The sequence below is a fragment of the Arvicanthis niloticus genome, chromosome 9 (genome assembly GCF_011762505.2).
Source record: "Arvicanthis niloticus isolate mArvNil1 chromosome 9, mArvNil1.pat.X, whole genome shotgun sequence".
Lineage (NCBI taxonomy): Eukaryota > Metazoa > Chordata > Mammalia > Rodentia > Muridae > Arvicanthis > Arvicanthis niloticus.
Window position 1 is genome coordinate 65,719,348 of NC_047666.1, and position 140,248 is coordinate 65,859,595.

The 140,248-nt window shown below is 46.8% G+C and overlaps 7 protein-coding genes and 1 long non-coding RNA gene across 15 annotated transcripts; 3 read left to right on the forward strand and 5 right to left on the reverse strand.

The window, feature by feature from the left end:
* Positions 1 to 3,373: 3,373 nt before the first annotated feature.
* On the reverse strand, positions 3,374 to 43,639 carry Tulp3 (TUB like protein 3). Its single transcript, XM_034512448.2, has 11 exons — positions 43,519 to 43,639; positions 25,180 to 25,231; positions 21,825 to 21,984; positions 21,117 to 21,296; positions 10,365 to 10,486; positions 9,934 to 10,131; positions 9,164 to 9,276; positions 8,289 to 8,403; positions 7,407 to 7,505; positions 6,420 to 6,591; positions 3,374 to 5,527 (listed from the first exon to the last, which is right to left on the reverse strand). The coding sequence occupies exons 1-11, from the start codon at positions 43,557 to 43,559 to the stop codon at positions 5,394 to 5,396; spliced, it is 1,386 nt and encodes a 461-aa protein (XP_034368339.1). The 5' UTR covers positions 43,560 to 43,639; the 3' UTR covers positions 3,374 to 5,393.
* Positions 43,640 to 44,792: 1,153 nt separating this feature from the next.
* Rhno1 (RAD9-HUS1-RAD1 interacting nuclear orphan 1) lies at positions 44,793 to 50,895 on the reverse strand. 4 transcript variants are annotated; one of them, XM_034511252.2, is made up of 3 exons: positions 50,812 to 50,895; positions 47,239 to 47,487; positions 44,793 to 46,020 (listed from the first exon to the last, which is right to left on the reverse strand). In XM_034511252.2, the coding sequence occupies exons 2-3, from the start codon at positions 47,401 to 47,403 to the stop codon at positions 45,478 to 45,480; spliced, it is 708 nt and encodes a 235-aa protein (XP_034367143.1). In that variant the 5' UTR covers positions 47,404 to 47,487; positions 50,812 to 50,895; the 3' UTR covers positions 44,793 to 45,477. The 4 variants fall into 4 exon arrangements, with proteins under 4 accessions (XP_034367143.1, XP_076796737.1, XP_034367141.1 ...); XM_076940622.1 differs by lacking the exon at positions 50,812 to 50,895 and adding an exon at positions 50,670 to 50,795; XM_034511250.2 differs by lacking the exon at positions 50,812 to 50,895 and adding an exon at positions 50,375 to 50,661.
* Positions 50,896 to 50,951: 56 nt separating this feature from the next.
* On the forward strand, positions 50,952 to 63,842 carry Foxm1 (forkhead box M1). 2 transcript variants are annotated; one of them, XM_076940618.1, is made up of 8 exons: positions 50,952 to 51,090; positions 53,592 to 54,137; positions 55,037 to 55,188; positions 56,826 to 57,017; positions 58,466 to 58,594; positions 59,924 to 59,968; positions 60,463 to 60,535; positions 60,705 to 63,842. In XM_076940618.1, exons 2-8 carry the CDS (start codon positions 53,636 to 53,638, stop codon positions 61,898 to 61,900), a joined length of 2,289 nt encoding a protein of 762 aa, XP_076796733.1. In that variant the 5' UTR covers positions 50,952 to 51,090; positions 53,592 to 53,635; the 3' UTR covers positions 61,901 to 63,842. The 2 variants fall into 2 exon arrangements, with proteins under 2 accessions (XP_076796733.1, XP_034368409.1); XM_034512518.2 differs by having other exon boundaries at positions 60,466 to 60,535.
* On the reverse strand, positions 54,222 to 80,860 carry LOC143443547 (uncharacterized). The gene is made up of 4 exons (XR_013112640.1): positions 80,716 to 80,860; positions 65,293 to 65,459; positions 64,951 to 65,013; positions 54,222 to 55,143 (listed from the first exon to the last, which is right to left on the reverse strand). It is a non-coding gene; the product is annotated as an uncharacterized LOC143443547 (long non-coding RNA).
* Tex52 (testis expressed 52) lies at positions 63,422 to 73,966 on the forward strand. Its single transcript, XM_034512519.2, has 3 exons — positions 63,422 to 63,560; positions 67,003 to 67,553; positions 71,918 to 73,966. The coding sequence occupies exons 1-3, from the start codon at positions 63,480 to 63,482 to the stop codon at positions 72,210 to 72,212; spliced, it is 927 nt and encodes a 308-aa protein (XP_034368410.1). The 5' UTR covers positions 63,422 to 63,479; the 3' UTR covers positions 72,213 to 73,966.
* Positions 80,861 to 82,286: 1,426 nt separating the features above from the next.
* Positions 82,287 to 91,484, forward strand: Nrip2 (nuclear receptor interacting protein 2). 2 transcript variants are annotated; one of them, XM_034511472.2, is made up of 6 exons: positions 82,294 to 82,893; positions 87,689 to 87,838; positions 89,071 to 89,153; positions 89,949 to 90,070; positions 90,254 to 90,306; positions 90,560 to 91,484. In XM_034511472.2, exons 1-6 carry the CDS (start codon positions 82,705 to 82,707, stop codon positions 90,650 to 90,652), a joined length of 690 nt encoding a protein of 229 aa, XP_034367363.1. In that variant the 5' UTR covers positions 82,294 to 82,704; the 3' UTR covers positions 90,653 to 91,484. The 2 variants fall into 2 exon arrangements, with proteins under 2 accessions (XP_076796736.1, XP_034367363.1); XM_076940621.1 differs by having other exon boundaries at positions 82,287 to 82,893; positions 90,254 to 90,763.
* Positions 87,789 to 106,347, reverse strand: Itfg2 (integrin alpha FG-GAP repeat containing 2). Of its 3 annotated transcripts, XR_013112639.1 has the most exons (13): positions 106,142 to 106,333; positions 99,981 to 100,076; positions 98,611 to 98,652; positions 98,300 to 98,468; positions 97,166 to 97,305; positions 96,627 to 96,775; positions 96,028 to 96,125; positions 95,882 to 95,935; positions 95,577 to 95,668; positions 94,431 to 94,548; positions 93,365 to 93,538; positions 90,085 to 90,173; positions 87,789 to 88,979 (listed from the first exon to the last, which is right to left on the reverse strand). XR_013112639.1 is itself a non-coding variant. In XM_076940620.1 (12 exons), exons 1-12 carry the CDS (start codon positions 106,235 to 106,237, stop codon positions 90,142 to 90,144), a joined length of 1,260 nt encoding a protein of 419 aa, XP_076796735.1. In that variant the 5' UTR covers positions 106,238 to 106,333; the 3' UTR covers positions 90,037 to 90,141. The 3 variants fall into 3 exon arrangements, 2 of the variants coding, with proteins under 2 accessions (XP_076796735.1, XP_034367361.1); XM_076940620.1 differs by lacking the exon at positions 87,789 to 88,979 and having other exon boundaries at positions 90,037 to 90,173; XM_034511470.2 differs by lacking the exons at positions 87,789 to 88,979; positions 90,085 to 90,173 and adding an exon at positions 91,924 to 93,290 and having other exon boundaries at positions 106,142 to 106,347.
* Positions 106,348 to 111,505: 5,158 nt separating this feature from the next.
* Positions 111,506 to 119,471, reverse strand: Fkbp4 (FKBP prolyl isomerase 4). Its single transcript, XM_034512055.1, has 10 exons — positions 119,181 to 119,471; positions 117,379 to 117,523; positions 116,679 to 116,821; positions 115,910 to 116,030; positions 115,471 to 115,627; positions 114,829 to 114,919; positions 114,653 to 114,736; positions 114,253 to 114,438; positions 113,585 to 113,824; positions 111,506 to 112,279 (listed from the first exon to the last, which is right to left on the reverse strand). The coding sequence occupies exons 1-10, from the start codon at positions 119,283 to 119,285 to the stop codon at positions 112,175 to 112,177; spliced, it is 1,377 nt and encodes a 458-aa protein (XP_034367946.1). The 5' UTR covers positions 119,286 to 119,471; the 3' UTR covers positions 111,506 to 112,174.
* Positions 119,472 to 140,248: the final 20,777 nt, after the last annotated feature.

Below are 140,248 nucleotides of genomic sequence, written 5' to 3' on the forward strand. Positions count from 1 at the left end.
TTTTTTTTTGGAAACAAAGACATGGTTACTGTGTCCTGAGACAGGCAGTACAGAACCATTTGTAGTTAAGGTCACAAGTGGGACATAGCCTAATCCTTGAGAAACATGTTTAATTACAAATAGGATGAGCCCAGTTTGTGTTTACTATAAGATAGCTTTCAAGTCTAAGATGGAGGCAGGCTGGTTCATCAATTTGCCTGTGTACCGAGTGTGTTCCTGGTGCCTGCTGAAGTCAGAAGAGGGTGTGGATCCCTGGAACTGAAGTTACTTACAGATGGTTATGAACTGTCGTGTGAGTACTGGAGGTTAAACTCACATCCTCCGGAAGAGCCACAAGTGCTCTTAGCCTCTGAGCCATACACACACACACACACACACACACACACACACACACACACACACACACAAATTTTTTTCTTTTACTAGTTGTCTTAGTTAGGGTTTTACTGCTGTGAAGAGACACCATGACCAAGGCAACTCTTATAAAGGAAAACATTTAACTGTGACTGGCTTACAGGTTCTGAGGTTCAGTCCATTATCATCAAGGTGGGAGCACAGCAGCATCCGGGCAGGCATGGTGCAGGAGGAGCTGAGAGTTCTACATCTTCATCTGAAGTCTGGTTGTGGAAGACTCACTTCCAGGCAGCTAAGCAAGGGTCTTAAAGCCCACACCCGCAGTGCCACACCTATTCCAACAATGCCACACCTCCAAATAGTGATACTCCCTGGGCCAAGCACATACAAACCATCACACAAGAGTTTTCACACTTGAGAGAATTGCTCTGTAATATAGGGTGGTGTGGAAGTCACAAAGTTCCTAAGAACATGTAATGTTCATCATTGGTCACAAGGTGGCGCCAAAACACATCTTACTCTCGAGTCTTTTACTACTTTGGCTGTGTAGACCGGATTGGCCTTAAAGGTTTCTGGCCTCGGCCACTGGAGTGCCGGACTTACAAGCATGTTATACCTTGTTGCTCCTCTTTTTTTTTTTTTTTTTTTTGGTTTTTCGAGACAGGGTTTCTCTGTGTAGTCCTGGCTGTCCTGGAACTCACTCTGTAGACCAGGCTAGCCTCGAACTCAGAAATCCACCTGCCTCTGCCTCCCAAGTGCTGGGAGCTTGTTGCTCCTCAAGACTGAGGCTTAAAAAAAAAAAATTACAACAGCAAACCTTAGATAAAGGGAAACCAGAAAGGGGCCATTCTGTCTGAAGGAATCAATCTGGGGTCAAGGCCTTCTGTGTCCCAGTATCTCCTCCATGGATCAAGATGTCTTTACATCCTTAGGAAATTACATACAGGACAAAAGAATTGACAAGTGTCAACCTAACTGATGACATAACTATTAAAAGACACTTACTTTAGGGCACAGGGACCAGAAGATGGCTCGGTTTATAAAATTTACCTATGAGAGAAGGAAAATTCCTGTTTTGTTTGTTTGTTTTTGAGTCAGAATCTTGCTACATAGCTCTGGCTGTTCTAGAACTCATTATATAGATCAGGCTGGCCTGAAACTCGAGAAGACCTGTCCAGTCTGGTTTGAAGTTTGCAATCCCAGCTCTGGTAGAAAAACAGACTAAACTAGGGCAGTGGTGGCGCACGCCTTTAATCCCAGCACATGGGAGGCAGAGGCAGGCGGATTTCTGAGTTCGAGGCCAGCCTGGTCTACAGAGTAAGTTCCAGGACAGCCAAGGCTATAACCAGAAAAGAAAAGAAAAACAGACTAATCCCTAATCCCTAATCCCTGGTGATACCAGCCAGCCATCTTAGTCCTTGGTGTCACTGGCCACCCAGCCTAGCCTAACCTCTGCACACAGACCTTTTCTCAGAAAATGAGATCACCTAAGAATGACCCTTAAGGCTAACCTCGGGTCTCCACATGCATGTGTACCTTCACACACATGCCCATGAACAGGTGTATACAACCCAGCTACCTACAAATCAGGCTACTTGTCAGATATATCCTCAACTACATAGGTACAGGCTAGCCTAGGGCAACATGAAATTTTTGTCTTAAAAAAAAAAAAAAATCAGAGGCTGAACAGAGTGGGGCACACCTCTGATCCCAGTACCCAAGAGGCAGTGTCGACGGATCTCTGAGTTCAGGACCAGCCTAGTCTATACAGTGAGTTCCAAGCCAGCTAGGACTAGCTATGTGCCATATAAAGACCTTGTTTTTAAAAAGGAAGAAATATTCATACAGGGCCTCACTCAGTACGTAGCCAAAGTTGGTCTCAAAACCCTCCTCACTCAGAAGCCCAAGTCCTTGAATTACAGGCACGTCACCATGCTCAATGACCTTTTCTTAAGACTGTGACGGAGCATGTGTAAGGCCCTGGACTCCATCCCCAGCACTGAAAGAGAAAAATATCTCTAAGTGTTGGATAAAAGTGTTAACAAAGAGATTTGGACCTTAGCACTTGAGGCAGAGGCTGGACAGATGGCTCAGTGGTTAAGAGCACTTGCTGTTCTTCCAGAGGACCAGGGTTCAATTCTTGGTGCTCACACAGTAACTCGTGACCACTTGTAACTCCAGTTAAAGTGGTTTCAGTGCCGTTACCCTCTCTGTGGGCACCAGGCACACATGTGCACAAATATGTGCAGAAAGAAAAAAAAAAACTATACACCAAAAAAAAAAAAATTACTGAGACTTGCCTCCATCCCATCAAAAAACACCCCAGGGGTCATAATACACCTTAGTCACATAAAATTATGCAAAAGAAAAACATCAGGCTATTAGGAACTAAATTCTCAGCTGGGGCTTTTGACTTTTTCTGTCTTTATTGTTAATGGGGGGGAGTAAAAACTCATAAAGTCTGTAGGTGCAAGCTTTCTCTCCACGTGTCAGTATCAGGTGACACACGGTTCATTAAATGTGGACAGAGCTTAGTTTCAGCGCTGGAGAGGCTGAGGTAGGAGGGAAATGAGTTGCAAGGCAGCCTGGGCTATACGTTCCAGTGTAGCCTTGAATATACAAGATCCTATCTAAGCGCGTGCGTGCGTGCGCGCGCACACACACACACACACACACACACACACACACACACACACACACGTAGATCTGTTTTACTGTTAGATATTTGACTTCTTTTGATGTACCAGTGAACAAAAGCCAACAGAAGATCCAGGAGGCTGACCAGTGTGGGCGTCCAAGATGCAGCAGCCTGGCGATCCAGGGCCCCTGGCACATTCTGCTCAGTTCCATGATCCATGCAGAGCTCCGAGACCTTGAGTATGCACATCTACACTGCCTCCTAAACAGGTTTCTTAGTCTGTGGTGCCCGCCCCCACCCCAGACCTTATTCTGCTGCTACTTGGCTCAAAGAACACACAAGAGGAGGAACCCCAAGGGACTGGATTCTGGGAAAGCGACATCTTTATATAAATTATCTTTATTTATATGCCATACAAAAGGTATAAACAGGATTCATGTAAAACCTGCACACTCAAGCTCAGAGTCCGTGAAATGGGATCATACAGCTCTCTAAGCTGGACAGAAAGGTCAGACCCGGTGGCCCGTAGCCCCACCCCCTTTAAGTGGAAAGGAATGAGCAGCTTTCAGCTCAACAAGGGTGGCTTTGCCAGGGAAAGTGGGCAGCAGAGGTGTGTCAGGTTTCGGAGCACATCTATGAACAAGGCACTTAATGGGAAGCATGCCTGAGGCAGAACAATGACTTCTGAAAGGACAGGCAAGACACTGGGTTAGCACAGGCCTGACCTTCCAGATCTCACGCCATCATCACGCAGCTGTGTGATGCTGAGCAGGGAGCAAGGGGACGCAGGGATGAAGGGACCTCCTCCACACAGGCAAAACCATGGAGCGGTCGCCAGCGACCCTTCACCCATTCTGGGAAGCGGTTTGGGAGTGGGGGACCACTGAGGGTATACCTAAAGTTTTTGACTTCTCAAGTTCAGGTACATGGTAGGCTGGGGAGCTTGAGGAATTTGTCATAATTTGCTGGCAGACGTTCATGATCTCAAAGCCTCAGTGTGCCGGGCAGTGTCTGCACTGATGTGGGCCCAGGCTTCGAGGCTGGAGGACAAAGCTGACAGCAAAGGCCTGTGGAGTGTCAGCCAGGCGGCCTTCTCACCAAGACTCTTGCTGCCTCTGACAAGACACTAGATTAAGATGCTGGAGAGTGAGGATTCCAGAGACCTGGCCACAGTCATGATTCTGAGATGGCTGCCTACCAACCCACTCTGAGGACAAGCAAGAGGGAGGCTGGGACAGCAGAGCCTTTCAGACCCACAAACAAGTTAGTGTCATATGCCCCGTGATGGCAGATGACACTCTACAGCCATAATCTCAGTGAGGCAAAAGCTACCAAGAGTAGATCCAGCAAGAATTCCTCTTAAGAGTCAGTCTGTTGCCAGGCACAGTAGCACACCCCTTTAATCCCAGCACTTGGGAGGCAGAGGCAGGTGGATCTCTGAGGCCAGCCTGGTCTACAGAACAAGTTTCAGGACAGCCAGGGCTACACAGAGATCCATGGGAAAAATAAAAAAAATAAAAATAAAGTCAGTCTATGGCTACTGAAAAGTAAACCACGCCCTCTCTCCACTTGTGTTCTGGAAGATGCTCCAGCCTTGGAGGACAGGGACATGACCCAAGGCAGGCCTGCAAAGCAGAGTCACAGGCCAAAGTAGGCCAATGCCCTCTTTGTAAATAAAGTTTTACTGGGACACAGCTACACTCTTTGTGCACCAACTAGTTATGGCTGTTTTTGTGCTAAAGAAGCTGACTGAAGTCAGTGCAAGAGACACTATGAGATCACTGGCTGAGAAAGTCTGCAGGCTCCCGGGCTAAAGGCATCTGAGGGAATAGCCCCCTTTTGAATGGGTCTTCAAAAAAAGGAGGCCCAAGTATTTAATCATTAGAACCTGATTCTGTTGGAAGTGCTCAAGCACATGGAAGCTACAGTCACCACACAGAATCTGTGGTACAGTCAGGAGACACCAGTGTGCCCGGGTGTCTATATCTCCCATATCTTACACTCTGATCTCTCACCCATGAGAAGCTGTAATCTATGACCAGGTCTCTCAAGTTCAGAGAAGGCATGAACGAGTGTGTGGACACATGCATTCACGTGTGTATGTGTATGAATGTATAAACACACACATGCACATTCACACACACACTCGATCATTCCCGGGGGGGGGGGGGGGCAGAATGTCACTCTTCTTGTGCTGGGGCAGGGGCAGGGGCAGGGGCAGGGGCAGGGGCAGGGGCAGGGGCAGGGGCAGGGGCAGGGGCAGGGGCAGGGGCAGGGGCAGGGGCAGGGGCAGGGGCAGGGGCAGGGGCAGGGGCAGGGGCAGGGGCAGGGGCAGGGGCAGGGGCAGCAGCTTTCTGCTCCTGAAGGCTCTGTGGTGAAGGAATCCCCTGCTTGCTGCTTCTCATTCACACGCCAGCTTGCTGTCAAAGCTGGACAGCCCGATGGCGAAGGCTTGGAGTGCACACAGTGGGTAGTTATAGTCCAGCGTGAAGACGTCGTCAGCCACGCGGCCGAACTGCATGACTATGTAGTCGGCTGGAAACAGAAAGAACCCGTTAGAGCCGTCGTTCCTGACCTTTGCGCCAAGATTTCTCCGTGGGTCGAGCAACCCTTTCACAGGGCTCACGTGTCAGATACCCACGCTACGATTCGAGACAGTAGCAACATTACAGTTATGACGCAGCAGTGAAAATGACCGTATGGTTGGGGGGGTCACCACGATGCGAGGGACCGATGACAGGATCGCAGCGTCAGGGAAGTTGAGAACCACACTGTGTTGGAGGTTAATGTGGTCGTACTGGGAGGTGGGGGTGTGGGGAACCACAAGTTCTCTTTAAATATAGGCAATGGAGGGTCGGGGGAAGTGGCTCAGTGGTATAGCACCTGCCAGGGATGTGGGAGGCACTAAGTTCTAGCCTTAGCTTCACGCAGAAAATAATAAAGGAATAAAGAAAGTAGAGAGCTTGCCTCTAGGTGTGGTGGTGCATACTTGTCATCTTAGCACTTAGAAGGCTGAGGCAGGAGGATCACAGTTCAACCCACTGGGACTACAAGGTGTGACCTCGTCTCAGAAACGTAAAGCCACTCATTTTCTATGTCTGTTCTCCCTACAGACTGGGAAATCATTCCTGACTACCATGGGGCGGGGGGCGCAGGAAGAAAGCCTGGGGAAGCTGGTGGGCTCAGAGGACAGGCTGCAGTCACCCGGCTGGCTTTCATGAGGTCACTTGCACCTGGGTCCTAATGGCCTCACCCAACAAACAGTCCTTTGATGTACCACGGAAAGGCGCTCACCCACCTCTCTTCCCAAGAGATCATTTTTCAATCACTCCCTCCTGGATGGCTTCCAGGCCACCGTGGATGCGGTCGCTTCCGAGCCTGCGCAGGGTACATCTCCCAGTCCCACCCAGCTCTTCCCAGCACTTACGGTCATTCCCGTGGACTATCTGGAAGTTCTTCACAGACGCCTGGGTGACTCTGCCGTGAAAGTTCAGGACGTAGGACTGGGTGTCATCGTTCCACACCGGGGCCTTGTTGTGCAGTTCGATCAGGTTCTCCATGGATTTGTTCTGCCATTTTGAAAGCAAGCTCTCCTGCTCCTATGTGGAAGGAAAACAACTGCTTTGTCATTTACCCACAATCCTGAGAGTCAGAGAAAAGGCCCGCCCACCTCTTCACCTCAGAAAGGTTGATACTCATCAGAGGACCAAAGGCAGCACAAGCTACGGGAGTCATTTTTTTTTAATTTAATTTTATTTTTTACTTATTTACTTACATCCCACTCATGGCTCTCCTCTTGGTCACTGTGGGATTCCTTTTTAAGGATTTTTTTGTTGTTGTTTGGTTTTTTGAGACAGGGTTTCTCTGTGTAGTCCGGGCTGTCCTGGAACTCACTCTGTAGACCAGGCTGGCCTCGAACTCAGAAATCCGCCTGCCTCTGCCTCCCAAGTGCTGGGATTAAAGGCGTGCGCCACCACCGCCCATCGAATTTTTTTTTTTTTAATCACTGATTTTTGTTTTAATTTGAAGTTACATGTAATTGTGAGCCACCACGTGGGAACTGGACCTGGGAATTGAACCTGGATCCTCTGGGAGAGGAACCAGTGCTCTTAACCACTGAGCCATCTCTGTAGACCCAGCCTTGAGGTTCTGATGTTCTAGCATTTCTTAAATCAGCATCTCTGGATCCTACTCTGGGGATCGGGAGTAGCGGCTTTCCTGATGAACGGTAAGAGAAGCGGTCCAGCCTGCTTTTCCCTTCCGTTTCCAGAAAGCAGTGTCTTAAACTGCTCTCTGCTGCATTGTATTACTGCATTAAAAGTGTATTACTGAGTCTTAGAGACCTTTGATGGTGGAATATAATTTCTCTTCTGTCTTTGAGACCTGGTTTCATTGGGAATATGTTTTTACTTACATTTCGTGGTCGAAATGGGATGCGTTCATGATTCATATTCATCCCTGGAATGATCACAGACATTTTCCTAGGGCCTTTGAAACCGAGAACATTTGTTTCCTGAAAGACAGTAAAGGAAGGCAGAATTTGGAAACAGAAGGGAAAAAGAAACTGTTCTACTTTTACAGGCAATTTCCTCTGGCACAGAAACCTCTGCACCAAGAGCACCAAAACCAGTTCCGTTTCCAGAGACCGAGAACTGGACACAGGAAGTCAGGCGTGGTGGCACACGCCTGCGCACGCGTGTCTTAGGACATGGAAGGCTGACGTGAGAAGACTGCTTAAGGCCAGGAGTTTGGGGCTAGCCTAGGCAAAGTAGTGAGCCCTGGTCACGGGAGGAAGGAAAAAAGGAAAGAAAAGAAAGCCAGTCGTGGTGGTACACACCTTTAATCCCAGAATTCAGCAGGTTGAAGCAGGAAGGTTGAGAGTTTGAGGCCAGCCTGGAAAATGCAGGAAGGCTAGGGCAGACAAGGAGACCCTGTCTAGAAAGAAAAAACAAAACAAAAAACAACAACGAAAAAAAAAAAAAAAAAGGAAGAAAGAGAGAAAGAAAGAAGGAGGAGCAGAGGGAAGGAGGGAAAGATTAAATGCAAAGAGATGGCTTTAATCTTAATTTATGTTTTATTGTAGCCTCTGACCAAAGTGTGAGCATCAGGAAAGGGAGGCTAATGCAGAGTGGATCGTAACTGAACCTGGTGATCTAAATCCACTTGAAATGATGTCAGCCCCTAGAAGGGGGTCAAGGAAACAAGGGAGGCGGAGGGAGAAGAGCTGGCTTGGGGCCTGGCGGGCATGCAGGAGGGCACAGCGGGGAGCACCAGTGGAGGCAAGAGGAGCACTTACATAGCAAATGGCAGCCAGCTCCTGTCGGGTGTGGGCCTTCTCCACCAGACCCTGGGCCTTGACTGGGTTGACACCATGGTCATACACTGTGAACTTGGTCCCCATGAGATTGGATCTAGTATCGGGAGAGAAACCTGCCATGATGACCCGCAGTCTGACTTTTGAGGACGGAAGTGGAGGGGGGACCTGTCTGCCTGCTTGCCAGATGCCAGCACGGCCACAATTTGATATTTTCTTTTTTAAACATATTTATTTTAAAGAATTTAATACAAATAACTAATTTTATTAATGATTTATTAACATTAAATAATTTAATAAAATAAGTTACATTATTCTTTTAGTTTTCGAGACAAGTTCTCTCTGTGTGGCCCTAGCTGGCCTGGAACTCGTGGTCCACGTGCTTCCAAGCTCTGGGTCAAAGGTGTGCACCACTATGTCTCAAGATTTTCTTGTAACATTTTGCCTTTTGGTTTTTCAAGATCTGTGTAGCCATGGCTGGCCTGGAACTCACTCTGTAGACCAGGCTGGCCTTGAACTGAGGTCCACCTGCCTCTGCCTCCCCAGGGCTGGGATTAAAGGTGTGTGCCACCACCACCCTGCTTATTTTTTTTCTTTTTAAGATTAACACAGCTATGTATTTGAATCATGAAAAGAAATAGCAAAAGCTAGAGATGTCATTCAGTGGTAGAGCAGCTGCATACCAAGTGTAAGGCCTCGGGTTTAACCCCTAGTAACAAAGAAGGGTACAAGATGACCAGGCTGGAGGCAGGGCATTGGAAGAGGGGCTGGGGCGGGAGGAGGAAGGATACAACAACCATTACTCTGAAATCACAGAACTACAGAAGGACCAGGCCAGTGATCTGAGGCTCTGTCACCTGAGTTTGCCGATGTAACTTTCCCCTTCACGAGACAAGTCTGTCGGGTCTGTGGAGACCAGGTAGTTTGATGTTTTGCTCTTTTTCCGCTTCCTACCAGCTAGAAGAAATATCTGAGGAAAGAAAAAGGCCAGTCAAGCAAGTACCAGTCCAGTGAGTCTACAGACTTTATCAGTACCCTACCATATACAAAGAAATCAATCTTGGGGCCCAGTATGGTGGACTTGTAATCCTGGCACTCAGGAGGCAGAGGCAGGAGGATCTCTGTGAATCTGAGATTCTACAGAGTGAGTTCCAGGACAGCCAGGGCTACATAAAGAGACCCTGTCCTAAAAACCAAAAACAAAAAAACCCAACCAACAAAAAAAAAAAAAAAAAAAAAAAACCAAAAAATCCCATAAAAATAAGTAAATATACAAATGAAAGCCAGCCAGCACTTAGTGGGTCAGCTCCACCAAGGCAGGAGGTTGAGCTCTACCCTAACACAGGGAAACACTTCTCCACTTGAAGGTGGGCAGGGGTGAGGGACTAGAGAGCCTGCCCATGCCCACGATGACACTAAGCACAGGACTTCTGGGCACACGACCCACTGTCAGGTGCTGTGTGGTCTAACCAGAGGGACTTCCTGGACATAATCAATTCTACAACAGCCTTGTCCTTTTGGGAGCAGCTTAGGCTTAGGAAGTGGCTTGATGGAGAGGTACCTGCTTAGCATACGTGACGTTTTATCCCTAGCTCTGGAAGGAAATGGCCTAGGATGGACCCCGTACCTTGCGGTTCTCCTCTTTCTCCAGGTGCATGTAGTAGGTGGGGAAGAGGCCGCGGTCCATGCCCTTCTTATCCCTGGTTACTCTGCACTTTACTGTGACACCCCGAGGGGCAGGACTATACGCAAAGTCCTCTAAATTCTCTACTTCTCCGAGCTGGGCATCACCCTGCTGGGCTGTCACACCGGAAGCTCCTGTCTCCTGAAAACAGAGTTCAGTGTGAGCAGCCAGAATTGGGCACAAACATCACCCCTGCAACAGACACTGGGTGGACAAAACCCTCTGGTTCTCCCCGACCCTGTCTTCAGTCAGGGGTGACCTTGACCTTTTGGCAAGGGGTGACCTGACGGGTCAAACGGAATCAGGAGTCCCGAGGTAAACACTTCTCGGTGTCTGGGGACAGTCCCACTAGCTGCTGCTTCAGCACAACATACCGAGGCTGCTTTCTGGCTGGCTGCAGCACTCTCCTTCTCTGAACGAGCTGATGGGGAGCTGGGGTTGTCCCCATCTTCCTCCTTGTCAGGCTCCTCGTCATAGTTCACACTACTCAAGATGCCTGGCAAAAAGGGAAACACTGTCAGAAGCTGCCAACTGTGACTGGAAAAGATCATATTAGAAATAAAGAATATGGAGGGACCCCAGGTAAGACCCTGCTCTATGCCTGCCAACTCCCCTTAAAGCACACCAAACTGCTGTAAATTGTACCCTACCACCTGGGCTCCACATTCTGGCATATGACTTCAGTAGAAGACCTCTACTTTCCCAGATCCCAGGTTCTAGGGACCATAGAGACAACTTTGGCACCCAAAACCCAGAAGTCAAACAGACCACAAAACACCAGAGACAACCTACTGAACCTGAAGTCTTGTGTGGTCATCAGAAGCCCAGGCCACTCAGGTCAGAAGACCAGAAAGGAAACAGAAACCAAGGGGGAAAACATCCAAAAAAAAAAAAAAAATACCCATCTAACAAAGGTAAACTCAGAAATTAGCACCTAAACCTCCAATAACGGCAAACCCATACAAACAGAGGCGAGTGTCAGAACGTCAGAAACAGCCAGGGTACCACCTATGACAACCATCCTATTGCAGCATGCCCTGGATATCCCAATACAGCTGATGAAACACAAGGAAATGACCTGAATTCTAATCTTATGAAGATGATGCAGGCTGTTAAAGAGGAAGTGACTAAATCGCTTTATAAAATATAGGAAAATACAGTCAAACAGGTAAGGAAAATGAATAAAACTGTTCCAGGTCATTTTCATGACCTGAAAATGGAAACAGAATCACACACACACACTGAGGCAACACTGGAGTTAGAAAACCTAGGTAAGCAAACAGGAATTACAAACACAAGCATCACCAGTGGAATACAAGAGATGGAAAAGAGAATCTCAGGTGTAGAAGATACGTGATAGAAGAAATCGATATGTCAGTCAAAGAAAATGTTCAATCAGGCTGGTGAGTTGGCTCAGCAGTTAAGAGCACTGACTGCTCTTCTGGAGGTCGTGAGTTCAAATCCCAGCAACCACATGGTGGCTGACAACCATCCGTAATGAGATCTGATGCCCTATTATGGGGTGTCTGAAGACAGCTACAGTATACTTACATATAATAATAATAATTTAAAAAAAAACATAAAAAAAAACTTTGGGCCGGAGGGAGCGGGGCCAGGGCAAGAGGGAGAAGGGAAGGGGGGTGGTGGTGGTGTTAAATCTAAAAACTTCCTAACACAAAACATCCAGGAAACCTGGGATACCATGAAAAGACCAAACCTAAGAATAATAGGAAGAGAAGAAGAAGAGTTCCAGCTCTAAGGCCCAAAAAAATATTTTCAACAAAATCATAGAAGAAAACTTTCCAGCCGGGAAGAGGTGGTGCACGCCTTTAAACCCAGCACTTGGAAGTCAGGTGGATTTCTGAGTTCTAGGCCAGCCTGATGTACAGAGTGAATTCCAAGACAGCCAGGGCTACACAGAGAAACTCTGTCTCGAAAAAACAAAACAAACAAACAAAAACTTTCTTAACCTAAAGAAAGAGGTGTCTATAAACATATAAGAAGCTTATAGCACAGCAAATAGATTGGACGAGAAAAGAAAATCCCCACACCACATAATAACCAAAACACTAAATGTACAGAACAAAGAATATTAAAAGCTGCAAGGGGAAAAGGCCAAATAACATATAAATGCAGACCTATTAGAATTACACAACACTTCTCAATAGAGACTCTAAAAGCCAGAAGGGCCTGGGCAGATGTCTTGCTGACTCTAAGAGACCACAGATGTCAATCTAGACTACTATATGCAACAAAACTTCAATTACCATAGGTGGAGAAAACAAGATATTCCATGACAAAACAAAATTTAAACAATGCTTATCCATAAATCAGCTCTACAGTACATACTAGAAGGAAAACTCCAACCCAAGGCTAACTACATCCAAGAAAACACAGGAACTAATTTTACATCAGCAAAAACAAATGAAGGGAAGCAACACACACACACACACACCACACAAAACCACTACCACCATCGAAATAACAGGAATCATGGGTCATTAGTGTATTTCAATATCAGTGAGATTATACTAATGAACTCAATTCCCCAATAAAAAGACACAAACTAACAGAATGGACTCCAAAACAAGATCCATCCTTTTGCTGCATAAACACAACTCAACATCAAAGATAGACACTACCCCAGAGTAAAGCAATATAAAGATTTTCCAAGCAAATGGACTCAGAAGCAAGCAGGTGTAGCCTGTTAGGGTGTAGTCTTAAAATCTTTGCTCGGATGGCCATGCTACAAGCCCCTTCTGGCATCCCCTTTGTGTTACCCACCTTTAGCTCCGGGAGGTTTCCACGCCACCAGCTCCCACCCAAGAACCTTGAATCCGAGGATGAAAGACACACACACACAGGCTCTTACTTGACAGCTTGCTTTCTAGGCACAACTGCTGGGTGCAGATATCTCACAGCTGGAAAAGTTTGCCCTCACCAATTTATTACCTCCGTCTCTCCACCTGCCCTAATCTTAGTGGCTAGTCCCACCTAGGCCCTGCCAAACACCCTTGGCTACCTGCCTGTTTCGGAGGCCGCAGGAAGTCTTACATTGTTGTTGCGTTCTTCTTCCTCCAAAGCATAGCTGAAAAGCCCCTCTCCTTCCCTGTGTCTGTCTTTTCCCTCCTGGGATCTGGAAGTCCTGCCTGTACCTTCAGCCCAGCAATTGGCCCCTGGCCTTCTTTATTGACAAATCAAGAGCCAACTGGGGAACAGCATTAGCATCAGAACCTCCCCTTACAGTAGCCATTATAATAATTAACAAAACAGACCTAAATTAAGTAATCAAAAGAGATGGGGAAAGATATTTCATACCCATCAAAGGAAAAATTTACCAAGATAATGTCTCAATTCTGAGTATCTATGCCCCAAATGTACCACGGGCACCCACATTGGCAAAGAAACTTTACTAAAGCTCAAAGCACACATTGAACCTCACACATTAATAGTGGGAGACGTCAACATCCCAAGGTCATCCAGATGGAAACTAAACAGAGAAATAATGAAACTAACAGATATTATGAATCAAATGGACCTAACAGATATCTACAGAACATTTTACCCAAACACAAACTATAACTTCTTCTCAGCACCCCATGGTACTGTCTCCAAAACTGACCATATAGTCAGTCACAAAACAAGCCTCAACAGATACAAGAAAACTGAAATAACCACCTGTATCTTATCAGACCACCATGAAGGTATAGACTTCAGAAACAACAGAAGCTTACAAACTCATGGAAACTGAACAACTTTCTACTCAATGACTAGGTCAAGGAAAAAGAAAGAAAGAAATGAAAGACTTTCTAGATTTCAATGAAAATGAAGTCACAACATACCCAAACTAATGGGACATAATGAAAGCAGTGCTAAGAGGAACATTCATAGCACTAGGTGCCTTAGAAAGGGACCTAATGAGATCACATACTAGTGACTTAGTAGCACACCTGAAAGCTCCAGGACAAGAAGCCAAAGACACCCAAGAGGGGTAGACGAAGGAAACAAACAAACTCAGGGCTAAAATCAATAAAATAGAAACAAAGAAAAACAAATAATCAATGAAACAAAGAATTGGTTCTTTGCAAAAATCAGTAAGAAAGACAAACCCATAGTTAAACTAACTAAAAGGCAGAGAGAGAGAGAGAGAATATTCAAATTAACAAAATCAGAAATGAAAAGGGGGACATAACAATAGACACCCTGGAAATTCAAAAAATCATTAGGCCTTACTTCAAAAACCTGTACTCCACAAAATTGGAAAATCTAAAAGAAATGGACAATTTTCTTGAAAGATACCATTTGCCAAAGTTAAGTCAAGACCAGATAAATAATCCACATAGATGTATAACTCCTAAGGAAACAGAAGCAATTATTAAAAGTTTCCCAACCAAAAAGAGCACAGGGCCAGATGGTTTTAGTAGAAACTCTATTAGACTTTCAAAGACATGCTAATACTAATACTCCTCAAAAGAGAAACAGAACATTGCTAAATTCATTTTGTGGGGCTAGAGTCACCCTGATACTTAAACCACACAAAGACTCAAAAAGAAAGAAAATTTCAGACCAATTTTTCATATGAGCATCAATAAAAGATTCTCAAACCAAATCCAAGAACACATCAAAAACATCATCCACCATGATCAAGTAGGTTTCATTCCAGAGATGCAGGGATGGATGAAACCCCTCATGATAAAAGTCTTGGATAAAAATCACATTCATAACATAAGTAAAGCAATATACAGCAATCCAATAGCCAACATCAAATTAAATGGAGAGAATCTCAAAGCAATTCCACTAAAATCAAGACTAAGAAAAGGCCGTCCACTCTCTCCATATCTATTCAATATAATACTTGAAGTTTTACCTAAAGCAATAAGACAACTAAAGGAGATCAAGGGGACAGAATGGAAAGGAAAAAGTCCAAGTATTGCAATTTGCAGATGATATGACAGTATACGTAAGTGACCCAAAAAATTCTACCAGAGAACTCCTATAGCTAATAAACACCTTCAGCAAAGTGGTTGGATATAAATTAATTAATCAATTAATTTTGTAGTCCTCCTATATAGAAATGATAAATGGGCTGAGAAAGAAATTAGGGAAAGAATACCCTTCACAACAGCTGCAAATAACAGAAAATACCTTAGTGTAACTCTAACCAACCAAATGAAAGACCTATGTGACAAGGACTTCAAGAACAAAGAAACTAAAGACTATATCTGAAGTTGGAAAGATCTCCCATGCTTGTGGATTGGTAGGATCAACATAGTAAAAATGGCCATCTAACAAAAGCAACCTACATACAGATTCAATGCAATTCCCACCAAAATTCCAACATAGCTCTTTACAGACCTCGAAAGAGCAATTCCCAACTTCATATGGAAAATAAAACAAATAAACAAACAAAAAAACCCCAAAAAAACCACACAGGCTACCTAAAACAATCCTGAACAATAAAAGAGTCATAATAATAAAACCCAGATGATATTGGAATAAAAACAGACAGGTTGATCAATGGAATCGAATCAAAGACCCAGATGTAAATCCACACACCTATGGACACTTGATTTTTGACAAAGAAGCCAGAACCATACAGTGGAAAAATGAAAGCATCTTCAGTGAATGGTGCTGGGCTAACTGGATGACTACATATAAGAACGAATATCTGCCATATCTAACACCCTGCACAAAACTCAAGTCAAAATAAAACCAGATATACTAAACCAGAGAGAAGAGAAAGTGGGGAATAATCACGAACACACTGGCACAGGAGACAACTCCCTGAACAGAACACCAATAGCTCAGACACCAAGATCAACAATTAATACACAGGACCTCATGAAACTGAAAAGCTTCTGTAGGCAAAAGACACTGTCAAAAGAACAAAATGGCAGCCCACAGAATGGGAAGAGATCTTTACCCACTCTATCTGACAGAAGGCTACTAAGATATATAAAGACCTCAAGAAACTAGACATCAACAAACCATATAACCCAATTTAAAACTGGGGTGCATAGCTGGGCTTGGTGGTACACACCTTCAATCCCAGCACTCAGAAGACAGAGCAGGCGGATCTCTATGAGTTTGAGAACAGCCTGGTCTACAAACTGAGTCCAGGACAACCAGGGCTCTGGTACACAGAGAAACCCTGTCTCAACGACTGCCTCCCCAAACAAAACAAAACAAAAAAGGATGGGGGGGGGGTTGTCATGTACAGATCTAAACAGAGAATTCTGAACAGAGAAATGTCTAATGGCTGAGGAACACTTGAGGAAATGTTCAACATCTTTAGCCATCAGGGAAATTCAAACGAAAATGACTCACATCCCATCTTAACACTGCCAGAATAGTTAAGATCAAAAACTCAAGTGACGCCAGCTCTTGCTGGCGAGGCTGTGGAGCAGAGGGAACACCCCTCCACTGCTGGTTACAGTCACTTATGAAAACAATATTATTATTATAAAACAATATTATTACTATACAGTCACTTTGGAAAACAATTTGGCAGTTTCTCAGAAAACTGAGAATAGTTCTACCTCAAGACACAGCTGTACCCAAAAGATTCTCCACCATATCACAAGGACAGTTGCTCAACTATATTCATAGCAGCTCTATTCTTAATAGCTAGAAACTGGAAACAACCCAGATGTTCCTCGACCAAAGAATAGATAAAGAAAATGTGGTACATTTACATAATGGAATACTACTCAGCTATTAAAAACAAGGACATCATGAAATCTGCAGACAAATGGATGGAATAAGAAAAAAATCATCCTGAGTGAGGTAACCCAGACCCAGAAAGACAAATATGGTGTGTAGTTATAAAGTAGAGAATAACTGTTCTACAATCCCCAGACACAAAGAAGCTAAGTGACCAGGAGGACTCAAGGGGGCACATGGGAATCTCCCTGAGAAGAGGAGATAAAACAGACATCCTGGGGGATGACCTGATGGGAGCGGGGATGAGGACAGGAGGGATCAGGTGGGAGAGGACAGAGGGAGAGAGCACTGGGAGAAACAACTGGAACAACTGGGGTGGGAGGGTGGGAGGGGCATCTCTAGAATGAGCTAGAAACTTAGTACAGTGGAAACTCCCAGGACTCTATGGTCGTGACCCTACCTAAGACTCGCAATGGCGGATATGGTGTCTGAACCAGCCATTTCCTGTAACCAGGCAAAACTTCCAATGGAGAGACTGGGACACCAAGCCCACCACAAATCCTTCCACCTACAATTATACCCCTATAATATGTGTAGGGGTAAAGATGGAGCAGAAGCTGAGGGAATGAACGATGTCTGGTCCAGCCTGAGACCCAGGCCATGACAGGGAGCCCACCCCTGGCACTGCTAATGATACTCTGCTATACCTGCAGATAGGAGCCTAGCATAACCATCATCAGAGAGGCTGCACCCAGCACTTGATGATGGAAAGAGAGGCGGAGACCCATAGCCAAACATTAAGCGGAGCTTGGGGAATCCTGGGTAAGACAGGGAGGAAGAATTGAAGGGGCCAGAGGAATCAAGGACACTAAGAAAATGCACAGAATCAACTAGCCTGGGCCCAGAGGGGACTCACAGAGACCAACCAAAGAGCACGTGTGGGACGGACCTAGGCCCTTCGTACACACAGTACAGTTGATCCTCATGTGTCATGTGGGACCCCTAACAGAGGTAGCATAAGCTGTCTCTGACTCTGTTGCCTGCCTGTGGGACCCTTTCCCCTACCGGGCTACCCCAATGGCAGAAGATAGGCCTAGTCTTACTATAATGATATGCCGAGGCTGGGTGATATCCACGGAAGGTCCCCCCCTTTTTCTGAAGTGAAAAGGAGGAGTGGAGAAGAGAGGAGGGGGAGGGGGACATGAGAGGTCAGGGCTGGGAGGAGAGGAAGGAGGGGAACTGTGGTAAGGATGTAAAGTAAATTTAAAAAAAGAAAAGAAAGAGCTTTACAGGCTGACGATGCAGACAGCACTTGGGAGCAGAGGCAGGTGGATCTCTGTGAGTCTGAGGCCAGTCTAGTCTACAGAGTGAGTTTCAGAACAGCCAACGCTACACAAAGAAACCCTGTCTTAACCCGGTTCCAAAAAGAGGAATTAAAAATTTTTTTTCCTGCTTAAGACATTCCCAAGTGGGGCCAGCAAGATGACTCACTGGGTAAAGGTGCTTGCTGCCAAGGTTAACAACCTGAGACCAATTCCTGGAACCCACATGGTAGAAAGATCTGACTCCCTAAAGTTGCTCTCTGACCTCCACATGTATGCCGAGGTATGTGCGCGTGCACACATACACACACACACACACACACACACACACACACACACATCATCATCATCACCATCACCATCACCATCACCATCACCATCACCATCACCATCATCATCATAATAGAAGCAGCAGCAGCAGCGGCAGTAATAAATTGCTAACTGGAACCAGGTCTGGTAGAGTACATGCTTGTAGTCCCAGTACTCAGGAGGCAGAAGCAGGACTATGAAGTCAAGGCTATCCTTGGCTACAAGACAAGCTCGAGGCCAGCCTGGGCTACATGAGACCTGTCTCACCACTACCTCCTATTATGTTTTAGGCAAACTCCGAAGTCTTGCTATGGCCTCCTATGGAATCTGTGCCTTCTTTTCCTGTTTGTTTGAGATAAGAGTCTCACCATGTAGCTCTGGCTATCCTAAATTCAGTTTGTAGACCAGGATGACCTCGAACACACCAAGATCTGCCTGCCTGTGTCTCCTGAGTGCTAGGAATAAAGGCGTGTGCCACTGCACCCTACATCTCTATGCCCAGAACTCACCCTTCTGAGCCCTCCAGGCTCGCCCTGCTCACTCACTCTCCCTCCCTCCCTCTCTCCCATCGGACCACATCTGGCTTCATGGCTGCCCTCTCAGTGGGCCAGCTCCTGTGCTGTCAGGCCTCCTTGCACTTCCTCTGGGAAGCTGGCATACCATCCAGTCTGGGTTAGGAGCATCCAGGGACGCTCTGGTACCTTTTCACCTCTAGCACAAAGAAACAACTATTTTATTTTTGAGACAGGGTCTCATGTAGTCCAGGTTAGCCTTAAACTTGCTTTATAAGGCTCTGTCTTCCAAGTGGTGGGACTGCAAGCATGCGTCTCTACACATAGTTCTGTCAGTGCTGGGATCAAAGTCAGGGCTTCACACATGTTGGCAAACACTCCAGCAACTGAGGTGCACCCCTAGGCCACAAAGCCTGTCAGAATAAACCCATTTCTTTTCTTTCTTTTTCTTTCTTTCTTTCTTTCTTTTTTTTTCTTTTCTTTTCTTTTCTTTTATTTTTTTTTTTTTTTTTTTTTTGTTGTTGTTGTTGTTTTTTTTTCTCGAGACAGGGTTTCTCTGTGTATTCCTGGCTGTCCTGGACTCACTCTGTAGACCAGGCTAGCCTCGAACTCAGAGATTCACCTGCCTCTGCCTCCTGAGTGCTGAGGGCATGCACCACCACACTTGGCCCCTGTTTTCTTTTTGAAATTTTCTTTTAAAAATTACATTTTAATTTGTTTATTCAGTGGGAATTGTTTTTCTCCTTTTACCATGTGTGTCCTGGGAGTCAAACTCAGGTTGTTAGGTAGGCCAGAAAGTTACTCTGCCCACTGAGTCAACTCCTTGGCCCTCAGAACTTTTTTCTTTAAAATCAAAATTCATTTATTTCATTGATAGGTATGTGTATGGGGGACAATTTGTAGGAGCCGACTTTCTCCTCCCACTTCATGGAGCTCCGGATACTGAACTCTGGGGCTCAGGCTTGGCAGCAGGTGTCTTTAACTGCTAAGCTGGCTCACTGATGCTCAGGGCCTATTTTCTGAAAGATGAACATAGGAACCTGTGTCAGTATCCAGCTACTCTACCATGCTGCAGCCAACTCTCCGGACCCAGCTCCCTGGGGGAAGCTGGCAATGCAAGCACCTCACATCCGCCGTTCCTTACTGGCCTTCACGTTTCTCACTTGGAGGGCAGGTATATAGCATGGTGGTCAAGGTCTATGATCTTAGCATTCAAGAGGCTGAGATGGAGGACCTCAAGTAGAAAGCCAGCCTGGGTTACATAACAACACCCTGTCTAAAAGGAAAAGAAAAAAGAAAAAGAAAAAGAAACCAGGTTTTAAAGAAACAAAATTGCCAGGCAGTGGTGGCGCACACCTTTAATTCCAGCACTTGGGAGGCAGAGGCAGGCGGATTTCTGAGTTCGAGACCAACCTGGTCTACAGAGTGAGTTCCAGGATAGCCAGGGCTACACAGAGAAACCCTTTCTCAAAAACAGGGGATAAAAATTGGCAAAACCAGGCACTGTGAAATTGTTTTTAAGGAGAAAAAGAGATCTCAGGGGAACTTTGAAATGCAGAGTCCCTCTGTAACACCAGCGTCTAATGAAACGGGCTCTTGTCACAGAACTATAGTGTAGTGGACAAAGTGGTCAAGAGCAACTCTGCTAAAAAAAAAAAAAAAAAAAAAAGGTGTTGTGAGTGTCTATCCTTCAAGCTAAACTACTACCATCCTGGGGTGTTTAGCTGAACCCCCTTACAAAGGAGATCCAAGGTGGGCTGGCTGACTGTTTACAGTCCCTCACAGAGGGCTGGGGAGGGTCCTAAGACCCTTACCTGAGTAGCCAGTCTCTGTCTACCACCTGTTGTAATTGCAAGCCTTGGGGAGGCTAGCGGGGAAGGCTCCATCTGTGAGGCTAAGGGAAGTCCTCACGTCTGCTGGGTGAGGCTTTTAGGCTGAGCTCTGCTGGGGGAAAGCTCCCATTCCCAAGTAACCCCTCCCCCATGCTCTGTAAATAAACATGATTCCCACGGAGTGACCTCTGGTGGACCTGGCCCTCAGGTTGACACTGGCACCTTAGCAGGGGCTCCCCCAGAAAAGAATCCGAGCAACAGGCAGGAGTAGGCAATGGATAACTGTCAAAAGGAAAACTCCGTATAATAACGGCTGTGCTGCAGTCCATTACCTGTTTTCTCAGACAACAGCATGAGCAGCTACTGTTGCTGAGCAGCACCACTTCCATGTCAACGATGCTGGCACACAAAGCAAGCCTGGGCCACTTAGAATACAAGCCAGTGAGAGAAAGGAGAATTCCCGGTCTTAAGCTCAGCGCCACCCTCACCGTGTTTTTGGAGAATCTCCTGAAGGTCTGGCTTGGAGGCTGTCTCCACAGGGCTTGCCCCATCTGCACTTCCTTCGGTGCCGCCTTCTGCTGTGGTAGGGGAGCCCACTGAGAGAACTTGAGGCTTGCTTTCCAAATCCTGAGCCTCCGGCTTGAAGAACGCAGCTGGACCATCGATGCCTAGGAGCCCAGAGGAAGACAAAGGGTGAAAGTTAACCAGAATGAAGCTGGATGCTTTGGAGGGTGTGTTCATGGGGCTACCCAGACACCCCCGGCCTCCTCTTTCCTTAGCGTCACAAGCACGTTTCTCCAGGACTGGGACCCATTCTATTAACAGACTTGGCGACTCAAGCTGTCCTTCAGAACCTAGGACTTCGGCAAAGAGGTTGGGGGAATGGCTCAGCCTCAGAACCTTCATTCATTTGGAGAATTTTGAGAATTCATTCATTCATTCATTCATTCATTCAATTCAGAGAGAAGAATTCATTTTGTATTAAAATCAATAGTTCTGGAGTGAACTTAAACTTAAAGGCATCCTATAGGCTTTTTTTTTTCTCCCAAAGACCCAGAATGCGACTGTAAAGATTCTGAAGGTACTTCGGAAGGATGCTAATCCTGCCCCTGTGTAGCATCGCGGCATCCTCCTGCCTTATCGCGGGTCTATGCAAACTGAACTTAAGTCAGAGGCGGCACTGTCTAAATACACACCATGTAGGATGACATCGCTGCCCGGTGTCTGAGGGTCCACCAAAGGCGTGTGCTCCTCGCTACCCCTTGGCTTTAACCTTCGCAGCCTGGCTTCTGGGTTTGGCTGTACCATGAGTGGCTCAAGGCGCTTCTTTCTCTGCTTCTTCTCCAGCAGTGCCCTCTAGAGAGAAAATTTGGCATTACAACATGAGACCTACCCTTTTGGAATAGCTTAGACTGTTTTTTCTAGAACCCTCCCCCCCACCCTACTCCCACTAATCCTTCTAAACGCTACTGTGAATCACTTTTTTTCCCCACAAGAACTGGAAACACTCAGGCTGGGTGTGGTAACACTCAGGAAGGTTTTCTTTCTTTCTTTTTTTTAAGACGGAGTATTCCTATGTATCCTAGACTGATTTTCTAATCCTGCCCGGTCCTCCCAAATCCTGGGATTACAGGGATGCACCCCCAAGGCCAACCTTAGTTTTATATTCTTATTCCATTTACAAAATTCAAAATCAAATGACCTTGACAGAGGTGAGAAGAAAGAAAAGGCACCTGGAACATTCTGAGCAGAGAACAAAGGAGTCTGTGGGTAAAAGCACGATAAAGAGGCAGGGGTGGGGCAGGACATTTGCTTTGTGTTTTAGTTACTGTTGCAGGGCTAAACACCATGACCAAAAGCAACTTGGAGAGGAGAGGCTTAGTTTCCACTTACAGTCAAGTCAGGACAGGAAACTGGGGGCAAGAGCTAGAGTAGAGGCCTTGGAGGAAGGCTGTTTGCTGGCTTGCTCCTCAGGGCTGGCTCAGTTTTTTTCTCAGACACCCCAGGCTCACCATCCCAGGCATGGCACCACCCATAGTGGGCTGAATCTTTTCACACTAACCATCAATCATGAAAATCCCCCACACCCCAGGCTTGCCTACGGTCCAATCTGATGGGAGCCATTTCTCAATTGTTCCCTCCGATGACTCCAGCTTGTGTTGAGTTGTCAAAAAAACCAACCTACACACGTTGTATGTGCAAAGATGTGGTTACAGCGGTGGGGACTCTGAGTTTGCGGACCCTGGTTTAGTCTCCGCTACTCCTACTCCGGAGGCTGAAACAGGAGGATATCTTGATCCCAGGAGCTCATGCCCTGGTTGTTAAGTAAAGGTAAAGTTAACCAAACCAAACCAAACTAAACCAGTAGCAAGAAAAAGAAAGCAAGAGAGTCAGGCGAAAAGACATGAATGAAGGGTTAGGAGAAAAAGACTCCAGCACAATAGAAAGGAAAGCACTGTCACATACACTATTTTTTACATTATATTTATTTTGTGCTTAATGTTTTGCCTGAACGTATGTGTGTATGTGCTCCGGTCCATGCCTGGTGCCCACAGAATTCAGAGGGAGTCAGATCTGGGCCTGGAAATCTAGACAATCAGGGCTATACAGTGAGACCCTGGTTTGTTTGTTGTTTGTTTGTTTGTTTGGAGTTATGAACAGTTTAGCACTTTTAGTCATTAGGGAGATGAAATCTGAGATGCATTTCACACCCACTGAGATGCTAGGAGCCAATACTAAGTGCATGAAGACTGGAAGCCTCCTCCTACACTTGGGAGCATGAGATTAAATGCAGTAGATCAAGTGGCCATAATCCTCAGGTGTCCGTCCGTATGGGGAGATGGGAGGCAGGGACAGGGATTCTGTAGAAGCTCCGAGCCAGCTAACCTGGATGGCTAGATGGCTTGTGCCACCTACAGCCCTGTGAGGACTGAGACCCACAGGCTGTCCTATGACTTCCTCACACAAGAACAAACACACATCCATATAAACTTGGCATGAAATATCACAGTGCCCCATACATGTGTACAGTTATTATGTGTCAATCAAAAATGAATGTGCCTCTTATAGTCTGCCCTTGGATCTTATAATTAGTCCAGTAAAGGAAGTAAACACAGCTAGCCAGGGTGGAACATCCCTGCAATCCCAGCACTGGGGACGCAGGGGCAGGCCGATCTTTGTAGTCCGAGGCCAGTCAGGGCTTGCCATCCAATCCCCCATCCCAAGAAACTCGGCTGTTTCCCTTGTTGCTTCTCTGCCACGCTGTGATGTTACCTAGGGGGCTGCGCTGGCTGGTTCTATGTCAATTTGATATAAGCTAGAGTCATTTGGAAAGAGGGAGAAAATTGAGAAAATGCCTTTCTTTAAGATGCACCTTTAGACATGCCTATAGTGCACTTTCTACTGGCTGTAAGGTGAGTATGGCCATGCTGTTTATCCTAGTGATAGATAAACAGCATAAGTAGATAGAAACCTAAGACAGGGGCCCTCACCAAACACCAAACAGATGAAACTGTCAAAGCCTGCACTTCCGTGTCGAAAACTGTGAGCTAAGTAAGTTTCTTTTTAAAAACAATGTACCCAGTCTTGGGTATTCTGTTATAGCAACAAGAGACAGGCCAGTGCAACTTTTATTTCCTCATTTATTATCATTATTATTTTGGGTATATATTATATATTGAGATACGGTTTCCCTATGTTGTTGGGGGTCGGACTGTTGCTATGTATACAAATGCTTAATTATGAACCCCAACATCTGGCTGCTATCCAGACGAGAGCATCCTCACCAGCCTTTGTTGTGTAAACCTTACTCCCCAACTTAAAGTTATTGATTAATAAGAGCTAGAGCCTGTGATTGGGCAGTAGAGAGAGAGAAAGGCGGGACTTGAGAATTGAGTGATAGGTCTGGAGAGACCATAGGAGGTGGAGATAGGGAAGAAGTTGGAGAGAGGAGGAGGCTGCCAAGAGGCTGGATGGATCATGAGCACGTGGCCAGGAAAAATGCACCCCGAGGACAGGCTGATGGAGCAGAAGCAGCCCAGGGGAGACTCAAACAGCCAGTAACAAGGGACATACGGTTTGGATATAGGTGAGCATAGCACAGAACCTGCCCAATCTAGGCATACAGCTTGCAAATAAAATACCACAGTTTTTGTTTTTGTGTGTGTGTGTCTTTTATATGAGCTAGCTAAAATAAATAATTCTTTTTATACTACATTGCTCAGAGTGGCCTTGAACTCCCAGGATGCTGTCTCAACCTCTCTAGTGCTGGGATTCCCAGTTAGTGCTACCATGCCCAGCTACAACATCCTTCTAAGCCTTATAGCAGCTAGGAGATCTTCGTTGATGGTTAACAAAGCCAGTGTACTGCTACCATCTTCAAACGGCTCTGGTCTTGCCATAGCCTAGAGCTTTGGCCTAGCAACTGCTAAGTTCACACACTATTTAATGAGTAACTGTGAGTGACCCTGCCCCTCTGGTCCTTCTGTGAGACCGTGGAGGGACTTCAGCACGAGGCTGTGCAGTCCTCTGGGAGCCCCGCCCCCTCCTCACCTGATTGTCCAGCTTCAGCTGCCGAAGTCTCAGGGTCTCATCTTCAAAGGCACTGTTTCGAAAATAACAAAAAAGAAAGCACATAAAGACAAAATCGTTCTGAAAGCCTGCCTATTACTTCATTTTTTTTTCCATGCATGCATTCCCAGGGGCTAATTACAACCAATCCACTCTGCCTTAGTGGAAGTGTCCATTCCCAGGTATTGTCTACTCTCACTCAAGGGCATACCTACTACCACACAGGACCTCCCACTACCACACAGACCCGCCTACTACCACACAGACCCGCCCACTACCACAAAGGCCCGCCCACTACCACACAGGCTCTAAGGGCCCAGAGGAAATCAGAGTCCACAAAGGCTAAGAAAAAGATGCTGAGTTCGAGGCCAACCTGGTCTACAGAGTGAGTTCTAGGACAGCCATGGCTATACAGAGAAACACTGTCTCAAAAAAAAAAAAAAAAAAATGCTAACACAAACCCACGCTAAAGAGATTTTTCTTCCCCTCTCTGCCTTCTTTCTTCCCTCTTCCCTCTTTGTTTTGTGTTGGGGATGGTACCCAGGGCCTTGAGCCTGCCAAGCCTGTGCACTACGTCCTATCTGGCTCTTTCTCTTTGTTTTAAACTGTTTATCAAGTACTCAGCATGTTTCAAAACAACCTGGTCTATGTGTTGTGTGCGTGTCTTGTTTTGTTGATTCCTTAAAGCAACCCTCTGAATCAGGCCCCATTTTTCATGCTGAAGATGAAGAAACAGAGACTCAGGGAGTAATGCCCAAGTCTGACAACCAGAGCCTAAACTGAACCTAAAAATCAGGTTATTTTACTTTTTTTTGGAGCTACTTCTAAGAAAGAGAAACAGAATCTGGGTGTCACAGTTCCCAACCCAAGGTACTTAAGTTATTTTTCCTTGTTACCACCATGACCATGCTCACACCTGCAATGCCAGTATTGGGGCACAGGAGGAGGGGTAGCTAGGAGAACTGCCCTGATTTTGAGGACAGCCTGGGGCTTCTCCATGTCTCAAAATCAACAAGGTCTGGCATTAGTAATATTTGTTCCTCAGACAAGTACTAAGGAATCCCTAGACTGACACCATTGGAAGCCAAAAGAGGGCATCAGCTTCCTGGAGCTGGAGTTACAGGTGGTTGTGAACACCATGGGGGTGTTGGAAACTGAACTCAGGTCCTTTGGAAGAGCAGCCAGTGCTCTTTCCCCTAAACTATCTCTCTGGGCTCCCTTTTAACCCATCTGCCTGCTCATCCATCATCTACCTCATCCATCCATCATCTACCTCATCCATCCATCATCTACCTCATGCATCCATCATCTACCTCATCCATCCATTATCTACCTCATGCATCCATCATCTACCTCATCCATCAATCCATCATCTACCTCATCCATCCATCATCTACCTCATCCACCCATCATCTACCTCATCCATCCATCTATTATCTACCTCATGCATCCATCATCTACCTCATGCATCCATCATCTACCTCATCCATCCATCATCTACCTCATCCATCCACCATCTACCTCATCCATCCACCATCTACCTCATCCATCCATCCATCATCTACCTCATGCATCCATCATCTACCTCATCCACCCATCATCTACCTCATGCATCCATCATCTACCTCATCCATCCATCATCTACCTCATCCATCCATCATCTACCTCATCCATCCATCATCTACCTCATCCATCCATCATCTACCTCATCTATCCATCTATTATCTACCTCATGCATCCATCATCTACCTCATGCATCCATCATCTACCTCATCCATCCATCTATTATCTACCTCATGCATCCATCATCTACCTCATGCATCCATCATATACCTCATGCATCCATCATCTACCTCATCCATCCATCATCTACCTCATCCATCCATCATCTACCTCATGCATCCATCATCTACCTCATGCATCCATCATCTACCTCATCCATCCATCATCTACCTCATCCATCCATCATCTACCTCATCCACCCATCATCTACCTCATGCATCCATCATCTACCTCATGCATCCATCATCTACCTCATGCATCCATCATCTACCTCATCCATCCATCATCTACCTCATCCATCCATCATCTACCTCATCCATCCATCTATTATCTACCTCATGCATCCATCATCTACCTCATGCATCCATCATCTACCTCATGCATCCATCATCTACCTCATCCATCCACCATCTACCTCATGCATCCACCATCTACCTCATCCATCCATCCATCATCTACCTCATGCATCCATCATCTACCTCATGCATCCATCATCTACCTCATCCATCCATCATCTACCTCATCCACCCATCATCTACCTCATGCATCCATCATCTACCTCATCCATCCATCTATTATCTACCTCATCCATCCATCTATTATCTACCTCATGCATCCATCATCTACCTCATGCATCCATCATCTCCCTCATCCACCCATCATCTACCTCATGCATCCATCATCTACCTCATCCATCCATCATCTACCTCATCCATCCATCTATTATCTACCTCATCCATCCATCATCTACCTCATCCATCCATCTATTATCTACCTCATGCATCCATCATCTACCTCATGCATCCATCATCTACCTCATCCATCCATCATCTACCTCATCCATCCAACATCTACCTCATCCATCCATCATCTACCTGCCTATCTAACCTATCATCTCCTGCTTTGAAAAGGTCAGTCTAAACAAGTAATCTACCACTGAACCACACTCCCAATTCTGAGACAGACTTCTTGTTAGAAACAAACGACTAGGCGGTGGTGGAGGTGGTAGCTCACGCCTATAATCCCAGCACTGGACAGGCAGAGGCAGGCAGATCTCTTTGAGTTTGAGGCCAGACTGGTCTACAGCGTGAGTTCCAGGACAGCCAGGATTACACAGTAAGACCCTGTCTCAAAGACAAAACAGAACTGGCTATGGGTATAGCTCAGAGGTAGAAGGCTTCACACGTAAGGCTAAGGGTTCAATCCCACTAACTAAACAAAGGAACAAACAAAAAACCAAGGAGCACTCAGAAGAGCAGCTCCTCCTCCCAGGTGCAGCCCACTCCTGGTTCCCTGTGGGGTCCCTGTCATGTCTCCTGGTTCCCTGCATATCTCCTGAGATGTATCTATTTCCATCCTCACTTGCACACTCGTGAATCCTGTACTGGCTCCTCAACAGCTGCTTGAGGGTCTCAGACACATTACAGTGAGGAAACACAGGGAAGGAATGGTTAACCTGGCTACCAAATGTGAGAAATACACCTGAGTGAAGGGACAGTGACAGAGCTTAGGAGCGATAAATGACTTGGTGTGTGACAAGGAAATATTGGGATAGTTATGAGAAGGACAAAAGGGAGGGTTCAGTTCAAGATGACAGCTTTAATAAACTGTTTAAAATTATTCATTACACTTCTCTATTTATTTTGTGAGGGGCGGCATGCAGAGACAGAAGGATCTCTGGGAGTTAGAAGTCAGCCAAGTTCCAGGACTATAGTCAGCCAGGACTATAGAGAGACCCAGTCTCGAAAGAAAGGAAGGAAGGAAGGAAGGAAGGAAGGAAGGAAGGAAGGAAGGAAGATAGCAAAGCAATAGAAACATTCAAATGAGTGCAGTAGCACAAACCAACATCCCAGCACACTAAGAAGCATTCTATACATTTATCGTGCAAGGCCAGCCTCGGATATACTGTGGTTTATCTTGGGGAGGGGACTTCATTATTCTGTACGACGTTTCCATGACCATCAACCAATACATCCGGAAGATACCTGACCTGACCTGAGCAATCAGACTCCCTGTCTGTGATTTTGATATTGGATCTCGGGGATCCAGTTTAGTCCGGGCTGAGGACATTGAGACACCTCTAAGTGAGGCCAAGTGGTTCTACGACCATTCAGCAGCAAATGCAGGGTGTAAGAGACGGGCATTCTGGTCCTGCTCTGTATTCTCAACTACACTAAAATATGCACTAAAGGTGACTGTTACTTTGCACTTCCATAGTCACCAAGTCACCTGCAAATAACTGATGCCAGCAGAGACCAGCAGTAAGATGAGCAATGAGTGGAAGTCTGAAGAAAATGGAACACTTTAGGAAAGTAGATACAGCTCGTGTGTGCGTGTGTATGTGTGTGCACGCGTGCACAGGGTGGTACATGAACTTGTGCACGTGTGTGTCAAGGCCAGACAACATTTGGTCTCAGGAGCCTTTTGCCACTTCTCTGAAGCAGAGGGAAGAAAAAAAAAAAGAGAGAGAGAGAGAGAGTCTGCCTGCCAGGTAGAGTCAAGGCAGGCCAGGGTCTGTTGGCAGATTTCCCGGCCTGCTGAAGCATGGAATGATAAGACGAGATGCCTTGAGGCTCAGGGTGAGAGGCTGAAGATTCTATTGACCTTGGTGAAGAGAACAGGTAAGTTTTTGGATGGGAACAAATGTCTTATGTGTATATTTTAGCAAATTACTTCTGTTAGCTTGTGGCTTTGCTTCCCATGGTACTGTAGTCTAAGAAGGCTATGAGAAATACACTCGGGGCTGGTGTGGTAATGATCTGCAGCCCTCCCATACCTGTCTCTGGCATCTTTTTTCTATCTTTCCTATAATCATCCTCACTCCTCCCACCCCCTGAGGACTGTTCGACTTTGTAACTGGTTATCCTTTTCTATGACTCTCTTGCCATATTCCTTGAGTCAGACTCTCCTTCTGATCTCTGCAACTGTGCTGGCATTCAGCAATTTTCCTGACTCCTGTCCATATGTCATTCAAGATGTAGGCATGAGCATGGCCACTTGCAGACTTTTACATGGGTGCCAGGGGATTTGAACTCAGGTCCCCATACTTGAGCAGCAAGCACTCTTATCCACTGAGACATCTCGCCGAGCTTCAGAATCCAGACCAGGCTGCTGCTCAAGACAGAACACCTGCATCAGTCGTCCGCTCTCCCCAGTCAGACAGAAGCTGGTGAGCATCTTCTCAGCCAGCTACCTGAATCTCTAGCAAACAGATTCCCAGGTACTTAGTTTCTTATATTTTTGGTTGTGAGCCTAGCCTTTAATGGATGAGCCATCTCTCCAGCCCAGTACTTGGTTTTTTACTCTCCAAAGTAATCAACTTACATGGGCAGACTGAACAATCAGACATATCAAAGAACTAGAGTACACTGATACATTCTTTTCCTGTAGCCTGTTGGAGAATCAGAGTTAGCTCAAGGGCAGGCTACTCTGAAATCTGTAAGAAGAGGCCCCATCTCTGCTGCTTGGGCCTGAATCTCCTCCTCAGAGCCCCTGACTAACCATTGTCTTTCTGTGCACGCATGGCATTAATAACTCTGACAATAAACTTTTTTGTTTTCCAAGACAGTTTCTCAATGTAACCCTGGCTGTACTGGAACTTGCTCTTTAAACCAGGCTGGCCTTGAACACAGAGACTTGCCATCTCTGCCTCCCAAGTGCTGGGATCAAAGGTGGATAGCACCACTGCCTGGCAATAATAAACATTTTATTCCCAACAGCCCATTCCAGTGTGGCTCTGGATCCTACACTCTGTATTCTTTCCAGATACGACTCTTTAAATTCTCCTAATAATTCCTTCTTATCTTTTGAAACTTTCCATATGCTTCTCAAGTTGATGCAGCAAATGCTTTGTGTATCTCCAACCACTGATTCGGACTCTTATGTGGTGATCTCCTATACTCCACTCTCATTGCCAAGGAATTCTGTCATACATTATGTGAAATACTACAAGACATCTTTTAAAACGAATAATTTATTAAACAGCACATGGCTAGTTTCACTAACTTATGTTTATGACCGACATCTGTAAACTTGACCATGGGTGAACTGACAGGACATATAGATGAGACTTTCAGAAACAATTACTCTGGCGTGGAACAAAGGAACACACAAACAAAGCAAAGGTAACCTGGCAAGGCAATTTTCTTTTTGTAAAACGGGTGTATGTATGCCAGCAATCAGCCGGCAAGCACACCAGGTCAGATCGCTGGCCTCTGTCTTTATCCCTGATGTATTGGTGGAAGTCTGACTTCTGAGGTGGTCTGAACATGCTTGGCCTACAGGGGGTGGCACTGTTGGGAGGTGTGGCCTTGTTGGATATAGTATATCACTGTGGGGGGTGGGCTTTCAGAGACCCCGCCCCCCCCAGTTGCTTGCAAGACAGTCTTCTGTTTTCTTTCAGAACAAGATACAGAACTCTCAGCTCCTCCAGCACCATGCCTGCCTGGATGCTGTCATGCTTCCTGCCATGATGATAATGAACAAAACTTCTGGAATTGTAAGCCAGCCCCAATTCAAATGTTGTTCTTTTTAAGAGTTGCCTTGGTCATGGTGTCTCTTCACGCAAGAAGCAGGAGCAGATGCAGCAATGGAAGACAAGGAGGGTAGAACCAACAGAAGAGAAACTCCTTTTCAGACACAGCCCTGTTCTTTGTTTTCTTCTATAACTCTTTCAATTATCAAGAATTCTGAATGCCACACCTTGCTAAGGGAAGTAAGACAACAAATGTCAAACACAAAAGGCCTGTCAGGTCTCCAATATAAGGACACAGAATCCTGTAGCTGAGCTAAGGAAGCCTACAAAGAGGCAGCAACTGTAGCAGGGCCTCCTGTAAGGTTCCTGGGGAGCTGGCATAGAGATACAAACAACCTGCAGCAGGCCAGTATAAATAACCATGCCTGCTTCCTGCAGCCTCCATGTTGAGACTAAACACCGCATACTTCCTGGTGAATTGTTTTCTTACTAGGGGAGGAGGAGGCGGGAACAAACCAGCAACTAAACTCATAGATAAAACAGAAAAGACAAAAGCAATACATTAAACATGCAATCTGCCTTCCCTAGTCACGGCAAAACTAGTCTCCTTCAATGGTCATGCTGTCTGTCCGTCAATGTGCAGGAAAATCAGGCTTTCTTTTCCCAGGGTTCTCGCCAAGATGCTAAACACTTTTTTTTTTTTTTTTTTTTTTTGAGTTGTACTACATTTTGTATGTGTGTATATTTGGGCATGCATGCAATGGTGCATACTGGTGGTCAGACAACAGTTTCCAGTGCCCATGTGGCAGCCCCTAACCACCTGTAACACCAGTTCCAGGAGATCTGATGTCCTCTTCTGGGCCTCCCAGGGCATCAGGCACAAACGTGGGCAGAGACATACATGCAGGTAAAACACTTATATACATAGCAAAAGTAAATAAATCTTTAAAAATATCAATCACTAGGCCAGCCTGGTCTACAGAGTGAGTTCCAGGATAGCCAGGGCTACACAGAGAAACCTTGTCTCGAAAAACAAACAAACAAACAAACAAACAAAAATCTGCCGATCTTGATTCGTCAGTATGAGATTAGGAGCCCTGTATTGTGGTAAGGGCGGGTTTTAAACGTATTATTAAATCTAAACTTGGGGTGTTGCTAAATAACTCGGGGTTGGTCTTGTAAGGCCCACCAGGAAGGGAGAAACTCCCTCTCAACCCACGGGAATTCACGGCCACCCCAATAACTGCAAGACACCAAACTTGATGCAATTAACAGGAGGTATATTTGATTTCAATGTGTTGAGGCCGCACTTCAAGCCTGTCCTACGCAGAGGCAAGCAATGAAGTACGACCCCCACTTAGAGAAGAGATAGAGCTTTTAAAGGAAGAACCACAACCCAGGGAGATGAGGGGGGAAATCATGATTAAGTATCTATAGAAAGCACCTGTCCAGTGTTCAGCTTCCGTGACAGGTTCAAGAAACAGTCATGAGGAAATATCTCATAGAATCAAATCCTATCTAATTTATCTTGTGGTCAGTTCTGTTCCTGGTATCCAGGGTGCACAGGCACCCTAACTTGAACTCCCAGCTCAAACCCTATTTAATCTATCTTATGGTCAGTTTTTAGTTCCTGGTACCCATGGTGCACGGTCACGCTGACCTGAACTCTCAGCGCTGAACTCCTATCTTATCTATTTTGACTTGTGGATAGCTAGTTTCCTAGGACCCAGAGTGCAGAACAAGCTGATCTGCACTCTTGACTCCATCAGTGGAAGGTTTAAAATTTTTTAACTCTTTCAGTCTTTGATTAAATGACACTTGAGAGCTGACTGCTGTTGCACCTCCAATGCGCTACCTCTTTCCATTTTTCATAAAATTAATTTTTATATAAAATTATATCTTGCAAGACGGAACTCTTGAACTCAGCGATTATCAATCAAAATGGATTGTTTGCTTGCTTGCTTTGCTTTGTTGTTTTGAGACAGAATTTGCCCTGACTGTCCTGGAACTCACTTTGCAGACCGGGCTGGACAGGAACTCAAAGGTTTGCCTGCCTCTGCCTCTCAAATTGGGATTAAATCCCAACTGGGATAAAGGCATGCACCCTCACTGCCTAGGTTCAAATTATATTTTTTTCCTCTTTTCTTTGTTGAGAGTCATGTAACTTAGGCTAGCCTTGAAATTACTATGTAGCCAAGGCTTGAACTCCTGACTTTCCTACTTTTACCCCAAAGGTAGGGTTATAGGCAAGCACCCCAACATCCATCAAAACTTTTTTTCTTATATACCTATTATGATGGTTTCTGTGGTAATTCCCAGTCACATCCTAAAGTAAACAAATAGTGTGCTTAGTTTGATCTATGAAGTATTGGTTACATAACCTTGCTTATTACAGTATCCATACTAATATGCAAATTAGCGTAGTATGTTGGGCCTTGGATGAGGTAACTCCATTTAACCTGCCACCTTTAGTCATGTAACACACAGGAAGAGGGCGTGATTAACAAGTCTCCACCTCCAGAGATTTAAATATTAATGAATTATCTAAAGGCCAGGGGCGTAGCTAATTAAGTTATTCCCTCCCCCTCTTCCCCCTCCCTATAAAAGGCCAGGTGAGCCTGGCTTTGGGGGAAGCGCATACCATCTATACCCGCTCAACATGGCATGAACAATAAAAGCTTTGGAAAACCGGACTCCACGTGTCTTGTCGTCTGGTCTCGCCGCTAGATTCCCAGCTTTTGGAATCCTGGAACCTTGTCGATGCAGCCGCTGGCCCACCCACCGACAGCTGCATGAATGTGGGACCCTCCACAGCAGTGTGGGAAGCCCGCCACCGGACTCTTTCCCCCACATATGTACCTATGCAAATTAACTTTTATTTTTAAATGAGATTCTGTCATCTCTGTTGCTCAGGTTGATCTGGGCTTATAAAATCTTTCCCTCTAGACAATGCACTTGGAAGGCAGAGGCAGGACAACTGTCACATGTTTGAAAACCAGCTTGAAGTCTGCGTTAGCAGCCCAAGCAGTTGGAATTACAAATGAAATAACATAAAATTCACCTCGTCCAAATTCTAAATTTAGTTAACCTTGGAAAACTGTATTTTTATACATGCTGAGACACCATGAATAATCCTGACTAGAACAAAATATTGTCCCTGGGAAAAGACACATCAAGAATGAGACACTCCGGAAAAGCCTCCTTCTAAATAGTTCTCCCTCAACCAGGGAGAAACGCTAATATTCCAGAACCAGCTGTGTTCTCCTAGAGAGGCTGCCGCAAACTCGGGCGAACTTAACTGAAGCCAGAGACTGAAAATCCATCTCTTAAGAGGCCCAGTTAGCAGACTTAAGACTGGAAAGCAAACATTGCTTGGGGAAGAAGCAGCCAGTGAAAAGGGAGGGTTGGAAAGTGGTCTAAGCCTTCATACAACATAAGAACACAGCAAGGAATTTATTTAGAATGATTCCCTCTTGATTTGGCATGTCCCATACATGGAGCAGAAAAAAAAAAAAAAAACAAAAACAAAAAAACAAACAAACTTCATTTAAATGACCCACACAAATGTGTACCTTGGCTTTTCTGTGGGATCAGCACGGTGTTTTGTCAAGTCGTCCATATGGCCTTGAGCTCCTGGTCATCTCATTTCTACCTCAGATTACAGGCTGGGACTATAGGCGTGCACCACTCTACCTCCATCAGAATCGTCACTAATAATATATGACCTGACAGAAGCCAAAGCATCCCTCCCTGGGGAGCTGAAAACAGCTAGCACTTGGCACCAACAGGCAGTGTTCCCTTCGCCTGTTTCTTGGGTTACACCTCTCTCCAGCATGTTGTTTATTTTCCTTGTCGTTCTGGGGTAAAAATGAAAGTAGTCTTTTTGTGCTGAGAAGCCCAGATACATATTCTTGGGCTTGGTGTAGATCTCAGTGCCCAGAAGAACTGATACTTGGCAAGCCCAAGGCCCCGAGGCTCTCCAAATCGATACTTACTTGTTCATTGCCAAGATGTTTCTTAAACAGTTTGCTCTAAAAATAATTTAAATGTAATCAGTATCTGTTGTTAGCATTTATATGCACAAAACAACATTCAGAATATCTGCAGTAGCCGAGCTCGGTGGCTCACGCCTCATTCCAGCACTGAGGCGGCAATGGCAGGAATAACACAGAGTTTGAGGCAAGCCTAGGCTACTGTGTATGATACCATCTCAAAACCAAAACCCTGAAATATCTACATCATATGCTTTGATAATACAGGATAAAAAAAAAAAAAAGAATAGGAACCTACAGAACTCAAAAGCCTAAACTTCATTTATTTTTAAATGGTTTTTTCCTCTCTATATTTTATTCTTTTATAATTTCATACATGTATAAAATGAATGTATCTTAATTATATCTACCCCTAAATCCTACCTTCCACTCCCTCAGGCTCTTTAGAAGTTTGCGTTTGTGCGTGTGCGTGTGCGTGTGCGTGTGCGTGTGCGTGTGCATGTGCATGTGTGTAGATTCCCATGGAGACGGGAATAGGGCATCAGATTGCCCTGGAGATGAAATTACAGGGAGTCATGAGCCACCCAGTCTATAGGAGGCCCTCTAGAAAGAAGAGCAGCAGGTTTTCTTACCCAGTGAGACATCCCTCCAGCCCACCTAATGTCATTATAGCCCAGGATAGGAAATCGTTTACTTGATTTTTTTTTTTTAACTTTTTTGGTATGAGTATACATTGCGGGTGGGCACATGTGCCACAGCACACACATGGAGGTCAGAGGACAAATCATAGGAGTCTGGAGGATTAAATTCAAGTCCTCAGTCTTGGCAGCAAATATCCTTACCTCCCGGGTCATGTCATCAGCCCTGAGTTATATTTCTGACAACAGCATTGAATTATACAATCCTAGGTATAGCATAGACCCTCCCCTTTCCTTTTGGCTTTTTGAGATAAGGGTTCTCTCTGTAGCCCTGGCTATTCTGGAACTCGTTCTGTAGATCAAGCCGGCCTTGAACTCACAGAGATCTGGCTGTCTCTAACTCAGACAGTGTACACAACCACTATCTGGTTTCTGTCTTCTCCTTTCCCTGTTGTTGGTTATATTTATTGTTGAGACAGTCTCACTATATTATCCAAGCTTAAACTCCTGGGCTTCAGTTCTCTTGCCTCAGTGCCCTGTATGAAGGATACTGACAGGAACAAACAGGAACAAATAGGCCCGGCTTTCCAAGTCCCTCTCCATGAAGTGAAGTGACAACATCCACCCAGCTTTCTCCAAAGTGATAAAGCACACTCAGGTGGGCAACACTACTGTTGACCTCGAATCCTGACAGATCTCACCATTTTCAAAACACAGTTTAAGGCCTCGAGTGGTGGTGACCGCCTGTGGTGCCTGTGCTACAGAGGCTGAGGTGGGAGGATCTTGGGTTCAAGGCCAGCCTAGGCTAAAATGGTAGGAGCTGATCTAAGACAAAACAAAAGTACAGCTTAAGGCTGGGGATGTAGAGCAACTGGCAGAAGGCTTGCTTGCCTAGCACAAATGAAGCCCTGGGTTCAATACCCAGCACCCCTTAAAACCAGGTGTGGTGGTCAATCCTGTGACCCACATACACACTCAGCAGGTGTGGTGGTGTGGTCCTAGAACCCTCCCCCCTCAGCAGGTGGAAGGAAGATGATAGCAGTTCAAAAGAGCTAAGACTGTCATCCAATCAAAATGCCCCTCCCTACTTTTGCCTCCAGTTTTCTGGACACAGTGACTCACCATAAGAAACTTATACTAGGTTCCAATAGGATGGGCTTTATTCTAATTTCTCTGAAATTCACTGAAGTTTTCCCCTGCAAGGCTAGTTAATAAATAACAAGGATTTACATGTTCAGGGGTTTGTGTGAAATTCTTCTATAGTTGTCAATGGAAAGAACCTTAAAACTTGTCACTGTGATTCATATGCTAAAGATGTATCCTGCACATCGAGCTGGCTAAGAACTGCAGTCCCAGGAGGGAACTGGGGAAGCTGGGACAGATGGATCAGAAGTTCAAGACCAGGGCCAGGCAGGTGCTTGCTGTCAAGCCTGATAATGTGAGCTTAACCCTTGGGACCCAATGGTGGAAGGAGAGAAGAAATTCTCACAGGTTGTCCCCCAGCCTCCACTGCCCCCTTCCCCAGCCTCATCTACACAATGAGAGTCTCAGTCTCTCTCTCTCTCTCTCTTTCTCTCTCTCTCTTTCTCTCTCTCTCCCTCCCTCCCTCCCTCTCTCTACCTCTCTCACATACACACACACCTGCCCCTTACTCATGTTAAAAGTGGTTTTTAGAGTTTAGATTTATACTAAAAATCAAAATCATTATGTGCAGTCTTCATCATCCCTACTCCCCACCCCAACATCTGGGGCTGGAGAGACTTAAGAGGACCCAAGTTCAGTTCCCAGCACCTACATCAGGCAGTTAACTTCAGCTCCCAGGGGGATAGGACTCCTCTGACCTCCTCAGGCACTTGCACAAACATGTACATACACATAATTTAAAATAAAAAAAATCAATCCATCAAACAAACAAACAAAAACACAGGAAGAATGCCCAACCAGGCAGTGGACATTAAGTAGGACAGGAAATCACTCCTGGGGAACCCGAGCTGAAGTGGACAGCGGTCTCTACGGAAGTCTGGCTTGCCAGAGACCCACCTCCCTGTGGAGCTGCTCTCCAACAAGGGAATGAAGGAAATCATCTAGGCCTTCCAACCACCCAACACCTGCCTGGGAGGCAGCTTCAGCTCCTCCTCTGAAGAATTTAGCTCAAACATTCTCTCTGCTCCGATAAGAACAAACATTGACTTGTTCTTTCAGTGGGCAAATGGTAGGGTTTCCACAGGAAGGCCTGAGAAAGAAATTAACTGTTCTGCTTACAGCAAAGAACCCTGCCAAAAAAGAATTGTTATAGGATATTCTTTCCTGTCTAGGTTAGATGAGGCCTTCAACATAAAAAAAAAAAAAATTAAAAAACCCATATGCATGTTAGACACTATTAACAAGACTAGGGAAGGCCTAATTTCCAGGAATGTATGTCCTTCCTTCCTTCCTTCCTTCCTTCCTTCCTTCCTTCCTTCCTTCCTTCCTCTCTTTCTTGTTTTCATTCTATTTTATGTGCATGAGGGTTTTGACTGCATGTGTGTCTGTGGAGGCCAGAAGGAGGCACTGGATCCCTGGGAACTGGAGTTATGGAGGTTGTGCGCCACTATGTAGGTGCTGTGACCCAAACACACGTGGTCTGTAAGAGCAATATGTGCTCTTAACCAGGGTGTCACTCCTCTAGTGGGGGTGAGGGGGTCCTTTTAAGTCAGGGTCTCATGTAGCTCAAGCTGGCCTTGAGTCTGACTCCTGACTCTGTGTTTCTATTTCCCCAGTGTTAGGATTGCTCACCTTGCCCAGTTTCCCATCTTTCTCTCTTTCATTTTTTTCCCCCAAGACAGGGGTTCTGTGTATATATATCCCTGGCTGTCCTGGAACTCTCACTGTAGAACAGCTGGCCTTGAACTCAGAAATCAACCTGCTTCTGCCTCCTGAGTTTTGGGATCAAGGGTGTGTGCCACCCCAGCCTGGTTTCATTTTTATTTGTGTGGATGTGTGTGTGGATGTGTGTGTGTAGGTTTGCACAGACTTGTCCACAAGCAGAGGGCAAAAGGGACATCGGTGTCCACAGGCCACACCAAGCTTTCATATTTTATTTCCAAAGGGAAATCACACATAATGGTCTGGGTTAGGGCCTGTGTAGTCCTGGCTGTCCTGGAACTCACCACATAATCCAAGCTGACCTTAAATCTGCAGCTGTGCATGACCATACTGGGCAGACCAATACTTTCTTAGGCAATTCTGGATCACAAGGTCTTGACACACCTATTCTGTACTACGAACAAGCATACTTGTGGATAAGTGCTGCTGGGATCAAACCTACGGCCTCCAAAAGGCCAAGCAAACACTGTCCCTGAGCCATATGCCACGCCCCACCCCCCCACCCCAACTCCAGGATCACCAGCAAAGGTTCAGACAGCCTAAGCCTATCCTGAGCTGCTATCCGGGGGAATTAGCAGCACTAGCTGCCTAGGCTCAGCCAAGTTCCTGAGTGTGCTTTTACAGCCTGTCTCCAATTTTCAGATATAAAAAGTTAGGTGTTAGCCACTCAACTAAAGGCATTAATACCAGGGGATCTGTATTCAAGTCTTTCATCAAAAGCTTTTAAGTACAGGAACTGGAAAGATGGCTCAGCAGGCACTTCCCCTGTAGATCTGGTGACCTGAGTTCTGTCCCCAGACCCACTTAATGTGGAAGGAGAGAGCTGATTCCACAGCACTGGGTGGTTTTTTTTTTTTGTTGTTGTTGTTGGGTTTTTTTTTTTTGTTTTGTTTTGTTTTTGTTTTTTTTTTTGTTTGTTTGTTTTTGTTTTTTTGAGCTGGGTTATTTCTCCATATCCCTGGCAATACTGGAACTCACTATATAAGCCAGGCTGGCCTGAACTCACAGAGATCTTCCTGGCTCTGCCTCTCAAGTGCTGGGACTAAAAGGCATTCTAGCACCATGCCTGGCAATAATAAGTAACGTATACCTTTAATAAATGGGACCTCATAAAGCTGAAAAGCTTCTGTAAGGCAAAGGACACTGTCAAGAGGACAAAACAGCAGCCTACAGAATAAGATGTTCTTCATCCACTCCACATCTGACAGAGGGCTGATATCTAAAGTATATAAAGAACTCAAGAAACTGGACATAAACAAACCAAATAATCCAATTTTAAAATGGGGTAAAGATCTAAACATAATTTTGACAGAGCACTCTCTAATGGCTGAGAAGCACTTAAGGAAGTATTTGGCATCTTTACCCATCATGGAAACACACAGCAAACAACTCTGAGATTCCATCTTACACCTGTCAAAATGCCTAAGATCAAAAGCTCATGGTGGTGAGAATCTGGAGTAAGGGGCACACTCCTCCACTGACGGTGGGAGTGCAAACTTGTACATCCACTTTGGAAATGAGTTACACTGGTTATTTTCAGAAAATTGGGAATCGGTCAACCTCAAGACCAACCACCTCAGGACTTCTGAGTATATACCCAAAGGATGCTCAAACATGCCACAAGGACACTTGCTCAACTATGTTCATGGCTGCTTTATTTGGGGTGGGGGGTGGGGGCAGAAGGGTTGTTCTTGATGGGAGGGATGGGGACGGGAACAGGAGGGGTCAAGTTGGGGAGGATGGAGGGAGAGTACTAGGAGAGACAACTGGAATGGGGTGAGGAGTGACATCTCTGGGAGGAGCTACAAACCTAGTGTAATGGAAACTCCCAGGAATCTATGATGGTGACCTAGCTAAGACTCCTAACAATGGGGGATGTGGAGCCTGAACTGGCATCTCCAGTAACCAGGCAAGACTTCCAGTGGAGGGATGGGGACACCAAGCCAGCCACCAAGCCTTGGAGCGACCATTTGTCCTGCCTGTAGGATGTGCAGGGGTGAAGATGGAGCAGAGGTAGAGGGGATGGACAAGCAGTGACCAGTCCAGCCTGAGACCCAAGCCATGAGACAAAGACCCCCCCCCCGAAACTGTTAATGATATTCCATTTGCTATACTTGCAGACAGGAGTCTAGCATAACCATCTTCAGAAAGGCTGCACCTAGCAACTGAGGGGAACAGATACAGAGACCCACAGGTAAACATTAGGTGGAGCTTAGGCGATCCTGTGGGAGAGAGGAAGGATTGAAGAAGCCAGAGGAGTCAAGGAAAAGAAAACCAACAGAATCAACTAACCTGGGTTCATAGGGGCTCACAGAGACTGAACCCCCAACCAGGGAACCTGCATGGGACTGACCTAGGCCCTCTGTACGTTTCTTACAGTTGTGTAGCTTGGTCTTTTTATAGGACTCCTACAGTTGTGTAGCTTGGTCTTTTTATAGGACTCCTAACAGTGGGAGCAGGGGCTGGTTCTGAGTCTGTTACCTAATTTGGGGACCCTTTCCTTCTACTGGGCTGCCTCCTCCAGCCTTAATAGTAGAGGAGGTGCCTAGTCTTACTGCAACTTGATACGCCATGGCTGGTTGACATCTATGGGAGGCCTGCCCTTTTCTGAAGAGAAAGGGAAGAGTGAATGGGAGGGAGGGGTGAGAGGGGAGGATGATACTGGGAGGAGAGGGGGCAGGGGAAACTTTGGTCAGGATATAAAGAAAATTTTAAACTTGAATGGGAGCAGAGAGAAGGGGGGGGGAGTCGGAGGGGGGAAGGAGAGAGGGAGAGGGAGGGAGAACACACCTAGTACACAAGTACATCCAGGTTTGGTGATACATGCCTACATGAAACACTTGGGGAGCTCAGGCAGGGAGGATTTTGAGTTTGAGGCTGGCCTGGATTCCTGGATTATACTGACATTCGGCCAAGTCAGTCTCTCTCAGAAACCTATTAATGACTACTTAAAAAGCAAGACAGTCACTGGCTTTTAGCAACAAATGACAGTGACAACCGCTGCATGCTCTACCTAGGGCAGGAGAAACTAGGGGCTCACACAGGCTCCTTCCCTGTCAATCAACTGGAAATCAGAGCTGGTTTCTTTCTTTGGAAGAAAAAGTGGGGGGGTGGGGAAGTGGGTGTGTGTGTGTGTGGGGAGACCTTAAAATTACTCCTTTAAGTTTCAAGTCCAGGAGGTGAAAAAAAATAACTGGCAGCTGGTCCCAATTTCAAAGTCAAGTCCTTGTTCTCTAAAATCATGAGTCATGGAAGGCGGAGTCAGATGGATCTCTTGAGTTCGAAGCTAGCCTGGCTTAAATATGGAGCCTCAGTCCTGCTACATAAAACCTATCAAATAAATAAATAAATAAATAAATAAATGAAATGAATTTCACTTCTCTAAAATCATTTAGTTAAAAACTAAATCCCTCAACTGAATGAGATATCATCTGGTTTCAACCAAACACATCGAATACTAACTTTACTAAGCCGACCTTATACTTGTAAATGTATTTTCTGTTCCCAAAATGGAGGTGGGAGTTGTAAACAAATTTCAGATAACAGCTATCATGTTTATAGAATTTATTTGATGAAAGATGAAAACAGATCAGCCTTGGGCGGCAGAGGTAGGGAATAAATGTTCACTCATCCTTATTATCTAGTTTGAGGGAAGCCTAGTCTGTATGAGACCAACGGAGAGCGGGGTCTCTATTCCGTCTTTGTAACTTTTTAAAAGATGGTTCAGATCTGTTAAAAACTAGTTTAAACTAGTTTACACGCCAAGTCTTTATCTGCTGTGGTAATAGAAGGTAAGGAAGAATGTAGTCGGCGTGTTTGGTTTCAACCCTCACACAATGCCAAAGTTTTTGAGCCCGTGATTTCACACGGTCCCCCATTAACTTTTCGTTAGCCTAGCTGACGAGAAATGAACAGGCTGAGATTGCAGCCTGTTTGTTCTCCCAAGCTCACTCTGTGAACCAGGCAAAAAGAGGGGTCTTGGTAGAGAAGCCAGGGGCACGAACAAGAGACCAAGAGTATGGAACAATCTAAACTAAGACAGACCTGATTGAAAGAACTCCTGGAACTCAGGGGAAGGAAGAAAGAAGAAAAGAACAGTTTTGCATTTTTCAGCTCTCGGACTCGTTCCAGAATTCCGCAATGACTGCCAAAAGCAACGGCCTTGGAACCAATTAACCATCACCCGCGACCTTCCGTTTCGACTCCCAGGAATGCCCTCCTTCCAGCTCAGTTCTGACCCAACTCGAGAGAGATTCGGAGAAGGGCGAACGCATTGCAAGTGAGGGAATCCAGACCCCAGGGGAGCCGGGCGAGCTGGTCTGGGGTAAACTCCAGGGGAGCGGCTCGAGAGTGCTGGCGGCGCGGAATGCACAGCGCACTGCAAGTGAGGGAGTGAGGGAATCGGAGGCCCTAAGGGAGCAGGGCGAGCGGGTTCGGGGTAAACTCCAGGAGAGCGACACGAGAGAGCTCTGGGGTGTGCACAGCGCCTGCCCAGCCTGGGGACCAGATCCTGGTCTCCGCCCTTGATCTTCCACCGTGGAGACCCCAGCCCGCCCCTCCGCCGCCTGACCTGTCCCCGCGGGGTCCGGGTGCGCAGCGCGCCGCCTCCATACCAGACCGACCGGTGGCATCAGCGTCCAGACCCCGAGACGCCGCCGCCCGGCTGGAGAGGATGGAGGAGGTCGGGCCCCGCCCCTGGCAACCACACCCCGCACTGTCGCCGACTCCCATTGGTCCAATACCCTCCGCTCCCCTCTTACTGGCAAATGGCGCTAGCCACGATGCTGGAGGGTTTCCAGGGGGCGGGAGGCACCGGGCAGCGAAGGCGCGTGCGCTAGAGCAGGGAGCAGCCCCTGGGGCTGGGTGGGAGCTGGTTCTCCGTGGAGTCTTCAGCTGCTCCACTCCGGGGGCCGCTCTCCCACAGTGCGATTCCCAGAACCCCACTGTGGCACTGAGACCATCCAGGGTGCTGCCAGGGTGTGGTCCTGGGGTTTTTGAACCTCTGGTCTGAAGCCTCGAAGTCTGACCACAAGGGCTTCAGGATACCTGAGGCCTTGAGCCTGACAAACCCCGGCTGAGGGATCCCTACTTGGGGACCAGCTTCAAATGTCCTTATTCACTGAGGGTAGCTGCTAAGCTGTCCTCTCTGCAGTAAATCATGCCTCCAGCCACCAGTGCCTTTGTGGCTCTGGTCCCTATAAGACCTTATGACCAGAACTACAGCATACAGACTTAATTAGTAAGGCCAAAGTCACACTGATGTTGAATCAAAAAATTCACTTAATAATGTATTTGAGACAGGAGCTCACTATACAGTCCTCGGCTGGTCTGGAACTCTGGGATTCCACTGCCTCTGTGGCCCTAGTGCTAGAATTAAAGGCATGTGCCATCATGCCCCAGGCTATTATATGTATGTTTCACCTACGTGTATATCTGCATATCATATGCATCCCTGGTGCTCAAGGCTGTCAGATACCCTGCAACTGGAGTTATCAATGACTGTGAGTCACCATGTGGGTCCTGGGAATAGAACTCATGCCTTCTGGGCATCTAGGGCTCATATCTACTGAGCCACCTCTCCAAGTCTCAGAAATTAATCTTTGAAAACTAGGGAATACAATACCTGCATACATAGGCTAGAAGAGCAGAACGTTGCACCCTCTTAGTCTCCCTCCCTGTGTGACCCTGGATTGTTTCATTTTTTTTGTGCTACAAATCTTCACTCATATAAGGGCAGCGTAGGCTCTGTTTTGGCCTAGAAGGGGTTGGATGCTAAATGAGTAGGGTTGAAAGAGATATTTGATTGAGTAAGAGGACCACTGAGTCAGGCAGGTCCACATTAACCACACTAGAATGTACACTTTATAGACACATAGAACAAGTTACTTACAAGAATTCATTTCTCCACCACGTGATAGCGTGATAGCGCCACATTTCTTCCACTGTGAACACAATGTCAAAGCACAAACGTAAACAACTCATCTGTCCCCTTCTCCCTGACCCCGCTGTATTCACCAGCACAGGCCTGGCCTGTGGCCCTTTGAGCCAAAGCTATAAGGGTAGCTGTCGACCATTAAAAACCAGAGCTCACTCTTGACTTTCTCCATCAGCAAAGCTGTTGCTGGGCCTCACAATCGGTACCAAAGATGAGGAATGGATTAGTTGGAGGCAGAAGACTAATGAGCACAGACCTTTATAGATGGGCATGCGGCCGCATCACTGACAAAGGTGGGGTTTTCTAAAAACTCAGGGCAGCCAATTATTTACAAATATTGTAAACAGTACAAGTACTTCAGAGGTTTAAACAGTTAATGTGAGAAAAATACCAATAGTTCATGACACTAAATTCAACTATTCCTGATGCAAGGTGGCTTAAAAAGCAAATCTAGAAACTGGATTCCAACTCTAGGCCTCTGGCTAAGTCGTTTTCCTACTGATGTTCCTTCCATTTCATCCTTTCAAACCAGAAGTGACTTGAGAAAGCCCCCCCACAGCAGCTTTGGGATGAACTGAAGTCTGTGCAGTCCAGTCAGGTCTTCACAAGGAACTGGCTTTTATCCAGCTTCCCCCTCTCCTTAAGGTAGGTAAACAGGTGCCTTCTGCGTCTCCAAGTGACTTTAATCCCATACTTCTCCTCAGGGGTGTCCTTGACCAGAACAGGCCCCGGCTCTGGACTGCTGGGAGTCCTAGGGCCAAGGATGGAGCTTGGAAGACTGTTCTCCTTCTGGTCTGGAGAAATGGGATCTTCTCTTAGAGAAGACTCCGGGGTCTGGATATCAGGGGGTAAGAACACATGAGGTAAGCTTTGAGGTACATGCACTGACAGTTCTCCACCGCTCTGGGGACTGAACAACGGCACTAAAGGCCTTCTGGGAGTGTCCTTTTCTGAGTTCTGGGGCTGCTCTCTGTTGGATAACAACAACGTCTCTGAATTGGAAGACTGTGGACTCTCAAAGGTTAGACGTGGAAACTTGCAGGTAGATCTCCGAGTTGGATGTCTTGCCTGGTCTCGGTGATGTTTCCGGTGTATCGGAAACCGGCTTTCTGCTGTTGTATCAAACTGAGGTAATACCTGTGCATTTAAAAAAAAAAAAAAAAAAGACGGTGGTGGTGGTGAGCCAACTACAAAGGAACAGTAAATGTGCAATATATATATATATATATATATATATATATATATATATACTGTGCACCATCCATATATATATATATATATATATATATATATATATATATATATATATATATATATGGTAAATGTGTACCATCCTTATTTTTGTCCAGAACCGTGAGGACTCACTACAATAAAGGACAAACACCCAACCAGCTATTGGTACAACAAGGCGGCAAGAGACCTGGGCCAGCTATCCAATCACTTGGTCCTTCAGGTTGCTCCTGAGGAAGGGAGGAGACAAGGCATCTCTCATCACCACACCAAACTGCTATCACTTGTTTAACTCTGTCCTTAAACTTTGTGAGAGCAGGGCTAGAAGGATCCTTGGGGGCAGAACCCATGTTTAGCATACTCAGTTCAGTCCCGAGCAAAACAAAGCCCTCAGGAAGGTGGGGACAAACAGACTTATCTCCAAGGCCTGGCTGAGGTCCTGGCAGAAGCTTTTCGGCAAATAATGAAGGGCAGCTCCACGGAAGCGGCTGTGGAGGAGTGAGGTCTGATACACATGTTTACTCAATCAATGCTTAGGGATTTCTTTTGTTAGACAGTCTCATCGTAAAGTCCAGGCCAGCCTTCACTTTGGGATCCTTCTGCCTCAGCCTCCCAAAGGCTGGATTTGCATATATTAGCATGTCTTTTTTTTTGTTTTGTTTTTGTTTGTTTTTTTTGTTTTTCAGACAGGGTTTCTCTGTATAGCCCTGGCTGTCCTGGAACTCACTCTGTAGACCAAGCTGGCCTCGAACTCAGAAATCCGCCTGCCTCTGCCTCCCAAGTGCTGGGATTAAAAGCGTGTGCCACCACCGCCCAGCAGCAAGTCATTTTTAAAGGAGTTTTCTCCACTAAGGTTAAGTCAACTTGTAGAGGATTCGTCATCTTTCTAGCTTCTTCACCCAGCTACTGGGTAGTGAAGTGTCCCATCAGAACTTTTCAGAGGAACCTGGCAGGGAAAACTCCAGTTCCGTATAATGCATATTTTGGTGTGAAGGAAGAAAAGAGGATAAATCAGACAATACCACAGCCAAGAAGACTATTTCCCTGTCCCTGCTCCAAAGGGATTAAGAGCCAGTATTCTGAAAACCCCAACACAGTAAAGGTCAAAGAATTGCCAGAACCTACCCAGGAAGTGATGGTGCTCTGATCAATGGGCTTGCAGGGCACCTGTACAGTGTGGGTAATGGGCTGCAGACGAGATTCATAACGGTGTCTGGGGCCCTCCAGTGGCTGTTGGTGGAATAGCAGCGGGGCTTTCTGGGACTGTCTGCGTCTCTTTTTGGGAGGCATTAATAGGTAAATGAAGAGTAGTTAGCAACCACATGATGCAGGTTGCCTTCCTGGTCTGGGTCAGGGTCCAGTTGCAAACCATGCCTGGAGAGAAGAAACAAAAGGGGAGATCATGTGGGGGACACCCCTCCCCAATTCTTCATGACATCAGGTTAGCCAATCTACCAGAAACTACTAATCAGACCTCAGGTTGTAGGGAAAACAGCTTCCTACACCAGATGAGAAACATACTATCTTATCGATATCAACAAAACTCATTCAATGAGCATCTGCTGAGGGCCAGGAATTAAAGATGAGCAAGTACTTATTCACAGTACTGAGTACTAAGTGATACGTAGATGTCCCTGTTTTTGAGGCACAGTGAGTGGTACAGCAGTTGCCTCACGTGCATAAAGCCATAAGTTTCAGTCCCCAGAACTGCAAAAGAGGGAATGGTGGAAAGGAAGAAGAAAAAGAAGAGAGCTGACCAGAAGGAAACAATCACATCTCAGTACAGTACGGTTCACTTCAGTTCACGACAGAGAAAACTTTCTGGGTAAGAACACCTGACCTGTAGGACAAATTAAAAGCAGGAAGGTCACTGGAGGCTGATGAACAGCACATACAAAGACGGTTACAGCTGGGCATGGGGGCACATGGTTAGCCCAACTGAGGCAAGACATCAGGCATTCAAGTCCAGCTTGGGCTACACACAAAAACTTCTCAAAAGCCAAGCCAAGCCAAGCCGGATGTGGTGGGGCATGTCCATGATCTCAGCCCTTAGGAAGGGAGGCAGGAGGCTCAGAAGCTCAAGGTAGCCCTTGGCTAGTGAGAGACCACCCTGAGTTACATGAAATCTTACACAACAAGAAATTCTGTCTTGTGAATTCAGAGATTACAAGCACAGTATAGACAGAGTATGAAAGACAGCTCAGCAGTATAAAAAACAAAAAATCTTGGGGTTGGAGAGATGGCTCAGAGGTTAGGAGCACTGGCTGTTGTTCTTCCAGAGGTCCTGAGTTCAATTTCCAGCAACCACATGGTGGCTCACAACCATCTGTAATGGGATCTGATGCCCTCTTCTGGTGTGTCTGAAGACAGCTAACTCACATATATGAAATAAATAAATAAACAAATAAAAATGATTTATTTTTTAAAAAAGAAAGAAAGAAAAACTTGCCTTAAAAATCAAGGGCTTGATAGATCCCCAGAACTCACAAAAAAGTAGAGGGCCCAAAGCAATTCCCAAAAGATATCCTTTGACATCCACATGTATGGCATGAGTCCCCCTCACATGCATGTGTCCTCACACACAATGTCACTATCTGTGAGGCTGTGACTGTCTGGCTAACAAAATAAAAAAGGAAAAGAGACTAGGTGTGGTAACATCCATCTTAAGTCCCAGCATTCAGGAGGCAGATCTCTCTGAGCTGGAGATCAACCTGGTCTATCTAGTGAGTTCCATGCCAGTAGGGGATACAAGTGAGACCCTATTTAAAAAGAAAAAGGATGAATGACAAAAAAACATTAGACATGGTGTCAACATTAGGTCTGAAAACCAGGTGAGGCCTCATGAGTGGGGGGCTGAGTTGAGTAATCACTAGAGATTGTCAAACAGAAGCTTGTGACCGCATCTAGGCTTTGTTAAAAGACAAATAAAAAAATAACAAAAGGAAACAGCCCACAGATTCTCTAGACTATGAAAAGCCATCAACTGGGGTATGGAAGGGGCCTCGTGTACTTAGCAGCCAGCTGGTCCAATCCTGATGATGTGGGCCTATCAATTCCCCTGCCCTTGCATGATTCTGAAGAAAATATATTCTTTTCGGTTTTCAGACTGAACCCCAGGCCTCAGCATGTGAGGCAACAACTGCAGCCCTTGGCTGTATACCGGCCCTCTTCTAATTATTTTGGCTTTTGTGAGACAGGCTTCAAATGCACCCTCTCTCCCTCTCAAGTGCTGGGATCACAGGCACGCCCAGCTGGTTTAGGTGCTTTTTCTATTGCCGTCAGAAAATTCCCTGGGAAGGCAAGTTAAGGAAAGGGCTTATTTTGGCTCACAGTTCCAGGGTACAGTCCTTCGCGTTGGGGAGTCATAGCAGCTGGAACTTGAAGGCAGCTGGGCACACTTAAGCAGTCAGGAAGCAGATGAATTCTCCGGCTCAGCTTGCTCTTAGTCAGTCCAGGTCATGAAATGAGACCACATCCCATCTCAGCCTAATCTAAATACTCTCTTGTAGATGCACCCAAACAAAATCTAAGTCAGGTTTTGACTTCTGTAAGTCAAACTTTGCCTATTTTATTAATTTTGAGATAGTCTCACTATATAGCCTTGGCTAACCTGGGGCTCACTATGTAGACCTGGCTGGCCTGGAACTCACAGAGATCTGCCTGCCTCTGCCTCCTGGGTGCTGGGATTAAAGGCGTGAGCCACCACACTCAGTTCACTTTTCAGTCTTATTATGTAGCCCCAGACTGGCCTGGTTCTGAGACCCTTTTGTCTCTCGCCAGGATTACTGGTACGCGCCATACGCCTAGCTGATTACAACTTTTGACTGGGTTCCTTTAATTATTAGATAAGAACAAAATTCAGAAAGGCAAAGGCTCTGCTTCCTGTCTCACAGCATACCGCACTCCCCACGCCTTAGTTCAAATCCCCGTGACCTTCAGCCTTTGAATTCACCAGGCCTTCTCCGGTCATAGCAATTCTTAATCTATCCACTTCAAGGTTTCTCTCCTTTCTGTGTAATGAGTAACAGATCTTACACCCTATTCTCAGCTCATTTTTAAAAAAGAAAAGGAACGGGAAAAAAAGAAAAGAAAAGAAAAGCTTTCCTGTCCTAAGTCAAGATTTTCTCATGAAAATAAACATTCAAAGTTATCACAGGAGGCTGCGAGAGGGCGAGCCAGTGACCCCCAGCTCCTCCGAAGGCAGATACACGAGGATCGAGAATTCTACACATGGGGAGACCTTGTGTCAGACAAAACCCACCGGCCTCTAACTTGTTCCTCCGTAGCTAGAATTCTACCGATCTGTTTATCTCATTCTGTGCTCCCTCGCCATCAGACGGTGGGCGCCCGGGTCTGCCACTCTATTAAAGTCTGTCGAGGGAATAAATGATCGTCTGGACACCTTGGGGCTGGGCCCGCGAAGGGGGCGGCCACAGACAGGGGCGGGGCGTAGGCACGTAACCGCAAGTCTAGGGCAGAAACCCAAGCCGGAGCCCACGCAGCCGCGAGGGCTGAGCCGGGCGGGGGACGCAGGGGTAGCAGAGTGGGTAGCTAACCCGGGGAGTGGCGTACGCTGTCCCGGAAGGACGTCGACCACGGAGGCAGGGCGGTCCGGGGCGGGGCGGAGCAGGCTGCTGGCCGCCGTCCGCGCGTCCCCGCGTCCCTCCCGCCGCCCCTCGAGCCCCGGGGACGCCTTACCCGCCCTCCCGGCCGCGGCCGCCGCTCCTCAGGACGCCGAGCGTTCCGGGCCGGAACCCGGAGACAAGCCGGTGCCGATTGGCGACGCTCCGTCACGTGACCGCAACGCTCCGCCGGCGCCAATTTCAAACAGCGGAACAACTGAAAGCGGCGCTGTGGGACTCACCCCCGGCCCGGGCTCAGCCCTCACCCCGCCCCGGGCTCCCACCCCGGCCGTGCCGCCGGGACCCGCCGCCCGGGCCTGGCTCGACCCCGCGTGGAGCAGCCGCGGCCTGTGAGGTGAGTGGGGTGCGGCCGGGTCGGGGGAGGGCTCGGAGTCGGGACTGCCGGGGCTGTGGGGCGCGAGGGGGTGTTGGGGACCGCCGGGAAGAAGGTCTGAGCCTCCGTCCTCGGCCTTTCCGCCGCGTTCTCCGAGAATCCCGGGACCCTGGGAACAGGCCCGCCCTCGGAGTCTGCACTTGCAGTCATCCCTGCCTCCGCCTCCACTGCTGCAGGGCGGGCTCCTAGCTGAGGGTTGCAAGGTTCCCTGTTCAGTATGGAGAATGGGGTCGTTTGGGGGTGGCTCTGCAAGTCGCCCTCCGCTAGGAGTCATTGGGAGTGTTAGGAAAAGGCTGATCAAAGAGAGATACCCTATGGTGGGGGGTGTCTACCATTTGATTGGGGTGGGGTGCAATGTGAAGCAAAACTAAAACTGAGATTTGAAGGTCGAGAGAACGGAGTTTAAAGAAAGCAACAGAGTGGAAGGGACCTGAGAACTCCAAGCAGCTGGCAAATGTCAAAAACATGTAATCCTTTTTTGGCAGGTGTCCTAAAGGGACAGCTGCTTTCTCTGTTTCTCACAGGATCGCAAAAATAGAGTGACAGGATTTAACTTAATGATAAATTATTCTATATACCTATTAAAATCTATGAAATGCTTTTTTTTAAAGACTTCCTTTCTTAGCGTTTCAAAGCCCCTTTAGCATAGCTAGGCAGAGTGGTGAATGCCTGTAATCTCAGCACCTAGAAAATTGGAGGCCAAAGGCTCAGCGGTTCAAAGCCAGCCTGGGCTACATGAAACTCTGTCTCAAATATAAAAGCCATCTCAAATATAAAAGCCACCGTAAGCATATTAATTTTAGCACATCTTGGTATGGAGATCGGTATTACAATCTTTAGAAGCAGAAAATGAAGGTACATAAAGTATTATACTTACAAAACTAAAATATAGTCTCTTTCAAGTACCAAAATGTCACTTTACAAATGCTTTGCAGATTTTGAAAGGAAGAAAACACACTCTGAGAAAAATTAATGTAACGGGGCTGGAGAGATGACTCTGTGGTTAATGGCAGCTCTTGAAAATCTTTTCTTTTCTCTTTTAATTTAAGAGGGTTGAGGTTTTATTGTAGAGGGCTTACCAAGCATTCACAAAGCCCCAGGTTCAATCCCCACCACAACATAAACCTGGCATTGTAGCCATACCTGTGATTCTAGCAGGTGGAGGCAGGAGAATCAGAAGTTTAAGGTCAGCTGCATTATTTGAGACTGACAGAAAAGAGCATTAGGGGATAGCTCAGGGGTAGAGTCCTTGCCTACAGTGTGTACCCTGAGTTCAGTCACAGTACTGGAAAGTGTGGAGTAAATGAGGCTGCACACTCTGCACAACTTTGCTGTGAGCCATATGTAGGGAAGTTCCCCCCTTTTGTCCGAGATCTTGCACACTAGGGGTTGATCTCACCGGTTTGGGGGCAATCGGACCTCCTGCCTCTGCCTCTCTGTACACACTGAACCTGTGACCTGCAAAGATGTAAACGGGCCAAGGCATTATCATAGGAAGGGGTGCAGAATCCAAGTGTTGTCAGGACTCCTAATTGCTGCTTGTCCACCCACCCCATCCTCTTTCAACCTCTCTATGGTCATTGTAAGTGACCTGAATTCTAGTGGACAGTGGCAGGCATTTCCACATTCTTGTAGATGTCTCACATATTCCTCTGGCCAAATGTTTAAAAAAAAAATGTTTTTACATTTTTACTGGGGGTCCGGGTGGTGTTTGCCCACATGCCATAGCACGAACCTGGAGGCTGGAGGGAATAGTTGAGAGCTGATTCTGTCCTTTTACCATTGTGGTCCTGGGGATTGAATTCAGGAGGGAATAGTCGAGAGCTGATTCTGTCCTTTCACCATTGTGGTCCTGGGGATTGAATTCAGGTGGCCAGGCTTAGCAGCTGATGGTTTCAGTAACTGAGCCAGTTATCATCTTGCCAGCTCTCCCAAACCCCCCAAATCTTTGTCTTGTTTGTTTGCTTTTTTCTAGTACTGGGAACTGAACCTAGGGCCTTGCTAAGCAAGCATTGTATCACTAAGCAACATCCTCAGCCTGGCCAAACATTCTTAAGCTTCCAGGGGACCACTGACTCCAGTCCAGTCCCGTGTTCCCATCTTGAAGTGTTTGCTGCAATTGTTAGCTTTCCTTGGTCAGTAATAGGGTTTTATTTATTTGTATGTATGTATGTATGTATGTATGTATGTATGTATGTTTGGTTTTGAGACAGGGTCTCATGTGGCCCATGCTTACTTTGAATTCACTCTCTGGCTAAGGGTGACTTTGAACCTTGTAGGTGCTGGGATTACAAGTGTACATCAAACCTAGCTTCTGTCCTTATTGTCTGAGAGTTTGACAAAGGTCCAGGCAGCACTCCTCTGGGCCTTAGAGCTTCTGCTTTTGGCTGTTCATGCAGAGGAACACTTCCAGTTTCTCAGCCTAGCAGATCTAACAGTGAGCTTCTCCTTGCCCTCCACAGGGTCAAAGCTTGTGATTCTCGATGGAGAGTGAAAGCACAGCTTCATGATGAGAACCAGCCCCCGTCGGCCACTGATTCTCAAAAGACGGAGGCTGCCCCTTCCTGTTCAAAATGCCCCGAGTGAAACATCAGAGGAAGAAGCAAAGAGATCCCCTGCCCAGCAGGAGCCTACTCAAGCACAGGCCTCCCAAGAGGTGGCAGAGTCCAGCTCTTGCAAATTTCCAGCCGGAATCAAGATTATCAACCACCCCACCATGCCCAACACACAAGTGGTGGCTATCCCCAACAATGCTGATATCCAGAGCATTATCACAGCTCTAACTGCCAAAGGGAAAGAGAGTGGCAGCAGTGGACCCAACAAGTTCATCCTCATCAGCTCTGGGGGTGCCTCTCAACCTTCTGATCCTCAGCCTAAAGCCCAAACCAGCAATGATTCCAAGAGAACAGAAGTGATCACTGAGACTTTGGGACCAAAGCCAGCAGCTAAGGGTGTGCCTGTGCCCAAGCCACCTGGAGCCCTCCCGAGGCAAAGACAGGAAAGCTGTGGTATGTGGTCTGCCAGGCAGAGGGGTGGGAAGGTCTTCAGTCAGTCATGCTGATGTCTGTGGTAGAGTCTAGGAGGAACCAAGGTGAAGGCTTTTCTTTTTTTATTCTTTGAACATTGAACCACCTGGGCACAGTTGAAATGGTTACAGTAATGTAACATTACCATTGTTCTCTTTATGTTGAAAAGGGGTTGGTTGGTTGGCTCACTCTTTGTATTGACATGTGTCTTAGCGACTGTTCTGTTACTCTAAAGACACACCATGGCCAGGGCAACTTTTAATAAAAGAAAGCATCTTTTACTTACACTTCCAGAGGTTTATCAGCATGGTGGGAAGCATGGCAGCATGCAGGCAGGCACTGGAGCAGTAGCTGAGAGCTACATCCTGATACGGGTCAAGAGAGACAGAGAGACCCTGGGGCTGGCATGGACTTCTTTTGAAACCTGAAAGCCCATCCCCAGTGGCACATTTCCCCTAACAATGCCACATTCCCTAATCCTTCTAATCATTTCAAATATTACCACTCACTGGTGACTAAGTGTTCAAATATATGTGTCTATGGGGGCCATTCTTAATCAAACATGTAAGGAAGTAAATTTCCATTTTAAAGTCATAAACTGAAGCCCAGGGAAGAAAAGTAATTTTTTTGTATAGCTATCCAAAATTTGCCTTGACAAATGCCTAAGGTTCCTTCTGTCTCATTGAAATGCAATTTGTTGTTCATGAATGTCTACTGACGTCCATAATGGAGCAGAATAACTTAGAGCCACAATGATTTACCATATGTTCCCTGTCCCTTAGAGTACAGGTCCTATAGGGGTTATCCCCAACCATTGCTTTTGGCAGCGTTGCAGGGCAGCTGAAGAGGCTGCTAATGGAGTCGGGTTGTTTCCCCTCTAGCTGGTGGTGAAGCGGCAGGCTGCACGCTGGACAGCAGCTTAACCAATATCCAGTGGCTTGGAAAGATGAGTTCTGACGGGCTGGGCCCCTGCAGCATTAAGCAGGAACTGGAAGAGAAGGAGAATTGTCACCTGGAGCAGAATCGGGTTAAGGTAAACTGTTCTATCACTCATTCGAGAAGTCAGAACTAGTTAGTACAGGGGATTTCTAAGACGGGAAATGGATCGAGGAGCTGCAGGAGCAGCATCCAAGTTCTATTAGCACTACTTAATGCTTTTCCATGGAATGTTTCTTTTAAACATTGTTCTTCTTTTGGAGATATTGGAGAGTGAACCCAAGGCCAAATAGTACGTAAGACTATATATACCACTAGCCCGGTGGTGGCCTGGTCTACAGAGTGAGTTCCGTGACAGCCAGAGCTACACAGAGAAACCCTGTTTCAAAAGAAAGAGAGAGACAGAGACAGACAGAATACTACTAAGTTACATTTCCTTTTTATTTTTACTTTGAGCCAGGGTCAGTCTAAAACTGACCTTGCTTGGACCCTCCTGCCCCTGAGTAACTAGGATTATGTCCACCACAGCCACCTCTATGACTTATGAGTCACTTTACTGTCTGGGATCTCTTACTGTCTCCATCACTGCTCACTGAAGGCAGATTCCTGGCTTTGTATTTCTCTAGCACTGGGTTTAATATCCTGGGTTTAGTGACCCTTAGTAAATATTCAGGAAATGATGAAGGGTCTTAGTTAAAGATGCCATTTGGACTTTAAAGCGGCATTCCAACAGTACAAATTGAATGTAGCATCATTAATATGACAGTTTTATTAGGAGATACACTATTATATTAATTTATAGGAATTTAATTTGTATTAAACTATATATTTAAACATACAGCTGAACTTGTAAAATTATATCTCAGATTTTTAAACTCAATGATCAGATCTTTGTCTAAAAGCATGTGTGTCTTTTGAAAGCGTTTGTCCCACAGTTTTGACTGTTTCTTCTATACATACACTGAAATAGGGTGGGCTTATGTCTCATCGAGACTACAGGTAGACCTCAGACCTAAGACCTTTGACCTGCACGTCTGAAAATTCATACAAATTATTGTGTGGATCCCAACTAGAGAATCTACTAGAAGGGACATTTGTTTTTTGCTTTTGAGATGGGGTCTTGTGTAGCCTGGGATAGCTTAGAAAAGACTAGCCGAGGATGACCTTAAACTCTTGATCACTCTGCCTCAACCCCTCTGCTGCAGAAAGTATAGGCATGTGCCACCACAACCCAATTTTTTAATATGGTGCTGGAGATCTTCATGCATCGGGCAAGTACTATCAGACTGAGCCATGTCCTCAGCCTTGAGACTCTTACTAGGCATTATCTTGAGGAAAAGAGTGGAAGGGAATCAGTTCCAAATTGGTTGCGGCCTAGACTAATTAAACTTTAATTCCATTATGAAACAATGATCTCAAATGAGTGTGCTTCTGTTATCACCTAGAGCAGTGGTTTTCAACTTGTGGGTCATGACCTCTTTGGGGTTGCACATTACATATCCTGCATATCATATATTATTTACATTAGAATCCTCATGACAGTAGCAAAGTTACAGTTATGAAGTAGCACCAGTTTCGTGGTTAGGGGTCACCACGTGAGGAACTGTGAGGCCAGGAAGGTTGAGGACTGTTATTCTGGAGGATGTGCTCAATGGGCTTGGGGTGGGGAATGATTCTCGTAAATGTCTGTGTCATTCTCTGTTCTCTTTCCCTTTGGCTTCTTTTACCCCACAGGTTGAAGAGCCCTCAGGAGCGTCAACATCTTGGCAGGACTCTGTGTCTGAGAGGCCACCCTACTCTTATATGGCCATGATACAATTCGCCATCAACAGCACTGAGAGAAAGCGTATGACCTTGAAGGATATCTACACTTGGATTGAGGACCACTTCCCTTATTTTAAGCACATTGCCAAGCCTGGCTGGAAGGTATTATGTTCCATAGCCAATGTCAAGGTCATTATGGACTATTTTTTGTGATGTTTTAGGTTGTGTCCTAATGAAAAATAACAAGGAAACAATGAGCCAATGGCCCCAAGATTAATTTCCTGTAACATCTAGTAGGCGGGGCCTTCTCTTTGTCTCTCTTGTTTTGAGACAGTCTTACTACATGCTCTAAGCTGGCCTCAGACTTATAAACTTCCTGTTTCAACCTTGGGAGTAGATGGGACTGCAAGGGTAGGTTTTGTCTTGGTTTTCATCTGATGCATTGATGCATTGGGGACTCTAAGACAGATGCCTAGGATCCTTTGTCAGAATCACATAGTGAGCGTTTGTGTGCGTGTGTGCGTTCGTGCGTGCGTGCGTGCGTGCGTGCGTGCGTTTACTTATTTGCTTGTGGGAGGAGGGGTGTGTGTATTATGTAGGCGTGTGAAGATCAGAGGACAGCTCGCTGAAGTTGTCTGTCTTGCTGGGAGTTCTGGGATTGAGCTCAGGTTGGCAGCAGGTACCTTTACCCACTCACTTCTCAGTCCCCTAAACTGAAAAGCTCGGGGAGAAACGGACTTTGTCAGGCTGGAGCTCAGTGGCAGAGTACTTCCCTGCCATGCACTAGAGCCTGGCTTTGAAGTGGGCTTTGCCAGGAAGACTGACCTTGAACCAGCATGTGACCTCATGTCCTCTCTGCTGCCTGTCTTGTGCTGCATGTCTGCAGTGTTGACACCAGGCCTACGAGCAGCTCAGGCCACAGGTAGCAGTGCTCCCGTCATATTTGAGCCTCAGGTTAGCATGGTCCAGTCTCTGAGACAGGATCTTGCTGGCTAATGCAGACTGGCTTTGAACTCTATCTTCCTATGTTCCAGATGTATGGGCATGCGCCACGGTGCCCAAGCATAGAGATGGTTTTTCCAGCTTCTGCTCTTGTACCTTTAGTGTTTGTCTGGGGCTATGCAGTGGACAGAGTCTTTTCTCTCCTGATGCCAAAGGGCATGATGCACTTCTGGAAAACACAGGGTTCTTGGCTGCCTGGCGTAGCCTGCCTCATTTTCTACACAGGTGATGAGGCAAGAGTTGCAGGTGTGAAGTTCCTGTTCTCATCACCTTAGTCTTGTGTTGGGATAGAGAGCAGGGATAGGAAGGGAAGCTTCCACCTAAGACCTGAGGAGCCTGGACATAGGCCACATCTGGGTTTTGTTGTGAGGGTTGGTTGTTCTGGTCACTAATTGGAGGGATGTTATGAATCTTTATCTCCTTGGATGTATGGCTGAGGTTAGCTCTGTGGTGTGGCGTATCAGGAAGGGGGTTGCCAACATGTGACATTACAAGGACCTGAGCAAAATCTGTTAAACATAGTAGATTTCCTTACCTTTTCCAACTCACTCCAAGAGCAATGTTTCCAAAGCTAACTGAACTGATAACTGCATATCTGTCTCTTTCAGAACTCTATTCGCCACAACCTTTCTCTCCATGACATGTTTGTTCGAGAGACATCTGCCAATGGCAAGGTCTCCTTCTGGACCATTCACCCAAGTGCCAATCGCTACTTGACACTGGACCAAGTGTTTAAGGTGAGTGTCCTTATTTTATCTGGAGAGCCAGTTGGTGGTTACAGAGCCTTCTGTAAAGGAGCAGCATCACTCCTGACATTCTCTGACTGAGAAGAGCTAGAAGCCAGTCACCCAATTAATGACTTACATAATGCCTTGAACCAAGGACAGCTGACAGATACCAAGTGACAGTCCTTGTACTAGACCACAGAGTCGAGAAAACTGTTCTGGTCTAAATAGAGGAGTCTTTCTTTAACTCCCTGTAAGTAGACACTTGTAACAATACAGCTTCCAGGTCTCTTACTTGGGGTTCTGATTGGCAGGCCAGGGTGTCTGTGTACAAGTGCATGTGTAGAGGCCAGAGCAAGACCTTGGGTGTCCTCTATCACTCACTTTATTTCCGTGGGATGGCTCTCTCGTGGAACCTGAAGCTACACTGGGATCAGCAAACCCCTTCAATCCACCTATCTCCACCTTCATAGCTCTGGGGTTAGAGCCACCCCTAGCCCTTTTTAAATGTAGGTCCTGGGATCTGAACTCAGATCCTTATGCTTGGTACAGCAAGCTCTCTTACTCACTGACCCATCCCCCCAGCTTTGTAATTTGTATTTTCTTTCTTCTTTTCTTTCTTTCTTCCTTCCTTCCTTTCTTCCTTTCTTTTTTCTTTTTCTTTTTTTTTTTTTAAGATTTTATTTGTTTTATGTATATGAGTACACTGTAGCTGTCTTCAGACACACCAGAAGAGGGCATCGGATCCCATTACAGATGGTTGTGAGCCGCCATGTGGTTGCTGGGAATTGAACTCAGGACCTCTGGAAGAGCAGTCAGTGCTCTTAACCACTGAGCCATCTCTCCAGCTCCCATAATTTGTATTTTCTTTTCTTTCTTTTTTTTTGTTTGTTTGTTTGTTTGTTTTGTTTTTTGTTGTTGTTGTTTTTGTTGTTGTTGTTTTGTTTTGTTGTTTTGGTTTTTTTGAGACAGGGTTTCTCTGTGTAGCCCTGGCTGTCCCGGAACTCACTCTGTAGACCAGGCTGGCCTTGAACTCAGAAATCCGCCTGCCTCTGTCTCCCAAGTGCTCATAATTTGTATTTTCAATCTTGCTCCAAAGGAGCCCTTCTTTATGTTTAGAGACCAGAAATGGAGCGATAATAACATGTTTTCAGAAAAAAGTTGTGTTGGGAACTTGTAGGCACCCATAAGGATGCTGTTGCTGTGCTGTTTGTTCTTCTGGAAGGGGAGCATTCTCCATGGTATCCCTTGGACGACAGGTTTCTTCCTAGTCTGGGTACATTGACCACATTTGTGGTAACTTCATTTCATTTCCCTCCTTCGATGCCTGGCCGCCACCAGCCCCTGGAACCAGGGTCTCCACAATCGCCGGAGCACTTGGAATCAGTAAGATGCTTCTCCTCTGGCTCAGGGCTTGGCCTTTTTTCCCTTCACTGCTCAGCATGGCTTTAGTGGGCAGAGACACTGTGACGTGGGGAGGGGACTGTATTTGGCCCTGTGGCTGCTAATCCTGAACACAGTACCACAAAGGTGTGCTGAGCAGAGCAGAGTGGGTGCTGCCAGACCCGCCATTGCCAGGACAGGTGCACGGCGTGGGCCCTGCGGGCAGCGGCCTGTTCTCTCAGCGTGGCTTGTCTCTGTCTCAGATAGTTAACTGTATTTCCCTGGGGGTGGGGAGTACCATGGGTCAGGTGTAGCATTGTCCTGCCCTCCCTCATTTGTCTGTTGTTCACCTTTCCCCTCAGCATGGCTTCATAGACTGTACCTACCTGCATCTTTCTGGGTTTTTAGGCCAGAAAGGTTTCTGCATCAGCTCAGCTTGGTGGGGTTCTGCTTCTCCCCTTACCTTACTAGTCCAGGTTTCTTTCTCTCTCAATAAGCAGCAGCAGAAACGACCCAATCCTGAGCTCCGTAGAAATGTGACCATCAAAACTGAACTGCCACTGGGTGCACGTGAGTATAAGACAGCGTCTCAGACGCTCCCAATCTGGTTCTGGGGCCTATCTTCGGGTTGTGTCTCTAACTCAAAGGGTGTTTGAGTCCACAGTTGAGCAGTGCTCCCGGAGTGGGAGGTAGTAGGTCCCTAGCATTGCTACCTCTGGTCTCTTCTGCTTCCTCCTAGGGCGAAAGATGAAGCCACTGCTCCCACGGGTTAGCTCATACCTGGTGCCCATCCAGTTTCCAGTGAACCAGTCCCTGGTGTTACAGCCCTCAGTGAAGGTTCCCTTGCCTCTGGCAGCATCTCTTATGAGCTCAGAGCTTGCCCGTCATAGCAAGCGAGTCCGCATTGCACCCAAAGTGTTGCTATCCAATGAAGGGATAGCCCCACTTCCTGCCACAGAACCACTGAAGGAGGAGAAACCCCTGCTTGGAGAAGGGCTATTGCCTCTGCTTCCTATTCAGTCTATTAAGGAAGAAGAAATCCAGCCTGGGGAGGACATACCACACTTAGAGAGGCCTATCAAAGTGGAGAGCCCTCCCTTGGAAGAGTGGCCCTCTCCATGTGCATCACTGAAAGAGGAACTATCCAACTCCTGGGAAGATTCGTCCTGTTCTCCTACCCCAAAGCCCAAGAAGTCCTATTGTGGGCTCAAGTCCCCAACTCGGTGTGTCTCAGAGATGCTGGTGACTAAGCGAAGAGAGAAGAGGGAGGTGAGCCGATCCCGGAGGAAGCAGCACCTTCAGCCCCCATGTCTGGATGAGCCTGAACTGTTCTTCTCAGAGGACGCTAGCACATTTCGGCCAGCCATGGAGCTCCTAGCAGAGTCTTCAGAGCCTGCACCCCAGCTCAGCTGCCCTCAGGAGGAGGGAGGACCTTTCAAGACCCCCATCAAGGAGACATTGCCTGTCTCTTCCACTCCTAGCAAATCTGTGCTTTCTAGAGACCCTGAGTCCTGGAGGCTCACACCTCCAGCCAAGGTTGGGGGGTTAGATTTCAGCCCAGTACGAACCCCCCAGAGTGCCTTTGGCCCTCTGCCTGACTCTCTGGGGTTGATGGAGCTGAATACCACACCTCTGAAAAGCGTTCCCCTCTTTGACTCACCCCGGGAGCTCCTCAACTCAGAAGCCTTTGATCTTGCCTCTGACCCCTTTAGCAGCTCCCCACCACCCCATCTGGAAGTCCCCAAGACTGGCTCCCCCGAGCCGCAGGTTCCCAGCCTTTCAGCCAACCGTTCTCTCACAGAAGGCCTTGTCCTGGACACAATGAATGATAGCCTCAGCAAGATCCTTCTAGACATCAGTTTCCCTGGCCTGGAGGAGGACCCTCTGTACCCTGACAACATCAACTGGTCTCAGTTCATCCCTGAGCTACGATAGAGGCAAGGTCTTGCCCTTGCCACTCCAGCCACCTGCTATCCTGGCACCTGGGTGGCTGGATAGTACAAGGCTCAGTGTGCCCCAGGCCACCGAGGGAAGCTAACAGGCAAGGGCTGAGCTGTGCCCTTTGACCTAATTATGTCAAGATGATAGCCACATCTAAGCCACTGCTGGGACCTATGCAAGCAATAGGATCTCTCTGAGTCAGAGTCCTCCACTCCCTGCTGGCAAGTGAAGTGGGTGTGACAAGCAGAGAGGACCAGGAAGTGCCCATTAGTCACCCACTGCTCCTGGCAGGATAACCCTTGTAAATGGTGTCAGTTTCCCAAGTTGTCCTGTAATTATAAGTGTAAGCTTATTTTCTTAGCTCAGTATCCAGAGACAGCCAGGATAGGTAGGGTGACATGGGGTTGCACTTTGCTTCTGCTTGTGGCCTTTGGGGGAAGGAGCTGCAGTGCAGTCTCTCCACACTTGGGGGTTGTGCTGTAGGCTTCTAGACATGCAGGTCACCTTGCCAGGGTCCCGCTTACTGCCCTTTCCTCACAGCTCCCCCTGTCTCCAAGCCAGTGGTACTGCATGAAGAAGCCTGTAAAAGCCTATTGGATTTGGGTGGAGGGGGATGGGTGTGCCTGAAGCAAAAGCTTGGGTACCTACATGAACCCTGTTAGGTGTTCCTCTGACAGTGTTCCCAATCATGCCAGGGATCCAGCATTGAGAGCTCAGGCTGAGGCCTGAGAAGGAGGACATGACCCCTGACTTGCCTGGCTTCCTTAGCTTGCACCTGAGCTTTGCAAAAAGCCACCCTAGACCCTACTCTACAAGCTAGCACAAGACACTACTGTAACTACCTACTGAATAAAGCCTGGGTGGCACTGGTCTCGGAATTGAAGGAGGAGTGGAGCCTGGAGATGCTGGGTAAGGCCTGCCCCTGCCGCATGGGCCTTTCACAGGTGGGTAAGGCCTGCCTCTCCCGCATCCTTTGACTCTGAAATTGCCTGTTTTGTCTGATGCTTCATATCTATAATCTCAGCCTTTGAGAGGTAGAGGTAGGGGGATCAGCCGTTGTAAGCTACATGAGATCTTGTCCACAGAGTCTAGGTTTCCCTGTTCCCTGCACTGCCCACCTCTTCTTTACCACCCCAGACCTTGTTCCTTGGGACCAGAATCTGACTTAGGTCCTTGTTGATCCCCTGGTAACAACAGCAGTTGTAGTCCTCCATTTTCCTGCCATTCCATTCAACATTCAGGCCAGAAAGCCAGCCCGTTGCAGGTGTCTCATTACACCTCTATCCCAGCTCTAAGCCTGGGAGGCAGCCTGCCCCCTGTTCCTGAGCCATCCCAGGCAAGGCTCTCCCTGAGCTGCTCCTGTTACCAAGTTTGTAACCAGGACTGACAGCACTGCCCCCTCCCTGCCTCACAAGAAAAGCATCAGGGACTGAGGAGCCTCCTGGGACAGGCAAGGCCCTCCCAGCAGCACCAGTCAGGAGGCGTCACCATAGCAACCCTCGCAGCAAACAATGGTACCATAAAGGGCTTTCCTCCAAAGCCTCCTCTGCTGGCTCTGTGGCTCAGAGGAAGAATGGCCAACAGCCCGAAGAGAACATCCCTCCAAAAGCCAGGCCTGAGCCATGTATCTTACACCCGGGAGCCTTTCCTGAAGGTAGAGTGGGGCCCAACTCTGCAGGCAGCCTTTCCTTGTCCTGAGCAGTAGGCTCTCCAGTACACAAGCTGCCTTCTGCTTCCATCCTGTGGTACCCTGAGTTTGGAGCTCAGAACAGAAAGGAGGCGCCTGGCTAAGGTTGAAGAGGCCTTATCTGAAGGACTTGGGATCAGAAGTGTGCTTAGCTTTGGGATTTATCTTTGGGTTTTGGAGTATGTGTTTGTATGTCTATCTTGGGAAAGGACCCCGAACTTAATATAAAATTCCTTTGTTTCATATGTACCTTGTACACAGCCTGAAAGTGATTTAATACACTTAGTACTTTTAGGATGTCTCTGATTTGACTGACTGATCACAAAGGTCAAATGTGGAATTTTCTACTTGACACATCATGCCTTTGCCCGGGGGGTTGGGGGGGGGGTATTTTTTCAGCATTTGTGATACAACATTTTCAGATTTTAAGAGGTTTTGTTTTGTTGAGGCAGTCTTGTTATGTAGCTCAGGCTAGCCTGATACTATTAGCCTGCAGTATCCCTGTCTCAACCTTCCCAAGGGCTGGCAGTATAGATCTGTGTCATTATGACCAGTTTTGGTTTTGTTTGAATTTAATTTTGAGACCGAACTTGCCTATATAGCTTTGGTTGAACTGCACACCTGGGCCAGGTTATTGCCAAACCTGTGGAGCTCTGCCTCCTGACTAGAGTCACAAGCACTTACTGTCATGCCTGGGATAGACTCCACATGTTTGTGTTAGCTCACAGACCCTTCCTCTGCTCTTGTGCTCTTGTAGAAGACTTAGGAAATCGGGTCTAGGGGGGTATGCCTGTAATTTTAGCATTGACCAGCCTGCTCCACTAGGGCTACAAGTGAGACCTTATCTCACAAAACCAAAAGAAGGAAGGAAGGAGAGAACAAGCCAAGCGGCCAGTGAGTCGGCTCAGGTGCTGAGGACAGTTGCCGTTCGGACAGCCTGTCCCAGCTCTAGAACCCACATGGTGAAGAACAGGCTCCTGCAGCTGTCCTCGGGCCTCAGCATGTATGCTGGGACATATGCATGTGTTTACACACGCACTAGGTCTTTTGTTTCTAAGAAATAAGATTTAGGGTGGTGCTGAAGAAACGTGGGGGTCTTGGAGTGAGGAAAGCCCTAGAGTGGCTGAGAGGGAGGAACATATTTGTCCTGGGCTGCCTATGAACAAGCTCCTCGCCATGTTTCACATAGCTAAGTACACTGAGTTTGAACACAGCTTAAACCTGAACTCTCCTACTCAGTTGAGACCTTGGGTGAATTCCTTACTGCAACAGGGTCTTTCTACACCTGACATAGAGACTTGTCAGTTTTCTACTGTTGACAAAATACTTGTGATAACTCAAAAGAAGACAGGTTCACCTGGGCTCCTTCCTGGTAGAGGCTTCTTTCGCTGTGTGGTCATTTGGCCTTGCTGCTCTAGACCTGTGAGGAAGCAAATGGAGGAGGAGCATGAAAAGAAGGGCCCAGGGTCCCACTGTCCCCCTTAAGAACATGTCCCCAGTGGCCTAGTTTCCACTAAACCTTCAACCTTCTACCACCTCCCAATCAGTCCTTAGACTGGAACCAAGACTTTTACACAGGTCTTTGAGGGACACTTACACAAACCATAGCAGATTTGGATATTTATTCATGAGGGTGTAGGGAAGAGGGCACAAAAAAGGTAAGAAAAGAACATTCTAGATTCTTTCTAGACCAACTGACCTTTAATGGGAAGTGAGGGAAGATGTCCATGACAGAACAGATAAGAAGCAGACTCTGGCATGGGAAGCCCCCTTTTGAGAAACTTCCTAAAGTGTGTCCAGGACCAGGAAAGGGGAAGGTAGGCTTCTAGAATAGCTGCCACGGGTCATCCCCTAGGCCCAATGTATCTACAGGGACACATAAGAGGATATCAGAATCAAGGTGAGTGAAGAGTTAAAGTTGGGGGCTGGTGATCACCAAACCTGAACCCCAGTTCAGTTCTCCAGAAATGGTAGGAGGAGTGGCTTCTGTAAGTTGTGCTCTGCCCTCCACACACATGCACTAAATAAACATTAAACTGTTTAAGTACTGCAGGGCTGGCGAGACGCTCAGTGTTTAAAAGCACTGCTTGCTCTTCCAGAGGAAAGAGGACCCAGGCTCCCAGCACCTACCTACATGGTTTTTCACAACCATCTCAACTCCAGTTCCAGGGAATCTGATGCCTTTTCCTGGCCTCCTCTGCCACTAGGCATGTATGTTGTACACAGGCATACACATAGGCAAGTCACACATCTCACACACACATGTATGTATGTGTATATGATGTGAAAGTTGAGAGAATGGGAAATCAAAGCCAAAATGTGATCAATGGAGAATGAGATTTGATAAATCTGTAGGACTCTTATGGAGGATGGTACAGTAACCTCTGGATTGTGGCAATTACTTGCCTCATTGAAACAAAATACGTCACAAGCAAAGCAAAGGGAAGAAGGGCTTATTTTGGCTCACAGTTCGGGACTATAGTATCACCGCAGGAGCTTGAGGCAGGTGCTCACATTGTTGACAGGGATCAGGGATGCAGGTGCTCAGCTTGCTCTCTGCTGTTTACTCAGCCTAAGCCCCTGCCCTGGCTGGTGTGGTGGCACCAGAGTCAACGCAGCTCTTCCCACCTCAGTTGACCTAATCCAGATAGTCCCTTTCACGTGTGCCACAGGCCTGCATCCTCTGTTCTAGAACCCGTCAAGCTGACAAAGAGAGACAGCTCAGTCTATAAGTACTTGCAAGCACGAGGACCAGAGTTCAGTCCTGAGAACTCAGAAAAAACCTTTGCAAAGAGCTAGAGAAATGGGTCAGTGGTTAAGAGCACTTGCTGCCCTTGAAGAGGACCTACATTAGATTCCCAGTACCCACAGAGCAGCTCACGACCGACCGTCTTTAACTCCGTTTGATCACCCGGGTCTTTGATCTCTGGGATTACCACACACAATACACACATCTATCCTGCAGGCAAAACACTCATAAAATAAAAATAAATATTTTTTACAAGTAATTTCCTTTTAAGGTTTTGCATGGTAACACTTGTAATCCTTGGGCTGGGGACTGGGGTGGGGAGAGGTGGATTCTTGAGGCTCAATGAATGGCCAGTCAGTGTAGCCATATTAGTAATTCCCAGAGATGCCCTGTCTCAAAACACAAAACAAGATGGATGACTGATGGGGAGCCACATCCAAAGCTGTCGCCTGACTTCCACACGTATATACATGTGCATATGCATGCATATACATTTCTGATAAAGTGGGAATGGAGAGAGGCCTCCTTGTGTGGCCATCTCATCCTGATGAGTCCTGGGTTGGAGGAGGCTTTCCTTGTGCCTGAGAGGGAAAACAGAGCACCTCTGCCACATCCTGGTTCTCTGCTGGCACAACTAGGCTCCCTTTCATGTCTCCCTAGATGATCCATGCCAGAGATTCCTTCCCAACCTATCAGACTTGGACTCAGCGTGAGTTCCTCCTCCCCAAAGAGACCAGGGAGTTCCCGGGCTTCACCCTGCAAGGCTACCACAAGCTGGCCCTGAAGCAGCCACCATGCACAGAGTTGAAGTCTAAGGTGCGTCACCAGGTACTCTGTCCTTGGAAGGATGCAGTTGAGCACACCTGGGGCTTTCACACATGGCTTGATGTGGGACGTTTGCCTGCTGCCTTCCCCACCAGACCAGACGTACCCTATGACAGCAATGTCTGGCGCTATTTGACTCACTCCAATGCCCACCGCCTCCCTGCTGCACAACCTGGCATCCCTCCTCCCTCCTGGATGGGCCCACACAGCTTCCTGTCCTTCATCAGTACTACCCCCATCTTCGTGGACATGAACAGAAAGAAGCAGATAATTGTGAGAACAGAGAAGGAGCTGAAGGAAGTGGAGAAACTCAAGCTGAGGAGCGAACTAAGGGTCCCTCCACTCGATGCCCATGGCAATATCCTACCTCCACCAAACTTCAAGAAGTAAGCTCATCCCTTCTCAGGCAGTGATTCTGCCCACGTTCCTGTGCCCCCTTCCACCTCTCCCCGGTCCTGTTCCTAGTATCTAATTTGCTTCTCCAACTTTCCCACTCATGGCTTTTTCTTTTGTATAGCTGGAACCCATGGCCTTGCAAATGCTTTGCAAATGTTCTGCTGTGGAGTTCACACTCCCAACTGCTTCCTGAAAGTAGTTGGCTACATGCTGTGGACACGGGAAGAATAGCCAGTGAAGAGGCCCTTTATATTTAACTATAAATGGAGAGAGGGTACTATGAATTTAACATCTGCTTAGCCTAGGGATGCTGAGAAATGTAATTTAGTCCCTGTTTTTAAAAGATAGGAGACAGCTACCAAAACCATACTGAACCTGCAAAACACCCAGTATGTGTGTGAGAGAGGGTGGGTGTTGTTATTACAGTCCTTTTGTTTCATTGAGGCAGAACCTCACACACAGTCTAGTCTGGCCTTGATTGGCAGTTCTCCCACCTCAGCCTCTTGAGTGCTAGGATTACATATGTATGCCATCATAGCTGCCTGGCATTTTTTTTCTTTTTGAAGTTTTAAAATAAATTATGTGTATGGGTGCTCTGCCTGTATGCATGTCTGTACACCACAAGCATACCTACCTAGTTCATGAGGAAGCCAGAAAAGACTGTTGGATCCTCTGGAACTGGAGTTTCAGACAATTGAGAGCAGCTGTGTGGATCCTGGGAGGTGAGCCTGGATCCAGTGCTCTTGACCACCAGACAGCTCGCTCTAGACCCCTCCCTCCCTCCCTCCCTCCCTCCCTCCCTTCCTCCTTCCTTCCTTCCTTCCTTCCTTTCCTCCTCCCCCTCCTCCTCCACCTCCTCTTCCTTCTTTTCTTCTTCCTCTTCTCTCTTCCTCTTCTCTCTCTCTCTCTCTCTCTCTCTCTCTCTCTCTCTCTCTCTTTCACAAGGAGAATACAGATAGTATTACACGCCTGAGGCACAAGAGTATTAAACCCCCAGTAAATCCCTTTTTTTAAAAGCTGGAGTCTCATGTAGCCAAAACTGGCCTTGAACTCATAATTCTCCTGCCTTCACCTCCCAAGTGGTGGGCAGCCATGTGCCACCACATCTGGCTGTAAAGTTCATTGGTAACAGGAAAAGCAGAAATGAAACCTGGGGTCAGAATGAAGTCCCAAGATTATCATTCTGACAAGTGGTCTGGTTTCTCCAGGCTCGGTCGTTAAAGAAGGATTGTAAACCCTTGCCTCCCTGGGTAGGGATGAAGTGGTTGTTGGTATGTAACAGAAACACAAGGAGCTTAAGAGTGCAGCTCCGTGGGACAATACCTGCTTACATGCTCAGGGCTTTGGGTTCTATCCTCCACAGAGAAAAGAGAAGAAAGATGGGAGAAAGAAATTGAACCAAAGTTAGGTGTTATCTTGTCAGGGAGGAGAGGAGGGTGAATGCATGAGGTACCATCTGCCTCCAGAGGGTTAACAATAGGCAAGCTGATGGTTCCTGGAAGAAAGATTTCCTTCCTTCAAGGCCACAGCTAAGGAGCCCGCGCTCCTGTAAGTAATCCTAATGAAAGACACTGGGTCATGGACACTGGTTGGGAGGAAAGGGGCCCCTAGAAAAGGAGGACAAAAACGTGTCTTTTTTTTTTTTTTTTTTTTTTTTTTTTTTTTTTTTGTTTTTTCGAGACAGGGTTTCTCTGTATAGTCTTGGCTGTCCTGGAACTCACTCTGTAGACCAGGCTGGCCTCGAACTCAGAAATCTGCCTGCCTCAGCCTCCCAAGTGCTAGGATTAAAGGCGTGCGCCACCACCGCCCGGCCAAAAACGTGTCTTGAGACTGAATATTATCCAAATACATTATATACTGGAATGGAATACAGTGAAATCCCTTATGCGTAATATATGATAAGAGAAACATTAGAAATTTGATGCTGTAGAAATTCTTGGGCTGGCAGGACTACTATTGGCTAGAGTGTCCCCTTGCATCCCTCAATTCAAAACAGAAACCAGGGCTAAGGCTGGAAGGTTAGAAGGTCTTCAGAAGGTTACAGGGTAGGGGTTTGAACCATCCAGTTTCAGCTGGAGTCATCCCAGCAGATATTAGAGGGGACTATTTGGGAATTATATAGCTTCTCTCATGCCTGTTCCCCATAGGGAGGTGTGTGTGTGTGTGTGTGTGTGTGTGTGTGTGTGTGTACAGGTACTTCATGGAGGTCAGAAAGGGGCATTGGATCCCTTGGAGCTGGAGTCACAGGATCTTGTGAGGCCCTGACATAGATGCTGGGATCTGAACTCCACTCTTCTGCTAGAGCTCTAAGCTCTTTTGACTACTGAGCCATCTCTTTAGCTCTAAGATAATTTTTTTTTTTTTTTGAAACAGTGTCTCTCTGTAGCCCTGGCTAGCCTGGAACTCATGGTGCTAGGATTAAAGGTGCATGCCACCATAAAAACAACAGAACCAGCAAAGCATGGAAGAGCTGCTCAGGACAGGAGGCCTTTAGCAGGGCCAGGCCCCACCTCCAGCTCACACACAGGCACTCACGTGGACATGGCTCAGGGGGTGAGCACTTGTTGCAGAAAGCATAAGAAGCCAAGCCTGAGTCCTCAGCTCCTGTGTAGAAAAAGCTGGGTGCAGCCATGCAGGCTTGTACCCTCAGCAACGCTGGAGGATGCAGACAGGCAGATTCTGGGAGCTCACTGGTCAGTTACCCTTGCCGAAATGTTAAGGTTCAGATTCAGTGAGTAACACTGTCTCAAGAGGGAAAGGCAGAAAGCAAAGGAGCGGAGCACAGATGGCTTCTTCCAGCCTCTGTACTACCACCTGCACACTCATAAGCACACACCACACACATGTACCATACACACATGTATATATCCACATATAACTTTTAAAATATGGCACTAAAGGTTAGCGACTTTTTGAGGTGAGTCACCTTGGGGACCCTAGCTTTCTCTGCTGTCCATACATGGTGAGTAGTGTGTGTCATATGGGCATCTTCAGAAAGAGTCATACAATTGTGTGGGACATGGTGGGACATGCCTATAATCTTGGCACTTGGGAGAGACTAAGGTACGAGGATCAGAAGTTCAAGGCCATCTTTGGCTACATAGTTTGATGCTAGCCTGGGTTACATGAGACCCTCTTTCAGAAAAGAGGGTGGGTAGGTGCATAAACTCAGTTGGTAGAGTACCTAGCATGCGTGAGGTCCTAGGTTCAATGCCTTGCCCCACATAACTGGGCATGATCTAGGCTATATGAGAATCTATCTTAATCCCTAGGACTCTCTGGATAGAAACTCAAGGTCATGTACGTGTTTGGCAAGATTTCTACTGCTGGGCTATATCCCTGGGGAATTTTTCAAAAGATCACAGGGGTGGGGACATGGGTCAGGAATATAGTTTCTTGCCTACCGTGCCAGGGGCTCAAAGCAGCAAACAGGAATATCTGCTGAACCGAGCACAAATCCTGTTGAAGCACAGAAAATCTGCTACTATTCAACCGTGTTGTTGTTTTGTTTTTAAGTCAATGTGCTACTGTTCAATTTAACACTACAGGCCAACAGTGAAGAGGAGATTATCTGCTACGCTACGCTGAGCTCGGCGGTTTTCCTGTATACACTGCATTGGTAGAACAGGGGAGATGTGAAGAACAGCTGGAATCTAGACAGAACCCTGAAAGAGAGTCAGGCAGGGTGGTAGAAACCTGCGATCCTAGCACTCTGAAGGTGGAGCAAGATCTCAAGATGGAGGCCAACATGGACCACATACTGAGATGGAAAGAAGAGTGAAGAAAACAAAGAGCGGATAATTGGATGAGGGTGTAGCTCAGTGGTGGAGTGCTGACCGCGCACATCTAAGACCCTGGGTTCGATCCCTAGCACCACATACAGATATAAAAAGAATCTAGGTGAAGGGCTGGAGAGATGGCTCAGCAGTTAAGAACACTGGAGTTCAATTCCCAGCACCCACATGGCAGCTCACAATCATCTCAAAGTCTAGTCTGAGGGAGGAGATCTCACTCCCTCTAATGACTTCCGCTGATACCATGCTAACAAGTAGTTACATGCCGGCGAGACATTCACATACCTAAAATAGTAAAATTAATATAATAAAATATGTAACAAAAAGCATATTTAAGGAAAAAACCCTAGGTGCTTTCTATACAATTGTGCAAAGGATGAGAGGTGTTCAGCTAGATGCTGGGGTTCATCTATTGCCACAGTACACAGTTAAAGTGTAGGCTGTGTGGCATATAGTCTGAGCCCTGAATAGCTGGTAGAAATCATCATCTTTCCTTCTCTCTCTACCATGCCTGGCACCATCCCTTGACTTTTGTTGTCTCTGAACCACTTTCCCAACAGGTCCCAGTACATATCTACTGGTGGAAGGCTTGTGCCTTGGGGCCTCCGGTTCCTACCCAACCCAATTCCCAATGATTGCAGCAAGAACTGGCCCTGCCCAAATCTGCAGCCTCATTACCAGGAGAAGGCCCTGAAACTGGTTCGGCAGCCCGCCGTGCCCCTGAGTGAAGACCTTGTGAAGGACTACCAAACCCTGATTAAAGACCGGCTTGCCATACCCGTCCACTACCTATCCAAGGCACGACCTGCTAAAACATCAGAAGAGAGGAGGAAAAGGAGACCTGGATATATCTAAAGGAGACCATAGTGGGCCTTAGGGTTTGCAGCCTAGCCTCTTTCAGCAAGAGATTGCAGGAGACTGACGACTTTGGGCCTACACAATAACCTTTCGACCATCCTCCAGCCTCAAGCCACCTCTGTATCGGGCTTCTGGAGACATTTCTGGAGCTCTGAATTGTTCTGTGTTTTTCTTGGAAGACTCATCATAGTGTGGGGGTGATTGGGGCAGGGAGAGAGGGTAGGGCAGCTAGAATACCGGTAGGTTCCAGCTCTTAAGGATGGAGTGGTGAGGGGCATGTGGGGTGGGGCATGGTAAGAAAGGGAAGCAAGGAATTGCAGGCTGGGGATATAGCTCAGTAGTAGAGCACTTGTCTAGTAAGAGTGAAGTCCAGAGTTCAATTCCTATCATATACAAAAAAAAAAAAAAAAAAAAAGTTGTCTCTATTCTCAGAACACACTCACAATGACACTGAGATTAGTTAGGGGACAGACAGAAAATCTCTTCAGCAAAAATTTAACCTCATTGCCAATCTTCCCCATGGACTGATAGATTCCTGGACACAACTGTTTGGGTCGTTCTAATACTGCTTGTAAGTTCCCCTGCAGAATTTGATGGCAGATGGTACTGGGGACAGGAGCATCAGGCCTGAGGAAGGCAGCCATTCCTTAGCATGGCAAGAGTGGAATGAAATAGATACTCAAGGTGAAAGGTGCAGGGCCCTGAGGCCCTTGTGCTCACAGATAAGACCTAGGGAACAGGAATGGTAAACACACTTGGTTGTCTCTTCAAAGCAAGAGATGAAGAACCTGTTTTCTGCCCAGAAGGCTGGTTAACAGCCTGGTGCCCTTTGCACTAATCTGTGTGTCTGAGACCACACAGATCCTCCCCTGACCCTTATCACAAGCTTGTTTTTCTGTTAATCTATAGGATTATTCCATCTTCATAGATGACATCTCTTATACTTCGCAAAGTCTTGATGCTGTCATGTCTTAAGCTTTGCTGTGTACACAGGATTGAGTTAATTTTCACCAGAAAAATCTCCACCCAATTATGCTGTTCTTAAATATGCCCACATTAAACTACTCGGGGGTCAGACTCCCAAAGTTTGAACCAACACTAGCTACTGTTTGAACCAACACCAGCTACCTTGTCGTGTTGAACCAAACTGCCTTCTTTTTTTTTAATTTTATTTACATGAGTACACTATAGCTGTCTTCAAACACATAAGAAGAGGGCATCAGATCCCATTACAGATGGTTGTGAGCCACCATGTGGTTGCTGGGAATTGAACTCAGGACCTCTGAAAGAGCAGTAGCCAGTGCTCTTAACCACTGAGCCATCTCTCCAGCCCCCAAGCTGCCTTCTTGCTCCTCAGACAGCATCAGTCTGCTGGCCATGGTATCTCAGAGAGCCCTACAGAAAGGCAGCAGTCATCTGAGAGTGATCTGAGGGCCTTGGGCCTGAGTGGCTGTTCACTGCAGAGGCCTGAGCATTGACTGTGGATCAGAGACAAGACATGAAGTGGAGGCCCACAAAAAGCAACAGTCAGGAGTCTTCTGTGACTGAGGTGCAGGTAGCAAAGAGCAGAGCCTGCTGGAGAGTGCCAGGATGGGTGGCTCCAGGGACAGAAATCAAATGGTGGGGGACCCTCTCTTAGCGCCTCCCTTAACATATTCTCAAGTGGGTGCTTGCTCTAGCTGGTCATCTGCCTTCTTGACCACAAACCTGACTCCATTTCTCTTTTGTTCAAAATATTTAACTTTTCCTAATGTGTTTGTGTGCCGTTGTGTGTGGCTTTGTGCACGTGCATTCTAAATGCATCTAAGCGCCTCTGTGCCCACAGAGCCTAGAAGAAAGCATCTGATTCTCTGGAGCTGGAGTGACAGGCAGTTGAGGACTGCCTGATATGGGTGCTGAGAACTGAACTGGGGTCTTCTGGAAGAGCAGCAAGCACCCTTAAAAGCTGAGCCATCTCTCTGAGCCCCCCCACTTCCACATTTGTAAAGCTCTGCAGGCACTTGAAATTTGAAACACCACAGAGTTTAGCTAGCACTGGCTCAGCCACTCAGCAGCTGCGAGCCCTGTGTGAAAGTAACCTCTCCCCTCTGGATTTTGAGTTTGTTTTCTACGATGGAAACCACTAGGCTATAAATACCTGAGATAAAGAAAATAACATTAAGTGAAATTCTTGCCAGGCAGTGGCATAGTGTAGGCCTTCTAAATGAATCTCCGCCATCATCCACAGAATGAAGTGCCTATTATTCGCTCATAACAAGGAGCAGGGTACTGATAAACGCTACAATGACAATACAACTGGAGAACACCCGTGCCAAGCACAAAAGACTACATAATAGATGAAGTCCTGGGATAGGCAAATTCACAGAAAAAGTAGAGAAGCACCAGGGGATTGTGGGAGGGACCAGGGATGGTTGTTTAATGTGCACAGAATTCCTGTTGGGATGATGAAGAAATTCTGGAATCGGATAGTGGTAATGGCAGCGTAATATGGAGAGTGTTGTTAATGCCCACGACTCTCCTCACGCTTATAACTGGTAAAAATGATACATTTTGTGTGTGTGCTTTATTACAATGAAAAATAATTTTGAAGCTCAAGGACAAGTTATTACAGTTTAAAAGGAAACCACAGAGCAGGCAAGCTGTGAGGCTCAGAGTGCTGGGAGGAAGGAGAAGACACCCATGGAAGTCATGCACACAGCGACAGGCGGCTTTAGAAAAAGAGGGAAGGGAGCCAGGAGCTTCCGTTGGGAAGCTTAAAAGTGAGATTATGAGCCAAGTGTGGTGTTGCATATCTTTAATCCCAGAACCCGGGAGGCAGGAGCAGATGTATCTCTGTGAGTTCCAGCCTGGTCTAGCCTCAGACAGGCCTGTAGACCCAGTGAACCCCATAGCTACTTAGCTCCTCACAATGACACTTTTGCAAAAGAGAAACATGCTAAGTGAAAGTGGCCAGATACAGAAGGTCATAGAAGGCTTGCTAGGATTTAGAAGCTCAGTCCCCAGTGTGGTACTGTGAATGGTGGGGGAGCTTTAAGAGATGGGGCCTAGCCGGGCGTGGTGGCGCACGCCTTTAATCCCAGCACTTGGGAGGCAGAGGCAGGTGGATTTCTGAGTTCGAGGCCAGCCTGGTCTACAGAGTGAGTTCCAGGACAGCCAGGGCTACACAGAGAAACCCTGTCTCGAAAAACCAAAAAAAAAAAAGAGAGAGAGAGAGAGAGATGGGGTCTAATGGGGGCTTATTAGGTTATTAGGTTGTGGGCACAGCCCCTCCCCACAGAATGAACGAATACTGGTCTCTCAAAGCGTGTGAGCAAGCTGTTATAAAGGAGGAAGACCAGCCCACACCGCTCTCTGGCCTCGTACTGTCTGCCATCTTCTCACGTCTGTCCCCCCAACAGAGCATGTCATCCACGTGACAGACAACAGTTCTCACCAGAGTGAAATAACTGTTAGCTCTGTGTTTTGACTTTAAACCGTGTGTATGTGTGTGTGTGTGTGTGTGCTTGTGTGTGTGCGCGTGCGCGTGTGTGAGGTCAGAGGACAACTTGTGCAGTCTATTCTCTCCTCCCACCAAGTGGGCCCTGGAGATTGAACTCGGGTCATTAGAATTGGCAGCAAGTGACTTTATCACTGAGCCATCTTGCTGGCCCAGTACCATGTTCTTGAATATCCAGAACTGTGGCACCTCTCGTCACACCCCACCCCACATTTCTTTTTTCCCCTCTCCCCTACTCTCTTCAACAGCAATTCACTATGTAGTTCAGGCTGGCTTCAAACCGATGATTCTTTATCTTTAGGCTCCCGTGTGCTGAGATGATAAGCATCCTACTGGGGCTTTTGAGAGCAATTTGCTTACTCGATGTCCTTAGAGTATAAAAGAACAGAAAGTGCGTTAGATCTCCACCCTGGCAGACCCAGCCCCCCAGCCCCACCAACACAAAAGACTCCTAGCCTCAATAAGGACATCTGCCTCACCTCAGCACCCTCCCATAGTTCTCTCTGGGCCAGCCTCTTCCATGATGGACAAGTATCTGGTACATAACCAGGACTCTCTTGTCCACTGGGCAAGCCAAGGATAAGGAAGCAGCCCTCTTGAAACTCTGCACCCAGTGGGCTTTGGAGACCTGGGGGCGACAATGGATCTGGGTCTGGGGCCTTGAAGACGACACTGCCTAGGTTATCTTACCATATAGCCAGCTGGTGACCACAGACACCCCAACTTCCACACTCATATACTGATAAATATAGAGTTCTTGAAGACCTTCAGTGAGGTAGTGAGGAATGGACATTAGGGGTAAGGTGCCCAGCAACTGGGTCTGCCCAAAGGGCCTCCTACCTCATACCTGGAGATCTCAGGGAAAGAAGAGATGGAAGGGTAGAGCCCCTCTCTGCACATACTTAGCAAGCTGAACCCTGAAACAGCCAGTACCCCGCTGAATGCCAACAGCTTCACAGATGTACAGGAAGCCTTCTAAGCCTCCACTCTTGGTCCCAGGAGCCAGGTTGCATGAAAGCAGTCTGAACTGCTGCAAGCCTAAGGGGAGCCCAGATCTGGTGGATATTGAAAGCCATGAGAATGAAGAGCTCCTGAAGGCTTGTGGGGAGGGGAGAAGGACCAGATTGTAATAATCCCAGCACTCAGGAGGCAGAAGCAGATGTGAGTTCCAGTCTAGACTGGGTGACACAGTGAGCTCCAGGCCAGCCATTGAAACAAAGCAAGACTCTTAAAACACACACACACACACACACACACACACACACACACACACACACACACACACACACACCATAAAAACAAAAACAATTAAAAGCCCCATTGACTTCACCTGGAGGGACAGGGTCCTGAAGGGATTGGTTGTTAAGCTATATGAGGTGTCCAAATCCCCTAGAGAACTCATTAAAACACAAACTGCTGGTTTCCACTCAGATGTTCTTTCTGGATGGCTAGATCTGGTGAGGCTGAGAGTCCTGCTTCTGGCAAGTTCCCCGGGTGCAGCTGTTGTGTTGATCTTGGACAACCTTACAGGAGCCACTCAGAGGCTACTGATCTACTGAGTACTTACTAGCTACTTGACTATACACAAAAGAGGTTAAACCGAACCGACAGAAAGAATAAAGTTGGGAAACTGTATTAGACAGTTTTTCATTACTATAATAAAGTACCTGAGGCAGACAACTTCATAAAGAGCGCTATTGACCTTGAAGGATTTTCCTGTTTTAAAAGAGGACACCAGATCTCATTATAGATACTTATAAGCCACCATGTGGTTGCTGGGAATTGAACTCAGGACCTCTGGAAGAGCAGCCAGTGCTCATAAACACTGAGTCATCCCTCCAGCCCTACCTTGCAGTTTGTGAGGGCTGGAAAGCCAAACAGCCTGGAGAAGGCTCTCAAAAATCCCTACCTGTTCCCATCAGATCATGGGAATTCTCTCTCTCTCTCTCTCTCTCTCTCTCTCTCTCTCTCTCTCTCTTCTCTCTTTCCTCTTTCTCAAAGATATGACACATTATGTATGTTCATGTTTGCCTCTGTGTGTGTCCATTATGTATGTTCATGTTTGCCTTTGTGTGTGTGTGTGTGTGTGTGTGTGTGTGTGTGTGAGAGAGAGAGAGAGAGAGAGAGAGAGAGAGAGAGAGAGAGAGAGAGAGGACAATTTTGGGGCTCAGTTCTCTCCTTCCACATAAGTACATAAGTTCTGGGCATTGAACTCAGTTGGTCAGGCTTGTGTGGCGAGCACTTTTACCTGCTGAGGCCAAGCTGTGGTAATTTTAGCAGAGACATCTGAATTCCACATCCCTTGCTCAGCCCATTTTCATACCAAGACAGGCCACCATCCTTTCTGTACCCTGGCTTTGACCTCCACAGAGTGGAGGGATCAGGCCAGAGTCACTGATACCAAATGTGAGCCTTTGGAAGCTCTTTCTTTTAGCATGGAAGCAGGACAGTTTCCTCTCTTGGTAATAGATTTCACAAGTGGCACTGGGTTTCTGGGACCCTTGCTGGGCAGGAGACTTCTCAAAAGTCGCATCATTCATGCCTTCAGCAGATCTGAAGGCCCAGAGGACAAAGCCTGAAATAGAGTTGGCTGCTCTCAACCTTCCAGCGGCTCAAGGGAGCTGTCTGTCCAGCTCTGAATAACACACCCTTCCTCGAATATTCTGGGAGTTTCCTTATGTGGTAGATGGCATCCCCGGGAGATTTCACTGAGCCCACAGGCCTCCCTCATCCTATGAGCAAAGGCAAGAGCTGCACTATACAGCATTAAGAAATGAATACTGAAAGGTATAAAGATATTTAAAGGCAAAAAAAAAAAAAAAATGCCTTTAGCTCTCGCCTGTGGTTTGAACAATAAGTTTGAGAATAAGAAGTCCAGGGTCATCCTTGGCTACATAGTAAGTTTGAGGCTAGCTTGGGTTAGTGAGACTGTATGTATACATATATGTGGGACTGTAAACCATGCCGGGAAGCTTGGTAAGGTAGAGCTGGTTTGAGCCCCTGGAGACTTGGTGGGTATACCCCTGAGACGGTACTTAGCTCCCCACTCCCTGCCAGATTCTTAGTCTGGAACATGTGTCATGCTCCTCACATTGGTCACATAGCCCCAAACAGAGTTCTCCATGCTAATGAGGTACCTAGAGGCCCTGAGGGTTTAGCCAATAAGCTCCCCTTCCTGGGTATTCCTCTTTGCAAAAGGTATTTAGTCTCAGGTCCACCCTGAGAAATTGGTATGTATCTATATTCCACGATGAACAGTTTGGAACCAAGGACTGTCTCTTTCATCAAGATCTGCCATGAAGAAAGCCTTTGACTACAGACCTGCAGTTAAGTCTCTCACAGAGGGCCTCTTTGCGCTTCCAGCTACAACTGCTACCAAGCTCAGGACAATCACCACTGAGCTAAGCCGGAGCTCTCATTTCCTCCAGCCTGCCAACTAGACGCTGTCCTCAGCCTAAGGATCCTGGGCTCCACTCCTTGCAACTCAGCAACGCCTAGACGTCCAGGAGTTTGGGAGCCTCTGGTCCTGGCCTCATTGAGGGATCCTTCTCTATCCTTTGTTCCTGACTCCTCTGCGCTGCACCCCAGGGACGACTGGGTGCCTGGGGGTCTGAGAATCCCAGCTTTGACTTTGTTTTTCCAGCCACAGAACAGCCCAGCACCCATTGGCATTGGTGTGGGATAAGGGCAGTCAAGCTCCCTGCATTTTGCCTCTCAAAAAGCCATGTCCTGTGGCGGGGTGGAACTCAGACCCACACATATACATGAATATTACACATGTGTATTTATATACATATATATGTATATTTATATATATGTATATATATATATGTATATATATATGTATATTTGTATTCACAGGGATTTAGATTAGACATAACTTCCTGATATCATTAAAAGATGCCGGAATTAGATTATACATGTTAGAGGAGCAAGCTGTGTCACCTATTGAAACTAGTGGTTGCTCAATAGAAATACAATGGCGTTTTCCAGGCAGGTTCAAACATTTCAGTAGTGAGAATCATGGATACAGCACATCAGTATAGCACAGCCTCAGTATTTGTGAGACCTTGGGCTCCATCCCTGACAATAACAACAAAATGGATAAGCAAGGCGTGGTGGTGCAATCTATAATCTCCAAATGCAGACGGAGAGGCAGGAAGACCAACACAGGTTCAAGATGAGCATAGTATAGAAAATGAGTTCTAGGCTATCCAGGGCTACATAGGTATACAGTTAGGCCCTCGGTAAACATATATATATATATATATATATATATATATATATATATATATATATATATATATATATCCAAATTATATTGTGAAAAATTATATATGTGAAAAAAGCAAGATGAAACAAATTGACTTTATAAGTTATTTTGTTGAACCAAACAGATCCAAAATATTATTTATGTCCAACAATGTAACTGACACAGAAATAACTAAGATGTGTCACAGTGTTTTCTATATAGAAAACACTTGCTTTTCAAATGCAAGGTGGGTTGTTAAGCCAACCTTATTTCAAGTGAGCTGGACTTAAATGTTCAATGACCGTATGATACAGTACAAGTCTAGAATCACGAATGGGCCTGGAGGTGTAGTTTGGTTGTAGAGCATGCATTTAGTGTGTGTGAGGCCCTAGGTTTCATCTTAATGTGCATGTGATCATGCACACACACACATAAAGTCTTCAGTACCAAGTTACTAAATATGGAGTCAGCTAGGGGACACAACTCTGGGTATGTCTGCATGGTGGCTTGAATGAGAATTGCCCCCATAGATTCATATATTTGAATACTTAGTCACAGGGCGTGTGCTGTTTGAGAAGGATAAGAAGGTGTGGCCTTAAGGTCCAGTGTGTTTGCCTCTCAGCCAGCAGATCAGGATGTAGCTCTCAGCTGTTCCAGTGCCTATGGGCCTGTTGCCATGCTCCCCACCATGATGACAACAGACTAACCCTCTGGAGCTGTAAGCAAGCATGCAGTTAAATGTTTTCTCTTACAATCGTTGCGGTGGCTGTGCTGTCTCTTCATAGCAGTATAACTTTCAGTCTGTGAAGGTGTTTCTAGAGAGGTTTAACTGAGAGAAGATTCATTCTGAATATGGGTGGTTCTCTAGAGGAACAGAACCATAGGACTGAATGAACCCCCCCCACACACACCCCTAAACTATTAAGTCAGCTTTAAAAGAGCAACAGCAGCAGACTCATACCTGAGTGTTGAGAACCCAGTAGCCACTCCGTCCGTCCTTGAGGCTAGTGCCCCAGTGCCTCAGTAGTCCCAATCTGGCACTGGAAGCTGGGAAGTTTCTTGGAGAGCCTCTAGTCTACAGCAGAAGCTTGGCTCTGATAACAGCGAAGCAAGCAGCAGCAACAGGGTAGATCAACCAATAGCGTGAGAGAGGCTGAGCAAGCAAAGGGAGAGACACTCTTCTGCCGGGATAGTTTTTCTACTAGGCTAGCAGTAAGCACTCTTAAGTACCAAGCCATCTTTCCAGGCCCTTCTTTCTATTTTTCGTTTTGTTTTGTTTTTTATTTATTATTCATTTTGTTTGTTTACATTTCAAATGCTATCCCTCTTCCCAGTCTTCCCTCCACAAACTCCCTCCCATCCCCCCCATGCCTCTAAGAGGATGCCCCTCCACTCCTGCCTCTCCCCTCTAGCATTCCCCTTCCCTGGGACATCAAGCCCTTCTTTATATTTTTATTTTATTTTGTGTGTATGGGTATTTTGCTTCCATGCGTGTGTGTGTGTGTGTGTGTGTGTGTGTGTGTGTGTGTGTGTGTACACCACATGCATGTCTGGTGCCATGGACCCTCTGGAACTGGAGTTACAGACAGTTGTGAGCTGTCATGTGGATTCTGAGACTTGAACCCCATTCTCCAGAAGAACGGCCAGTGCTCTTAACCACTGAGTCACCTCTTCAGCCCCACCCCACCCCCAACCCCTTCGAGATTTCACTAAATTGAAAGCCTAGACTTGAACTCATGCTGTATTCCAGGCAGGTCTCAAACTGTGATCCTCCTGTCTCACCTTCTTCCCAAGTAGTTGGGATTCTAGGATTGTATCACCAGACCTGGATTGGATTCTCTAATAATAACTTCAAATAACAAGGACAGGAGGGGACCAAGGTGAGTTTCAGACTAACCCAGTTGGAGAGATGTATTAGGCCCAGAACATTCCCCAGAATTCTTCATCACTGAATCACTGAGACTTCAGTCTCTAACAAGGAAGATCTCAGAGGTGTGTGTTACTAGAACATCCCTGATCTGGTTGCAATTCGAGAGAGATATTGGGACTATCTGACAGGGAGAGGCCAAGCAAGGAAGGTGTCTGATGGCAGATGGAGGGGAGGTGGGGAGGGCACTTTCATACTGTCCCTCTCTGGCCAGCACCTCAAACCCTGGCAGCAAAGGACAGCCGCTGGAGAAACTGGGTGGCTGACTGTCCAGACTGGACGGGGGTCATCAGAGCTGGTCCACAAATACACAAGAGGCAGGGACATGCATGCCTGCCTCCCCACACTACCAAACATTCGCCCCCACACAATGGCACTTACCTCTGATGACTTGGCACAGCCTCCTGACAGTTTACAACACCCGTGTACACACACACACACACACACACACACACACACACACACACACACACACACACACACCATCCACCGCCCACTCTGAGCAGGACCCCAGAGCTGCAGGCTTTGCAGCCTACCAGCTGCAGGCCCTGCTAGCCCTCCCTTTCCTCTAGGGCTGGGTTTTTCCAGCCGGAACCTCGCTCCCTCTACTGCAATCTCTGGAAACTGGTGTCTGACGCGGCTGCTCCCGCCTATTATTTATTTATTTATTCTTTTCTTCCTGCTGAGACCCTCCTGTCAGAGGGAGAGCCTCAGTCTGGAGACGGAGAAAGGGAGAAGCTACAGGGGGAGCTGGGAGCAAAACGGAGGTGGAGAGAGACTCCCACACACCCCTGTCTGCTTTCCATAGAGGACCATGAGCACTGGGCAAGAGGCCAGGAGAGATGAGGGAGACTCCAGGAAAGACCAGGAAGCCTCGCTTCGGGACCGAGCCCACCTGAGCCAGCAGCGCCGACTCAAACAGGCCACCCAGTTCTTGCACAAGGACTCGGCTGACCTGCTGCCCCTGGACAGCCTCAAGAGGCTCGGCACCTCTAAGGACCTGGTAAGGCCCCTGCCTTTCTCTTCTCTTCTCTATGTTTGGGGTGCAGGGAGAGATTTCTGTTGCTTTTCCTGTTGAGATGGGAGAGATGTTTCTGCCAATTTGCAGCCCTCCTAGTCCTCCCCAGATCCTTAATTGGGGATGCTTCTTGGCCTGGTGTCAGTGAGGATTCCTGGGCTCATAACTCAGCTTCCACCATTTCTTCCCCCCTTAGAGCCCAAGGCTATCCTGGGGGCAGTGGAGAGTTATGTTGTTCATAAGTCGAGAGGACCGGGATTCCCATGGAATGGGCACATAAGGACAATAAAGGCCTAGACGATCTGTCAGCCCAGGGTTCTGACTCCTACTTTAAGATTCCTTCAAAGCTACCCACAAATTTGCCTCATTCCTCAGACCTGTCCCACTTTTGCCCTTTCCCCTTATTGTCCACTTATTGAGGGTCTTCTGGGCAGTCAGGGGTTCATATGGCTCTGACCAGGACCATCAGTGTCTGTGTCCTTATGTCCTTTCCTCGCTAGCCACTGCAGCAATTCTGGCCCCCACAGGGAACAGGCCCAGGGTGACAGTGAGCTGCTGAGGGGGTTAGGGCCAGCATGCAGTCCTTGCCTTCAGGGATATAATGGTTAAGAGCATGGACTTTGGAGCCACCTTGCTTGGGACCAAATTCTGGCTGTAATTTGGAAAGTTATGTCTCTGTGCCTTATCATCTCCATCTGTTAGAAAGGGATAAAGCTTCGAGCATCCATCTGAAAAAGAGGTTACCTAGGCTTCCACATACTTAGCACTGTGACAGTGCCTGGCTAATAGAAACACTAGGGAAACAATTGGAAACGCTTCTAGCTACGGTTCCTTTTAGCTTTTTAGTTGCTGTGAATTCTGGAGGGTCCAGAGGATACAGAATTCCATTCTGTGGAGCCATTTCTCTCTGGGGGTAAATGCACCCTCTGTTGCTTTGACTGACCTGGCTCTACCTTTCTGTCCTACTCTATCCCAGGTCTGGGTTCTCTCTCCAGGAATCCCCTAGTCCCATCTCAGCAGCCCAGAGAACACAGGAGATAGCTGAGGAATAGGGAGGGGCGGGAGAGCAAGTTCTTTGGTGCCCTGGGGCCTGGGCCTTGAGCTTCTTCATATAGTCCTCCACCTGTCTTGCCCAGAAGTTGCCCTGTGGACACCACCACCTCAGAGTAGCAAGCTCAGCGTTTTGACACCAGGGTTTCTCACCTTTCTCCTCTGCCTTACCACCTGCATGATCTGCAGCACGTAGCACCTATGACTTTGAGAATGAAGAAGCAACACCCTGGGAGCCCCTCTTCACGTTTGGGATATCCCTGACACAACCTTCCCACAGCGAGGAGCCTGGAGTCACTGTGGAAAGAAGGGCATGGGAATTGCTTGGGTCCCAAGCTGGCTGTGCTTTCCCAGAACAGCAACTTGCTGCCAGGGTCTCCTGAGGCCAAGGGTGGAAAAACAATCCCAGGCTCCCAGGGTCAGGTGGAGGAGTGTGTAGAGCCTGGGAGGCTACAGCCATTCTCCAGGAGACTTTCTTATTTGAATTTTTTCAGAATCTCACTAAGTAGTCCTGGTGGCCTGAATCTGCCATGTAGCCCAGGCTGGCTTACAACAGTACCCTTTTAAGTTTATAAACAACAGAATTAACTGTACTTTATTTTTGAGATAGGACTCACTATGTAGCCCAGGCTGACCTCATCTTTTGTGGTGATCCTCCTGCCTCCACCTCCTGAATGCTGTGACTATAGGAGTGTGCCACCACACAAGACTAAAACCAACCATTTTATTTTGTCTTTTCCTTTTTTATTTTTAGCACTGGAGATGAGACTCGGGTCCATGTGCATGCTAGGCAAATTTTCTATGACTGAACCATCCCCAGTCTCCAAGCCAGGAAGGCTCTTTATGCTGAACTAGGCCCTGGGACAGAAAGATGAGCTAGACAGATCTGACTTGAAGGCCCTTCCAGGCTGCAGTGGGGGGTGAAATCCAAAAATAACATCTGTGAGAATCAAGACCGAATGAGCTACAAGGGGGGAGAATGACAGAGGACAGAATAACCCAGAAGCCAGTCTTGCAGGTGGAATCAGAGGTAGAAGCAAGGCCTTTCTACCCTTCTACCCAATAGAGTGTAGGGAGCTATGCATACAGACTGGCCTAGTAAGTGGGAGGAGGGGTTTCCAGGAGAGGCGAGCCAGCAAGGGGAGAGGCAGGGGTGAAATCTTCCCAGGCAAGAGGGTAGTCAGGAGACAATGAGAGCTGTGTGTGGTGGACAATCCAGGTCAAGCCAGGTCATCAAGGGGTCAGTTCAGAAAATACAGAACTGGGTGTGAAGGCTCACACCTTTAATTCCAGTACTTGGGAGGAAAAAGAAAGCAGATCTCTGTGAGTTTGAAGCCAGCCTGGTCCACATATTGAATTCCTACAGTCAAGGCTACACAGAGAAACCCTGTCTCGAAAAAAGAAAGAATAAAAAACCAAAGCAAGAGGGGCTGGAGAGACAGCTCAGTGGTTAAGAGCAGAGCACTGATTGCTCTTCCAGAGGACTCAGGTTCAATTCTCAGCACCCACATGGCAGTTCACAACTGTCTGTAACTCCAAGATCTGACACCTTCGCACCTGTATTCATGCAGGCAAAACACCAATGCACATTTAAAAAACCAACAAACAAAGCAAGCAAGCAAACAAACAAACAATAACAATAAAAAAGTAGGCTGTCCCTATGCTGGTGTGTGTTGTTTGTGTGTGTGTGTGCGTGTGTGTGTGTGCAAATGTATTTTATAAGGAGAATAGCACTTAAAAATTTGTTTTCAAGATAGGTTCTTACTATGTAGCTCTGGCTGTCCTAGAACTTGCTATGTAGACCAGGTTGGTCTTGAACTCACAGATATCCACCAATCTCTTCCTCCTTAGTCCTGTTTGTGCCACCACACCAGTTACTTTTTTTTTTTTTAAGGTAGCCTAAGGTGGTCTTGAACTCATGGCTATTCTGCTTCAGCCTTCTGAACACTGGAAATTTATAGGTACACACCACCATATCTGGTGTGTACAGTTGTTCTTACAGTTTACTTAAGGATTTCTCAAATTTTAATGTGTAGGAGTCTTATTGAAACAAAATTAGGGGCTAGGCTGGTCTGATGGGTGATCCTAGATCTTGGGAGGAAGAGGCAGATGGATCTCTAAAAGGCCAAATTGGTCTACAGAGAAAGTTCCAGGTCAGTCAGGGTTACATAGTAAGACTCTGTCATAAAACAAACAAAATGTCAGGTGATGGTGACACATGCCTAGCACCTAGCACTCAGGAGGCAGAGGCAGGTGGATCTCTGAGTTTGAGGCCAGCCTGGTCTACAGATTGAGTTCCAGGACAGCCAGTGCTATGCAGAGAAACCCTGTCTTGAAAAGATAAAAATAAAACCAAACCAAAACCAAACCTATTCAGGGCTGGGAGAGCAGCTACTCAGTAGAGCACTTGCCAGGTATGTGCAAGCTCCTGGGTTTACACCCTAGCACCAGAAAATCAACAAAACAAACAAAATTCTAGATGCAGGCCTAAGACTCTGCATTTCAAACAGGCTTTAGCATGTCATTAAAGCTGTTGGTTTAGGGCTGGAGAGATGGCTCAGAGGCTGCTCTTCCAGAGGACACAGATTTCACTCCTAGTACATACTGGCAGCTCACAGTCATCTGTAACTCTAGTTACAGATGGGTATAGTTACTGTTGGGTATCTGATGCCCTCTTCTGGACTTAACAGGCCCCAGAAATGCATATAGGCAACACACACACAGACACACACCCATACACACACCTAAAGATCTTAATTACAACCATATATAAATTTTATATGTGTTGGCTTGAAGACCACACTGTGAATAGCAGGGCTTTAGCTAAGTCAGTGGAGAAAGGCAAGTCTTGGAGGCAGGCTTCTCTGAGAGGGGGAAGGTGTCCAATGGCCCAAGAAAATTGTGGGAGTCTGTTTACAGCAGGTGTCCCTACAAAGAAAGAAAGCCAAACTGGCAGAATACAGGATGGATGAGGGAGGCCACAGATGAGAGAGGTCAAGGATAATTGCTTAGTATTCTAGCCTGAACATTTTTTGGGATTGGGGATTTCAAGACAGGGTTTCTCTTTGTAGCCCTGGCACTTGTTCTGTAGAGTAGGCTGGCCTTGGACTTACAGAGATCTGCTTGCCTCTGACTACAGTCATATGCCACCACTGGCTGGCTCCTATCTTTTACAATCATATTTTAAAATATTTTTTCGAGGTGCTTAGGCCCTGTTGGCCTCAGACTTGCCATGTAGCTGAGGATGACCTTGAACTCCTGATTTTCCTTCCTCTACCTGGCAAGTGCAGGGGTGCCAGACCTGATCTACCATGCAAGAACTGTTTCATACTGGAGCTAGTTATGAGCCTCTGTGTAGGTGCTAGGAATTGAACCCAGTCCTTTAGAAAAGCAGCCAGTGTTCTTAACTGGTGAACCATCTCTCAGCTACTTTCTTTTTGTTTTTTTTTTTTTTTTTCAAGACAGGGTTTCTCTGTGTAGTCTTGGCTGTCCTGGAACCCACTCTGTAGACCAGGCTGGCCTCAAACTCAGAAATCCACCTGTCTCTGCCTCCCAAGTGCTGGGATTAAAGGCGCCTGCCACCACTGCCCGACTCTCAGCTACTTTCTTACTGCTCCTGTCTGGGGTGGAGCTGGGGCAAGCATCCTGTGGTTTGCAAGGTTTAAGATGGGGAAGCAAGTGACCTGTATCCTGGGCTTAGACTGCTTTCACTATTTTGTGATGGAGCCAGCAGCCACACAGTGTGATCCAAAGACGCCTGGTGGAGGGAAACCAGAGGCGGCTTCAGGGGGAGTCTCCCCTGCTGCAGGCCCTGATCCGTGGCCATGACAGCAGCAGGACTGGTGCAACACAGGTTCCAGCTCTTCTTGTCAACTGCAAGGTAAGAAGTCTCCCGGTGCCGGCTTTCCTGTTGAGCCTGCTCACTTCACAAACTCCTCCTTCTGCCTTGGCTGTCAAGAGATAGAGAGAAGGCATTTCTCTCCTTTTCTGTCTTGTCTCCTCTGTGTACTGCCGGCCGTCCACACCGTTGTAATACCATGCCCCTATGCTTTTCCCAAGTTATATTTAAATGTACGTTTCCTTTTCTGTACTGCACACATTGGAAAGGTACGCATGTGTACAAAAGGCTCATGTTCAAAGGTGAAGAAGAATCTTAGGCTATATGTATGTTTGTGATGTTGTGTGTGTGTGTGCCCCTGCGCCCATGCACTGGCCAGAAGAGGCTGTTGTATTCTCTGGAGCTGGAGTTGTGAGTTGCCTAATCCAGGGATTGAATTCAGGTACTCTTGAAGACTGGCAGATGCTCTTAACCACAGAGCCATCTCTGTGTCCCCAAGGTTTCTCATCTCTAGAGCCACTGGAGCACCCTCTTTCTGGTGGGACAATCCCAGTAAATGCCTACTGCCTCTCTGCCCAGAAATCTTACTTCCTATTCTCCATTCCTTTGTCCGAATCATTTTTTAAGTTCCAACTCTGATGCTGCCTCCTTCTTGAACTTTTTCTCTGTCCAGCAAGGAACAGCTCCCTGTCCTCCGAAGCTTGCTATTCATGGTCCTTCTATAGACCTTACAATGTTCTACCATGGACTGAAGTCACACTTCATCTCCAACACTGCCAAGGAATGGCACTCATTAAAGTACCTATGAGCCATACATCTCACACCGTGGGTGCTCAATAAATGCTTGGAACAAGAAAACAATTTTTTTGTGTACGTACCTAGGTGTTCACCTTGATGCCTGTCAATACCCCAAGGCAGTGAACCTGTCTTCCCATTTCCATTCTCGGTCACCCAAATCTGAGTGTCCAGAGAAGGGGTTTGTCTTCTTTCTTCTGGCCTTTTCCTCCAGATTGCAGCTCTTTAACCAGGAGGCCTTCAGATTCCTCTAAAGAAATAGATTGCCATTCTGGCCCAGATCTTTCTCAACTTAATGAACTCACCACGTGGAAGTGTGGAGTATGACTTCTTTGATTGGTTTTTGGGAGTCAGTTTCACTTCTGAAGACTCATTCATCCCCTCATCTCTTAAAGGGAAACATAAAGAGGCCAGCAAGTTGAGAGTTCCAACCCAGTGTCCTCCTGGGGGACTCATTAACTTATCACAATCCTTCTTAGTGCCAGGACCAGATGCTTCGAGTGGCCGTGGACACAGGGACCCAGCACAATCAGATATCTGCGGGATGCCTCAGGCGCCTGGGGTAAGAGTGCAGCCTAAGCACAGTGAATGGCATTCCCCCACTCCCCCATCCCCTTTTTGTTTTCTGATATAGGGTTTCCCTATGTAGCCCATGTTGGCCTCAAATTCAACAACCTTTTGCCTCTGCCTCCTGTGTGTGGGTTTGTGTTGACACTCCAGGCCAATGGGTTTGGGGGTGTGGTTTCTTTCTGGGGTGATGAAATATCTTCAAAGTATCTAGTGAAGATGGCCGCTGGTGGCTCATGTCTGTAAACCTAGCATCTGGGGGGGGGGGGTAAAGAACTAGGAATCCAAGGTCAGCCTTAGCTATCTAAGATATCTGAGACAGTCTAGGCTCCACATGACTGTTCAAAAAACCACAGCCTCTCCCCACCAACCCAAACAAAACCAACAACCAAGAGTGAACTTGATGGCACACAAACTGTATCTCAGTACAGCTATTCTGTCTTCTTTAACCGGGGGAGGCTGGTCAGGCAGCTCTGGCAGGAAACAGATGAGCCTTACCTGGGTCAAGGACTGGAAAGACAGCCTAGATCAGTATTAGCAATTTTTGTTTGTTTTTGAGAAAGAGTTTCTCTGTGTAATAGCCCTGGACTCATTTTGTAGACCAGGCTGGCTTCTAACTCACAGAGATCTGCCTCTGCTTCCCAAGTGCTGGGGTTAAAGGCCTGTACCACTACACCTGGACTTTTTTTTTTTTTTTTTTTAATTGTATTGGCTTTTTAACTTGGGGCTGGGGACAAGAGGGCTGGAACTGGAGACTGTGGTGGCTATAACCCTTGTTCTCTAACCACAGGTTAGGAAAGAGGCTCCCAAAAGCCCCAGGTGGAGATCTGGCACCTGAGCCACCACGTCAGGTAGAACAGCTGGAGCTAGAGCTGGGGCAGGAGACTGTGGCATGCTCAGCCCAGGTGGTGGGTAAGTTCTCTCACCTCTCTTCAGAGTGGTTTCGGCTGCTGTCAGCACAGGCTCCCACGATGCACAGATTATTACATTCTGCTGGTCTCAGCTGTGGGGTAGACTGGACCAGAGAGGGGTGAGTGCTCAGAGGAGGGTGGCAGTGGGCACAGAGCCAACCTTGTTTCCCAATGGTTCCTGCAGATGTGGACAGCCCTGAATTCTGCCTGGGACTGCAGACTCTGCTTTCCCTCAAGGTAAGGCATCCATGCCTGGACCTGACCCAAAGTGCTAGGACAGGTAGAAGGCTCAGGGTGGAAGCCCCGATCGGCCTGGCTAGTTTGGCAAGACTGAGAGGTGTTAAAAACTCAGAACTTGTTTAATTACACCCAAAAGGAAAATGAAATGGGTTCCCTCCCTGAAGGGGCATGGGAGCAGTGGGAGGCAGAAGGAAGGGAGCAGGTGTGAGCTGGCCCAGAGGTGATCACACATCCGCGGTCCCCACGGCAGTGCTGCATTGACCTGGACCGTGGAGTGCTTCGGCTGAAAACCCCCTTCTCGGAGCTGCCCTTCCTGCCTCTGTACCAAGAGCCTGGCCAGTGACCACTGTCTCAGCCAGTCCCTAGGGCGACACCATGCCTTAGGGAAGAGTGAGTGGAGTGGGTATTACTTGAGCAGGGCATCTGGAGACCACTGCATTAATCTCTTTCTCATCACCCTGATCCCGCAGTCGGCCACTTCCCTCTCTGCTTCTCCATCGCTGCCCTCTGCCCTAAGAATTCCGCCAGAGAGTATCTGTGACTCTGTGGTCCTGGCTTCCCCATTCTCTTATCCCTCCCAAGTGCACAACCAAGTCACTTACAGAAAAGGACCTCCAGGAAATGGGCTCTAAACTTCACCCTGGCTGTGGGGGGTCAAAGTTACCTGTTGCCTCCACCGGCCTGAAGCCCACCCCAAGCTGGCCCTCCTGACACATGGCCCTTTCTTTGATCCTGTACCCATCTGCTTTCAGCTGGGTGGGGTGAGAAGTAGGACTTGGTCTAGGAAGGCAGAGTTCCTGAGCTGAGGGCCTGTAGTCAGTACCATTCTGGGTGGCAGATGTCTGAGTGTCTTTTTGGCTGAGCTGACTCTCAAATAGTGGTTAGGGGAAGACAGACAACGATTTATCTAACCCAAACCAGAGGACTGGGCCCCTTACATGGGAACTACATACAAAGCCTAAGGTAGACGAAAGAGGAACGGGCACACAGTGTCACATTCTTCACCTCTAAGAGTGCTCTGAGTGCAGGGCTCCTGGTCTCAATCCTGACTTCCTCCCTCATTGCAGTGCTGTGAGACAAGCTCCCTCTCAGTCTGCCTCCTACTGCTCTACTAATGGCAGACCAGCCCAGGGCCTTAGCCTGCTTCTGCATTTGAATAAACACTGTTTCTCTAAGTGGGTGTGCTGCTTTGGTCTCTTCCTCCTCACCTGAGCTCACAGGACCTCCACTGTCAGGCGCACAGGGAATTCAAGCTGGAACACAGCCTGTGAAGTACACTTTACGCCGCATGTGCTGTACAAATATGCATGCAATTGTAACAACTAAGTATTACCTCCACTGCAAGGTAAATACTGGACTCTGACATTCTCCATTTTCTTTTCCTCTATTCATTTAGTTCAAAAGTCCTGAGTGCTGGGGAGATGGCTTAGTGGGGAGGAGCATCTGCCATGCAAGCATGAGGTCCTGAATCTGAGACTTAACACCCATGGAAAAAGGTTCAATTCCTAGCACCCACATGGCAACTCATACCTACTTCTCTGTAACTCTAGTTCCAGGGCTTTTGATACCCTTACACAGTCATAAACATAAACACACACACACACACACACACTGTTTAGATGCTTGTAACCCTAGTACTGTGTGATGCACACACAGGTAGGTCATTTGTTTTAATACTTGTCTTAATGACCAGTGAGCTACATGAAACAGCAAGCTTCAGATTCAATGAGATATACCAATGAGATATAAAGGACGGAAAGAAAGCAGGAGCCTGGACATCCTCTTTTGGCCCCCACATGTGTGTGTATCTGTAAATGGATCTGCACACAGGACACATAAATTCTAGAGGATTCTTACTTATAACTGGAAAAAGAGCACACAGACTAAGGAGCAAATAAAACATAAATGGCCTACCCCGACCCTCCACACTATGGTTGGTCTGAAACTACACAGATCTGGCTACCTTGCTCAGAGATCCAGCTGCCAGCCTCAATTACAGTTCAGATTGTTAATGCCTTTGGTTTTGTTTTATTTGAGATAAGATCTCCAAATGTGATCCACGCTGGTCTCAGACTTGCTATGGAGCCTTGGCTGGCTTTGGACCATGATACTCCTCTCAAGAATTGGAATTACACTGGTGCAGCATCATGGAAGACAAAGTACGCGTGTCTATTTTCCTACAGACAGCTGATGTTTGGGAAGCAGCACAATACTTTAGAGTATGGTGGTCTTGGGTGCAGCTGAATAGCACAGGGCTTGGCTAGCGTGTGAAAGCCCCGGCTCCACCTCTGCACACTCGCAGACATACAAAACAAAACTAACAACCAAAACAAAACCCCTAAACAAAACCCGAATTGGGGGTGGGGGGAAGAATATGACAAAATGAGAAAGCCCTGACCTAGTTGCTTCAGTAAATGGAAGAACACAGAGATGAGACAGGAAAATACCCTAAAAGATGTCCTGAACACTCTGCCATTCCTGCAATAATTGCTGTGTCAGCTGCCTAGAGCTACGCTGTGAAAGTCAGCACTCAGCAGAGGGGTGGGGGCGGGGGCAACCTCCATGCTCCCTCAGTTTCTCAGGCCTGAAGCCTTTCAGGTGTTGGATCACCGAAAAGGTTTGCTGCCTTGTCTCACAAACAAGTCTTGTTTCCTGCAGTGAGAGCAGGGAGCATGAGAGGGGACCATGGGGCAGCAAGCAGAGGGGCAACTGATCTCTTCATCAAAGGCTCTCAAGGGGGCTACCATCCATCCAGGCTGAGAACCAAGTCCTGCTCCTCTGTAATATACAGTCCCCATCCTGCCAAGATCATGAATCACTTTGGGACAGGGTTGGGGGTTCAGAAGGATCCTTCGCCAGCTAAGTGGTCAAGCCTAGCTAGGTGGGGTCCTGGAAGCTTGAGGGGGTACACTGTAGTGGCTGGTCCGGATGGTAGAGTGTCTGGTGAAGCAGAGTACAGACTGCAGGGAGATCTTCAGGATCTGAAGGCCAAGAAGAGACTGGTAAGAGGCTGTCAGGCCTCCAGGTCAGGACCACTGGCTTTACTGATACTCACCCACACCCAGCTGCTGCAGTAGGCTGGGATACTCAGGCTCAGCCTCCAGCAGCTTCAGAAGATTAGTGGACTCCATACGCTCCAGCTGCACCTCCCAGTACACGTAGATCTTCTGATTGAAAGTGACATACACCAGGCAGGGACTGTTGCGGCCCTCTTTGCAGGCATACTGACCTGGGGGATGGGGAGCAGGAGAGAAAGGTAAGGCTTAGTCGGGGTTATCAGGAGGAGGGCAGGAACAAGACAGCAGTCTTCTCATCTTAGTGATATTCTGGAATAAAAGACACAGCTGTGCGAACGCAAGGGGTAGGTAACAAAATGATCAGAGAGGAAGGCTTTTCTTGGCCTGTCCTTTTCTTGCAGGGCACACATCAACCTTTCAGGTACCTGGGGTGTTTTCCAACTCCTTCCATTTATTGTGGGGTCCTGGAGGCCGAGCCCACAGCTTTGTACATGCTAGCTCTACCACCAAGCTATGCCCTCAGCTCATTGTCATTTTAGTGGCCAGACACATTCCTGTCACCCAAACAGCCACAGTTGAGGACTGCAGGGATACCCTGTAAGCATTTTCTTCAGCCTGGCATACTCAGGTGGAAATGTCTTCCCAGTCACCATGTTCTTTATACATTTAAAGATGGAAGCCTCAATGTGCTTTACTTCTCATTCCAAACTACCATGCTAGGGCTGGAGAGATGGCTCAGTACACTGGCTGCCCTTTCAGAAGACTGGGCTCCAATTCCTAACATCCACAAGGTAGCCAGCCATTGTCCTGGGGACATGATGCCCTCTTCTGGCCTTTGTGAGTACTGTGCAGACATGGTGCACAGATAAACATCCAGGCAAACACTCAGACATATAAGAATAAATAAAAATTTCCTCCTAAATTAAAAAAACAAAGTTGTCAAGATGGTAGCATGGTACCCATCCATCACCCTCTATTGAAAGCTAAGGAACCTATTTGTATATGAAGACATCTATCAAGGGCTACACCGAACAGAAATGAGTCAATCACTTTCCGGCACATTTACTAAGCTGGAATAGCTATGCTTAGAGGCCGTCGTCCCACCTGCACAGAAGGCGCGGATATTTTCATCCACTTGGAAGCGCACAACAGTGCGGTTGTGATCGATGATATATGTCTGTCCATCCCAGGCACATGCTACCACCTCCTCAAGCCCATTGCCCTGAAAAAGGTCAAAGACAGGATGCCGGAAGGGTCAGGAGCCATTTTGATAAGAGACTAGTCAGATGTCGTGTCATACACCTGTAATCTCAGTGCTGTAGAGGCAGAAGCCAGCTTGTGCTACACAGCACATAGCAAGATCTTGTGTCAGAAAAGAAACAAGAAAAAAGATCTGATGGTGGGGTGGGGACAATAAGACATAAAGGACCATGAACTTGACTCTGGGTGGCAAACTACGAACGAGGGTATTTTCCATGTGCCAAGTGCTCAACAGGACAATCAATAATTTACTTTGCCGAATATTCAAAGCAACACTATGATGGCAACATTATTCTCAGTTTATCTGGGAAATTTCTGCTAAGAGGGATAAAGCCACTTGTCAAGATCACAAGTAGGGGAGCAGAAGCAAACCCCAAGTACAGGTCGGTTCTGGTCAAAGCCACTCAGCTTGCACCCCGGTAGTGAAATCAGTGTAGGCCCATCTGGCAAGTGAGGGGCTACAGTGATATCAAACAGACTCATGGACAAGGAAAACACTACAGGACACACAGCTATATTCATGACTAATACCCCACTGCTAGACCTAGTGCCTGTTTTTTGTTAGGGTTACTATTTTGGCTGAAAGGCCTGGAAATGATTTTCTAGTAGTCTCATAGAGAAGTATTAAACTGTGTGCTGTGAGGGCACACTTGAGTGTAATAGACACACTCATTTCAGGTCTGAGAAGGCTCAGTGTTGACTGGGATGTGAGAACAGCTGATTTAAATGTCTGCTTATGGGGTGGGCTGGAATGATGGCTCAGCAATTAAGAACACTGGTTTGTCTTCCTGAGCACCTGGGTTTGATTCCCAGCATCCACAAGGTGGCTAACAACTATCTGTAAATCCACTTCAAGGGGGACTGATGCTCTCTTCTGGCCTCCATGGGCACTAGGCGCACATGTGGCACACAGACATACATGCAGGCAAAACATTCATATACATGAACATAAACAAATGAATCTCAAAAAATGGAAAAAAGTCCACTCACCGTGACATCCAGCTTCTCCAGGGCAAAAAGCTGATGATCTACCTGCACAGACCACAGCAGCTTATCTGCTTCCTGCATCAGCTTCAGTGTCCCTAGAGGAACCGGGGGATACATGTGTGTGTGCATGTGACTGTATGTGTGTGTGTGTGTGAGTGTACGTGTGGGTGGGAGTGTGCATGAGTGTGTGTGAGTGTATGAGAGTATGTGAGTGTATGTGTTTCTGAGTGTGTGAGTGTGCCTGTGTCTGGACCTTTGAGCAGACCCCTCAGGCAGATTCCCACCTCACCCAGCCCAGGACTACTCACCATCTAGGGTGCACAGAGCAAAGAGGCCTGCGTCACCACCTTCAGGGTTATGACCTATGTGGGGAATGGAGGCAAGAATGAGGGCAGGGCCCTGGGTCTCCTTTCTCCCAGAACTGCCTGTTCCTTTAGCTCCTTCCCTCCCTTACCTTGTTTGATGTTGCCAATCAGGTGAGTGGAAACGTTCTTGTTGTGGATCCGGCCTGATGTCTGGTGCAGTACCACATCTCGGGCAGCTGGGGTCTCCCTGTGCATAAAAGAAAGACTGGACCAATGGCAAGCCAAGGGAGCTGAGTTCTCTGGGCTCTGTATATCCAGCATCTCTGCAGGAGCTTCCTCAATTTCAGAAGCCCACCCCTGACCCTTTCAGACTTTTGTTTAGCAAACAAAAGGGGAGTGATGGGGCCGCCAGCAGGAGTCCTGACTCTGACTGGTGAATCTCTGCAAAGGTGTGGAATGCTCTAAGGTTAAAAGCCCAGGACTCCTGTCCCTAGACAGCCTTTTCTTTTCTTTCTTTTTTTTTTTTTTTTTTTTTTTGTTTTGTTTTGTTTTGTTTTGTTTTTCCGAGACAGGGTTTCTCTGTGTAGCCCTGGCTGTCCTGGAACTCACTCTGTAGACCAGGCTGGCCTCTGCCTCCCAAGTGCTGGCAGCCTTTTCTAATGTGGCAGAGTGCTTGGGCTAGTAGGACTTAGATGGTGGATCTGGCACCTGCAGACCTGTCTCACCACCAGGCCACCCATTCCCTTACCTACTGTCTCCTGGAGCCTCCTCAGAGGAAGGAGGGGAGGCAGTGTCCTTGTTCCAAGGGCATAACAATACTGCATAAGCACAACCTGGCTGCGACACAACCAGCTCAGGCACGCCCAGAGGCCCTGGGGTCACAGAGAGACTGTCCACCTGCACCAGAGAACAGTCTTAATGGGGTACAGAGCAAGAAGGGAGACTCTGCCACCTGGAACAGGGAAGACACAGGCAGGGCTTCTGAGACTTGCCCTCCAGCTTAGATGGGCAGGAGCTCTAAGGTTTGTGAGTGTTTGTCTGGCACCATCCCCTCCACAGTCAATCTACTTTCTGCTTTCTGTTGGATGCCCACTGGTTCCAGGCCTGGTTCACACCACACTCCTCACACACTGAACTCTTAGTCCACCATTCCTTGCCCTCTGGACCTGTTACTAGAGCTCCACTGGGACCTCATAAAAAATGACCCAGATCTCTCTCAGCAAGGACATCCTCCTTTCTTCCCAGATGGCCCACTTTCCATAAGCCTTTTCTGTTCACCGTTCTCACCTGACCCTCCAGCATCCACTTCTTGAGGGACACCAACTGCCCTGCCAGGTGTTCAGGCCCCTCAGCCAGCTCTTCCCAGCGGAAGGCCCGCACCACACGGTCTGTGTATCCTACCACCAGTTCATAACACCCATCTCCATCTGTAGGCACAGAAACACAATGGATTTGGAGCCAAACCTCAAGTGGTCAGCTTGGGCCCACGGCCTGCACTCCAGGCACTTTCAATCGAGTGCAGTTTCACCTCTAGGCTTCTGAGCCACTCACCACAGCCTACAGTTGCTATGGTTGCTGCCCACCCTGCCTGGCCTTGTGCTCGTGCAGTTTCTCACTGAATTGCTCTGTGGGCCCCATCACCTCAGCCCCTAGCTTCCTATATCCATGCCACATCCCCTGACCCATTCCGCACACCTCTTCCCTACACAGCCTCTGACACATCAGAGCCCCATGTCTCCACCGCTCACTCACCGACCACTGTTAGCTCTTTTACCAAATGCTACCTTCCAGCAAGAATGTCCGTGACAACTCCATTTAAGGTTGCCACTTCTCAGGTCTGGCTCAGAAGAGTGCTGTTGTTCTTCCAGACGACCCCAGTTGGGTTCCCAATACCCATGTCAAGTAGCTCACAACTTCCTGAAACTCCAGCCACAGGGGGTTTGACCTTCAGTTATGTCCACATACCCACACACAACCACACATAATTAAATAAAGATAAGTCTTTAATATTGCTGTCTCTACCTTGACACCTTCAGCCCTGTGATTTATTTTGTCCACTGCACTTACTACCCTCTAATATAGTATTGATTTTTTGGCAGTGTTCTAATCCTGAGCCAAATTCCCCGACTCATTATTTAATTTTCTTATAACATTTGCTCTGTCTCTTCTTTGTATAATATTTTTTTTTGCTTGCTTCATTCATTTTGTAATTCTAGAACCTAGAACAGTTCCTAGCTTGTAACAGTAGCTCAGTAACTATGCACCAAACATACAACAAGTGAAGACAAAGTAAAACAAAATTCAAAGAGATAAAGTAAACACACAGCACATGTACACGATGGAGCCAGCGCTCCTTGGCCCAGTCCCCTGGGGTCTACCCGAGTACCCACTGGCCCCTGCTCCTTGGCTGCTCATGCCCACCGATGTCGCTGATCAGCATGACCTTTGCGTTGGCCGGGATGTGCTGCTTGAAGACAGGTCGCTGCTCCTCTCCAAGTGTCTCATGGTGTCCAGAAGCATCCAGAGCCTTGGTGGATGTCAGGTCAAACAAGTGAAGCCAGCCTTCTGCGCTGACTGCTACCACCAGGTTCTGGGAGAAGCAGAGACACAGGAGAGACACACGGGTTGGGGAGAGCTTATCAGAGCAGATGGCAAGGGCAGTTCTACGTTCCTGGGGAGTCACAATGGAGACAAGGCCTTGGAGCTCTACCCTCGCCTGCCCAAGTCCTTACCTTTCCTTTATTACAGACATCTCCGACCCCAACGCAAGTCAACTGCAAGAGAGAGAAAGAGCCTGAGGGAGCCAAGAGAGACCAGTCATCTCTAAACTTCCACAGCATTCACGAAAGCGTGTGCCATATGACCTACATAGTCTTTATGAACAGACAGACACACCAAGCTGTACAGTTTAGTTTGTCCATACAGCAATATAGAGACTCAAGGAGGTAAAAACTCAGATTTAGGCAAAAAAAAAAAAAAAAAAAAAAAGTAAAAATTAAAAAAAATTTTTTTTTCCTGATGTGTGGTGCACACCTGTACTCCTCCAGCTCTCAGGAGGCTGAGGCAGAAGGACTGCTGTGAATTCCAGGCCAACAGGGCTATATGATAAGACCCTGTCTTATAAGAATCCCCCACCCCACCCCCCAAAAAAAAACACCAAACAGGAAAATAGCCTGATTCCTGATTATCATATTTCTAGATTATTCCAATTATTACTCTATTTTTATTATACAGTCATATAATGTATAAGGACATTTTAGTTAACAGCACATCACATATATGGTGGTGGACCTATAAGTTCCCATCACATTGATGGGTATCAATGAAGAGGCTGAGGCAGGAGGACTGAGAGTTTGAAGCTAGCCTGAGCTATGAAGCAAGACCTCACCTCACAAAACTAAGGTAAAACAGTGGCTGTCTTATTTTATGTAAATGCTGTGGTCACCTGATGATCAAAGAACCCAACAATGCATTTCTCAGAACATGTCCTTGCTGTTAACAATGCATGGCTGCACGGCATTCTATCAGACAATCTCAGGCAGCCTCCATACAGTAGCAAGCTCATTCTACAACATAAGGACAATTATCTTTTTTCCCCGACAAATTGAGACAAGCTAGAGTTATATGGGAAGAGAAAGTTCATGAGAACATGCCTCTGTCAGATTGCTTGTAGGCAGCTTCTTGATCAGTGACTGATGTGGGTGGGCATAGCCCTGGGTCGTATGGGAAAGCAGGCCAGTAAGGGCCTCCATGTTCTCTGCATGAATTCGTGCCTCCAGGTTCCCACCTCAAGACCTTGCCTTGTTTAGAAGTTACAATAGACTATAAACTGTGAGCTGTAATATACCCCTTCCTTCCTGAGTCGTTTGTGATCATGGCCTTTATCGTGGCAACAGAAAGCAAACTCCCACAAACTAGCCTTGTGGTAGAGTTGAAAGGGGAACAGAGCAAATGAGAACAATTCCTGAAGTCAACACCCCCACCCCCAACCTGAGACAGAGATCCAATGAGTTGCCAGGGGATTCACCGTGGGACTCCTCCTTGGCATCCAACACAAAGGCATAGTATCTCCTCCCCAAGACCTGCAGGAACCAATACTGACCATTCCCTGGCATACGCAGGTAAGCCATGGCCGGCTGTCATCATTCTTATACACAGACAGTTTTCCACTGGTGTCTCCCACTACTAGCTCATTTAACTGCAAATGGAGAGAGCAATGTTAGGACAGGATCTCAGCTCTGCTGGCTCTGGAAAAACCATAACAGTTACATTTGAATCTGAGTAACTTTATTTAAAAGGCTCTGATGGGCTGCAGGTGTAGCTCAGTTGATAATGTACTTTGCCTAGCATGCATGAGGCCCTGGGCTCTATCTCCAGCCCCACAAGAGCCAGGCATGGTTGCTGGGTATGGTGGTATATCCTTTAGTGCCCCCCATCCCCAGAGGACAAGGCAGGAGGATCACTGTGAGTTCAAGGCCAGTCTGGTCTACAGACTGTTTCAGGGCTACACAGTGTTTCAAAAAACCAAAAACAAACACCAGCAAGGAAAACTAGGCTCCTAGGCACACAACAGTCATCTCAGCACTGGAGGTGAAGGCAAGGTGTCAGCAGTTCAAGGACATTGTCAAGTTACATAGCATATTTAAATCTTTACATCAAGGCTTTGAGAGGTACAATAGATCTGCCTGTTATCTCAGCACTCAGAAGACTGAGGCCAGAGGAGAGCAAGTTCAAGGCCAGACTGAGTTACACATCGAGAACAAGTTTCAAGAAAAACACATCACAGACTGTTGGTTGTCTGTAGGCAGGGGGTGGCTCAGTAGCAGAGCATTTGTCTAGCACAGGTGAAGAAGCAAAAGAGAACCAATAAACAGATCTTTTGGAAGCAACACAGACATAGTTTTCCAGAACGTGTGTGTGTGTGTGTGTGTGTGTGTGTGTGTGTGTGTGTTTTCTACACAAGAGCAGTGATTTAGGTAAGCCAGCCGTCTGCACAGCTCTGCCCACATGCCTAGCCTTGGCTATTCTCACTTGTTCATTACAAATGGGATATGTTTTGAAAACAGCCCAATAGTGAACTTCTGAAGAATATCACCTCAGATGTCATATTTTGTCAGAGGTAAAAAGTACAAAGCCAGTTCCCAGGGCCCCATCTCTTCCTATAAGACCCCTCTGTTTTAATGATTTTAAAATTAGGAACACAGAGGAATGGCCTTGCCTGAGGGAAAGGGCCTGAAGATATTGTTGGTATCAGCATCCTGGCTCTGGGTGTGGGAGGGCCCCTTAAGGGAGTTTCTCCCCAACCACTAATCCAAACAGCTGGTCCATCTGGGGAGCTCTCATGATAACCAGGTGGCTCCAAACCCTGTTTCTACAGTTTCCTGGTCTTCTCTGGAAAAGAAGACAATATTTCCCATAAAGAGAAGAAATTAAAGTTGGATTCTTAAGAGATCCCTTATTATTATAAGGGAAACTGATGAGGTGACATAGGTCTGTTAAACCCAGCTACTTGAGACTTGCCCAAAACAGAAGAGATCTGAGAGAAACTGGGATTGACATAATGAATTGACTTTTAAAAATTTATTTATAAGTTATGGGAGTTTTATGTAAGAGTATTAGATTATACAAAAAGAAAAAACGAGAAAACGAGAAGGCAGTGTCAGGTCATAGAAGCATACATTGTGCGTATTTACAACGTCTCATAGCTGAGGTCTCGATTAAGCCACCTGAGAGGACTTCTGTAAACACCAAGGAGAGAGGCCACACAGTGCAAGGGTTTAGAGTGCAACTGCTGAATTTCAACACAGCTCATTCCCCTCTCCCCTTTTCTTTCTCTCTCAATCTCTCCTCCTCCCTTTCTGTGTAGCCCTGGCTGTTCTGGAACTTGCTCTATAGACCAGGTTGGCCTCGAACTCAGTTCCACCTGCCTTTGCCTCCCAAGTGCTGGGATTAAAGATGTATGCTACCACAACAGACCAATTTCTCTTTCTCTTTCTCTCTCTCTCTCAAAAAAAAAAAGATTTATTTTTAGTTTATGTTTATGAATGTTTTCCCTCCATGTATGTCTGGGTTCCATGTGCACGCCTGGTGTCCTCAGAGGTCAGAGAGGCTGTCCGAGCCCTGGAACTGGAGTTAGCTGTGAGACACCCTGGGTGCTAGAGATCAAACTGGGGTCCCCTAGAAGAGCAGCCAATACTGTAAAGCACCAAGGGACCTCTCCAACCTTGATTACAGTTTTCCTAAACATTTTAAGGCAGAAACTCATGGGCCATATCCGTGTATGGCTATAAATCTTCCTTTTTTTCTGGATTATTCAGAAAAGTGCAACTTTTCCTTCCTTGTCTGCCTTCTCTAAGCATGCTTCCTTTAACACTTTGGGCTTGTAAAAGGTGTATCAGGATTCCTTTCGCTTCTCTAAGACTTCCCTCAGCACTACATAGCTGCTTGGGGCCATGTGTCTATATTGTTTCCAATAAAACAACATAGCCTCTTCCTTCTCTCTCCCTTTCTCCACCTCAGGCAGCTGCTGATGTTTGACGCCTTGCCTGCCGGGAAGGTTTTCTTTTAAGTTCTAATAAAATTGTCCTTGTGCTTATAAAACAAATATTTTTAAAATTACAGATCTGTTTGCTTATTTTATGTGTCTGTACTCACATACATATGTGTCCCATGGGGTGTGTGTGTGTGTGTGTGTGTGCATACAGTACAACTTGCAAGAATCAGCTCTCAGAGAGATGGCTCAGCAGTTAACAGCACTGACTGCTCTTCTGAAGGTCCTGAATTCAAATCCCAGCAACCACATGGTGGCTCACAACCATCTGTAATGAGATCTGATGCCCTCTTCTGGGGTGCCTGAAGACAGCTACAGTGTACTTACTTATAATAAATGAATCTTCTATCCTGTGGGTTCTAGAGACCACACTCAGATCCCCAGACTTGGTGGTAAGCCCCTTCATCTGCTGCCCTTGTTTGTTTTTTCATGTATAAAATGCTCAAAGGAGCCTACAATAGTGTGCATGCTTACAATTCCAGCACCCAGAGGTTCAGGAAGGAGGGGAGGGCTGCAAATTCCAGCTCAGCTTGGGGTGAGTACACTGTGAGACTTTATCAAAGAAAGAAAAAGTAGAAATGAGAGAAAATGCTCCGCCAGCTCCAGTTTCCAGGCAGCTGTCTTGTTGAGAAGGATTTCTCAGTTTTGCGGAGCCAGACACAGGGAAAGAATCATAAAACAGCATGGGAAGCACACTGAGCAAGCAGACGTGACTCAGCTAGGCAGTCTGAGGCAACATGTGGGAGCGGACACTTCCAAGGCAGCTGTCCGCCTTCTAGCGCTTGAATGTTTCTCATCAGACCTGATGCTCTGACAGGCCTCACCCGGTCACACAGTGATGGTGAAGAGACCCTCAGAGTGGAGGGGTCCACCGTGATTAAGGAGTGCTGAAGGAGAAAGGTGCAATCTTTCTGTGATCTGCTTCAGCCTCCCGAAGGCTTGCTGTGCAGTATCCAGCCAGGGTTCTGTGGGTGGTTCAAAAGCAAGTTTCATTCCTGGCTTCTCCCTTTGCCTCAGCAGGAAGTAAATCAGCTTCAAAGAACTTTAGGCTAAGGGTTTATCAAGTTGAAATCAGTCTTTGTCCCCATTCGCAAAGCTCTGATTGTCTAGGGACTACTAATCATGTTTTATGGGTAGGTTTGAGACAGTGTTTCACTCTGTAGCCTTGGGTGGCCTGGAGTCTGCCCTGTAGATCAGGCTGAACTTGCAGTGACACTCCTGCCTCTGCCTCCTGAGTGCTGGGACTGTGCTTAGCAGCAATCCCCCCAAAGCCCCTTCTTTTAGAATGGCCATGGGGAAAGAATGCAAGGCCTCACACATTCTAGACAAGTGCCCTTCCACAGAGCTACACTCTCAGACTTTAACTGCAGTCATATGGACCGTGTGGTACAGCTGATCACTTGTTACCTAGTCAATTTTCTCAACTTCTTCCACCCCACCCCAATGCAAAGCTCTTCAGGTGGCTTTGAAACAACCACATTTACTTTGTCTTTTAAAGAGCACTGGATAGACACTTCCACCATACAATATTTTGCTTCTCATACTTGCCTTTAGTAATTATTTTAAACTAAAAACCTGAGTTTGATTCTTGGACATAACTCATGTGATAGATGAGAGAACCAACTCTTGCAAGTTGTCCTTTGACCTGTGGGGTGCGCTCGCATGTGTGTGTGCACACACACACACCCACACGCACATAAAATATTTGTGCATGCAAATAAAGCAAGTGTAATTTACCAATTATTGAGTGTGGGGGATGAAGTGGCTTAGGACACTTTCGATTCTTGCAGAGTACTCAGGCTTGGTTCCCAGCATCCACATGACAGCTCACAACCATTTGTAACTCCAGAGTTCCCAATTTAGGCAAGAAAAATAAGGACAGCATAAATGACAGTTGAACCTCTGTATCTGTGAGGCACTGATCATAAGAACTCTGTGAATACTCAAATCAAATTCCTTACATCAAACATACAGTAGCATTTGCACATAACCTCATGTACATATTAATTCCTTTTCCTTTCTTCCTTGTTTTTTTAAGAGATGGTTTCTGGGTAGCTCTGGCTGTCCTAGAACTTGCTCTGTAGATGAGGCTAGACTAAGACTCAGATATCTGCCTGCCCTTGCCTTCCAAATGCTGGGACTAAAGGCATGCACCATCACATCCAGTTTAATTTTTACTTTTTTTTTTTTTTTTGGTTTTTCGAGACAGGGTTTTTCTGTGTAGCCCTGGCTGTCCTGGAACTCACTCTGTAGACCAGGCTGGCCTCGAACTCAGAAATCCGCCTGCCTCTGCCTCCCAATTGCTGGGATTAAAGGCGTGCGCCACCACCGCCCGGCTTAATTCTTACTCTTTTATTTATTTTTGTGGTACTGAGAATTCAATTCAGGGCTTTGTTCATGGTCAGACAAGTGTTTGGTAGCTACATCCCCAGGCTGCTACCATATACTTTAAATTGTTTCGAGGGCTAAATACAGACCCATAGTGCATATACTTTGGTCAATGGTGGGCTCCATATCGCAGGATAAAGACATTCAGGTTTGTGTAAGCATACACTATAATGTTAGGACAACAAAGTAACCCAACAATGCATTCCTCAAGTATCCCCTTTGTTATGTTATGCAGGACTGTAGTCGCTGTACTGTATGTACTGGTTAGGTAATGGTGTCAAGAAATGAAATCTGAACATATTAGGTACAGTCCCAGGGTGTTTTTTTGTTGTTGTTGTTTTGTTTTTAATATTTTCTACGGTAGGCCTGGTGGGTTTGGGAGGGCTGCTAATACAGTTAACACTAACAGTTCCAGAGCCTTAACTGTGTGCCTGGCATTGCTCCACCTGCTTAATGTGTATTTATTTACTTAAATGAGAAAAGCAACGACTACCTAGGAAAGAAAAAAAGTAGGTGGAAATTGCTTTTGTATTTCAACAAAGAGGTAGCACTACAAGGTCGCAGGACATTGAGTCAATTCTGGGTAGGTACAGTAGAAGCCCCACATGGTCAACACTGATTGTGGGGTATCTGTGGTAGAGATATCTACCGGTGGATTCCAGTGTAGGAGCCAAGGGCGGTAGCAGCCAAGACTGTAGGCAAGCACGGCAGCATGGGGGATGGGAATGGCAAAGCCATAGGTAGAGGGATATTATTAAATACGATGTACAGGTTTTTAAAAAATGGGCTTTGAAATATTTGCAAGGGAATTGCGACTACGAAAGGAAACAGGCTTTTACAACCTCCTACCCTGACAAGTCACTGAACTGTGCAAGAGAACAACTACCTATCCTCTTAAAACTAATGAGAATAAGAATAAAATATGGCCAGAGAGATGACTCAGCGGTTACGACACTAACTGCTTTCCAGAGGAACAGGGTTCAAGTCCCAGCACCCACGTGGCAGCTCACAAGTGTCTCTAACTCCAGTTCTAGGGGATCCAACTTTCCTCTTCTGGCTCCCATGGGCACTGCCCGCACACATACATGCAAGACATACATGCAAAAAAAACACTCTACACATAAAATTTAAAGCTAAAACAAAAAATAACTACTAGAGGTTCCGGCCCAACTAAGCCGCCTGCAGTGATGGTCTGGGACCGATATTGTCAATCAAAATTTTCTCTTCCGCGCGCCATGCTGACTCCAGTGCGCAAGCGCACCACACGCCACTTTCCCACGTCTCGCCCCGCCCAATGCAGTCGTTTGCAGTGCGCATGCACTCACCGCGTCGTTATCCACGTCCCCGAGGCAGATGGCGTGCGGGAAGAGACTCCCGCTGAAGTCCAGCGCCACGCGCTGCACATAACTAACCGACCTCATGGCACTCTGGAGGGCTGAGGTGCCGGACCCACCGCACCAAAACAACCCCCGAGCCCTCGAGACAGCCGTGCGCACGTCAGGCCACCGAACCGGAAGTCTACGTCACCGCTGGAGCCTTGAGTTCCGGTTTTCTTCACTTAACCTTAGGGGAGGAGGCGGGTCTTCCGTACCAGGAGCCGACTTGACCCTTGGGGCTTGACCCACGACTCTGAAGGGGATTCAAACCATCCTTCGAGTCATAGTAATAGCTGTCATAATTAACAACTTTGTTTTCCAACAATTTTTATGAAATTACCCAATTGGGGGGGGATGGGGAAAGGGGATGGCATCTGAAGTGTAAATAAAATATCGAATAAAAAAATGGAAAATAAAATAAAAAAGAAATTACCCAATAGAGTTGTCAACACAATGTAATGGATTATAACTCACATTAAGACAAACAAAAAACAAGCCGCCAGAAAGAACTCAGCAATTAAGCACACTGGCTGCTCTTGCAGAGGACCCTGGGTAGATTCCTAGCCCCAACATGGTGCTCGCACCCACCCAGTTCTAGGAGATCTGAAGCCAGACACCCTCTTCTGGCTTCCCAGGCACCTACTTGATGCACAGATACACATGTAGCAGAAAAGCTGCCACAAAGATTTTAAAAATATAAAAACAGAAAAAGATCTATGAAGTAAATAGTATAATTTTGTGTGAAAGCCTTGTTTCGGTTGTTTATACTTACATACATATCCTGGATTATAATGAAAAAAAATTATGCTGTGTACTTTGTGGGCAGCAACTTGAAAAAAATACTTATTGCAAAGCATAGCTTACATGTATTATTTAATCAACAAAATTATGTAAGATTATTGTTTCTTCAGACGAGGAAAACATGTTTATCAAGACTGAGTTACTTGGCAGAAAGTGGTAGATGTGAGATTCAAACCAAGATGTCTGATAAAAAATGTTAGCTCTTTTGTCACTATGGCAGTTCTTACCAGAGTGAAGGCTGCTGGGACTCTGGATATGCCGTAGGGTGTAGCCCTCGATCTCAGTACAAAGCCACCTGTTTCCAGTGATCTTATTCTAGTTTAGGTGGGGCTATTACTCTCGTGACAGGCTGCTTGGAATACTTTCCCTGTTGAACCAGGTTCTGCCTTTCTTCTGAGATGTGACATCAAGGCAACGGGAGTGTTAAGCTACATGCGGTACTGCTTGCCTGTAATTCCAGCACATGGAAGGCACAGGCAGGAGGATCAAGAAATCAGTATCAGCCTTGGCTATGTAATTCCGTATCAGCTTTGGTTACATGAGACCCCGTTTCCAACAAAACACCACTAAAAACACTCAATAGAAATTTAGGCTGAAGGCAGAGTGAGTGCTTGGTTAGCATGTGTGAAGTCCTGGGTTCTATCCTTAGCAATGCATAAACCAGGTGAAGCACTCATACCTGTAGTCTTGGCACTAGGGAGGCAGAGGCAGGAGTATCAGAAGTTCAGGATTATTCCCAATCACATGCAGTCTGAGGCCAGCCTGAGACTCTCCTAAGAGGGAAACTCACAGTTTTAAATGCAGATGCTCAAGTTGATCTACACTTGGTTTCTCATCTTTGGGGATGTTGGACCAGAGATGTCCCACATTCTACGTTGAAGGTGGTGGAAGAAGGCTGAGAAAGGGGCTTTCTACCCTGGAGGAGGGGAAACTAATGGATTAGGTCTTAGTGGCTCTGACAGCTGAAAGTAGAAAGGAACAAGGCAACCAGGAAGGAGTTCTGGACCAGTACTGGGGACACAGATCCATTCCCAGTTACCAGTTAACATTAGGCGGTGAGCTGTATCCATTAGAAGGTCTAAGTCACATGGGTGCTATAAACTAATTGTTATTCATGGAGGGATTGTATGCTCTCTCACCTGCTGTCTACTCTTGTCCTATTAAGGAGAAAACAGAACCAACCTTAAAGTGTTTGGGCTTGAATATAACGTGCAATTTGTTTCAGCATTCCTAGCTGTCTTCTCTTTTTAGCTTTCTCAAGATAAATACCTTAATTCTTAGGACTGAGTACAGAGGATCAGCCTGCTGCTCTCATTGTCCACTCTGCTCTGATCCAATTCTTTGAAATCACATCCTGACCCAGAACTCCACAATACCTGTTTTGTTTATTTGTTTGTCTTTTGAGACAGTTTCTCTGAGTAATCCTGGAACCAGCTCTGTGGAACAGGCTGGTCTTGAACTCACAAAGATCTGCCCGCCTCTGCCTCCCAAGCACTAGGCATACCACCACCACCACCCAGCACAATACCTTAATCATCATTTGGGGTTCATGTTCTGTAATTTTCTGCAGCAGTGTCTGGTTTTGTACAACCGTTTATCATGAAGGCTGTGCTACTTCAATCACAACTTCTGTCAGTCTAGAGAGTCAAATAAAGAAAAAGACCCAACAGAGTATAAACTATTATGTGTTGTCTGTGTACTTGTATATGTGAGTGTACTTGACCATGTGGGCATATGTGAAAACCAGAGGTTGATATTATGTCTTCCACAACTGCTTCTCCATCTTGTGGAGACATGGTTTGTCATTGAACCTAGACCTCACCATTTCAGCTGGTCTGCCTGGCCAGTGAGTAAACTATGCTGTTCCCTTGCTCCAGGGTGCTAGAGATCTGAATCCGGATCCTGCCTATGCATGACTTCTTGGGAGTACATTGTTCATGGTAATAAAACATGACTGTTCCCTGCATAACTATTTGGCTGTATCCCCTTTTCTAGCAATGACTGACTTACAAGAATATCTTCTCTAGTTCTTAGTGTTGTTGATGTACTTTTTCTCTTCCATTAAAATGGGACACACAACTCATCTGCAGATGCCCTAAGGAGGATGTCACAGATGTACTGAAGTAGCCAAGGTAAGTGGCATCAGGCTTTGCAGGCTTTGTGGGACACTGTGACAGGGATTCAGTGGACACAGTATTTAAGTGGGACCAAAGTGCCTGTTGTAAGAGCAGGTTAGAGGTGAACAGTGATATGGGGGCCAGTGGAGAAAGAAGGTATGTAGGGGGAGAAACATTTCATATGCTGGAGATTGGAAATATTTTGGCAACATAATATATTGAACTCTATTTTAGCTTTCCAAGAGAGGAATTACCTAGAAATCTACATTAATAGCCCAGAACACCCGTTGGCTGGACTTTCTCATCTGAGCATGTTCCTTCCATAAATGCTGAAGCAAGGAGCAAGTACCTATAGAACAATGTGAGCAGGGATCCAGCAGAGTTCAGTATGTGGCAGGACTGGTTTTAACCATAAAGATCTAGTTACTTTACCAAAGTATCTTCACTAGACAGCTTTAATGTTACAATAAACTAGGACCTTTCCATCTCCAGGGCTCTATAAAGTGGAGTCAAACTTAAGTTCTTAGAATCCCAAGGAGCACCAAGGAGATGAACAGGACTTTAGGATGCTTTTTATCCATGCATTATAGATGACAAGAGTTAAACTTGAGACTTGCTGTGAATCTCATGACCTCATAGTAGTTCATAGAACTTATCTTCAAGTAGAAATTTGTTTAATGTTTACAAACTTTTTGTTTTTTGAAATAGGGTATACATAAGCTCAGGCTGGCCTTGAACTTATGTAGCTGAGGATTAACTTAAAATCCTGACCCCCTCTGCCTATATCTCCTGAATGCTGGGAGTACAAACATGGCCCATCATGTATGGTTCATGTGGTACTGGGAGTCTGACAGTATTTCATAGCTCATGCCCAGATTTACTTATGTGTAATGTCTGTGTGGGGGCAATGGGTACCCAGGTGGCAGTGAAAACCAGAAGAGGGCATTGGTTCCCCTGGAGCTGGAGGCTAGGAGCACTTGCTCTTAGAGAGGACCTGGGTTCAGTTCCTGGGCACCCACAATAGTGGCTCACAATGAACTCTTCTGCCATCCACAGGTACTGAACACACGTGCACGCACTTTCCTTTTAAAAGACTGTCATTATGTGGCCCTGGCATCACTATGAAGACCAGGCTAGACTTGAACTCAGGGATTCTCCTTGTCTTTGCCTTCTGAGTGTTGGATTAAGTGTGTGCCACTATGCCTGGCATAAAAATAAGTCTTTGAAAGAAAATACAACTGTGTCTGAATACCTGAGTGTTAATATGTGCACCAAGTGTGTGCAGTACCTGTGGAGAGCACAAGAGGTTACAGGATCCTCCTGCAACTAAGGAGACTTGAGATGCCTGGGCCGGGGCTTGGGAACCAACTGTAGGGCTTTCGTAACAAGTGCTCCTAATTACAGTGCTGTCTCTCAAGGCCCAGCACCCAGCTTTTGACATGGGTGCTGGGGATCTGAAGCAGGCCACACTTGTGCAGTAAGTAGTCTAGTAACTGTGCTGTTTCTCAAGCTTTGGTTGTTTTCTCATTTATAAAATGGGCCATGCCTTTCTTAGGATGGTTGGATCGACATTATATCACAAGGAAACCTTGGTACAGGTCAAAGCTTACACTTAGCAATTTAGCAAGGGCTTGGTATTATCACTGACAGCAAAAGCAAGAATCAAAGTTAGAAACTACCTAAAGGAACCAGACATAAAACTCAAGCCCAATAGGGCTTTAGTTGACCTAACACCCAATAGGGGAACAGGAAGATACAGTGCCAGCCATGTTGAAGAACTGAAAGACCTTTTCCATAGAAACCCATCAATGTCAAGAGCTAGAGAGGAATGCAGACTGCCCCAGTCTTATTTGGAGACCAAGCTGGCTTTGACAAGAGGTCCACCTGACTCCGACTCCAGAGTGCTGGTATTAAAGATGTGTGACACAAGGCCCAGCCTAGTGCTGGAGTTTTTATACCTTTGGCCAAGGACCCAGGTGTGATTCCAGGCACCCAACTAGTGACTCACAATTTGAACTCCCAGGGGACTCAATGTCCTGTTCTGGCCTCCACATGCACCAGACGCACACGGTACTTAGATACACATGCAGCTACAAAACACCAGATGTCTGCCAGAGCAGAGGGGCAGCAGTACGAGAACCCAGTTTCAGAACCACTGATGTATTTTCCTCTTCTTATTTGGGGAAAACAACCTCCACATTGTTCTGTTGGGCTGCTGTAGTCTACAATGAAGCTCAGAGTGTATGAGCAGAGGGGTCATTTCCTGCCTTGCCAGAGTCTGCATCACATGCTACACTTAGGTTGGACCTGAGTGGACCTTATTCATCCTGCCCCGTCCACATTCCCACCATACCCCACCCGAGAGCTCAACATAAAGGGCTGCCTGACACCCAGGTTTTGTTGTTTCCACTTTATTGCTCAAGCACAGGACTTGAGGTGTGCCTGGACCTTCAGCGTGCATTAAAGAGGCTGAGGGGATGGGGACAGGGACAACCTGGATGAGGAAACTGAGAGGAGGGGAGGTACTGGTAGGGGCTGTCTAGAGGTGATAACTGGAGGACATTATCAGGAATAACAACATCTCAGGAGAGCAAGGCTAGAGAGGTAATGGACACAACAGTGGTTTTCCCATACCCTTAGCACCTGCATGGAGCCTGCAGGCTTGGAAAACAACCACAGAGGAAGAGATGGGGAAATGGCTGCCCAGGAGTCTTCTTCTCCACCCTGGCTTATCAGACCCGTCCCTATCACATCCCCCTTCTACCACTTGAAAATGGAGCTAACAGAGGGAGCAAAATAAATTAACATTCTGATGTATGTGTGGAAGGATATACACTCATGTGTAATGGGCGAAGGACAGAGGGGTTACACCATCTAAAACTACTTACTCCCCATCTCACCCTCAGCCTGCTCTTCTCCCTTCTCCCCCAAAGCCATCATCCAAACAGATAGAAAAATAAAGGTCTAATTCACTCAAAATTCTTCAGTTTTTACAAAACTAACAGGGTGGAGTAGGGAAGGGAGCAGGGAGGCAGCCGCAATGGTGGGCAGGCAGAGAGGCAGGCTATGCTTCTGTCTCCACCCGAGACTGGTTCCCGGCGACGTTGTTCGGCTCACCCTTCATCTCCGCAACAGTGGGATGGTCTCCTGCAGCTACTTCTGCCTTGGCCTGTAAGAGGAGCAAGAGGAAGAGGCTGAATTCCTAGAAGAATCTGCACAGGCATAGCAATCCTGGAACTGTTCAAAGCATCCCATGCACATTCTGAACTGACAAGGCCATTCAACACAGTAGTGTTGAATGTCTCAGATTTCGGATGTTCTCAACTATTTTCTCTTTGTGTTTCTGGGATTAAATTCAGGGTCTTAAGTGTGCTGGGCAAGCACTCTACCACTGTACTGTATCCTAGGGTCACTGAAGAAAAGTACTCTTAATCCCGTGTTTGCTTCAGTGGCACTAAAATCTAAGGATAGATTAACATAGCCCCCGCCTAGCAAGGAGATAGATCACACAAAGTTTTAAAGTTTTCTGTACCTTTAAACTCATTTCTTTGTATGCTAACCAAAATCATCTTAAAAAGTATACAGAACATATTAAATCACTATTCAAATTTACCTTTTAAATGTGGCTACAAGAAAGTATGTCTTGCAATCTATTTTTCTTAACTGTTAAGAACACTGAAGCAACAGGCTAACATAAAATATACTATGTATGTGCACAAAACAAATAGGAAGAATTTGAAAGCTCTCTTAAGTAGTAATGTAAAATAAACCTCCATACATTAACTAACTACAGAGAAAATGCACAATGGGGTGAAATGGAACTGGCAGGATTCTGTGCCTCTGCAAGCTAAGCATAACCTTCAGTTCTGAGTATGGGGGTGTGTGAGACACAGACAGGAGGATATCTATGAATTCCAGGGCAGCCTGGTCTTCTTTGTAAATTTTAGGCCAGTTGTCTCGAAATCACCAGACACTGGAACTCTGCCCTGGTGTGTCAGAGCCCTTCTCATGGTATCGGCCCCACTGGTAGGGTCAATACTGAGAACTTACACTCCTTTACTGGCAAGAGAGTAGCCTTTGGCTTATGCAGCTACCAGGAGCAAGCACAGGCAGTGTCCACACCTGATGTACTGAAGAGGTAAGAAAACCCCTCCTCTGTCCACGGCAGCGCTTCTACCATGTGGTGGTTTGAATGACAATGCCCCAGAGGCTCATATATTTGAATGCTGGTTCCTGGCTGGTGGGACTCTTTGGGGAAGGATTAGGAGGTATGGCCTTGTTGGAGGAGGTGTGTTTGTTCAAGGGTGACAAAAGCCTATGTTCACCCTGCCTTGTGCTTACACTCACTGCTATGATGGTGGTCTCAGACTCCAACCCTCTAGGGTGGTGATCCCTCCCTCTCTCAACTCTCCTATGAGCTGTCTTTATCGTAGTGTGTCTTCGTAGCAAAAGTTTACTACACTCCAACCCTAACCTTGTGCTCCTCCTCAGCCAGCCTTTCAAACATGTTGGCATAGAGCTTCTTTTCCCGGGCAAGCTGCCTGCGGGTCCGCTGCTGGCACACAGCCAGCTGGGTCTTGGCGGCTTTGTTGCTGGGATAGAGCTGCAGAACCTTTTGGAAGTCAGCTCGTGCAAGGTCAAAGTCATTCACGGCCAGGTGTGCCTCTCCCCGGCGAAACAGGCCCTTCTCATTGTTGCTGTCCAGCTCCAAGGCCTAAGAGCACAGAAAGGAGGCAGTAGGGACATCAGGCCCTGCAGTGCCGGCTGGACTCCCAAGGGCCAGCAGGAGGCTAAGGCTCAGTGGAAACAGCTGGTGCCACGTCAGAAAAAGGAGACAGAGACATTAAATGCGAAGGGTCATGACCCAGGAAGAAATCCATGTAATCCGAGAGGAAAAAAGGAAACTCAGCAGGTCTTCAGACACAGGAGGAACACCATTTCACTTTCTCCGATACAGAGAAGGACAAAAGCCCAACCCCACCCCTTTAGATTCCCCCAATCAGGGCTTGCTCAATGTCTATACCTATCCTTGTCCACCATCCACTTGCTACTTCCAAACTCTAGGCCTGGAACTCAGGATTCCCAATCATCTATCCTACTAACTCTACCCCACAGCCACCACGCCCTCTGAAGGGATCTCACCTTGTTACAGCTTTCAATGGCAGCTGAGAAGGCCTGCAGTTTCAGGTGACACATGGCCAGATTGAGGTGTGAGGCCAGTCGGAGCGCATGGACCTTTTGCATCTCCTCACTGGAAAAGCTAGACTCGTATTCTAGCCAAGACACAATCTTCTTGTACTGCAGTAAAGCCTGCTTGTACTTGCCTTCCTAGAATGGGAGGGAAGCTCAGGCACCAGTGTAGGTTCAGCAGCCCAGTTGTCTTACCTGGTAGGCACGAGTGGCTCCTGGACACAGCCTCCCACTCCTTCCCATCCCAGACCAAACAGACTAAGATACACTTGGTGACAACCTCAGGGGATGTCCATACTGTGGCAGATATCATCTGGACAGCCCTCCCTGGAGTGTCTTGTCCTTGGCTCACCTTGAAGTACACGGTACCCCTCTCTTTCACTATGTTGCTCTGCTCCAGCTTCTCCTCAGAGCTCATCTCCCAAGACTCCTTGGCCTGTGGTACCCCAAAGGATAGAGAGTGGTCACCTTTCCCAGAATCTCCCGCATACCAGACTCCAGGGGAGGGAGTCCCTTAGGCAGACTCACCTTCTCAAAACTCTTCAGATGCACTTCATACCTCAGCTCAGCATGTGGTGGGATCTGGAACCTTTCCTTCCCAACACTGCCAAAAGCATAGCTGCAGGGGTGAAGAATGCCTGGGTTACCTCACAGCCCTTCGTCTGCTCTGGACTGAAAGGCTTCCTGTTTGTTTCCTGGAAAGTACCTTCCCATCGTGAGACCTGGTTCAAGTCCTTCCTGTTGGGCAAACATTTCCCTAACCTTTTCATTACACATTTAGGTGGTCCTTCAGCACTCACTACTTCTTGCTCCTAACCCTTCACTATACACTGTTGAGATGACAAACTCCAAGAGACAATGAAGCAAGAATCATGTTGAAGCCCTAGAGACCTTAGCATGTGTGGCACACAGGAGGTGGTGTGAATCACTGAATACATTAATGGCATATGAAAATCTGGATGTTGGCAGGTAAGGGATCTGAATGAGGCACGAATACAAGGAAATGTGGACAACTATGTAAGGGCCACTTTCAGATCCAATCAAGAGCTCATGAGGCTTTCAGCGTCCTTAGAGTAGCAGCAGGGACATGGCACTTGTAAATGTCCACCCCACAGCTCACCTTTCATTTTCAGTTGTGTCCCTCTGTCCTGCAAAGTACCTGTGTCTCACCTAGGTCTGAGGTACACAATGGAATGTTCTCCTTTCTCCATGCGCTGAATGGCCTCCTCCAGCCCAGAGGGCAGATCCAGACTTTCCCCTTCCCCGACTTCAAAGCAGAGTTCCCGCTGGTCAAAGAGCCGGTCTTGATAGTAGCCTTCCAGTGCCACTGGCATGAAAAAGGGCGTGCCCGGGTGAGAGGAGGGAGCACTGAGGAAGTGGCCACCAGCCTCCCACATGTCCACATCATGGTTTAGACCCAGGATAACCGTCGTGTCTCAGACTTGGAGGAGTGCTAAGGCTGTGTGGTCTGACTCCTCTTTTTAAGAATCAGACAAAGGGCTTACAGAAAGGAAATGACTTGGTCCACACCACCCGAGGCCGTTAAGTCTCTGAGGCAGGAATCTGTAACTCTAGATTTTTCTTCCCATACCAGACTACACTTTCTTACCTTCTACCATAGCACCATCGTTGGGCCTGGCATAGCCCTCACCCCGAGTCCGTATCCTGCGGATGATCCCGCCATCCTCATCTTCTGTAAGGTCTTCTCCTTTGAACTCAAACAGCTCCACCTGCGTGATAAGACAGAAGGTGACCAACTCCTTTCTGCACCAACAGAACAGTAAAACTGCCTCTTTTCCACTCAGAAGAGTCCCTAGTAACAGCTAAGATACACGGAGTTGAGAAGCTTTCCATCATCCTGCTCCTCTTAACAAGGATGCTAGATTGGCTCATCGGGCAGGCATCAGAAGTGGCTGGCCATCTCAATGGTCTTGTGAATATTCTCCCATGCCCACTGATTGGTTTTCTGCTTTCAGACTCAACAGCCTTAGTTCTTTCCTTTAGTGGAGGTCCTGCTTCAACCACTGACGGATAGGAAGGTGTCACTCCCTCCTGAGCTCCAGGGTGCCAGTATGCTACACTGTCCTTTATAACCCAAATGCTTCCTGACCCCAGACCCCTTTCAGTTGAGAAAGTACCAGTCACCCCTATTCTAGAAGGGCTGTTGGAGTCGCTCTTCTAACCCAAAGCCTCTATTACTACTGGTCACTCTGGTGGCAGCAGAGCCAGCTAACCTTTCCATCTCTCCTCCTACTAAAGCCAGGCCCTCAGGCTTGGCTACATTGTCTTCAAGAGGCAGGAAGGGCTGGAGGGCAGCCAGGCAATGGGGTGAGATAAAGCCTGGCTCTCTGCCTAGGAGATCTGTGGCTAGCACTCACCTCAAATACAAGTGTGGCGTTGGGGGGGATCTTTGGAGGGCTGCCTGCTGAACCGTAGGCATATTCCGGCTTGCAAGTGATGTGGCACACTTCCCCCACTTTCATGGTTGCCACACCAATATCCCAAGCCTTGATGACCTCCCCTGTAGGTAGAGGAAAAAAGACCCACTATTAGCAGGGTCCTGACTCCAGGCTCAATGTCCCCAAAGACAGGTGCTACACTACACCCAGGCAGAATCTGAACACCTCTAGAATTAGGACCAGGAGACAAGAAGCAGCAGTGTTGTCGTTCTTAAGACATTAAAAGATTGCTCAACCTTGCAACACAGTTCAAGAAGCAAGACTATCCATCCCAGAGTGAGGGAAGCGCTGGATTGATGAAGATGGGAAAAAAGGAATCAGCTGGTCCCGTAACAGTAGAAGAAAACACAAGATCGATAACTGATGGGTTCTTAGCCATTCCTTCTTAAGCTTCATTTTGGTGCCCTTTTCATTTTTGATGGCTAGTTTATGCTATTTTGCCAAGGCTGACTTGAACTACTGGTTCAACTGACTTGCTGGCTTGCCTCAGCTGCTCTGGTAGCTGGGAACATAGGTAAGCAGTGCTGTGCCCAGCTCAAGCTTGGCTGGGAATGTGCTTGTGACAGCTGCTATCTATCAATTTTGGAGCCTACCCTGCCAGCCCGCTAAGCAAGCCTACCTTTTCCCAGGTCAAAGGAGAATTTGTCCTTGCCGTCCAGACTGGAGTCAAACTTTGTGCCATCTAGCAGCCAGCCAGTGTAGTGGACAAAGACTCGGTCCCCAATCATGGGTGTCTCTGTGCCTGTACCCTCTCTCTTGATGACCTGGGAGGGGTGAGGGGGAGTGGAAGGAGGAGGAGGTGAGTAACTAGGGATGTGGGCAGAAGGGGCCCAACTGCTCATAAGCTCCCAAAGGCACATACTGGACGGACTCTGCTGCACCCACTGCCCCCTGCTTGTTTTCAGCAGGTCCCAGTGCTCAATCCTCAGATGATTCAGATACTAGTGATTTAGGTTAGATTCAACTAATCTTCCCATCTCCCTTCAAGTTCTGCTTTGGAGAACTGCAGATAATGTAATTTGGGTTCAAGTTTTGTCTATGGTTTTTGGACAAGTTGCTAAACTGTCCAGAACTTATCGGTCAGGCACTGACGACAATCCCTATCCTCCAGAGGTGTTAAAAGAAAAAAAAAAAAAAACTGATAGAAACTAGCAGGTCACCAGACCAGGGTCTGGTTTGAACAGATTGAAACAGAAGTAACGATCCAAACTGAGAATAGGAAGGGCCAGATTACAGATGAGCACAAAGGCTCTGTATCAGGTGCTGGAAATTAGACGTGGGAAGGGAAACTACCTGACTGGCAATCTAAGGAGTCCTTTATCTCCCATGCGTGTATAGGCAGGCATCTACTTCTGTTTAACATTTTTATATATGGTGACCCCATGGGCGAGCCAATAGGTGGATAAGGAAAGAAAGGCTTCCTCAATAAGAATGTACAGGGTCCTCGAAGGAATGGAGGCTAAAGGAGGAATTGATCCCCCCTGCGAATCAGAACCTACGCAAAGGAGAAAGAAGGGCCACATGTTCACGGAGGTAAAAAGCCAGGAGCATTTCTGGACCAACAAGGCTCCTTAAGGTCTCTGCTTTGCACAGGCCACACACACTAGGAGCTGAGCAATGGGACGCACGGAGGAGAAACAATGGATGCAGGGAGACATGCAATGCGGGTTAGGATTTCACCGTCCAGGACTGCTGGCAGAACCTGCTCTGAAACGGCGCCCATTGTCCCGACCCAGGTCAGGGCGCCCTCCCCCTCGCTCCTCCGGCTATTTGCAGTCAGGCGATTAGTGAGCTGCTGGCTCCAAGGCAATGCACCTCCCCCCACGGTCAGCACCTAGTACCCCCAACTCAGAAAGACTCAGGAGGGCAGTCGAGGAACTACAGGTCCCGGCATGCATCGCTCTCGCTCGCCCCGGGCCGAGAAAGGGGGCACAGCATGGCCGAGCCCGTGACCTCGCTGGCTCTCCGCGATTGCAAAAGGGGCGCGGAAAGGCACAAAGGGCTTCGGGCCAGGAACCTTCTCCCCGGGGCCGTTTCAGAGCCTGGCTAATGTTTAACTTTCAAGTGGGCGAGCCTTGGCGCACCTTCGTCCAGGTGGCCGGCGCACGCTGCAGCCCAGGGGTTCCCGGGAGACGAGGCCTGAGTCCCTCGGCGCGCCCCGGCCTCGTGCGCCCCGCCCGGGCCCCCGGCTGCTGCTCTCGCGCTCCGCTCCGCCCCTCTCAGCCACACAGTGCAGCCGGATCGAGCTGGCGTTGCAGTGGGGGCTCCTTCCCGGACCGGGGCCGCACCCTCCGGAGCGTGCAGCCGCCGTGCCGTCTTCAGGGCTGCAGCCCGCGCAGGGAAGGCGAATTCCCCTAGCCTCCGTCCGCGGTACCCTCGAGGCCCGTGAGCCTGCAGACGAGGGCTCCGCGGCCCCCTCACCTTGAGCACGCCCTCGTCCTGCTTGGGGCTGATGTCCACTCCTTCGAGAGGCAGGGGCGCCGACTGCGCCCCGTTCTCCGCCGCCTTCATCTCCTCGGCGGTCATGGCCGCTGGACGCACCGTTGGCTGCGGGAGTGGGGCGAGCGCGAGCCCAGCACTGTGGCCGCCGACCGGGGTGAGCGGCGGGGTGGCGTGCGGCGGAAGGCGGCGCTGCCCACCTCGAACCGCGCTCTAGGCTCGCGCACCCGGCTATCCGCGCGCTCGCCAGCGGCGACCGAGTGGGACGACGCCGAGGGGCGGGCCTGGCGCTGCCCGGCCCGCGATTGGTCCTATCCGCCTCGGGGGCGGGGCAGGGAGGAGCGACACGAGCGGGCTGCAAAGGGGCGGGAGCGGAGAACTTTCTAGAGAAGCGGTTAAACGGGTTGGGGCTCTTGGGCTGAGGGTACCGGAGGGGTTCGGTTTTTTGTTGTTGTTGTTGTTATTGTTGTTTGTTTGTTTTGGTTTTGATAAGATTTGCTTTTCTGGTTGATGGCTCTTAGGGGTGCCCTCCTACACCAGGACCTCTGGGATTTCGAAGAGTCACAGTCTTCCCCTATGTCGTCTCTCCCCACCTCCACCCCACCCCTTCGCCCGTGTCTAGCAGATTTTTCCAGATCCTTCTCCATCCTCAGGACTCCCAAGCCCGGGCCTGCCTGGTGGCCCGCCCTGTTCACCCAGGCCCACAAGTGTAATAACTGGAGACAGGCAGTCAGATGTGAAATGGCAAAGGTCGGCCTCCGGTGATTATGCCGCGGATGTCCATGGTCCCAAGCGTGGGCACCTGAGTGGCGTGGGGAAGAGAAGTCGAGGGAGTGAAAGTGTGGGCCCAGGAGGGAACAGTTTGAACCCAGGTGCACAAATTGGACACCACTTTGTCCTCCCTGCAGCCTGGCAGGCCCACCGCAGGAGTTGCTTTCTAAAGTGTCGTGACCAGATTTGTACGAGCCAAAGACTTGTAAGTGGGGTACGTGTGTTAAAATACTTTTTGTCCCATCATACTAATCAGCCTTTTTTGGTTAGTACTGGAGCACAAAATGCTTTCAGCTCACGCGAAAAAAAAAAAAAAAAAAATCCCCTTTCCCCCTTTATTAAAGGTAAATGGGAAGGAACCTTTACTTCTCAACCTGCTGCTCCTAGCCTGTGGAGTCTGGGTGGCGAAAACCATGACGTCCTAATTACTGAAACAGTGATGGCTTGATCTGCTGTCTTGTTGGAAGATCTGTTTGGAGAGGTCCCGACTCTGCCTAGCAGGATAGTACCGCAGTTATACATAGTGCCTGGTGAGTGCTATCAGATCTACCTGTTGTATTATTTATTGGCTTTGTGAATTTTCATTTTAGTGTAATGAACTTTTTGCCTATGTGACCAGCGTGGTGCTGTTCGTTGTGCTAAGTGGCGGCATTTAAGTAGGCAATAGGCTATTTATTATATGGGACCTGCGGGATGGCTCAGTGGGTGTTGGTGCTTTTGAAAGTCCTCAGACCTGGGTTTGATCCCTAACACCCAATGTTGAGAAACCTCCTTCAAAGTTGTCTTTTGACATCCACACTTGTGCCCTACTATCCCTCCCAAAGGAATGAATAAATAATATAGTAATAATAATAATACCTTATTATAATGGTTTAAGTATGTTAGGTTATTTTACTGTAGTTCGTTTTGATGGAACCTAACGATTGAGATGTAGAAGTAACCCAATTCTTTCTAGCAATTTATAGTCTTATGAGTCTAACCACAATCTAAGATCTCTTAGGTGGCTAGAGACACTGCCATAGAGGATGGAAAGAGAGTAGGTACTCCAGCAGTGAAGGCTCTTGTATACCACTGGCTTGCACACGGTACTTATCTCTCTGGTGCTCCCATATGTACCTGCTGATTGTGGGAGAGACTCTGGTAGGCCTTTGGGTGTTATCTGGCACAGCAAGTTTCGATGGAGAAGGTAAAAACTAGCAGTGACTTTGTGTCTCTTCCCTGAGAACAGCGTCGTAGGCCTAACTCCTTTGGTCTCATGCAGCACCTCCCAACTAGGCACTCAGCACTGTCTCGAGCCTGCAGACTGCTGGGACAAAGTAACCTAAGGTTACGGTAGACAGTGCTTCTGGGTTAGCAATAAAGCAAAGGGCTGGCTCACCTTACAGTTTAAATTGGGGCAGGTTGCCTCATTTGTAAGCCTCCATCACTTGTCCGTGAGTCCTGTCAATAGAGTGACCCAGTGGTTACAGAGGAGGGAATGTTCCAGTGTGTCTAGTGCAGCGCTGGACTTCCAGTGGGGAGTGGATAAAAGATGACCTCTGCTGTAATGTGGTGTATGGGGGGATGACGGTGAGCATGGAGCACTGAAGTAAGAGCATGGAGCACTGTGGTGAGAGGGAAGGTGTCCTGCAAGGACTTGAGGGCAGGTCTCCAGTGAGAAGGCCCGCCCTCTGGGATGCAGCTGTGAATGGAGGCCAGCAGAAAGGCACCGAGGTCTGAAATCTCAGGGCAGGGCTATGTGCATGTGTATTTGTCATTTTTCTTGAAAAAAAAAAAAAGTTTCTTTTCTTACCTTTTTATTTTACGTGTCTGGGTGTTTTGCCTGTATATATGTCTGGGCACTATGTGTGTACAGTGCCCATGAGACCTAAAGAGGCACTGGACCCCCCAGGCTGGCATTAGATCGCTGTGTGCTATCATGCAGGGCTGGGAATTGAACCCAGGTCTTCTGGAAGAATGACCAGCCCAAACCTTCTATGAACTCAGGAGGTATTTTGTCTCCTCTTCCTCCTCCTCTTCTTCCTTCTCCTCCACCCTTTTCCCCCTACTCATTTAAATAAGATTGTCACTGTGTGTGCACCCACATGTATATAGGTATTTTTCTCTAGCTCTTTCCACTTAAAAAACTTATTTACCGTTATGGTACTGTATGGTGTATGTGTGTATGTATATATGTATGTATGTATATGTGTGTGTGTGTGTGTGTGTGTGTGTGTGTGTGTTTCAGCATGGATGTCTCACAGCACCAGTGGAGGTCAGAAAACAACTTTGTGGAGTCAGCTCTCACCTTCCACATTGACACAGATTTCCAGGTTTGCACTGCAAAGTGCTTTTCGTGGATGAGCCCTTTCATCTGTCCAGTTGACCCCCCAATCCCCATTGCCTGCCAGACAGGGTTTCTCTATGTAGTCCTGGAGCTCACCATGGCTGGCCTTGAACTCACAGAGACCCACTTGCCTCTGCCTCCCCAGGGCTTGGATTAAAGGTATGCACCTGGTTCTCAGTCCATCCACCTTTTGAGACAAGGTTTGACACCTAACCCAGCACTCACTGATTGGCTGGTTGTAAAGCTCTGGGACTCAAACAGGAAGTCCCTGCCCTTTGAAACAACAGGTTTCTTGTTTTCCTCCTCCAACCCTGTTTTCTCTATAGGATTTTGTCTGTTGTATATATCTTACTTAGAGAGTGATGCTTTTTAAGTGTCTTGCATTAAAATTGTAATTTTTTGTTTTTGAAGAATGACGGCATGGAAGAGAGGAACAATTGGAAACAAAAGAAAAGGATTCTTCAGAGAAGAAACAGAAATGGAAACTAGAAAGTGTGGGACAGATTTTCCCAGAGTGCAAACAAAAATACTGCTAAAGATGATGAAAAAAAAAAAATAACGAAGTGAAATGCACGCAAGAGTCATGGGAGAACCAGCCTGTTCTGCCCCCTGGTGCTGCAACACTGAACAGTGTTTTGTGTACTTTGCAGGTTGGAAGTCTTGCAGGCCTTCAGGGTTTTCAGTCAGCATGCAGAGTAATGGGTTTCATTATGGCCTTTCATACATAGATGTCATTCTTGTTTGTTCTTGTCCCCGAGTTCTCTCCTACCCTATCCCCATTCTGTCTGTCTTCTCCCTTTTCCCAAGTGATCCCTCTTTCTGCTTTCATGTCCCAAACACACATTTATACATTTAGATTCCACACGTGAGGAAATGTAGCATTTGTTCAAGTCTGGCTCATTTTGCTTAGTATGATCTTCAGTTCTGCCCTCCTGTCTCTGTGGCTGAGTAGTATTTCACTGTGTGTATATGCCACATTTGAAAACTCGCCTGCCTGTCGTTGTTGGACTCCTCACCTCTCCACAGTCAGCGCTGGGAAGTGTGCAGCAGTGGGGTGGAAGCCCCATGGCCACTTCCTTAGACTTGGCCCTAGGTCTTTCTGTTAGCTGTTGCTTTAAAGGACCCCAAAGATCTTCTGTTTACTGCTGGTCCATAACATGCATTTTCCAAGTTGGAGAGGTGCTTGAGCTGTTAGTTAGGCTCACAAACAAAGTGTCAAAATGCATTTCACTTGCTAATTTCATAACAAGACTTCCTGTGTAACCCTTATTACTATTTTTATGTTTTGGAAGTGAGGTCTCATCATGTATCTCACAAGGCCTCAGTCTTTGCCTCTGCTCTCCAAAGGCTTGGATTAGAGGCCTGTGCTACCATGGCCAGGTTTTTTTTTTTTTTTTTTTTTTGCTGTTTTGTTTTTGTTTTTAACCATTTCCACCTGGGCAGTTGAGTGGCTTTATATATAATGTAACGTTGTGCAACCACACAATATTCTTTTTTTTTTTTTTTTTTTGTTACAGTCTCCTATAGCCCAGGCTGGCCTTGACTGTTATGTGGCCAAGGGTGACCTTGAACTTCTGATTCCCCTGCTTCTACCTCCCAGCTTCTGGGATTATGCAACATCATAGTTGGCTTCTTGTTTTGTCATAGGGTCTTGTTGATCTCAAACTCATAATCCTCCTCCTGTCACCCCCTAATGCTGGTATTCTAAGTACCCATTACTACAATTCTTGTTCTAAACAACAAGTTTATGGTAATTTGTTGTACCTGTTGTATGTCCATTACTCACTGTTCAGAAGTAGTGGTGGATTCAGTTACTTTGGCTCTCACTTCGTAGTTGTACCATATTGTTTGCAGTGGGAGGGAGCTGGAAGTGTTGCAAGTGCTGCGGACAACAGGAGAAAGCCACCCCAGCATGTCCCTGAGCATCTGTGTACATCAGTGGAGGAGGCGTAGATGAATCCAGTCCTATAAGAGCCGAAGGTGTGGAATCCTGAGGTGGAGGCTGCTAGATTCTTGGAGCCAAGAAACTGGCTTCTGGGACACTGAGGTTGTATCATGTGGCTGGATGGAGAGGAAAGGAACACTGAGGAAGATTACCTGCCCCCCGCCCTTCAGCTCCGTCTCCTCAGTTGTGGTGGGCAAGCAAATGGTCCCACCTAGTTCCATGAGCCAAGCTGATTCTGTCAGCAAGGGACTGGGAATCTGGGAGTCCAAGGCCACTTTCTCCTTGGACTCTCTGGCTTATTTGATTGTTCAGTGTGTTCACCTCTCACCCCTAGGGCTGGCTCACGGATACTATAGGAAGATGGTGGCATGTTATGTAGTCTTATCTATATCTATATCTATATCTATATCTATATATCTATATATCTATCTATCTCTATATATATATTGGTTTTTCGAGACAGGGTTTCTCTGTATAGCCGTGGCTGTCCTAGAACTCACTCTGTAGACCAGGCTGGCCTCGAACTCAGAAATCTGCCTGCCTCTGCCTCCCAAGTGCTGGGATTAAAGGTGTGCACCACCACTGCCCGCCTTATCAATATTTTACTTATGCTGTATCCTGAAAAAACTGGATTGAGTTGATAGCTGGAGTGAGATTGGATTTGGGACAGCAGCACAAGATTCCAGAATACACTGCTGTGCGGAACCTGGGACAATATACAGCTGTCCTCTCTATCACCCCTGTCTTGGGGACACACTACTGGATAGTGGGATTATAGGCTGGGTGATTACCTATGTCCCTTTGCTTCAGAATCACTAACTGAGGCTACAGGACCAGGAATCAAGGATGCTCCAGACCAGTGGTGACTTTCCTGTTTTCTTTCTTTCTATCTTCCTTTGGGAAGTTCAGAATCAAAAGTCTTTGAGGACTCCTTCCCTAATGGCTCTTCCTGACGTAAGAATTGTTTTCTTCGCTGCATATGTCTGGTGTTCAGTGACTGTCATTACATTTCAGTTTATCATAGGGCCTGGTCTCACATGTTCTTCAGCTGTCACAGAGTTATGGGTGGGGCACATGTCTTGCTTTTGAATAAGATTACCAACTTCTGGGCTCAAATAGGAGATGCCTGGGGCTTGGCCACTTAGAATCTGCTGCTATGTGGAGCAGGCTTTCTGTTTGCTACGTCGGCAGGTGCTCCTCTGCTCCTCACATGTTCTTCCTTTATGTGTCTGGTCACTTAGCAAACATCTCCTGTTTACTGAACTCCCCGTGTGAGCGGCAAAGCATTCAAAGATGGCTTGTGGTCTCTCTGGCATGGTTGTCTTGAGCATTTAGTTGTTCAGGCGTGGTCCCTGCCTCTGTGCACTTCCTTTGAAACTCACCAGGCTAACTCAGATGCCTATTAACATATCAAAGCAGACACTGGTGGCCAGGCTCTCCCAGCATCCTCAGTACCTACCTGAGGTCCCCCTGGCTGGCAAACCCCACCCTCTTCCCTGAATTCTCCAGCCCAAGTACTGGTCTGGGCTCCTTGCCGCCCAGCTCCTCTGGCCCCCTGTATAAGTTACCAATTTTGGTTACAGCTGTCTCTTGATCCTGGCTGCCCCTCTTGGTTGGTCTGAGGCGCCCCTCTCTCGATCTCCTTCTCTGGTCACATGGCGCGGCTCAGTCTGGCCGCGTTTTCTTGGACTTAGCTTGACGTTTCCATCTCTACCTGTTTTCTCCCTTATATATATAATAAAAACTTCAGCCCCTTAGGAGCAGTCATGTTCTCCTTTTATTTCTTTTTTTCATTCAGTTCACAGATGTGCCTCCAGTCCCAAGCTTCTCCTTAATCCATTGTCTCTGTTAGGTGTTAGGCACATTTCCAATTAGATCCGCCCTGGGAGCTGAGGTATTGCTTCCCCTCACCAGAAGGGGGCATGTGAGATCACATGACTTGCTGAAGCTGGGAGATCCTAATTGGAATCTGGATTTCAGTCAAAGCCTGAAAACCCAGAAGACTAAAGACGTGCTATCCTACCAGAGGGGCCTGAGTTTAATATAAAGTTGCTAGTGGTTAAGGTCGGGGTCTTAATGTATAAGCAGAAATCCCAGTGAGCAGTGACTGCCTTCCTTGTTAAAGCAGTGGAGGCAGTAACAGTAGCAATAGGATAGAGGGAGGAACAAGGAAATCCAAGGCTGCTCTTCTCATGGGACTGGGCCTCCATTCAGCTGCTGACACCCTAAACACAGGAGCCAGGGAACTGACAAAACTGGGTAGCCAGCCACTTAGCCCAACTTGGCTCCAGCAGTTGTCCCAATAACTCTGCCACAAGCTGAGGGAGAACCCAGACATTTCTAAATGGCTCTCAGATCTCTCTGCAGCTGCTATTCTTGATTGCAAAGATAGGCAGTAGTCAGGCTGATAGGTAGAGATGAGGGGGGGTGGGTAATACTTGAGTCTAGAAGGGCAGAAAGATGCTCTCTGATTTCACCTAATTTTTGAGTTAGTTGCTTAGTGTGATAGGTTTCCTCTTTCAAATTTGTCTTAAAAATATACTCAATGTTTTGTTTTCAAAAGAGCAACCCCCCCCCCCAAATTAGTCTTTCTCTGCCATTGGCCCTATTTGTTGTCTCCAAATCTTGGAAAACTTAAATTCAAGTGCAGTAGTAAACTGACTTGGGTTTGTAGCTCTTAGGAGGGTGAGACTGATCTGTGGCAGTCACAGCCTAGGCCTTAACAGATGCGTTGTTGTATGACAGCCTTTATAAGAACAGAAATCTCGTGTAGTCAGTTTATTTATTTATTTGTTTATTTGGTTTTTCGAGAGTGTAGTCAGTTTAGATGGCTTTTTTTCCTTGAACCGTGGGGCAGGGGGCCAGACAGCAGCTATTGACTGTCAACATTGTCTGCTAAGAGCAGTGAATGTGAACGTCTACACTGGAGAGGAAGGCCGTCTGTGTGAGGGGAGTGTAAATCCACCCAAGTATGAGCATACCTAGTATATCCTGTAGGAAGAAAATGTCTTCTTCATTCTAAGTGTTGCAGTAATCAGACCCAGCATTTTGTCTGGGATGATAACGTGTATGATGGTGACATCTTCTCTCATCAGTTTCCCACAGAGTACTCCACCTGTTTCTTTGTCACGAACTGGGGTATCATCAGTGAACTGGGGAAACTTGGTGTAGATAAAGGTACCATGCATAGAGTGTGATCCACTTCTGTTGCAGCACTCAAGGTCTCAAAGACCTGTCCACCACTGCTGACTTAGCTAGCTTTCTGGCAGTGTTTCAGCCTGAAGCCTATAGATAACACATGGGCTGTGAATACTTAGCGGAGGCTTTTCTGAGTCAGGCCCCAGCAGCGACTGGGTCTGGTCCCATCTTGCTAAACTCTTGCACAATTTTTAGTCACTCTTTTTCCAGCTCCTGGTTCTGGATCATCTCCTCAAAGGCATGGAACTGTTTCTGTTCTAACGGGTGTGGCTTTTGCTCTCTTTCCCCAGCTCTTGCAGGATGGCCATGTGCTGCCCATGTGCTGGGAGCATTCCGACTCTCCCACCTTCTCTTTATAGTTTCCATCTTCTTTGATGTGTGTCTCTAAACCCCCCTTGGGCCCCTCTGCCTAGGAAAAGCAAGTCCAGTAATTTTTGACTGTCAGGAATGACGACTGCTTTTGATCCTTATATCCAGGGACGTGGTGTATGAAGGACTTGAGGTACTTGCTGTAGACGATAAAGGCATGTTCAGTGTTGCTTGCTTTAGAGTGAACGGATGCCATGTAGATGACTTGCTCCAGAGTGGGTGTACTGACAGGGTGGAATATCAAATTCCACTGCATTCTCAAGCTGGGGAAGGATCTTCACACTGTCTTTGGGTAGAAGGGTGATATTTCCATGGTCAGGCATCAGAACCAAAAGCTTTTGATTCAGATTTCTGCCTTCAGAATACAGCCACATTGGAAGAATCTGTTGTTCTGAGCTCCATCTTGTTTGAAGACGGGTATCTCTTGAAACAGAGAAGAGGTAATAATGTCAGTCACAGCCACAAGGGATTAGGAATATGGTTTGTCTGGGTTGATGACGCTAACTAAATACCGTATGTGTCCAATATGGCGACTAGTCACTGATCACGTGGGATTATCCAGTTTGTTTATGGATGATTCCATGGAAGCTCCAAAGTTCTAATGGGTGTTGATAAGTTTGGAGGAGAATGATGTCATAAAGCAGCCAGTAGCTAATAGGAAGGTCAAATACCTAGCCAGAAAATGGGATTGGGTGGAGAGAATGGCAGGAGAGCTACAGCAACCCTGAGTGGCTGAGTCTAGGCAGGGGAAAGCCTGCAAGGCAGGCACAATACTTTCCTCTGGCTCCTCGCTTAGGGAGATCATCTCAGTGTTTCTTATAAGTGTTCATTAACAAAGTTACCTATAATTTGCAGGTGATATTTTCATGTGGGTCCCCAAATAGGGAAGATCATAGTCTTAAGGAGCAGGACAGCCATGGGAACCCAGTGCCAAGTGTGGGCTGAGGTGCTATGGCAGGAGGTCCTTCAGGGAACTGTGGTGCCCTAAGGAGAGTGGGAAAGGAGGTACTTGAACTGAGTCTTGGAAGATGATAGGTGTTCCCAGTGCACCAGGCTAGGAAGAGCATCCCAGGTAGGCCAGAGCGCAGCATTACATATGCTTGGCTATTTAAACTAATTTTATTCTGCCCTGAAGAATAAACTCTTCTTTGAAATGGATTCTCCTTCTGCCCACTCTCTCCTGCAAAGTGGATTTTCCTTCTGCCCACTCTCTCCTTTGAAGTGGATTCTCCTTCTGCCCACTCTCCTCTCTCCTTTGAAGTGGATTCTCTTTATTTTCAGTATCAAAGACTTTTACTCTTTGAAGTCTGAGACTTGAGAAGGATTCTACAGGCTTCTTTCCACTTTCTGATTGGATTTGAGGCCCATTCCACAGAGGGAAATCCACATTGAATACCACAGAAATACCTGGTCAGAAACTCAGGGCTAAGGAGATGGTAGATGTGAGTGGGAGAAGTTTCTTTTCAAGTTTAACTGTGATGTGCCCCTCAAATGCTTTCCATGTGTTGTGGCCTTGCCCATAGCCACATTCTGTTGTTTGCTCTGTGCTGAGAACCTTGTCCTTGTTCTGGGCAGCATTTAATGAAGAGGCTCTCATGTAACTCGTCAAGACTCCAAAATGAGTTGAGGTGCTTGGTCCTAAATGGGACATCTCTATTACCCCTTCCAAGACTCAGGGACATCATGGAAGAGGGGGTGGAAAGAATGTATGATTCAGATGTGTGTGTCATAGGGACTCTATTGTCGTCTGGGCATTACAGGGCTGCTGCCCTTTCTGACTTCAAGCAGCTCTGATTACCTACACAAAACCAGTGTGAGATTTGGCTCAACACCATTCTAACACAGAGCAGGGAGCATGTCAGGAGGCTCTGCCACTCTCTGAGGACTTGTAGGCAGTTAAAGGTTGCTAGGGGAGAGGGTCTCAAAGTCACAATCTTTCCCTGAGGATCTGTGGGGAATTAGTGGGATCTGGGGTGAGTTAGAAATACTTTGTTTAGTAGTGTAGCTACTGGTAAGTTGTCCTGCTTCTTCAATTCATTCACCGAGGGGAAAAGTGGGAGAGGATCAGCAGTGGGAAGGGCCAAGAGGGGTCCATAAGGATGAATGGGGTCAAAGTGTATCTTATACATGAATGAGGAGAGGGGCCAAGAGGGGGCTATGGGGATGAATGGGGTTAAAGGCTATTGTATACATGAATGAAATAGCAAAGTGAAATGCACTGGTTTGTTATTAGCATATTAATAATACATTAATAAAATGAAACTAAACAACAACCAAGCAAACAACTTGGCATGTTAAGAGAGTACCTGTAGGGCTTAGTCCTTTCAACATTGGAGGAATCTGTTAAAATAGAATATGTTACTGAGGATGTAGCTCAGTGAGAGAATGTTTATCTAGCATGGACAAGCCTCTGAGGACAGCCTTAAAACTGTAAATACTTGCTTTAAGTGGCAGATCTGGTAACGTGTTTCATCTAGACTGTGAAATGTACAGCAACGTCCTTGGAAGAACATGAACATTGTCTGCTCCACCATCTGGATATGTTACTTTTCTGATGACTCGCTTTATTTGCATTTACATATGTAGATATGTATGCATTCACACAGAAATAAATAAATGTATGTGTAGTATATATATCTTCTGGCTCTATGACTGTACACACACACACACACACACACACACACACATATATACATGTAGTTAAGGTGTATAAAATTTTATACTTATAATTTTCTCTTATTTTTCCAATGTATGTTTTATTTTTACTTACATTTTTTTGAGTATTTTGCCTGCAAGAGTCTCTGTACCACATGTGTATAGTGCCCTCAGGAACCAGAAGAAGGCGATGTCGAGACCCTTGAACCAAAGTTATTAATGGTTGTGAGCAACCATGTGAACACTGAGAATTGACTTCAGTTCTCTACAAGAGCAGATGGTGCCATTAAACACCATGCCATCATCTCTGTAGCCTTATATGCGTCCTTTGTTAACACACAATTAAATTAATTTAAAATAAGCAAGTTAATCAACCAACTTGGTATTTTCCAAAATAAAAAACAAAAATTATATCACAAGTCTGAAACCCAAAGGAAAAATGATAGCACAGCCAATTCTGGTAGGTACCACTCTGGACCTGGAACAAAGTGCTGGGCCTGGGCTCAGGCTGGTGGTTCTCTTTGAATAAAGGTCTATTGAGTCCCAAAGTGTCACAAAGTCTGCGGCAGCAGCAGACCTAGGAGCAGGCTTTCTGCTTTCTGTAAATGGTGCTGCCTGGCCAATTCTCAGACTTTGGTATTTTGTATGTGGTAACTTAAATAAGACGTTCTTTGTAGTGTTGGCGTTTGAATGCTTGACCCTAGCTGCTGGCACTGCTTGGGCAGGTTTAGGGGGTGTGGCCTTATTGAAGGAAATGTGTCACTGGAGGAAGGCTCTAAGAGCTTATGCTTTCTACTTTGTGCTTGTGATTTGAGACTCGAGCTTTTAGCCCCCTGCTCTTGCTACCACACTCTCACTCAGCCATCATGGACTCTCCCCCTTGGAAACTGTCAAGACTCTTCCTGAGTCACCATTCCCAGGTGCTTATCACAGCAGTAGGAGGTAGATAACTAGGACACTACAGTAATGAGCTTGTAAATTCTGTTTCCATTTTTGGTGATGGTTTTCTCATACTTTTGTGATTCTGCTTTATTTGAAGCTTGGAGGGGTATTTAGAAAGTTCAGATAGAATTGTAAATGTGAATTCCTGTGGTCTTAATTGTGGAGCACTGTCCTTAGCATCCCCTCTAGGCTCCTCCCAACAGTTACCTGGCAACAACCAGGTAAGCCTGGCCTCCTATACTCTCCTACTCTCTTGCTTTCTCTGCCTCTCTGTCTCTTCTCTCCCCCCTTTCCTCTTCCCCCTCCCCACTCTATGTGTTCCTGGTCAGCCTCTCTTCCTCCTCCTCCTCTTCTTCCTCCTCCTCCTCCTCTTCTTCCTCCTCCTTCTTTTTCTTCTACTACTCTCTCTCCCTCTCTCTCTCCCTCCTCTGCTCTACTTCCTTCTCAACTCCCCTTCTCAGTTCCCTAAATACACTCTATCTTAACTATACCTGTTGTATGTCTGGTACCTCAGGGGAAGGGATACCTCAGCATGGGCCTGCTAAGGCAACCCTCCCATCTCACCATACCTGCTGTATCAAACATATTCTGGCTCTCTTTATAGAACACAACAGCTGTGGCTTTATATTAAAAGCTTTTCTAACTTATTTTTATGTGTATAAGTATTTTGCATGTATATATATAAATCTACCAATTTGTGTACTGTTTCTGAAGAAGCCAGAAAAGGTAATGAATCTCCTTGGGACTAGTTACAGGGGGTTGTGAACTGCCACATGGATGCTGGGAATTGAACTCAGGTCCTCTGGAAGAGCAGAGCAGCAAGTGGGCTCTTAACCACTGAGCCATCTCTCTAGCTCACATTACCAAAACTTTTTTGAGTTTCTGCTATTGTCTTTCCTCAGAGACAGTTCGGGGAGGGGGCGTCGGGAAGTACAAAAGAAAACCCATCCTATGTAAGCCAGCATCGAGGTCAGGTGCCTGGCAGAGAAGCAGTCACATGGTGGAAGGGAGGCTTGAGAGAAAGAGAAAGAAGCCCACAGTAGGGAAAAGCTCAGAATTTAAACAACAACAAAATGCTTAGAAAAGAGAAGAAAAAGAAAGGTCGTGCTTTGTGATGAATTCAGAAAGGTGGGCAGACTTAAGACTCTCATGGCTACAGCCTGTTTGTAAGCCTCTGATGCCTTTTATTAAAAACACATCAATCTGTGTTTGTGTGAGTATATGTGCAGGGCTCACATGCCAGAGAACATGTGGAGGCCGAGAATAATGCACAGGAGATAGTTCTCCCATCATGTGGCTCTGTGGATTGAACTCTTGTCGACAGGCTTGGAAGGGAGTTCCTTTACCTGCTGTGCCAACTTATTTTGAGACAAGGTCCCTTGTAGCCCAGGATGGACCTTACCTTGCTATGTAGCCAAGGATGTCTACATTTCTGATTCTCCTGCCTCCACCTTCCATGTGATGAGAGTAGAGGATGAACTAACACACCTAGGTTGTGTGGTGCTGGAGACTGAATGTCCTCCGTGATGCAGGGCCCCATGCATGCTATGCTGGTGTTCTACCAACTAACCTCACCTCCAGCCTCTTCTACTTCAACATCAGTATTCTTTCATGTTATTAACTATTATTTTATAAATTGTTCTTGGCCGGGCGGTGGTGGCACACGCCTTTAATCCCAGCACTTGGGAGGCAGAGGCAGGTGGATTTCTGAGTTTCTGAGTTCGAGGCCAGCCTGGTCTACAGAGTGAGTTCCAGGACAGCCAGAGCTACACAGAAAAACCCTGTCTCGAAAAACCAAAAATAAATAAATAAATAAATAAATAAATAAATAAAAATAAATTGTTCTTATCTGCTACAGTGTCGTCTTATATATCTGAACTATAATTTAGCACTTATGTATTGTTACAAGTATTTTGAACTTTTTACATATACAAATTTCACAATAAGCACTACTGCATGTAAATGCTATGTACATTTCTGGTTAAAATAAATATTTTTAAAAGTTGTTTTTTCCAAGTATTTTTTTTTACTATTTTAAAATTTTAGTATATCTTTGTCTTTTTCTTTCTTTCTTTTTTTTTTTTTGGTTTTTCGAGACAGGGTTTCTCTGTGTAGCCCTGGCTGTCCTGGAACTCATTCTGTAGACCAGGCTGGCCTCGAACTCAGAAATCCGCCTGCCTCTGCCTCCCAAGTGCTGGGATTAAAAGGCGTGCGCCACCACCGCCTGGCCTCTTTTTTTTTTTTTTTTTTTTTTTAGATTATTTTATGTATGTAAGTACACTGTTACTCTCTTCAGACACACCAGAAGAGGGCATCGGATCCCATTACAGATGGTTGTGAGCCACCATGTGGTTGCTGGGAATTGAACTCAGGACCTCTGGAAGAGCAGTCAATGCTCTTAACCACTGAGCCATCTCTCCAGCCCCATTAGTGTTTTTCTTGCATATGTGTACCACATATACATTTCCTGAAGAGGCCTGAAGGAGGGCATTAGAACTCCTGAAACAGAAAATACTGATAGTGGTTTTGAGTGAGAATGCCCCCCCGCCCCCATAAGCTCATATGTTTGAATGCTTGGTCCTCAATTAGTAGAACTATTTGGGAAGGATTGAAGGTGTGGCCTTGTTGGAGGAGGTGTGTCACTGGGCAGGTGGATGAGGTTTCAAAAGTCCGTGCCAGGCCTAGTCTTTCCCATTGCCTTCAACTTGTAGATCAGGTGTAAGCTCTGAGCTACCGCTCCAGCGCCATGATTGCCTGCCTGCTACCATGCTGTCTGCCATGATGATCGTGAACTAACCCCTGGAACTATAAGTAGACCCCTATTTAAATGCTTTCTTCTATAAATTGCATTGGTCATAGTAGCTCCTCACATAATAGAACAGTAAATTATCAACTGCCATGTGGATTCTGGTAAATCAGGTCCTGTCCAAGAGTAGTAAGTGTTCTTAACCTACAAGCCATCTCTAGCCCATCAAATAGCCTTTTATAAATACTATGTGGCAATTGAAAGAGGAACTTGTATTATGATGAATTATGATTCTAACTAGCAGCTACTCAATTAGGTCCAGGTTATGCCACACAAACTTCATTGCCAGGCTGTGGTTAGCAATCCTTAAGCATTCCTGGAGGCATCTCCTGTATGCCATGTGCTCATCAGGTGTGACTGAGGACAAAAGCAAAGTGCAGAAGAGTGGGGCTTAGAGCCTAGGTGAGTCTGCACATTATGGAGAGCAGGTAACATTCTGAGGGAATGTTTGTTATTGACATGAGCATAGCTGTATCAGGACCCCAATGCATCAGACACATGGAAGTGGCAATCCTCCCTGGGTGAGGCTTGGGAATGACAAGGCCTTTCTCTGGTCCAAATATGAGTGTTTACAAATTCTTGGGGTGTCCTTCATCAGCATAGCCCACCTTTTCTGTATATGTGCCTGCCCTCACTCCCCCTTTTATATTCCTGTGTTGCTCTAGTCAGATTTCCAGAACCAAGCCACACTGGATGCCGCAGACCATGAGAAATGGGCTGGGGCACATGAAGGCTGGAAAGGAAAGGCGTTGAGGGATATTTCCAAGTCAGATGTTTTGTTCTGGGGACTAGAGCTGGGTGGTGATGGAGAAAAGGAATCAAAGCTGGCTGGAGACATAGTTAGTTCTGGTTCTACCTCCCAGCCCCATGCTCCCGGAAATAAGACTCTGACTCAAAATATATTTACAAATATCTTGGCCATGTAGCTAAGCTCTTCTCTGAGTAAATCATAACTAAAGTAACCCGTTGATCTTAACCTATAATCTGCCACCCAGCTGATTGCTTGTGTTCAGGTACTGTGTGTCTGTCTCCTCACATCTTTCCAGGCGGATCTCCTCTGTGCCTGGCTCTCCCAGAATTCTTTCTGTCTCCTGGATGTTGTGTCTCCCATTTCCTGCCTAAGCCATAGGCCATAGGCTTTTTGATTGACAGGTGATGCATCCTTACAAAACACAAGACAGTCAGTCTTTCTACATGGAGATTTGAGTACCACCTGGAGATACGGATGCATTTTGAATGGAGGATGACTGACGGAAGGTGGATTCAATGCAGGATGCACTAAATTGAAGTACTGTCAATGAGCAAAGGTGTTAAGGTAGAAATAAGCTTGACATCTCATGCTGTGGAGGTACAGACAGACAGACAGACATTTTACCCTAAAACTTGTGAACATTGATTCTGAACCCTACATTTTTTTTTCTGCCTTTTATGCACCCTCACCTTTCTCATCCTTAAAAAAGTGTCTGTGACATGTGCATAAACATGGGGGCATGTGTGCCATGGCACAAATGTGGAGATCAGAAGACAACTTTTGGAGGACGTTTTCTGTCTTACTGTGGGATCCAGGGATTGAACTCGTGCCATCGGGTCACCAGCCCACCCTGCTCATCTTAGTGGTGTGATGTCTGATATTTCAGGTGCAGCACAGTTTCCATCCCTCAGGCTAGTACTGATTGAGCAGCAAGTGCTTAGATTTAACTGGAGCTCAGAGACCTCACAGGAAACAAGTTATATACCAGGATTAGCATGGCTCGCATCCTATGCATAGATTAACTTTATGAAAGTCATGTGTGGGATTCAGAAATCCACAAGCGTGCAATATGCTGGAGCTAGTCAAATCAGAGCTTGTCACTTATAAGCATGGGGCTTTGGGTGAGTCTGGAGCAGTCTTGGCACCTGGAAGGACCGTTGTGTATGGGAGCAGAACAGAATGACAGCGGCTTTGGGTCTGTTTGTCTCATCAGGGATCAGCTGACAGTGGGGACCAGGAGAATATTGTGTGTACGGAACTCTGTATCGTCCCTTTCTGAAGGGGACTATTAGAGCTTCTCATGGGAAAGGCAGTGGATCAGGGAATCCTGTTGATGGAATTCAACACTCCCTGGCTTCCCAAGGCATTTGTAGAGTGAAGAGGGTACAGGAAAGATCTGGGGAGACTCAGCACGTTGCATATTTCACTCATGTGAGCATAGTGAATGCTATTCCCCCTTCCCCATTTCCTGTTTGTTTGTTTGTTTGTTTGTTTTAAAGGCAGGCTCTCACTATGTAGGTCTGCATGGCCTGGAACTTACTATGTAGATCGGGCTGGCCTTGAACTCAGAGATCCTCCTGCCTTTTGTCAGTGAAGGCTTTAAATAATAAATTCCTTAGTAAATATGAAATATCTTCATTTTCCCCTCTTTTAAAGTCTTTTATAATTATACTTATTTATAGTGTGTGTGCACATGTGCACACATGTTCATGCGTGTGTGCTTGTGTGTATGTGCCAGAGATTAAATGATTCTCTATCTGTTTGAAGCAGGGTCTTTCATGGAACTGTGAGCTCACTGATTCCATTAGGCTAGCTAGCTGGCTTGCAAGTCCCAGGGGTCTGCCTGTCTCTACTTCTCCAGTGCTGAGATTATTACAGGGTTGCACTGCAGTGCCTGGCATTTTTAAAGAATTACATTTGCGCTGGGCAGTGGTGGCGAATGGTCCTCCCTTTGAGGGGGGGTCTTACAGTTAATTAACCTCTCCCTTCCAGAGGGACAAGTGTTCCAAAGTTCCTGAGATGACCTCTTCACTACCACATACCCAGTTTATGTGGCGCTGGAGATGGAATGCTTTGTTTTGCAAAGCAAACCCTCTACCAACTGAACTACATCCTCACTTCATAAAGTAATGTGATTTTCTAGATACGATTTATCTACTTTTGTATGATGAAAGATTGAATGATCTTTGTAAAATAGAAGTAGATAAATAAAATATGTGTAAATATATAAATAAGTACATGTAGAACAAATGTCAATTATCATAGAGCTTGTTTTTTTTTTTTTTTTTACTAATTTTATTTTAATTATACATATTTTATTTATGGGCCACAGTATAACTCAGATCATGTATACAGTATGTAATGAACAAATCATGATAGGTATATTCTACCCCCTTAAACATTACAAATTTTTACTGAAATAATGATGCCTATTTGGGGGTGCAATATGATATTAGTACATGTATATAATGAATGCTGATCAGGTTTCAATAGCCAGTAATTCCATCCCCTTATCAATACTCCAATTAGAGCCTTTGAACTCCTTTTCTAGTTCACTATAAACTATATAATAGGTGGTTTTGAACTGCAGTCACACCCCCCACCCTGTGCTGTGGAACATTAGAATGTGTTCCTTCTGTCTGATGGAAGGAGACCTGTTTTCTGCCCTCCTTAGGAATCAGCATATAGAATGTCCTGATAAGTGGGTCTTGCTCTCTCTGTACAATTAGTTTCTTTCTTTCTTTCATTCATTTTTTAAAAAAGGACCTATTTAACCTATTTGTGTGTCACCCACAAGAGCACTGTGTGCTCTTAACTGCTGAGCAGTCTCTTCCGCCTCCCAGATTTGTTTCTTAATTAATAAAAACAGTGTGCTGGATACTCTTTGACTCTAGGAACACAACAGCAAATGAAGTTGGTACCCCTGCCTTTGTGCAGCCTACACTCTGATGGGAGAGGAGGAACCTGCCCTATGTGACTACATGAAAAGGTGGGCTGACTCCATGACAGGTTTCAAATTGACGCCCAGGAGACTAAGCCTAAAAACTGGACAAGCCCAGGTGAGCCCAGGCAAGCTCAGGCAAGTCAATTACTAGAAAACAAAACAAAACAAAAACAAAACAAAACAAAACAACAACAACTCAGGATTCCTCAGCAACAGTTTCCAGCCCCTCCCACACTCCCCCTCCCCGATAGAGTAAGACAAAGCCCACCTACCTCAGAATCCCCTAATGTGCTTTAAATTGGTCCTACAAACTCACTTTGTTTTTCTCTCTATCTTGGTAATGAGAGACCCCAACACTCTAGACTTCTACAGAATAAAACACTCTTTACATAGTTTACATACTATTTGAGTCCAGAAAATCATTCTTCGATGAATCATAGACCCACCCTTACATAAGTACATCTTAGAGACACAGCAGAGGAAGGTGCTGCCATTGGGAGTGTCAGAGGTAGGGTAAGAGAGCTATACTGATGATCAGAAAATGGTCCTCTCATGCAGAGCCTGAGGGAAGTAGTTAATCTTGTTAATTTGCTGCAGTTTTGAATCAGAGAGGAGACAAACAGCAACACCCAAGACAAAACCCTTCTTAAATTCTGTCAGAGGTGGTTTGGTTTGGTTTTTTTTTTTTTTTTTTTTTTTTTTTTTTTTTTTTTTTTTTTTTTTTTTTTTGTCACAGTGATGCCGAGAATGGAGTCACCACCGAGCTCAGCAGCATCATTGAGTTCTTAGGTCGCTGGACCTGGTTTTCAGGAGGAATGTGGCTAGTGGAAGCCTGGCTCATGCTGTTGCTGAGGGGACTGAGTGAGAACTGTTGAGACTGGGTCTGGGAGAATGTCAGAGCTGGAGAGCAGGGAGGAATGCTGAGAAAGAGGCTCCACTTCTAATTGACAATCCAGTGGCAGTAGCCGGATACTGTGGGAAGGGGAGTCATTTTTCCCAGGTATGCCTGATGACATGACGGGTTGCTCGTGCCATGGTGGACAGCTCCACACAGAGGTGCTCCACACAGCGTGCTCCAGACAGCACTCCCTAGGCTCAGCGGGTTACTAAAAATGGAAAGCAGATGTGAAGGGTGAGAGGGGGATGGGCGAGGGGGTCCTGGAGCTGTGCCATGGGAGAGTTGGATATGGAAATGTTGAAGATATGTTTAATACATGCATGAAATTGTCAAAAAGTATAAAAGTTATTATTATTACAGAGAAGGTAGCTGGGCAGTGGTGGCGCACGCCTTTAATCCCAGCACTTGGGAGGCAGAGGCAGGTGAATTTCTGAGTTTGAGGTCAGCCTGGTCTACTGAGTGAGTTCCAGGAAAGCCCGGGCTACACAGAGAAACCCTGTCTTGAAAAACCCAAGAGAGAGAGAGAGAGAGAGAGAGAGAGAGAGAGAGAGAGAGAGAGAGAGAGAGAGGGAGAGACGAGAGAGAAGAGAGAGAGAGAGAGAGAGAGAGAGAGAGAGAGAGAGAGAGAGAAACCCAGTGAAAACAGTTTGCAGAATAGAAGGAAATGTTTGGTAAGTACATGTGGCAGGATTAAAGAATTCAAAAAGCCCACATATCAAGAAACCAATCACCCAATCAATAAATAGTCTAATGAGGCAAACTCAGTTCTTAAAAGATCATGTACAGATGGCCAATAGACACGAAAAGGAATGCTTACCTTCACTAGCCATCAGCGAAATGCAAATAAAAACTGCACTGAGGGGGCTGGTGAGATGGCTCAGTGGTTAAGCGCACTGACTGCTCTTCCAGAGGTCATGAGTTCAAATCCCAGCAACCACATGGTGGCTCACAACCATCCATGAGATCTGATGCCCTCATATGGGTGTCTGAAAACAGCTACAATGTACTTACACAAAATAAATAAATAAATTCAAAAAAAAAAAAAAAAACTGCACTGAGGTTACATTTCACCACAGAATAACAATTTTTCTTTACGGTATAAATTTTAAAATTACATTCAGTTTTTAAAAATTATTTTATCTATTTACATTTCAGCCGTTGCCCTCCCCTCCCGGTCCCTCTTCCCAGAGTTCCACATCCCATTCCTCCTCCCCGCCTTTGCCTCTGAGAGGTGATCTTTAAGAAACAAGTCAGGCATGGTGGTGAGTGCCTTTAATTTCTGTGCTAGGGAGACAGAGGCAGGAAGGAGGCCAATCTCCACATACTGAGTTCCAAACCCGTTAGGGCGGCATAATGAGACCCCTTCTCAAAACAAAATAAAACAAAAAGCAAATGCTGCTGAAGATATGGAGAAAGGGTACCCTTAGATACTGCTGAAGGAAGAG

Excerpts from the sequence above, each read along its gene's own strand:
- Tulp3 (XM_034512448.2), bottom strand. The coding sequence starts at position 43,559 with ATGGAGGCGGCGCGCTGCGCACCCGGACCCCGCGGGGACAG. Across the intron at positions 21,297-21,824 it reads CAGCGATGTCATCCTACATG|GCATCGATGGTCCAGCTGCG; the intron begins GTGTGTATTTAG and ends CTGGGCTCCTAG. Across the intron at positions 7,506-8,288 it reads AGCTGGCTGCCATTTGCTAT|GAAACAAATGTTCTCGGTTT; the intron begins GTAAGTGCTCCT and ends ACTGTCTTTCAG.
- Rhno1 (XM_034511252.2), bottom strand. The coding sequence starts at position 47,403 with ATGCCTCCCAAAAAGAGACGCAGACAGTCCCAGAAAGCCCCGCTGCTA. Across the intron at positions 46,021-47,238 it reads AGAGCACCATCACTTCCTGG|GTATTACCTCAGTTTGATAC; the intron begins GTAGGTTCTGGC and ends TTAAATGCACAG.
- Foxm1 (XM_076940618.1), top strand. The coding sequence starts at position 53,636 with ATGATGAGAACCAGCCCCCGTCGGCCACTGATTCTCAAAAGACGGAGG. Across the intron at positions 57,018-58,465 it reads TTGCCAAGCCTGGCTGGAAG|AACTCTATTCGCCACAACCT; the intron begins GTATTATGTTCC and ends TGTCTCTTTCAG. Across the intron at positions 60,536-60,704 it reads TGAACTGCCACTGGGTGCAC|GGCGAAAGATGAAGCCACTG; the intron begins GTGAGTATAAGA and ends GCTTCCTCCTAG.
- Tex52 (XM_034512519.2), top strand. The coding sequence starts at position 63,480 with ATGGCCAACAGCCCGAAGAGAACATCCCTCCAAAAGCCAGGCCTGAGC. Across the intron at positions 63,561-67,002 it reads CCCGGGAGCCTTTCCTGAAG|ATGATCCATGCCAGAGATTC; the intron begins GTAGAGTGGGGC and ends ATGTCTCCCTAG. Across the intron at positions 67,554-71,917 it reads CCTCCACCAAACTTCAAGAA|GTCCCAGTACATATCTACTG; the intron begins GTAAGCTCATCC and ends CTTTCCCAACAG.
- Nrip2 (XM_076940621.1), top strand. The coding sequence starts at position 82,705 with ATGAGCACTGGGCAAGAGGCCAGGAGAGATGAGGGAGACTCCAGGAAA. Across the intron at positions 87,839-89,070 it reads CTCTTCTTGTCAACTGCAAG|TGCCAGGACCAGATGCTTCG; the intron begins GTAAGAAGTCTC and ends AATCCTTCTTAG. Across the intron at positions 90,071-90,253 it reads ATGCTCAGCCCAGGTGGTGG|ATGTGGACAGCCCTGAATTC; the intron begins GTAAGTTCTCTC and ends TGGTTCCTGCAG.
- Itfg2 (XM_034511470.2), bottom strand. The coding sequence starts at position 106,237 with ATGAGGTCGGTTAGTTATGTGCAGCGCGTGGCGCTGGACTTCAGCGGG. Across the intron at positions 100,077-106,141 it reads GGGACGTGGATAACGACGCG|TTAAATGAGCTAGTAGTGGG; the intron begins GTGAGTGCATGC and ends CTCCATTTGCAG. Across the intron at positions 95,669-95,881 it reads TGCTCTGTGCACCCTAGATG|GGACACTGAAGCTGATGCAG; the intron begins GTGAGTAGTCCT and ends CGGTTCCTCTAG.
- Fkbp4 (XM_034512055.1), bottom strand. The coding sequence starts at position 119,285 with ATGACCGCCGAGGAGATGAAGGCGGCGGAGAACGGGGCGCAGTCGGCG. Across the intron at positions 116,031-116,678 it reads ACGCCACACTTGTATTTGAG|GTGGAGCTGTTTGAGTTCAA; the intron begins GTGAGTGCTAGC and ends CTTATCACGCAG. Across the intron at positions 114,920-115,470 it reads ATTGTGTACCTCAGACCTAG|CTATGCTTTTGGCAGTGTTG; the intron begins GTGAGACACAGG and ends TCACCCCTGCAG.